General features: G+C 42.5%; 2 protein-coding genes across 2 annotated transcripts; both read right to left on the reverse strand.

Annotated features, from left to right (window-relative positions):
- Positions 1-6,816: 6,816 nt before the first annotated feature.
- On the reverse strand, positions 6,817-25,345 carry LOC144479882 (heat shock cognate 71 kDa protein). Its single transcript, XM_078198921.1, has 9 exons — positions 25,210-25,345; positions 22,270-22,479; positions 21,522-21,727; positions 17,455-17,607; positions 11,218-11,773; positions 10,722-10,924; positions 9,752-9,950; positions 9,139-9,371; positions 6,817-7,191 (listed from the first exon to the last, which is right to left on the reverse strand). Exons 2-9 carry the CDS (start codon positions 22,472-22,474, stop codon positions 7,009-7,011), a joined length of 1,938 nt encoding a protein of 645 aa, XP_078055047.1. The 5' UTR covers positions 22,475-22,479; positions 25,210-25,345; the 3' UTR covers positions 6,817-7,008.
- A 7,417-nt stretch (positions 25,346-32,762) lies between these two features.
- On the reverse strand, positions 32,763-75,464 carry LOC144480034 (uncharacterized). Its single transcript, XM_078199187.1, has 17 exons — positions 75,364-75,464; positions 66,482-66,628; positions 60,389-60,541; positions 59,775-59,915; positions 57,554-57,715; positions 56,471-56,515; positions 54,176-54,274; positions 50,296-50,385; positions 49,080-49,124; positions 47,713-47,808; positions 47,578-47,628; positions 43,032-43,127; positions 42,888-42,938; positions 40,606-40,707; positions 36,408-36,557; positions 35,585-35,674; positions 32,763-34,007 (listed from the first exon to the last, which is right to left on the reverse strand). Exons 1-17 carry the CDS (start codon positions 75,410-75,412, stop codon positions 33,868-33,870), a joined length of 1,707 nt encoding a protein of 568 aa, XP_078055313.1. The 5' UTR covers positions 75,413-75,464; the 3' UTR covers positions 32,763-33,867.
- Between the last annotated feature and the right edge of the window lie 68,715 nt (positions 75,465-144,179).

The following is a 144,179-nucleotide window of genomic DNA, read 5'->3' on the forward strand; positions in this document are numbered from 1 at the left end:
AACATAGTGCAAGTATACAGGAGCAAATATAGTGCAAGTATACAGGACCAAACAGTTGGTTGTATATTTATAAAAACTATTTGCAGAAACATGGAAAAATTATTGACCTTTTCATTGGGGGGAAAAAAAATCCACTTCCATTCCATGTTTGGGAAATATTTATAGAATTTCTACTGACTCTCCAACAGAATATCTTACCCAGCCTTCTCCCCTACCCACACGTATTTACCATGGCTAATCCACTGAACCTACACATCTTGGGACACTAATGGACAACGTAGCATGGTGAAACCACCTAACCTGCACATCTTTGGACAGTGAGAGGAAAGGTTTCATTTTCAAATTAACACCATGCAGGAAGGTACAATGGGACAAAGTAGCCTGCTTCATTTGGCATCCCATCCACTACCTCAAACATCCATTCTCTCCACAGTGTGGCTGCATTGTGTGCCATCTACGAGGCGCACTGCAGTAACTCACCAAAGCTTCTTCAACAGCACCTTCCAAATCTGTGAACTCTACCACTACGAAGGACAAGGGCAGCAGATGTATGAGAACATTCCTCTCCAAACCACACACCATGCTGACTTGGAACAATATTACTTTTCTTGACCCATTGCTGGGTCAAAATCCTGGAACTCCCTTCCTAACAGCCCAATGGGTGTAACTACACCACAGGGACTCCAGTAGCTCAAGAAAACAGCACAATGCAACCTCTCAAGGGCAATTTAGAGATGGGCAATAAATGCTGACCTATATTCCGTGAAAAAATAAGAAAATACATAAAAAGAGGGGGGGCAGAAATATAAGGTAATTGGTGGAACGATTAGTGAGGACACGAGGAAAAACCTCACGCCCAGAGGGTAGTGGGCGTTTGAAAACCACTGCTCAATTTGGTGGTTGAGAACTTTCAACCTTAAAAGGTGACAGAGAGCGTTTTAGATATATATTACATTGTATAGAAATAGATAAATCTGATGTTACTTCAGGGTAAATTACAACAGTAGGATAAAATTGCCACCAGGTTTAGCTTTTTAGTGTGCAACTGTGCATGGCTATGCAATTTCCTCTACAAAGTTAGAAGAAGCTTTTGGTGGTTGGGTTACACACAGAATTATATGCAATATCAAACCAAATTTGTCATTCTAATTATTGATTTCAGTTTGCATAGAAATCACATTTCACTTTAATATCGGCACCATCTTGTAGATATTTGAGTGGGATGGCCTTTGCATGGCTTTGCACAAAACAAAAGGGTGAACTGATCCAGATTGTCTGAGGACAAATTTTGAATATGTCAGAAACTGCTTTTAAACACAGCGACCAACACTCAGAACAGATATTCCCAGATAATGGGTGCAAAAAGTTTGGAATTATTTCAGATTGTTGGATGTAAGGCTGAGGATTATAGATGTTTCTAGATGGATGAAATAATATGGGCCACATAACCTTGTTTCTATTTTTACCAACTCTGCAAACCTATCCCATTACAGTGCTGGGCTGGCAGCTGCCTACTCATTGCCATCTGTTACCATCTTTTGTCTTTTCTCCCCTAATCTCCTCACTTCCACTATTTAAATCCCTCTGGCTGTAGTGGGTGCATTTAAGCTCTAACTCTTAAGTTCAAGTTGTGGTTTTAAAGTAACCTTGTTCCTTCTCCAAACCCACAACCATGTCTGCTCTTTGTTTCATCAGTGGGCAATGGATCTTTGCACAAATTTTGCTTCCAGTCCCTTTACCTTTCTGCCATCAAGACTTTGCGACTGCACTGGACTAGTCTGTAAGAGTCAATTTGCTGTGACTCTGATCTTCTATTTAGTTGCTCAAGTTTTAAGGTAACTTTCTTTTGACCACAAACTATCCCTCAGCTTTCCTGTTCCTTGCTGAGTTTATGGCCATCCTAATGGTTTTTCAGCTTTGTTTTGCTAATGTTATTTTGCCATAAATGCAGTCTCTGGGCCAAATTCCATTTCTCGGCTGCCTCCAACTTTAACACCGTTTTTCTGCCTCACAACTGATTCAGCAATTTCTGGGTTTTTTCGTTTCCACAGAAATACTTCCAGAACTGCATTCTCCTCTATTTTACTTTTTAAAATAGATCTGGACTCACTTGCCATCCAAATCTGTCGCTAAACCTGGCTATCAATTTGTCAATGCTCCAACCTAACTCCAACCATACATGACAATTTTATTCCACCACGGAACTTAACTTTGGACCGTCTCCAAATTCCCCCTTTTCTCTTTTATTAGTGAACCAGATGGGTCGTGGTAATGTCATTTAGGTTAGAAAATTTGCAATCCTGTCCTACAGACATGACTCCAGAACAACAGTAACGTGGTTGACTCTTAACTTCCCTGAAAATGACTGAGCAACCCATTCAGTTCAAGGCCAATTGGGAATGAGCAACAAATGCTGGCCTTACCAGCAACACCCACATCCCTTGAAATAAATCAAAATCTACCTTGATCTTCTGATGTACACCATTGCGAGTTGAATTCTCCCATGTCCAATCATACCCATGAGTTGATTGCTGCTCCAGACTGGAACCTAACACCACTTCTGTTTTCCCCAAGTATTGAAGATATTGTCACCAATCAATTCCATGTCCAGCTGACCTGCAACTCTATATATGAACCCTTCCAATCAGGTTTTTTTCTGCTTGCAACACTGAAACAGCTTTAATCAAAGTCACAAGTAACATCCAAGTGACTGTGGTAAACTATCCCTTTTATTCATTTTGACACATCTGCAGTGTTTAACACAGTTGACCACACCATCCTCATCTAATGCCTCTCCAGCTGTTTGTGGCTGTACTCAACTGATCAGACTTTCACCTATTCCATCACCAGAGAATCTTCTACATTATTTTCTCTTCTCACCCAATATCTTTACTTCTGGATCCTGCAATTATCTATCCTTGGCCCTCAGCAACCTCATCCAAAAATATGACACTAGAGTCCACGTGTATACTGACAACAGCCAGCTCTCCCTAACGACCACCTCTCTCAACTATCCACTTTCATCTTTGTCTTTTGCTTGTACAACATCCAGTTTTGGATGAGCAGGATTTTCTTCCAACCAAATATTGGGCAGACCAAAGCAATTGTCTTCAGTCCCTGGCATTCTCCGTGTCACCATCTGAGTCCGTTCTCAACTTGGACATTCTATTTCATGCTCAGATGAGCTTCCACGACACACCTGCTCCATCATCAAGATTGCCTCCCTCTGTTAACATGGAGTAGTTACTCCATCAGCTTCATTCCTCAACCCTCATTCATGCCTTTGTTGCCTCTCAACTTGCCTATTTTGATGCACTTCTGATCTCTCTCATGTTCCACCATTCACAAACTCACTCATACAAAACTCACACCAAGTTCTGTTCACCCATCATCTGGATGTTGGATTCTGGTCCGGCAATACTTTGATTTTAAGATGCTCATCCTGGTTTTCAAATCCCATTATGGCTTCACCCCTCCCTACCTCAGCAACCTCTTCCAGCTCTACAGCCCTGAGGTAATTGTGCTCATCCCTCTACCATTGGTAGATATGCCTTCAGCTACTCAAGCCTAGGCTCTGGAGTTCCATCCCTCGCCACTCAAACTTTCTTTTAAGATGCTCCTTAAAGTCTACCTTTGGCACCTGTCCTAATACCTCTGTGGCTTGATGTCAAATTTTGTTTGATGCTGTTCCTGTTAAGTACTATACTCAATGCAGCACTTAAATGCAACTTTTCATTCTCAGGATGTGTTACTAGCAAGCCTGACATTTCTTGCCCTAGTTGCCCTGAGAAGGTAGTCATTGGTCTTTATCTTGAATCTCTGACGAGCTAACTAGTTTACTTCAGAGGGAAATAGAGTAGCCCACATTATGAAACTGGAATCATGCTCAGCACAAACCAGATAAAGAAAGTATGCTTTCTTCCCCAAAAGAACATTAGTGAACGAGTTGGACTTATGACAATTTGGCAGCTCATTACCAGTTTATTCCCCCCATATTTTACATTCTAAAACAATTACAATGAGATTTGAATTTGCATTCTCCAGATTACTTATTCAGTTACAACCACTAACCTACTGTAATACTCAAAATTGCAAACTACTAGCCAGGATCAAACATTTTAGACAGATGTGACGGTGGGTAGACCTAGTAGGTAGGGACATGTTTGGTGCAACTTGTGGGCTGAAGGGCCTGTTGGTGCTATAGCTTTTCTTTGTTCTATGTTCTGTACGTTCAAAGTTAGCATACTGAAAAACTACATTCCGCCCATTCGTCAAAGCAGAGACTATAATTCTCTGTTAACAGGGTTAATTGCCTTCCATACACAAGGTAGCCAAATGTATAACCATATCAATTTGAGAAAAAGCAGGTTACGCAGTTCTTTCATACTATCTACTTTGACATTCCTCATTCACCAGGCTAAAATGGCACAAAAGGAGGATATTAGTGCCTTGACCATTTAAGTTTTTTTTAAAATTTGTCACAAGTAGACTTACATTCACACTGTAATGAAGTTACTGTGAAAATCCCTAGTCGCCACACTCTGGCACCTGTTCGGGTACACGAGTGAGAATTTAGCATGGCCAATGCACCTAAGCTGCACATCTTTGGACTGTGGGAGGAAACTGGAGCACCCAGAGGAAACCCATGCAGGCAGAGAATGTGCAAACTCAAGAGTGACCCAAGCCAGGAACTGAACCCAGGTCTCTGGCACTGTGAGGCAGCAGTGCCAACCACTGTGCCACCCTTAGTCTACTCACCTAGTCCCACTTACCCACTCTTTCCCGTAGCCTGCAATTTTTTGCTCAAGTATTTATCAAATTACTGAACCTGCTACCTACCACCTTTTCAGGCAGTGCATTCCAGATTCCAACAACTTGCTGTGTAAAGGTTTCTTCACATGGGTTCTTGCGACAATTACCTTAAAATCTGTGTCTGCTGTTTACTGACCCTTCTGCTACTAGAAGCATTTTCTCCCTTAGTTATCAAAACCATTCAAAATTTCAAACATCAGACCTAGTGGGCAGCAAATGGTCAGCACTGCTATCTCAGCTCCAGATTCCCAACTTGGGCCAGTCTGTGCAGAGTCTACACATTCTCCCCGTGTCTACGTGGGTCTCCCCTCAGTGATGGTTAGACGCACTGGCTATTCCAAATTTTCCCTCAGTGTTACCCCAACAGGCATCAGTGTGGCAACTAGGGGATTTTCACAGTAACTTCATTACAGTATTAATGCAAGCCTACTACTTTGCTCCATGTCCCACTCAAGGGTTTTGATTCATTGGGACCGTGTATTTTCCTGAGGGTATTTACTGCAAAAAAAAAGCAAATTATGGCCAAACTCAAGGCAGGAAAACATCAGTAAATCCATCATGATACCTAAAGCATCACAAGGAAACATTTCCTTACCCCCAGTAGGTACACTCGATTCATTACTGTACTGATGGTTGTACTGAGATTGAAGAAAATTGAATTCTATTCCCAGTTTAGAAGATTGGATAGGTCTTCATGAAATTCATAATTTTCATAAGACTTTACAGGGTATATATTGGAGCTGATGTTTCTTACACTAGAAAGACTAATTTTTAGCACTTCAGTAATCACCAGGCCAGGCAATAGCTGGGGGGGGGGGGGGGGGCAATCTTCAGTAGTGTCATTGATTGGGTGCACCACAGCGCGACTCGAGGTTTCCTGCAAGGCCCCACTTGTGCCAATTTGCTGCACAAAATCTTTTTTACACTGACCAAGGTCCAAATGCCCAATGTTGGCATGGCAAGATAATGTAGCATGCATTCATAAAGTAAATTTTACAATCTCAAAACAACCCAAAAAGATTTACCACCAATTAAATGTTTAGTGAATTTGTACACAAAATAAGTGTTGGTTTTTATGGAACAAACTTGAGCACAAGGAAAGGTGGGAAGTAATTGAAGGCATGGATTTGGGTACAAGAGGGGTAACCTGGGTTGGGAAAGCTTCATCTTGGTAGGCACACCATAAAGAAACAAATGCAGGCAACTGAACAAAGTCTGAATGTTAAAAGTCCATGAGCTCTTTTTACTCAGAACAGGGAGAGGGGAGAATACTTAACATCAAATTTGTTGGTGGAAAAAAAAGCAGCTGGAGGTTTCACTGCTAAGATAATTCTAGAAGAGTGAGTATTTGAAAGGAGTGAGGTCAGACTGCCCTTGATATGAACAAACAAGATATGATGAATCATTAGTGCACAAAATAGACAGACTGAAGTCAGCATTTCTTGAACTCCAGAAAGATGGGGCCATATTCAAAATAGAATGCAAGGTAGTAAAGGATGTGTTTAACAAGGAATGGATTGGGGTAGTGGTTAAGACAATCAAATATTTACAATTTAGAAGGGCAATCCCAAGTGTTTTTCCCCCTACCCAAAACAGAGCAGTACAGATGGAGGTACATTTGTCTAGACTCATGAAATTAAACTACATTTTTTATTCAAAAAGACCCTCCTGGACAAGACTCAAGTCCAGGTTTCACTGGAGGTGTAAATTCATCCTCAAGTACAAAAGAGTGTCAAACCAACAGTGCAATGGACTATCCTACAAATTTATTTGTAGGATGTGATAAATTCTACTTTACTGGCCAAAAAGGAAAATGTCCTGGATTGGGTAGGAACACAAGACTGGGTTTAGGTGTAGTGTTCTTCCTGTCAAAAGCCAGTTATTCAAGGTCAAACATGAACATGATCACAGTACTGGTAGCATTAAATCACACTGCAGATGATTTCAGCCAGCACCTTTAAAGAGATGAGTCATCAAATCTAGGAGTGAAGGAAAACAACTTTTGGTATGTATTGCTCTTTTATTAGAAGATGCAAAGATTTCAACTAGAATTTAAATTAACAAGATGCTTTTCAGTCTCAAACTTTTACATCATATTTACTTACAGCGCAATAGTACATTGTGGATTCGCCTTAAATCACAGTACACAAACATCCAGTTTCCTATTCTCACCAATTCTTACTGTACATTAATGTTTTAGTCAACTTCTTCAATGGTTGGTCCAGAAGATCCTCCTCCAGGAGCAGCACCAGTACCAGGAAAGCCTTCAGGCATCCCACCAGGCATGCCACCAGCACCCTGATACAACTTGCTAACAACTGGATTGCAGATCTTCTCTATTTCTTTCAGTTGATGTTCATATTCATCCTTTTCTGCAGTCTGAAAAAAAAAAGCATATGACAAGTCAGCCTAATACCATAGGTATACATATGAATAAGCGTTTCATCTAATTACATTTTTGAAATTTGATTAATATCAAGCTTCCTTTAAGGATCTGTCAACCTGTGACTCCAGAATGAAAGATCCTCCTCACTAGGCTAAATATAAAATGTTTGCTTTTCTTACAAGAATGGCTTTTGTGCCTCCTCTGGTCTTTTCCTCATTAAAATCCTTTCCCATCACTCAAATTATATGCACTAACTGGAGTCAAGACTCACATTTTAGCATCATTTTGAAAGAAACCTAGGCTACAGGTTGCTGCACCTCAGTGGTTAATGCCCGTGTTCCTAGGAATTGGCCATTCAGCCCAGTCTGCTGCAACAGGAAAATACCTCAACCTTGTCAACAATTCTTAAAATTGAATTCAACTAGCAACCACAATTGTGAAAAAATGCTTTCATTTTTAAGTCCTAAATGGCTATGAACATTACACATGGAATTATTTTAAGAATTCTTCCAGTTAAAGTTTCTCTATCTATATCAAATCCCTCCATGTAATCACTTAAATCAAGTCACTCCAATCTAAATACAAATTTATGCAGCTAGTACTTAATCCTATCATTGTATTCTGGTAAACCTTTACTGTACTACCTCAAAGGCCAATTTATCCTTCCCGAGTTAATTCCCAACAATAGATTACAATACTCATGAGGCCTAACCAATCCCCTACATAACTGAATCACTGCAAAACTTTGCTGCTCCTGAATAAAAGCCACTCAATTTGCATGAGTATTTTGAACAAGTGCAACAATGCAGGTATCTGGATACCCAAATGACTCTGCTCTTATGCAATTACATAAGTTGCATTCCTTATTATTCATGTACTTCGAGACACATTTTCCTAACTAGTCTGGATGTTGATTGCGCTCTGGTGTGGCACAACACAATCAAGAGGGTTCCAAGTTTGAGCCCATGTGCCTGCCAAATTAGCACTACAATTAATTGATCTCAAATACTGATCAGAAGGGTGGTAAAGCCAGGATTCATACAAATTGACTCCAATTCAGGAGATGCATGCACTGCATCAAGCAAAGAATAGGTACTTTACTTGCTTCTCAAAGATAGTCAACACTAACTTTGAATTGACCAAATAGAACCATAGAATCCTTAGTGCAGTAAGAGGCCATTTGGCCCATTGAGTCTGTACCAACTCTGAAAGAGCATTCCACCAGGCCCTCCCCTCCATCCTACTCCAACCCTTTGCATTTACCATGGTTAATATACCTAACCTACACATCTTTGGACTGTGGGAGGAAACCAGAGCACCCAGAGGAACAGTCACCCAAAGCCAGAATTGAACTGGGTCCCTGGTGCTGTGATGTTTAGTGCTGATCACTGTGCTGTCATGTTTGCAGCTGTCAGAAAACAAGGAAATTAGGGACAAACAGCCGAATTAAAATGGGGAAGCCAACGGAAACTTTAAATAATCCTTCAGAGTCAAATATTTTATGTTTGACATTAATTTACATTAAACATAGGAAATGAGGATTCAGATAATGACAAGTCTGCAATGATCTTCTAATCTGCTCTAGATACAGGGGAGGAACCAGAGGATGGAGTGGCAAATGTTACACCCATACTTAACGCAAAGAAGAATATTCCACCTAACTACAGGCAGCCAGGAAGGTTTTAGAAACAGATTTAGATACGATAGACCAAAAAAAGAGCAGTTTGCATTAGCAGACTTGGGATCTTCTTGATGTTTATAGATCTGTGCCACATCAAATGGTGCAAATGACTTCTGTATTAGCCCTGTACATGGACCAAAAATTGGATGAGTAGTTGAGGGAAATAAACTTGATGGGAATGAATAGCCCTCTGTGCTGTAATAACAAATGTGATTACAATAATCCTTTAACAGAATAACCTTCATTAATTGCAATTTACCTGGTTCTTATCCAGCCAACTGATAACTTCATTACATTTATCTAAAACCTTTTGCTTGTCATCATCACTTATTTTGCCCTTTAGTTTCTCATCCTCAATGGTTGCCTTCATGTTGAAAGCATAGGATTCCAGGGAGTTCTTTGATGAAACTTTGTCACGCTGTTGTTCATCCTCTGCTTTGTACTTCTCAGCTTCCTGGACCATACGTTCAATGTCTTCTTTGCTCAAGCGACCTGTTGATATAATCCAAATGCTATTTACCTCATTCGTTATAAATGTTGAGCTGCACTTAATCCATGTTTATGTCCAGCTCTAGTAATCTCAAATAGCATTACAAATTAAATTCTTCAAGGCCTCAGTTTCAGAAAGAACTGTGGAACAACTTGGGAGTGAAGCAGTGGCCTTCAAGAGTAGCAAAGGTCCAATTCCTATGCTACATCAGACTGACAATATTTTTAGCTACAAGGTTCACAAAAGTTAACACAATGAGCAAAGCTCTTTTAGTTCAGTGGCGTAATGTTTAGTGTAGATTTACAATCTCAATCAACAAGCGTTATAGTGAGCTAGCTTTGGCACCAAAAATTAAAATCCACCATACAGAGCAGTGATTCACCTTTGTCATTTGTGATGGTGATCTTGTTTTCCTTTCCAGTGCTCTTATCCACTGCAGACACATTCAAGATACCATTGGCATCAATATCAAAAGTCACCTCAATTTGAGGCACACCCCGTGGAGCAGGTGGAATTCCAGTCAGCTCAAACTTGCCCAGCAAGTTGTTATCCTTGGTCATGGCTCTTTCACCCTCGTACACCTAAATGGAAACATGATAAGATTAATTGTTAGCAATGTCTCCTGGAAAGTGAAACATTGTGACTATTAGGGAAGTAAAACTAACTCCGCTGCAGTGCTGACGTAACAATAGTCACAGTCCAGGAAATGAGATATTAAGTCCTTGCAGTCAGATTTCAACATCTGACCCCATATCCTCACTATGACCAAGAAAAAATGGTCATTGCCATCTGTAGAATAAACTGCCTCCACCACCTGCTTTTTGTCACCAATTCATTCACATTCTGCTGCCTATTTCCAGTTGTAGATCTCCAAAGCACTGATGCATCTTACTGTGTCAAGATGTTCTATTATTGCAAGTTGGTCTAAGTCAGTAAGGATTGTATTGAATCCCAATGCCTTAAATTTAAAATTCTCAATTGCTCCATGGACTCACTCCTTTTACCTGCAACCCAGAAATATTAATTTCCCCACTGATTCTTCAGGCACTGATCTTGTGCATTCTCCCAAACTACCTCCATTCAACCCACCATGAACATGTATGCCGTCAACTTACTTGGGTCCACTGTTCTTTTGCTTCACCACCTAACTCAAGCAGCTTTTTAATACCCACCTCTTCAACCAAATTTTCAGTCACTCAGTTCCATATTTCCTTTATGTTCATCTTTCCTCCTTATTATGGTTAATGTGCCTTGGAATGTTCAGTGAAAGCATTTCTTGTATATTTATATACCCAAGTGTATTTGGCAAATTATAGACACTGACCTTAAGGCAAAACAAACCAAGTTCTCACCTGGATGAGCACACCAGGCTGATTGTCAGAGTAGGTGGTGAAGGTCTGTGTTTGCTTTGTTGGAATGGTGGTATTACGTTTGATTAGGACAGTCATTACACCACCAGCTGTTTCAATACCCAGGGACAGTGGAGTAACATCCAATAATAGCAAATCCTGTACATTCTCCGACTTGTCACCAGCCAAGATAGCAGCCTGCACAGCTGAAAACACATTATATTGCATTACCAAATTAATAGATGCTTCGGCCACTACAGGGATATTTGTTTCATGATTAGAAATTAACACCATCACAAACTCTCCATCGTATGCAAGCATCAAAATAATGGAAACAGTGAATAGTTTCTGGTACCTACTGCAAGATCCAACTTTTTCCATTTATACTTATTGCAACATTTTGATAGTCTCCATTCATTTAAATATCCTATTTAAACAGTAGTATGAGATTTTGCTTCAGGTAGCAAATATTTCCATCTACAGAAATAAATTTGGTTACCTGCACCATATGCAACAGCCTCATCAGGGTTGATGCTCTTGTTCAGCTCCTTGCCATTGAAGAAGTCTTGCAGCAACTTCTGGATTTTGGGAATGCGAGTGGATCCACCAACTAGGACAATGTCATGGATTTGAGCCTTGTCAAGCTTTGCATCTCGCAAGGATTTCTCAACAGGATCAAGTGTGCCTCGGAAGAGGTCGGCATTGAGCTCTTCAAATCGTGCCCTGGTGATGGAGGTGTAGAAATCAACACCCTCGTACAGAGAGTCAATTTCAATGCTAGCTTGCGTACTGGATGACAGGGTACGCTTGGCACGTTCACATGCGGTGCGGAGACGGCGAACAGCTCTCTTGTTGTCAGTGATGTCTTTCTTATATTTTCGTTTGAATTCAGCAATAAAATGGTTGACCATGCGGCTATCAAAGTCCTCACCACCAAGATGGGTGTCACCAGCTGTAGACTTGACTTCAAATATACCATCTTCAATGGTCAAGATGGATACATCGAAGGTGCCGCCACCCAGGTCAAAAATCAGTACATTTCTTTCAGCACCAACCTGCAGAAACAATTTATGGCTTTCAAATATCCAATGAATTACTTGGATATACACTTGTACCAGTAAATTCTGCAATTATTTTGCATACAAATAAAATCCCATAACCTGCACGAGATAAATGACCAATCTGTTCTTGATGGTACTGATGGAAAGAGGAACAATGGTGTCAGGCAGAAACATTAGCCCCCTCCACCCACTAACTGCTTTACGATGAACTCTAGTCCAGCTTGCAATTCCACACCCATTTCCTGCCTTAGAAACCTTTATCCATATATTGTCTTAATTGAGCCACCAAAAGCATCCTCGCTAGCCTTCCAACTATCGCCCTCCATGAACTTCAATTTAAATGCCATTCTTTACCCAGGTTCTCAATCAACTCTGGCTAATGCTTTCACCAGGTTCCACACCATACTTCTCCAGTCTTGTATCACTTCCCATCTACTTCAGTCTGATTTGACTAATTTATGCATTGCCATCCAAGAGCAAAGATCACTTTCAGCTACACTCTTCAAATTTTTCTTTGACTTATATTTTTCCAAAGTACTCAAAATAAAAAAGTTGTTGGGCTTGTCTTGTCTGAAGGATGGACAATTTGGTATTCCAATACCAAAGCGTTCGCTCATTGGAGTGGGTGTAGAAAGATAGAAAAGAAAAGGGCTACTATAAGATTGATAGACTCTGCTAGGGTTTTTGTTTAATCAATTTTTAAAAAATGCAGAATTCACTATCAATGGACAGCAAATTTGCAAGTAATTGTAATGAGGTGTTTTAAATACTTTGTTTTAATGGTACATGTAATACCTTTAATGAGTCCATACATATAAATATTTCTATACATTAGAAATTAAAGAAACTTAGATGCACAGTTGGAGTGCCCCTTTGATACATTCCTTTAAAGCACCCAACTGTTGGAATCACAAGGCCATAAAGGAGACTTAATTGCCTCAGAAACAACTGAAACAAGAGTTTTAATGAAGCTGCCTTCAGTTTCTAATCAAAAGTCAGAAAGATATTAATGTCTTAACTAATGAAAGAGTTATGGTAGGAGACTTAGTGGGAACTGACAATTAATGGTAACAATGAAACCCCTTGAATTTGTTGGCAGTGATAAAAAGCTGAGTCATTGAATTGATAAGCAATATATACACATACGAACAAAGAATACAGCACAGGAACAGGCCCTTCAGCCCTCCAAGCCTGCGCCGCTCCCTGGTCCAAACTAGACCATTCTTTTGTATCCCTCCATTCCCACTCCGTTCATGTGTAATAGAGTAATAGAGATGTGGAGGAAGAAATTGCTAAGCAGATTATGGATATGTGTGGGGGTCACAGGGTAGTTGTCATGGGGGACTTTAACTTTCCAAATATTGATTGGAACCTTTGTAGGTCAAATAGTTCGGATGGGGCAGTTTTTGTGCAGTGTGTGCAGGAGGGTTTCCTGACACAATATGTGGATAGGCCGACAAGGGGTTTGGATTTGGTACTGGGAAATGAACTGGGCCAAGTGTTAGATTTGGTTGTGGAAGAGCACTTTGGAGATAGTGACCAGAATTCGGTACCTTTTGTTATTGCAATGGAGAGGGATAAGGCAAGGTTAACAATTGGGGGGGGGGTAATTATGATGCGATTAGGCAAGAATTAGGGGGCATAAGTTGGGAACAGAAACTGTCAGGGAAAGGAACTAATGAAAAGTGGAACTTTTTCAAGGAACAAATACTGGGTGTCCTTGATAGGCATGTCCCTGTCAGGCAGGGAGGAAATGGCCGAGTGAGGGAACCATGGTTCACGAAAGAGGAGGAATGTCTTGTGAAAAAGGAAGAGGGAAGCTTATGGAGGGATGAGGAAACAAGGTTCAGATGGCTCGTTTGAGGGTTACAAGTTAGCAAGGAACGAACTGAAAAAGGGGCTTAGGAGAGCTAGGAGGGGACATGAGAAGTCCTTGGCGGGTCGGATCAAGGAAAACCCCAAGGCTTTTTACTCTTATGAGGGGAATAAAAGAATGACCAGGGTGAGGTTAGGGCCGGTCAAGGACAGTAGTGGGAACTTGTGTATGGAGTCAGTAGAGATAGGCGAGGTGATGAATGAATACTTTTCTTCAGTGTTCACCAAGGAGAGGGGCCATGTTTTTGAGGAAGAGAAGGTGTTACAGGCTAATAGGCTGGAGGAAAGAGATGTTCAGAGGGAGGATGACCTGGCAGTTTTGAATAAACTGAAGGTCGATAAGTCCCCTGGGCCTGATTAAATATATCCTAGGATTATTTGGGAGGCAAGGGATGAGATTGCAGAGCCTTTGGCTTTGATCTTTGGGTCCTCTGTCCACAGGGATGGTGCCAGAGGACTGGAGAGTGGCGAATGTTGTTCCTCTGTTTAAGAAAGGGAATAGAAATGACCCTGGTAATTATAGACTGGTTAGTCTTACTTTGGTGGTTGGTAAATTGATGGAAAAGGTCCTTGGGGATGGGATTTACGACCATTTAGAAAGATGCGGATTAATCCGGGATAGTCAGCACGGATTCGTGAAGGGCAAGTCGTGCCTCACAAATTTGATTGAATTTTTTTGAGGTGGTAACTAAGTGTGTTGATGAAGGTAGGGCAGTTGATGTCATATACATGGATTTTAGTAAGGCGTTTGACAAGGTCCCCCATGGTCAGCTTATGATGAAAGTAAGGAGGTGTGGGATAGAGGGAAAGTTGGCAGATTGGATAGGTAACTGGCTTTCTGATCGAAGACAGAGGGTGGTGGTGGATGGAAAATTTTCGGATTGGAGGCAGGTTGCTAGCGGAGTGCCACAGGGATCAGTGCTTGGTCCTCTGCTCTGTGAGATTTTTATTAATGACCTAGAGGAGGGGGCTGAAGGGTGGATCAGTAAATTTGCTGATGACACCAAGATTGGTGTAGTAGTGGATGAGGTGGAGGGCTGTTGTAGGCTGCAAAGAGACAGATAGGATGCAAAGCTGGGCTGAAAAATGGCAAATGGAGTTTAACCCTGATAAATGTGAGGTGATTCATTTTGGCAGGACTAATTTAAATGTGGATTACAGGGTATCAAAGGTAGGGTTCTGAAGACTGTGGAGGAACAGAGAGATCTTGGGGTTCATATCCACAGATCTCTGAAGGTTGCCACTCAAGTGGATAGAGCTGTGAAGGCCTATCGTGTGTTATCTTTTAGTAACAGGGGGTTGGAGTTTAAGAGCCGTGGGGTTATGCTGCAACTGTACAGGACCTTGGTGAGACCATATTTGGAATACTGTGTGCAGTTCTGGTCACCTCACTATAAGAAGGATGTGGAAGCGCTGGAAAGAGTGCAGAGGAGATTTACCAGGATGCTGCCTGGTTTGGAGGGTAGGTCTTATGAGGAAAGGTTGAGGGTGCTAGGGCTGTTCTCTCTGGAGCAGAGGAGGCCGAGGGGAGACTTAGAGGTTTATAAAATGATGAAGGTGATAGACTTTGAACATTCACTCTATCTATTTCTTCGGGTGGATGGAGCTATTACAAGGGGGCATAACTATAGGGTTCGTGGTGGGAGATATAGGAAGGATATCAGAGGTAGGTTCTTTACGTAGAGAGTGGTTGGGGTGTGGAATGGACTGCCTGCAGTGATAGTGGAGTCAAGACACTCTAGGAACATTCAAGCGGTTATTGGATAGGCACATGGAGCACACCAGGATGATAGGGAATGGGATAGCTTGATCTTGGTTTCAGATAAAGCTCGGCACAACATCGTGGGCCGAAGGGCCTGTTCTGTGCTGTACTGTTCTATGTGGCTCTCTAGATAAGTCTTAAACGTTCCCAGTGTGTCCGCCTCCACCACCTTGCCCGGCAGCACATTCCAGGCCCCCACCACCCTGTGTAAAATACGCCCTTCTGATATCTGTGTTAAACCTCTCTCCCCTCCCCCCCCCCCTCACCTTGAACCTATGACCCCTCATGAACATCACCACCGACCTGGGAAAAAGCTTCTCACCGTTCACCCTATCTATGCCTTTCACCTCTGTCTTTCCAGTGAAAACAACCCCAGTTTACCCAATCTCTCCTCATAACTAAGCCCTTCCATACCAGGCAACATCCTGGTAAACCTCCTCTGCACTCTGAAGCCTCCACGTCCTTCTGGTAGTGTGGCGACCAGAACTGGGCGCAGTATTCCAAATGCGGCCGAACCAACGTTCTATACAACTGCAACATCAGACCTCAACTTTTATACTCTATGCCCCGTCCTATAAAGACAAGCATGCCATATGCCTTATTCACTACCTTCTCCACCTGTGATGTCACCTTCAAGGATCTGTGGACTTGCACACCCAGGTCCCTCTGCGTATCTACACCCTTTATGGTTCTGCCATTTATCATATAGCTCCCCCCTACGTTAGTTCTACCAAAATGCATCACTTTGCATTCATCTGGATTGAACTCCATCTGCCATTTCTTCGCCCAAATTTCCAGCCTATATGTATTTCATTAAGTTGGCAATAAACAAAAAACTTATCAGGGCTATAATCGGGAAATATCCTGAAGGCAAGATGAGTTGACCACATCCCTTAGTGATTCAGTTAACTTCACTGACAAGACCATAAAATACTAATGGCTTCTGTAGGCCCCCTTTATCAATTAAAGGATGCCCATGTGAGACTGTTTTAGTGAAGATGCTTTGTGAGACTGCTATCAAAAGAGAGACATAAAGTCTGACTAAGAGACTAGAGGGCAGGCTTAGGGATGATATATTGGGGTACCCACAAGGTATCGTGACCTCAGATCAGGGTGATTCAGTATTTCTATTGGATCAATACGTAAAGTATTTCATTTGTAACACTTGATTGGATCGTGTCCAACTGACTGAGCTGCAGAATCGTGTAAACCAGGATGATTTTCTTTGTCTGTGGTGTCACGGCTCCTCCCCTTGCTAGCAAGTAAAATAAAGACAATCTGCCGGTTAAGTATCTTGCGTAATGTGTGTTTGTGTTAAAGTCAAACTCGGAAGTTGAGATTTCAACATGGGTAAATAGATTATGCCCACCAATAGTATAAATGTAACAGTCAGCTAATAAGTGGTTTAAACTTCTCCGTAGGAAGTTACTTACAAGCTTGGATATTTCCTGGAACCTAATATGTCAACTTCTGAAAAGGCAGGTTGGATACCCAAAGTGAAACAAATTATTGCAGTCAGCAACAGAAATTAGAAAAAACTTGCCTGTGAAACGCACTATACAAGTGCATCAAGTGTCTCAAAGCTCTGCTGTAACGGAGGAAAAGCTGGTACTAATTTGCACACAGCAAGCTCCTGCAAACAGCAACATGATAATGATCAGATAATTTTTATTGTCGGATGTTGTTCGAAGGATAAATAAATATTGTCTAAAAACACAAGATTCCTTCCTCTACTCTGGGACTTTTCACATCCTCATGAAATGAAGGCAGACTGACCCTCTGACTTAACATTTCACCTGAAAGATCATCTCCAGTACAGCACTCCCACAGTACTATACTGGAACGTCAGTCTTGATGTTAGTGCTCTTAAGTAGGACTTGAACACCTGATTCAAAAGTTGATTGCCACCAGCTGAGCTGTGGTTAACACAAGCTATTGTAAAAAAACAAAAAACCTGATGGGACTAAGATTTGCTACAACATGCTTCATGGCACAGGATTTTCTGCATTAACATTTAATTTTCAGTCATAAATTATACCTTTTTATCCAAGCCATAAGCAATGGCAGCAGCTGTTGGTTCATTTATAATACGAAGAACATTCAGACCAGAAATAGTTCCAGCATCCTTAGTTGCTTGGCGTTGCGAGTCATTAAAATAAGCAGGTACTGTGACAACAGCATTTGTAACAGTCTGCAAGATAAAAAATATATAAATTTAACATGCCATACATTTAAAAATATTGGTCCAGTAGAGTCTGCACAAGGCTTACACATGCATTCATTAAAATGACTTCATTTTCAGCATGGTCTTAGACCCAAATCCTGCATCCTTACCAAATTACTTAAGCCAATTGCCTTCTGCACTCAGCTCCTTTTGATTACTGTTCATTGCCTCCGAACTTAGTCATGCCCAACCTACTGGCTACATTTTCTCCCAAAGTATTCCACTCTGATTGCTGTATGATGAAATGCCGGACGAACAAGTTGGACAAGTCCAATCATCTAAAGATTCAAAATCAAAACTATCTTCCTGTCACTGAGGCCACTGTATCCAGTTAGATGTTCCATTATACACTTAACCAGAATAGATACTTTCTTCCACAGGATGGCAGTGTGGCTGGCTAGGCCAGCATTTTTATTTCCCAGCCCTCACTGCCTACAAGGTGGTGAGGAGCTGCCTCCTTGAACCACTGGAGTCAATATGGTATAGGTACACAGTGCTGTTAGGGAGTTACAGGATTTTGAACCAGTGACAATAATAGAACAGCAATATTTTTCCAAGTCACAATGGTACATGGCTTGGAGGGAACTTCCCCAGATGGTCAGTGTCAGTCAGTGTTGAGGGTAGTGAGGTATTGGGGAAGGTATCAAGGTCGCGGGTGGGTACCAGTAGACAGGAAGGTGGGTTGAAGTGTGTGTCTACTTCAATGCAAGGAGCATCCAGAACAAGGTAGATGAACTTGGGGCGTGGATTGGTATTTGGGACTACGATGTTGTGGCCATTACGGAGACATGGGTAGAACAAGGACAGGAATGGTTGTTGGACATTCCAGGGTATAGATGTTTCAGTAAGTGTAGGGAAGCTGGTAAAAGAGGTGGAGGAGCATTGTTAATCAAGGATAGTTTAACGGCTGTGGAAAGGCACCTCGAGGGGGATCTGCATACTGAGGTAATATGGGCTGCAGTTAGAAACAGGAAAGGAGCGGTCACGTTGCTAGGAGTTTACTATAGGCCCCCAAATAGTAAGAGAGATGTGGAGGAAGAAATTGCCAAGCAGATTATGGATAGGTGTGGGGGTCACAGGGTAGTTGTCATGGGGGACTTTAACTTTCCAAATATTGATTGGAACCTTTGTAGGTCAAATAGTTCAGATGGGGCAGTTTTTGTGCAGTGTGTGCAGGAGGGCTTCCTGACACAATGTGGATAGGCCGACAAGAGGTGGGGCCACATTGGATTTGGTACTGGGAAATGAACCGAGCCAAGTGTTAGATTTGGTTGTGGGAGAGCACTTTGGAGATAGTGACCACAATTCAGTGTCTTTTGTTACTGCAATGGAGGGGGATAGGGCTGTACGGCAGGGCAAGGTTTATAATTGGGGGAGGGGTAATTATGATGCAATTAGGCAAGAATTAGGGGACATAAGATGGGAACAGAAACTGTCAGGGAAAGGCATAAATGAAAAGTGGAGCTTGTTCAAGGAACAAATACTGCATGTCCTTGATAGGTATGTCCCTGTCAGGCAGGGAGGAAATGGCCGAGTGAGGGAACCATGGCTCACAAAAGAAGTGGAATGTCTTGTGAAAAGGAAGAGGGAAGCTTATGTAGGGATGAGGAAACAAGGTTCAGATGGCTCGATTGAGGGTTACAAGTTAGCAAGGAATGAGCTGAAAAAGGGGCTTAGGAGAGCTAGGAGGGGGCATGAGAAGTCCTTGACGGGTTGGATCAAGGAAAACCCCAAGGCTTTTTACTCTTGTGAGGAATAAAAGAATGACCAGGGTGAGGTTAGGGCCAGTCAAGGACAATAGTGGGAACTTGTGTATGGAGTCAGTAGAAAGAGGAGGTGTGGTGAATGAATACTTTTCTTCAGTGTTCACCAAGGAGGGGGGGCCATGTTTTTGAGGAAGAGAAGGTGTTACAGGCTAATAGGCTGGAGGAAATAGATGTTCGGAGGGAGGATGTACTAGCAGTTTTGAATAAACTGAAGGTCGATAAGTCCCTAGGGCCTGATTAAATATATCCTAGGATTCTTTGGGAGGCAAGGGATGAGATTGCAGAGCCTTTGGCTTTGATCTTTGGGTCCTCACTGTCCACGGGGATGGTGCCAGAGGACTGGAGAGTGGCGAATGTTGTTCCTCTGTTTAAGGGAATAGAAATGACCCTGGTAATTATAGGCCGGTTAGTCTTACTTCAGTGGTTGGTAAGTTGATGGAAAAAGTCCTTAGGGATGGGATTTACGACCATTTAGAAAGATGTGGATTAATCCGGGATAGTCAGCACGGATTTGTGAAGGGCAAGTCGTGCCTCACAAATTTGATAGAATTTTTTGAGGTGGTAACTAAGTGTGTTGATGAAGGTAGGGCAGTTGATGTCATATACATGGATTTTAGTAAAGCGTTTGGTAAGGTCCCCCATGGTCAGCTCATGATGAAAGTAAGGAGGTGGGATAGAGGGAAAGTTGACCAATTGGATAGGTAACTGGCTATCTGATCGAAGACAGAGGGTGGTGATGGATGGAAAATTTTCGGACTGGAGGCAGGTTGCTAGTGGAGTGCCACAGGGATCAGTGCTTGGTTCTCTGCTATTTGTGATTTTTATTAATGACCTCGAGGAGGGGGCTGAAGGGTGGATCAGTAAATTTGCTGATGACACCAAGATTGGTAGAGTAATGGATGGGTTGAGGGGGATAGGGCTGTTGTAGACTGCAAAGAGACATAGATAGGATGCAAAGCTGGGCTGAAAAATGGCAGATGGAGTTTAACCTTGATAAATGTGAGGTGATTCATTTTGGTAGGACAAATTTAAATGTGGATTACAGGGTCAAAGGTAGCATTCTGAAGACTGAAGGAACAGAGAGATCTTGGGGTCCATATCCACAGATCTCTGAAGGTTGCCACTCAAGTGGATAGAGTTGTGAAGGCAGCCTATAGTGTGTTAGCTTTTATTAACAGGGGGTTTGAGTTTAAGAGCCGTGGGGTTATGCTGCAACTGTACAGGACCTTGGTGAGACCACATTTGGAATATTGTGCGCAGTTCTGGTCACCTCACTATGAGGAGGATGTGGAAGCGCTGGAAAGAGTGCAGAGGAGATTTACCAGGATGCTGCCTGGTTTGAAGGGTAGGTCTTATGAGGAAAGGTTGAGGGAGCTAGGGCAGTTCTCTCTGGAGCGGAGGAGGTTGAGGGGAGACTTAATAGAGGTTTATAAAATGATGAAGGGGATAGATAGCGTGAACGTTCAAAGACTATTTCCTTGGGTGGATGGAGCTATTACAAGGGGGCATAACTATAGGGTTCATGGTGGGATATATAGGAAGGATATCAGAGGTAGGTTCTTTACGCAGAGAGTGGTTGGGGTGTGGAATGGACTGCCTGCAGTGATAGTGGAGTCAGACACTTTAGAAACATTTAAGCGGTTATTGGATAGGCACATGGAGCACACCAGGATGATAGGGAGTGGGATAGCTTGATCTTGGTTTCAGATAAAGCTCGGCACAACATCGTGGGCCAAAGGGCCTGTTCTGTGCTGTACTGTTCTATGTTCTATGGTGTCGTCCCATGAATCTGTTGCCTTGTTCTTCTAGGTGGTTGCGGTCACCGGTTTGTAAGCTACTGTCAAAGATACCTTGAGTGGCTACAATTCTTCATGTGGATGGTACAAACTGCTGCCACTGTGCATCAGTTGTGGATGGACTGCCAATCAAGTAGGTTGCTTTAATTTGGAATGTGTTCACCTTCAAGCGTTGCAATCATCCAGGCAAGTGGAATATATTCCATTGCACTCCTGATCTTTAAATTTCAGAATCTTGCAGATATCGGAGGCAAAGGCTAAAGAAAGATGTTAATAGTATCTAGGGTATGGGTTTATTACCAAGCAACATGTTACGCACCTTTCCAAGGTAAGCTTCAGCAATTTCCTTCATTTTTGTGAGCACCATTGAGGAAATTTCTTCAGGGTAAAAACATTTGTTTTCCCCTTTGTATTCCACTTTAACCTTGGGACGACCTCCATCATTTACTACATCAAAAGGCCAGTGCTTCAAATCAGCCTGAACCACAGTGTCTTCATATCTACGTCCAATGAGGCGCTTGGCATCTACAAAATTAATTCAAATACTGAAGACAAGCAACAGAAAAATAATCTCATCTGCTACAAGAGAATTAGTAGAGTACAGTTTCATGAAATACATTTTTCCCCCAATGTGAAAATGTGGGGCCCATGCCAGCAAGCCCATCATTGAGAGATCTGGGGGAGCCGACTTTTATCCTGGGCTCAATCCCATCCATATGGAGGAAAGTTCCCATCCTACCAACCCAAGATACTGACATCAATTGCAGTGATTCTCCACTAGCTGCAGTGAATCAAATTAGCTCAGTTAAGGAATTGAAGGATGGGTGGAATTATCCAATGACAATATTATCTAGATAGTTTGGTTGACAAGCCTGTGCACTTAAGTTCACCCCACTGTTATCTTACAAGGACTGAAAATTAAAAGCATACCAACCCTAAGTTTTGGAAGTTAAATTAATCTTTGTATTCCAAAACCAGAATTCTCAAAATACCAGAGAAAGTAAACATGAAAGCATTTAATAGTATTCTAACTTTATTTGCAGAGCATGGAATTTTACGAAACTCACCAAAGACAGTGTTGGTTGGGTTCATTGCCACCTGGTTTTTGGCTGCATCACCAATGAGCCTTTCTGAGTCTGTGAAGGCAACATAGCTTGGAGTGGTTCGGTTGCCTTGGTCATTGGCAATAATTTCAACTTTCCCATGCTGGAAGACACCTACACAGGAGTAGGTTGTCCCAAGATCAATACCAACAGCTGGTCCCTTTGACATTTTGCCTGCAAAGGAATTGTGAAAAATTGTTCTTTGTGGTAGCAAATGCTCAATTTAGATTTTTCAGCTTATTCAAAATTGAGGGTCTGGACAGAAGAGTCAAAACTGTTCCCATTAGTGTAAGGATCATGGGCACATTAACTTGCAAAAGTAATAATGGCAATAGGAGGAAAAACATTTCCAAACATCAAGTGGTTAAGATCTAGAATGCACTGCCTTTAGACTGTAGTGAAGGTAGATTCAATCAATGCACTCGAGGGAATTGGATCATCATACGATGAGAAAGAATGTGCAGGGCTACAGGGAATGGTACCAGATGAATCACTTAGCCACAATGGGCCAAAGGGTCTTCTATGGCATTGAGATTCTATTCATTAACAAATTGAAACTTATGGTTTACAAGGTTATATTAATTTCCAATCTAGTAGCAAATGTGTTACACTCTTAATAAATAGCATGCTATTTAGAATTACGATACACAATTACCTAAACTCTTCCCTGCTCAGAGTAAATAAAACAAAGTCACAAGATATGCATGTCAGCACAGTCAGGCTCCTCCTCCAGACATTGCTCCTGGTAATTCCTTTGGGCAAACCACTGATGATCTATCTCCAACATTAGCCATATGTAGCTAGTTGACAATCCACTGCATTTTTAATCACTTAATTTTAAAGAAATGAGCCGATGTGTCACTGACATTTCAACTTATTTTAAGACAAAGCAAAATACATTTGTTTTGATCAGTAGTAGAATATTCAATAAGATAATACCGAGTAGGACTTTACTGGGATTATTGAATGGTAGCACTAAGCTGAACATCACTGCACACAATTGTCACAATCGATTCCAGCTAATGTCACTACTGGACAAGAAAGATACCAGGATGGAATCTGGCTCAATGAATCCCAACTTTTAATTTTTGTTTAGATACATAAACAGAGGGCTGCCGATAAACTCAAAATCAACTATAATACACTACTCCTTCACCCAATTATACCTTTACAGAGGTCTAAGGATTATGCAGGTTACAAGTATTATCTTATACTTAATGTTCAAAGTACACAGTATATGCAAACCAATAGGCAAAATGTGGTTAGACACACCACACACTGAAATCAAGAAATAGATTCCACTGTAAAAAAATTCTGTGGGTATCTCATTGCTAGGATGAGAAATCTCTACATTCGGTCAGATTGGCATTCTGTCCCTGTCCACTGCCGTCTGGTTTCGCAGTTTGTGGAATGCACCTTGCCTGTGTTACCTGGTTCCAAACTGAAATTAAGTGCTTCTGCTTTACAGTGTGGATCTCTAGTTAAGTAATACACTAATCATTTTTACATTGTAATGCCTGCATTAAAATGCAGGCAACGTTTAAAGTGAAACTAAACCTATGGATTTGCAGGCATTTAAAAAGACATGAAGCTAAATTGAAGTTAACCCTTTCTTACCATTCCAATACAGAAACAGATTAATCTTAAACACATGCCTTAATCAAACATGCACAATACAAAAGTTTACTAAAACTATTGCCATTTACTAACAACGCACCCTAGTGCATGTGGCACCTCAGCATTTCTATTGGTCTGCATTGAACTGGAGAACACTTGAAGAATAGAATACATTTTAAATAATATTGTCAAAGTTTTTTAATGTTGCCATCTCTTTGGGATAATAATGCTTCAGAAACACACTGAATTGTGCACCATCTCTTTGGGCAGCATAACATCACAACCAGGGACCCAGGTTCAATTCCAGCCTTGGGCGACTGCTGCAGCTTGCAAGTTCCCTCCAGGTGTTTCGGTTTCTTCCCACAGTCCAAAGATGAGCAGGTTAGGTGGATTGACTATGCTAAAATTGCCCCTTATTGTCCAAGGAGTCTAATTAGCCATGATAAATGCATAAGGATAGGGTGGGGGAGAAAAACCTGGGTAAAATTCTCTTTTAGAGAATTAGTACTGACTCAATGGACCAAATGGCCTCCTTCTGTACTATGAATAATTCTTCAGATCCAGTGAACTGCAAATATAACAATTCTAAACCTCAGACACCGTATTCCTGCTGATTTAAGTTCACATTTTCTACAAGGGTGGTCAGAGAATATTAAATACTGAAAATGAAACCTTAAATAGACAAATATTCTTCAACTATACTGCAACACTACACCAAACTGGGAGCAGCACTCATCCACCTAACAAATAAAGGGAAAATGGCAATGATTGGGGGCTTCACATATAATTCCTAAATGACTGAAGCCTATAAGACATGAACCAACAAGACCAAATTGCACAAACCATATAGTTAAACCTCAAAATTAACATTTGTTTAAAGACTAGCGATTTTTTTAAAAAAATGCCTATTATGAACCAATTTAAAATTTGCACACAGGAGGAAGTTTAAAGGAAATGTATTAACTTCAGGTGTGAATAATAAAACACTGGCCAGTAGCGAAGAGGCAACATCTTATTTATAAAACAGGGATGCAGAAGATGCTGAGATAAAGGATTTCTCCTCAGGAGAGTCACCCCCCCTCCTCCTCCTCCTCCTCCTCACCTTCAGACGCCCCGCAGCAGCACTAGATCCAAACTCTCCCCGGCCAAATAAACCCGTTAATAAAACCACAGGCAAAATAAAAGGGATGCAGACGACGACAACAAAGGGATGATGCTTCATTCAATGAAGACCAACCGGCGCCGATATATATCTATTGTGTTTTAAATGAATAAAACCATACTTACTTTTACAAATTGGGAATGAGAGTGGAAATAAAGAGATTTATAACCGACGACTAGCTCTATAAATGACCCAAATAAAAAAAAGGGGGTGGAGATGAAGCTACTGGATGCTCGCTGCTGCTCCGCCGACTCACACTGCGGCTCCAAAACGCTTTTACCAATCGCCTGCAGAAGCTTCTGGAAAGAACTGGAACCTTCCAGCCAATCGGCGGCGTCTGCTCTGGCGCCCGCCCCCCCCTGGCGCCCGTTCCACCAATAGGAAGGTGGACCCTCTCGCACATAGCCCCGCCCCCTTACGTCAGACCCCCAATAGGAAGGCGGGGCTCCGTTGCGCTGAGCCCCGCCCCCCTCCCCGACGTCAGACCCACCAATAGGAAGACGGGCCCTCTTGCACATAGCCCCGCCCCCTTACGTCAGACCCCCCAATAGGAAGGCGGGGCTCCGTTGCTCTGAGCCCCGCCCCCTCCCCGACGCCAGACCCACCACAAGTAAGGCGACCCCCTTGCTCATAGCCCCGCCCCCCTTACGTCAGACCCCCCAATAGTAAGGCGGGGCTCTGTTGCTCTGAACCCCGCCCCCTTTCGGTGAAGGCGATGATCTCTTGTCGGTGGAACAATCTGGAAGCTTCCAGATTTAGCGTCGATGGAATGGGGGTAATGTGGTAATAGTCCGGTTGGGTTGGATTGGATTAGATTAGGGTGGTCAAAACAGTGTGTTCATCTTTCAAACGAAGCGAAATATTTATTAACACATGAGTTACTTTACCCCATCTCAAAAAAAATCCTCCATTATCGCATTTTAAAATTGGAATAAGCACATATTTTACTCGGTTGGACTTGTCCGAATAATGAGTTATGATCCAAAACTTTCCGGGGGGGGGAAAGAGTGTGTAATCATTTTAAACAAACTGGAATATTTATTAACATATGAATTGCTTCCTCCCCCTCCCCCCACCTCAAAGTCAAAGAACTCCCAATTATCACATTCTTAAGATTGCAATGACCCCCAATTGTCAAATCAATGTGTAAGTCTTTAATACAAAGTGAAATATTTATTAGCATATGAATTACCTTCCCCTCCCCACCTCAAAAAATATCCCCATTATTGCATTTTAAAATTGAAATGATTCTTCACTTCCCAATAAGCACTTGTTTGCCAGTTAAAATTTCAGCCTAGTCTGAATAATGAGTTATGAATCCAAACTACACAGTTCCATTTGTGTAGTTTCAGTTCTCTTCCCTCTTTCCCCCCCCCCCACCCCCTCCCCCGCATTTCCCAATTAAAATAATGCTGCTTTGCTGATCTCACAATCTGAATCACTTCGCCTTTGCAGTTGCACTGCACCACTCCTTTGAAAAAAAAATGCCTCAGACCTGTCCCACGACAGAATAAGAGGTGGACCACAGTTCAAGGTGATTGCACATGTCCTGGGTGCATATTGTCATCAATGGGGAATGAGTGCTGCGATTATTTTTGGGTTGCAGTTAAATGTGATTAGCATTTGAAGCCCAAGATCCTCTTCATTGCGCTAGCTATTCACAGCTCACCAGCAAATACAGATGGATCCTTCAGTTTTACACTGAGAATAGAATAGATTGCCTTGCACAGAAATGCAGCGGATGCCTGCACCACCATCTAGAGACCAATCAGTGAACCAACATTGTGGATGTCCCTTCATTCATCAGGCCATGAGGACGAAAAACATTTACATTTTATTTGTCTTGGATTCTGAGAAGGGCAGCTGCCACTTGCCTCTTGCTATGATGACAAAAATGATCTTACAAATGCCATTAAGCAGCTGGGATGCTCCAGGACAAAGCTCTACCACAATGTTATTCTTAATAGTTTTTTTTTTGCTTCTATCAAGTTCTTTTATTTGCATAAAATGTGCTAATTTTAAAATGGGGATATAGTTCCATCTGGGATCCCTGCACTCCAAGTACCCACAGTTTGGGATTATGTCTACTTTGAATGGTAGTCATGATGTGGAGATGCCGGCGTTGGACTGGGGTAAACACAGTAAGAGTTTTAACAACACCAGGTTAAAGTCCAACGGGTTACCAAATTGGCTACCAAATAAACCTGTTGGACTTTAACCTGGTGTTGTTAAAACTCTTACTGTACTTTGAATGGGACAACCCAAAGATGGGGCAGATCACAGTTGAGCAACGCAATTCTCACTCGATGTTTACAGATAAAGCTGAAAAATATATGGATTTTTCTTGCATTTCCTCATTGTCAAAATTTTGAATTTAGTGGTGGCAGTCTACTTTTATGTGAAATGACCTTCACTGCCCTGCATTTGCTTGTAAAATAGTAGCCAGAAGTCTAAAAATAACATTCATTTTATCACCTGAACCGCACAGTGATGTTTTTTGAATATGTGCTTCTTGAACCTCGGAAGGCAGATCAAGTATATTAATCACATGGTGAAAGGAGAGCAGGCATGATTGGCTCTATTGCTTTAATTCATAGGAAGTTGAACACAGAATTGCAGAATAATCGGACTCAGTTAATTAAATCAGTACACCATGTTTTTATGTAATAACATAAAATAACGAACATGCCATGTAAGATGATGTTTAACCCTCTTCCAGAAATTCTATCCTATTTCAATGAAAGGTCTTGCAACTTTCTCTTTATAACATACATACAAATTAGGAGCAAGTCACTTGGCCCCTCGAGCCTACTCCACAATTCAATAAGATCATGGGTGACCTGATTTTACCTCAACTCCATATTCCCGCCTACCCTCAATAATATTTCACTTCCCTTGCTTATCAAGAATCTATCCACCTTTGTCTTAAAAATCTTCAAAGATTCTGCTTCCACTGTCTTTTCAGGACGTGTTCCAGAGACTCTCAACAAAAAAATTCTCATCTTTGTCTTAAGTAAGTGGCCCTGTATTTTTAGCAAGAAGTCTCATCACACCAGGTTAAAGTCCAACAGGTTTACTTGGTAGCACAAGCCACAAGCTTTCGGAGTGCTGCCCCTTTCATCAGGTGAGAAGGAGCAGCGCTCTGAAAGCTTGTGGCTAGTGCTACCAAGTAAACCTGTTGGACTTTAACCTGGTGTTGTGAGACTTCTTGCTGTGCTTACCCCAGTCCAACGCCGGCATCTCCACATCATCTGTATTTTTAAACAGTGACCCCTAGTTTTAGATTTTCCCATCGGAAGAAACATCCTCTCCACATCACAATACCCCTCAGGATTTTAAAGGTTTCAATCGCCTCTTACTCTTCTAAATTCCAGTGGATACAAGCCTAGTTTGCTCATCCTTTCTGCATAAGACAACCCTGGTCGAAGTGTTCTCTGAACTGCTTCTAACACATTTACATCCTTAAATAAGGAGATGAATACTGTACATACTGTTCCAGATGTCGTTTCATCAGTGACCTTCCTTCTTTTGTATTCAGTTCTCCACACAATAATGTTAACATTCTGTTAGTTTTCCTAAAACTAGTCTTTTCTGATTCATGCAAAAGGACACCTAGATTCCTCTGAATCTCAGAGCTCTGCAATTTCTCACCATTTAGATAATATGCTTCTTTTTTATTCTTCCTGCCAAAATAGACAATTTCGCTTTTTTCCACAGTATATTTCATTTTCCAGATCTTTGTCCACTCGCTTAACCTAACTATGTCTCTTTGTAGTCTCCTTATGTCTTCTTCAAAACTTGTTTTCCTACCTATCTTTGTGTCATCAGCAAATTTCTGGTTAAGGTTAAGGAAATTTGCCAGGCCCACTACGACTCCAATTTTTACAGATGCACCATAGAAAGTATCCTTTCTGGTTGTATCACAGCTTGGTATGGTTCCTGCACTGACCAAAACTGTAAGAAGCTACAAAGGCTCGTGAACGTAGCCCAGTCTATCATGCAAACCAACCTCCGATCCATTGACTCTGTCTACGCTTCCCGCTGCCTCAGAAAAGCAGCCAGCATAATCAAGGATCCCACTCACCCCAGACGTACTCTCTTCTCTTGAGAAAAAGAGACAAAAGTCTGAAAATATGTACCAACCAACTCAAGAACAGCTTCTTCCCTGCTGCCATCAGGCTTTTGAATGGTCCTATCATGTATTAAGCTGATCTTTCTCTTCACCCTATCAGTAACTGCAACACTGTACTCTGCACCTTATTCTTTCCTTCTCCCTATGTATTCTATGAACGGTATGTTTTTTCTGTACAGTATGCAAGAAACAATACTTCATCATATCACCATACATGTGACAATAATAAATCAAATCAATTTAAGCAACCATAACATTGGTCCCTTTTTATAAAAATTGTAAAGAGTTGAGGCCCAGCATTGATCCCTGTGGTACACCACTTGTTATATCTTGCCAATCAAGACCCATTTATACTAACTTTCTGCATCCTGTTAGCTAGCCAATATTCTATCCATGCCAATATGTTACCCCCTATACCATGAGTTTTTATTTTCTGTGACTACCTTTGTGGTGGCACCTTATCAAGTACCATCTGGAAATCTAAGTAAACTACATCCACTGGTTCCCCTTTACTCACAGCACATGACTCCTTCAAAGCACTCCAATAAATTGATTAAACACGATTTCCCTTTCCCTTTCAACTATGTTGATTCTGCCTGATTGCTTTGAATTTTTCTAAGTGTCCTTCCATGACATCTTTGATAGTAGCTTCCAACATTTCCCCCATGACAAATATTAAGCTAACTAGCCTAGAAACTTGATAAAATGTATTGCTCTTTTGTTGCCAATTTTTAATTCCCCTTTGATCATGGCTATCAAAGGCTTTCCAACATGTGTGGGTGTGAGGTGTTTTTAATTGCCGAGATGTATGAAAAGATTACAGATTATTTATTTTCTATAGAGAACATAGGATGTCATTCAGCTATTGTGCTCATTCCAAAATTTAGTTTCATCGTGACTGATCTGTACCTCAACACCATTTAACCACTTTGCTCATGAACACAAAGCTAACTTTTTGGCACTTTAATTACTTATTTCAGAGCCTCTTTTAATTTTCATAGAATATACAACATGGCAATGAACCATTCAGCCCCACCAGTCCATGCTGATGTTTATGCTCTACTCAAACCTCTTCTCGCTTTTCCTGATCTAAATCTATAATTGTGACCCTCTATTGTCCTTCTCCCTCACATGCCTGTCTAGCTTTCCCTTAAATGCAGCTATACTATTCACTTCAACCACTCCCTTTGGTAGCTAGTTTACATTCTTCTCACTCTTTGGGTAAAGAAGTTTCTTTAGAATTTCCTATTGGATATTTTGGTGACTACCTTCTGTTGATTCCTCTAGTTAAGCTTTTCCCTAGAACTGGAAACATTCTTTCTGGATCCACTCTGTCAAGCCTTCATAATTATCATAATTTTAAAGACTTTGATTAGATCACCTTCAGACTTTCTTCAAGAGAAAAAAGATCTTTTCCTGATATGTATACTCACATATCCTTGTAAATTTCTCTGCATCCTCTCCGGTGCCTATATATCCTTTTTATGGCACCAAAACTGCAAACATTTCCTTAAATGTTGTCTAATCAAAGTTTGATACAGGTTTTGCATAACGTCTAGATATTCTAGATATAAAGCATAGTACCTAACTTGTGTGAAAACAGTGGACCACAACTTCCAACCAGCACTGGAAAGCGATGGCTTGCTGGAATTTGAAGACTTCAATGCACACTTACTTGCTTTTGAAAACTGCACTGAAAGCTCTGATGACCGGAGCTGCTTGGAGCCTGTATCGAAAGAGGTCCCACATGGTCCAGCAGCATCAGATTCAAGGAAGCCACACCTTTCTTTACAGTACTGGATGTCAGGTGGGGAAGGAGGGAGGCGGAGTTAGGAGGTCAGTTGGTGAAGTGAGGGGGCTAGGAAGTGGGGATGTTAGTGGGTTGCGGGGGGGGGGGGGGGGGGGGGGAGAGGGGGCGGGGTTGGGGGTGTCAGCTTCCACCAGCTGAACTTAGGAAAAGCAAAGTTTCAAACAATCTAATACGTGGTGCATAAAGGAACCATTTTTTAGGCCACAAACAACATGTTAATTCAGCCATTTTTATATTTACCTGAACAAGCTGGGAAGAAAAATAAAATGGACTTGCATTTGTACAACACCTTTCATAAACTCTGGATGTCCCCAAAGTCTTTGAAGCCTGAAAGCCTCAGGGAAATATTTTTGTGAAGTGAAATCATTGCTGTAATTTAGGAACATAACATCCAATTTACATACATCAAACTCCCACAAACACCAATGAGATAATCTATTTTGGTAATGTTGTTTCATGGATGAATCTTAGCCAGAACAGTGGGGAGAAACCCTGATCTTCTTTAAAGTAGTGCCTTGTGGTCTTCTACATTTATCTTAGAGGTTAGACAGGGTCTAGGCTTGACATCTCATCTGAAAGGCAGCACCTTCAAAACCACCTTGGTACTGCACTAGAGTGCCAATTTAGATTTTGTGTTGGAGTCGCTCAAGTGCGTCGTGAACCTACGACCTTCTAGCGGTGAAAGCGATACCACTGAGTCATAGGTAACATCAGAGCTGATAGAGGGATAGGTGTTCCACCTAATTCTCCCAACCCAATCTTTCCTTTTCCCAGTCACCTACTTCATGTATCTGAGGGCCACTGGAACATTATTGGCCCAATGTTCAATCATGTAAACTATCTGTTTTTCTCTGTAGCTCACTGGCTCAATAAACATTGTGTAATAAAAGGAGGTCATCCGTCCTCATACTCAATATTGATAGCTCCTTTCATCTCAGTATTCATGTGCTAGGACCATTACTTGTGTCTCAAATACGCAGAAATTGATGCAGTTCGGAGCAGTCTTCTTATTTTGCAGCTTTTAGTGTTTTTCCGTTCTGGCAACCTAATTTGTAGGCCACGATGTACGTATGCTTTTACTTTCACAAAAGAAACAACCCTGAAAGTGGTAGGATATTCACCCTTTAGCACCACACCTGGGGCCTGTTGTACCAATAGACGGACTCTTCCTGTCTCAGTCTCGCTCCTCTCCTGTCATGGTTTCTGCTAATGGAAGAGTTTCTCATTTCTGTCAGCTCTGAGTGACTTCTTGCAAGAACAGGAGCCATCATCCCAGATATAGGAGTTCCTTCCACTAGCAGGAGTACTAGGGTAAAGTACCCTGCTCCCATCCATTGGTGCCAGTAGTGAAGTAGAAATTGTCCAAAAGGTAGATTAAATTACTACCAACAAAGGGTAGAAGTAACGTGAAGGATCAAATGGCACTGAGATAGACAAAAGATGATCGTGCTTTGTTAGGTAATTTGCTGGAAGAGCTGCGAGTGACATTTTGGAAATGAGAGAGATGGGAAGCATTAACTGAAATTCAGTGAAGAGGGAGACTGCCAGCATTAAGAAGTGGAAAGTGCTAGCATAAACCTGGAGTAGTGATCTAACTCCCCAATGCACACTCCTATCAACAAGACTGCTGCCAGAGTCCAATAAATTATCTGGTGAAGAATCAAGAAAGCTTTCCATTTCCCAACACTGATATCAACGCAAACAAGGACAAAAAAAATAAATAATAAATGTGTTTTAAAAAGTTAAAAAATCTTGTTTTTAATGTGCAAATAGCAATAAATATCGGTGCAACAGTTATGTACAATTAAAACACTTAAACACATTCACATTTTCACATTTTACAGCTTGGAAATAAAAATTTGATGAAGATGCATTTCTGATTCACATTCAGTCAACTGTAAACATAGAAAAACTACAGCACAATACAGCCCCTTCAGCCCACAAAGTTGTGCCAAACAATTAGCGATTACTAGGCTTACCTATAACCCTCTATCTTACGAAGTTCCATGTACTTATCTAAAAGTCTCTTAAAAGACCCTATCGAATCCGCCTCCACCACCGTTGCTGGCAGCCCATTCCATGCACCCACCACCCTCTGAGTGAAAAACTTACCCCTGACATCTCCTCTGTACCTACTCCCCAGCACCTTAAACCTGTGTCCTCTTGTGGCAACCATTTCAGCCCTGGGAAAAAGCCTCTGACTACCCACTCGATCAATATCTCTCAACATCTTATACACCTCTATCAGGTCACCCCTCATCCTTCGTCTCTCCAAGGAGAAAAGGCCGAGCTCACTCAACCTATCCTCATAAGGCATGCTCCCCAACCCAGGCAACATCCTTGTAAATCTCCTCTGCACCCTTTCTATGGCTTCCACATCCTTCCTGTAATGAGGCGACCAGAACTGAGCACAGTACTCCAGGTGTGGTCTGACCAGGGTCTTATATAGCTGCAACATTCTCTCATGACTCCTAAACTCAATTCCTCGATTGATGAAGGCCAGTACACCATACGCCTTCTTAACCGCAGCCTCAACTTGCACAGCTGCTTTGAGCGTCCTATGAACTCGGACCCCAAGATCCTTCTGATCTTCCACTCTGCCAAGAGTCCTACCATTAATATATTCTGCCATCCTATTTGACCTGCCAAAATGAACCACCTCACATTTATATATAACTGTAGCAGTATGTTTTTCATAAATTATAATTATTCCCAACATATATTTCAAAATATTTGCAACAAAGGCAATTATTTTCAAAAATACTTCAAAAAAATACCAAATAGAGACAAAGCTTTACATTAAAATCTAATGCAAATCTATGTTGTTGTGATAACAATAACTCAGACTGTGCTCTCCTTGTCCAATGTACTTATTTGATCTTCAGTGATGTTGGTAGTATATTCTGTGATGTTGTTAGTATATTGTTTCCTTTGTTCTTCTGGATGTATTTGAACTGTGTAATGCGTACCAAAATTGGGATCTGTTCAGGAGCAAAAACAATGGTTTTAATTTCTAATCTTCGAAACTGAGCACATTAAACAGGAATGACAATTTTAGCACTCATCACTCATCAAGCATATCTAGTTGTATAATTGCAATTTAAACAAATTTAGTGCAGTGACTGTAACACTACATTTTGTGTCCTCTAGGAATGGTATGCTTTGTCTATATAGTGTGCAAGAAGCAATACTTTTCACTGTATACCAATATATGTGACAACAATAAATCAAATCAGTGCATTTACGAATCTACTCAGAATATTAGTTCAACAAACTGAGGCAAAAGCTACATTTAGGCCTATAAACTTTTATTTTCTGCTCTTCTGATAATTTTAATTCATTATCTGATCTTGGTCCCATCACTATCACTACGAGTGGCTGATTTGTAATCATTTCAGTGTTACACAACAGCTTAAGATACTGTCTCAAGAAAAAAAGACAAGTTTATATCAGCAATGCTAGCAGGTTTCACAAACCAGTCATTAAACTTTATTGAAATACTTTTAGTTCTGAACAGGGGAATAGAATGATAATCAATAGTTAAGAAAATTCAGGTTGAGGTGTATTGTGAAAAGGTGATCTGAAATATAATTTGAAGAACTTAGGGAAAGAGGCATTGAATTTTCACTTGTGCTTCAGTGTCATTAGTAAAGATAATTGTAAACAAGAAATTGTATTTGGAAAAAAGAGCTGTGCTGCAAATAAGTAATGGATTATGAACAGAGGAATAATTGTTTTGTGAAGAACATTGATTATTGTAACCAGTTCAGTGACACCGTACGTATGCTAGCATTATGAATACTCTTGTAACAATAACTTGTACTGATGAAAAGTAGTTCTTCTGAAATTGTCTATTAGATGTGAGTACCCAGAATACCGAGGCACCAATATCATTCACATTCACAACATTCATTGCCTAACAATTTTGAAGACTGATTTATTTTAAACTTATTGGATAAAATTCAAGTTGATATTGTTTCCTTTCAGATTTTGAAATGTATAGAAATTGCTCAATCTTAAAGGGATGTTGTAATCTTAGTGTCGTATGTGCTAACATATGGACTATCAGGTCAATTTGAAAATGAAAAGATAGTCATCTGAGGCAATCTCTTATCAGTGCCTTGCAACCCCCCCCATCTCATTTCCTTTCCCTCCCTTTCTCCCTTTAGTGTCTACATTAAGTTTACAGAAATTCAGGCCATTCTTTCTTTTCTTCAATAATATATCAGCGTCTGATATCCAAATTTGTCATCACTAAGACACTGATCCATGCTTTGCTGTGTCTCTGCATTATAATTCTTTTCAACTTTGGTGAAGTTTCATTCTATGGATCTTGGTTTATCTCCTCTTTGGTAATTTAGAAAAATGTGTGAATTTAATAAATCTCATTTGTTTTTCACTACTATTTTTGAACAATTTCAAAGAATAATGTTTCGAAGCAGAATTGATCATTTGGAACTGGAGAGTCAATTCATAATTTTCATAGAATACATTCTATATATTATGTTACACTTGAAATGCTACCAATGTGCTCAGGAGATAATCTGCCCCACCTTACCTCGATTATTGTTTTCAGGTCGAACATTTTCTTCATTACTTGATCTGTTTGATCTGTTACTTTCCACTGTTAAATCAGAGTCATCTTTTTCTGAAATAAGTGAAAGCAAATTGTAAGCAATGGCAAAGACTTCAAGGTTCTTTTTATTCGATCCTGCGTCACTCACTATAGAGAGTAAATTAACCTATTCTGTGTTCAGAGTGCGGGACAACATTTGAAAAAAAGTAGAGGTGCGACACACCAGTTGGCAGCGCAGGATCTGGAAATAATCTACTCGTATCAATTGCATTGAGCTTTGGCTATGATAGTAAAACAGTTGGATATCATAGAATCCCTACAGTGCAGAAGGAGGCCATTTGGCCCATCGAGCCTGCACCGACCACAATCCCACCCAGACCCTATCCCCATACATTTACCCTAGCTAATCCCCCTGCCACTAAGGGGCAATTTTGCATGGCCAATCCACCTAACCCACACATCTTTGGGCTGTGGGAGGAAACCGGAGCACCCGGAGGAAACCTACGCAGACACGGAGAGAATGTGCAAACTCCACACAGACAGTGACCCAAACCGGGAATTGAACCCAGGGCCCTGGCACTGTGAGGCAGCAGTGCTAACCACTGTGCCACCGTGTCGCCCCTGATTGATAGCCTGTCAATCCTCAGTCAAAGCTCACACCTGTATAATGGGCACCAGGATGAGTGAGGGATTGGAGGCCAACTACAAGTGGAACTGTTTTTCAACAAAGAAGTCAGTATCTATTGTGGAGGTGGGGATAGCTGGAAAATTTTAAAGTTAAAAATTGTATTAAAAATAGACTTACGTTTTCTCCACTTTAAATGCTCCTTCCTGATTTTTAACACGAACAGTTGGAACACAATCAATAAAGCACAGATCAGGAAAGCTACGAGTATCAGTAATAGGGCACTACTCTGTTTCATTTGTTGTTTCTTTGCTGTTTCATTCTTGTCCACTGTAAAGGATAGAAACACAGTTAATAATGATTGCCTGCAAGTAGAAAGGATTGATAAAACCCTTTTTTGCTTGGCCTTTATATTACACAGTAAGAAGTCTCACAACACCAGGTTAAAGTCCAACAGGTTCATTTGGTAGCAAATACCATAAGCTTTCGGAGCACTGCTCCTTCGTCAGATGGAGTGGAAATGTGCTCTCAAACAGTGCACAGACACAGAAATCAAGTTACAGAATACTAATTAGAATGCAAATCCCTACAGCCAGCCAGGTCTTAAAGGTACAGACAATGTGGGTGGAGGGAGCATTAAACACAGGTTAAAGAGATGTGTATTGTCTCCAGACAGAACAGCTAGTGAGATTCTGCAAGTCCAGGGGGCAAGCTGTGGGGGTTACTGATAATGTGACATAAATCCAACATCCCGGTTTAGGCCGTCCTCATGTGTGCGGAACTTGGCTATCAGTTTCTGCTCAGTGACTCTGCGCTGTCGTGTGTCGTGAAGGCCGCCTTGGAGAACGCTTACCTGAAGATCCAAGGCTGAATGCCCATGACTGCTGAAGTGCTCCCCCACAGGAAGAGAACAGTCTTGCCTGGTGATTGTCGAGCGGTGTTCATTCATCCGTTGTCGTAGCGTCTGCATGGTTTCCCCAATGTACCATGCCTCGGGACATCCTTTCCTGCAGCTTATCAGGTAGACAACGTTGGCCGAGTTGCAAGAGTAGGTACCGTGTACCTGGTAGATGGCATCCGTGTCGATGATCCGGCACGTCTTTCAGAGGTTGCTGTGGCAGGGTTGTGTGGTGTCGTGGTCACTGTTCTCCTGAAGGCTGGGTAGTTTGCTGCGGACAATGGTCTGTTTGAGGTTGCGTGGTTGTTTGAAGGCAAGAAGTGGGGGTGTGGGGATGGCCTTGGCGAGATGTTCGTCTTCATCAATGACATGTTGAAGGCTCTGGAGGAGATGCCGTAGCTTCTCCGCTCCGGGGAAGTACTGGATGACGAAGGGTACTCTGTCCACTGTGTCCCGTGTTTGTCTTCTGAGGAGGTCGGTGCGGTTTTTCGCTGTGGCGCGTCGGAACAGTATCGATGAGTCGAGCGCCATATCCTGTTCTTATGAGGGCATCTTTCAGCGTCTGGAGGTGTCTGTTGCGATCCTCCTCATCCGAGCAGATCCTGTGTATACGGAGGGCTTGTCCGTAGGGGATGGCTTCTTTAATGTGTTTAGGGTGGAAGCTGGAGAAGTGGAGCATCATGAGGTTATCCGTGGGTTTGCCGTACAGTGAGGTGCTGAGGTGACCGTCCTTAATGGAGATGCGTGTGTCCAAGAATGCAACCGATTCCGGAGAGTAGTCCATGGTGAGTCTGATGGTGGGATGGAACTTGTTGATGTCATCATATAGTTGTTTCAGTGATTGCTCACCATGACTCCAAAGGAAGAAAATGTCATTGATGTATCTAGTGTATAGCATCAGTTGAAGGTCCTGTGCGGTGAAGAAGTCTTATTCGAACCTGTGCATGAAGATGTTGGTATATTGAGGTGCGAATTTGGTCCCCATGGCTGTTCCGTGTATCTGGATGAAGAACTGGTTGTTGAAGGTGAAGACATTGTGGTCCAGGATGAAGCCAAGTTCCGCACACATGAGGACGGCCTAAACCGGGTTGTTGGATTTATGTCACATTATCAGTAACCCCCACAGCTTGCTCCCTGGACTTGCAGAATCTCACTAGCTGTTCTGTCTGGAGACAATACACATCTCTTTAACCTGTGTTTAATGCTCCCTCCACCCACATTGTCTGTACCTTTAAGACCTGGCTGGCTGTAGGGATTCGCATTCTAATTAGTGTTCTGTAACTTGATTTCTGTGTCTCTGTGCACCGTTTGAGAGCACATTTCCACTCCATCCGACGAAGGAGCAGCGCTCCGAAAGCTTATGGTATTTGCTACCAAATAAACCTGTTGGACTTTAACCTGGTGTTGTGAGACTTCTTACTGTGTTCGCCCCAGTCCAACGCCGGCATCTCCACATCATGACTTTATATTACAGACAGTTACAGCCAAAATCCAATAATTCAACATGGGGATCTTTTTATATGTACAATGTATCCCTCCATGAGCATAAACGCAGTGAACTTGCATTCGGGCACCACTTCTATGGCTATATGAAATTTAAAAAAAATTCAAATCGCTGCAAATTCCAAGAAAATGGTTGCATTGATTAATATATTTTAAAATATTTCTTCCGATTTTATTTGCAGGGGAGAAAGTTGTGCAGTGAAATTGTCACTGGATTAGTAATCCAGAGACCCAGGGCAATGCTCTGGGAATCAGTGTTCTAATCCCATTACAGCAGATGGTGAAATTTGAAATTAAAAGGCAAATTGTCAATTGTTCTAAAAACACATCTGGTTCACGAATGTTCCTTTAGGGAAGGAAATCTGACATCTTTACCTGGTCTGGCCTACATGTGATTCCAGATCCATAGCAGTGTAGGGCGGCACGGTGGCACAGTGGTTAGCACTGCTGTCTCAGCTCCAGGGACCCAGGTTCAATTCCCCCTTTGGGTGACTGTGGCACGTTGTCTAGTAGGTTTCTTTTGGGTGCTTTGGTTTTCTCCACAACCCAAAGATGTGCAGGTTAGGGGAATTGGCCAAGCTAAATTTCCCCTTAGTGTCCTAAGATGTCTAGGTTAGATGGATTAGACAAGGTAAATGTGTGGGGTTACAGGGATAGAGTGGGGGAGAGGGCCTGGATAAGATACTCTGTCAGAGAGTCGGTGCAGACTCAATGGGCCAAATGGCCTCTTCTGCACTGTTAGCGATTCTGTGCTGTATTCTATGACTCTTAAATGGCCGAGCAAACCACTCAGTTGAAGGACAATTAGGGCAATAAATGCTGGTCTAGCCAGTGACGCCCACATCCCATGAATCAATGAAAAACAATTGACTTTATTTAGAACCACGCTTGACTAATTAGCCAAATGTTCTTGTACAGATACAGAAAGTGCTGAAGCTAAAGCAGAATACACAGCTGGTCTATCATCTTTTTTTAAACTCTGTTTGGAACTTCCTTAACTTCCAGTTTTCAGCACTTATCAGGGTTTTTCCGTAGCATTAACCTGTGTTTTAGCAATTTTATCAACATTCAAGTTAGTGGAACTGAATATTGGAAGGGCACATAATAGATGACCAACATCCTCTGTGCTGCAAGTGACTTTGCTAATTCCATTAAAACTAAAAATATTGGTGACAGAATATGAATTGTTAATGCTGGACGAGATTCCCATCAGTTTTCCTTCCCTGACTCTTCAAGAGAACTTTCTCCATTTGGAAAGGTAGCAAGTTCTTGTTCACATAAAGTGTGATCAATATGTGAAATGGAATTCTAGGTAAGGTAAGGGTGGCAAATTAAAAAGTGCTTTTATATTCATCAGGGTAGATTTGTTATTTTTGACATCTAGTTAAGTCAGTCATACCATGTTGGGCATGGTATTTTTGGCACTCCAGCTAACCCAATGGAAAAGCAGCTTAAGCCGCAGTTGAATATTGTTATGAGAAGATTAGTTCTGAGGGATGAGTTACAATGTTCTTTCCCTGCACGAAAATATCCAGTGATCTTGTGAGTCTTTGCCTAGCAGCCTGCATGGGCAGTGCTGAAACTGATCCATTCAGAGTAGTGAAGATGGACTGGGGATAAAACTGGTCATGGGTCACAGTGAGTAGACCACATGCCTTATACTCTTGAGTTTGTTGAAGTTAATGGAACAGAAAATTGAATTGGCTGTAAATCAGACCGCTGATATGCTATTCCACTTTTTATGCCATCAATCTAGACAAGTGCCACACTCAATGTTACTTGACTACTACTGGGACTTAAAACTTTCCGAAATGGTATTCGCATCTGCTGTTATAGACACTGAGTTTTTCCAGTTATCGCTCATTACAATTAATAGTTATTTCTTGACAATAGTCTTACAGTGTATTTTTGCTGATTTCACACCAATGATTGTGAATTTTTAAAAAACATAGAAATTAGTTTTTCAAACTGACTTACTGATTTGATTGTTTTCGCATTTTACTGTGGAAGTTGAATTTTCTTGACTTAATGATGAAGTGTTAGTTAAGCTCCAGGCAGTTGTAGAGTTTATGATCTCTTCTAAAAAATAAATGCAGAATTACGTTTTCATTATCGTGCAGAACGAAGTAAAATAATTATTGATTAATGGATACTTAAAATGAATATAATATATTGTTCTAAGTAAACAGTGTTCAAGTTATGCTGAATCATGATCTGGTGTCCAAGATTAAACCCTGTCCCTCCATGGAACATTTTTCATAAGATGCAAAGGGTTTAATTTTCTGTGTGTTTGTAGTTACAATGTGGAGATGCCGGCGTTGGACTGGGGTAAACACAGTAAGAAGTCTCACAACACAGCCCATGCTGGTTAATTTAAAGTAATTTTTGCTTTTCATTTTTGTTAATTAGCTTTATGTTGTGGCTGTTATGACATCATGAAGAGATTTCCGACTTTGTTAGGAACACGATGGCAATGATCTTACATTCCGCCCCACTCGCTGATGGGCAGGGTGAGCCGGTAGGATTGCAAGAGAGCCGAGAAATCGGGTTCGTGCCCGATTTCTCATCTCTCGCGATCTTATCAGCACTGGATATTTGGCGAGATATTTCAATATTTAATTGTGGATTTAAATATTGCAAGTGAGCCTAGGACGCAATCATATGGTCCCCATCAATGGGGACCAGATGTGATGCCCTCACCAGGTCATTGAGAGTCCCTGGAAGGTCGGGGTCAGAAGGGGTGCCCCTTAGGCATTGCCAGCCTGGCACTGCCCACCGGGCACCCTGACACTGTCAACCTGGCACACTGGCAGTGCCCACCAGGCAGTGCCCATCGGGTGAGAAAGCTGTGCGCTCTGCAACAGTGATCGCATGGGGACATGCTGCGCGTCATGCAATAGAGATCGTTGGGGGGTTGCTGCACATTCTGCAACCGACGATCGTCCGGTCCGTGCACAGGGAGGGTGGGGACTTGGCTGCAGAGCCCTGTAATAGCGGAGGGAGGGAAGCAGATGGCCCGTGTGTGGGGTGGCAATCAGTCCAGGGACGTGGGGGAAGCTCCACGATGGGGATGGGGGGGGGGCAGAATCAGCCACGAGGGCCAACTATAGCTGAAGGAGGCAGTGAATGAGAGCTCTCCGTGTTCACAGACATAGAGATCTGAACATGCGCAATGGCGCTCTCTGCTGCTATATGCCAGCTTTCAGTAAGTTTAGGCCCTGTTCTCCCCCAGCTGGCGAAAAACAGATTTGGCTTCATTTTTTTGACAGAGTGAGGTAAGATTCCATTTTAAACTCGCCCAAAACCACAGCACGATTCTCTCCCATCTTCACTCTGAGCAAAATAGTACACATCCCATCCAGATCGATGACTTACCCACTTTAAATATTAGCAGCCTCTCCAATACATCCTCTTTATTTTTATTTCACCCACCATTCTTATAACCTCCCTATTTACTGTAGCCTTATCAATGTCTTCTTCCTTGGTAAACACCGATGCAAAGTTCTCATTTTGTATTGCAGTAAGCCAAGTCTCAGTTGGAGAATTGTGCCCAATTCTGAGCAGCACACTTTCAGCAGAATGTGAAGGCTTTGGGGAGGATACAAAAGAGATTTGCTGGATAGATTCCAGGGATGAAGGATTAAAATTACTTTGGCAGCTTTGTTAAGAGCAGACAGAGAAGGCTGGATGTGCTTACAAACATGAAGGATTTAGGTGGAGTAAATATGAAAAACTGTTTCCAGTGATTGAAGAGTTGATAATTGGGCAACAGATTTAAGGTGATTGATAGGTGATAAAGAATTTTTTTAAACGCAGTGAGTGGTTATGATTTAAAAAGCATTGCCTGATAGGGTGGCAGATAAAGATTCAATGGTAGATTTCTAAAGGGGATTGGATACATATTTGAACTAAAAGAAAATGACGAGATGTGGAGAAAGAACAGGGAATGGGACTAACTGAATTGCCTCTGAAAGAGTTGGCGTAAAATCAATGGACCAATTGGCCTCCTGCAATACATTATGAAAGAGCAAGAACTTGGGAGGCACATCAGGAATAATATTGAGATTTAGAGAGGTAGATGTAATCCATATAAAACATATTTAGGAGGAAGACACATCATTCTCATCCACCTGAATTGATTTGTTACGCATTGTTCAGAGTGTACAAGTAGATTTTAAAGAGATAGTGACCATTTTGAAAATTGTGTTCTTATCAGTGACATTTATGAATATTGTGGAAATATATTTGTATCAACATACCATTTGTCTCTGTGTTGTTTTCAGTTGAATTGTGGGGATTGCTGTAAATTGCTGAAAAGTGAGAAAATTGAATTAAAATATCACAGCCATGAGAATTGTACTTTTTAAAAGAAAATAAGTTTGTTTTATTAACAGCTAACTTACAAGTGAAGGAGTCTGCTTTATTCTGGGAGGTGCTTTGTTGAATCTCTGTGATAAGTAGCTCTGTGCTGGCTGTTGAGTTTACATTTGTCTCGCTTTCTGCAGGTGGGAAAAAAACATCAGAGATCAACCCAAAAAGAAGTGGCAAATGTTTTTAAACAAATCATTTTTTTCTTGAATAAACCTATAAAAATGTTAGTTTGGGTCAGTTGGTAGCACTTTACATTCAGGAATTAAAAGTTGTGGGTTAGTACCCGATACCAGATTTTAACTCCTAATATTAGCTGACATTTCAGTGTTTTACCGAGTGTGTTTTGTGTTGTCAAATGTACAATCTTTTGGATTTTAAACCAAAGTTCCATCCTTTCAGATGGACTTAAGAGGCCTTATTGCACTTTTCCAAAGAAGATCAGAGACTTATAGTGTCCTAACATTAATCCCTCAGCTGACACCACTTAAAGCACAAAAACAAAATACTGCAAATGACTGGAAATATGAAATAAAAACAGAAAATACTGGAAAAGCTCAGCAGGTGTGACAGAATCTGTGGAGAGTGAAACAAAGTTAACATTTTGAATCCATGCAACTTCTTCAGAGCTTAAAGCAGAATATTTGCGATTCATTTCATTCTGCTTTTGGGATCTTGCTTATCACAAATTAGCTGACGATTATCTATGTAAAAGCAGCAAATACACTTCTAAAAGTAATTAATTGGCTGGGGAATACTTTGAAATGTCTTGGAGATATATAAGGTGCTATATCAATACAATCTTTTCTTGCCTAGGATGATACTTTAATGCAATGCTGAGGGATGCTGCATTGTTGAAACTATGATCCTTTAGACCAAATAATTGCCTGTTCTGGAAGCTCAGGTGAGTGCTAAGATCTCATCAACCTATTCAGTCAACAGCATCAAAAGAACAGATTTATTGAGAGTTTGTCATTATTAATATTCATGAATCATCCTTATGAAAATTGGCTGCCTTCTGTGTCAATGTAACAACAGTTGCCACAATTTAAGTGGTAAGTGATTTGAAATGCTAAGCAGAAATGCAAGTATTGTTATTTAATACTATTGAACTGTTTTTCCTCTTGTTTCAGCTACGGTGGCAGTACTGTGAAAAGAGGCAGTCCCTAATATTGGTAACTGGAACACTTCATGAATTTTTCATCACTCTGACAAAAGAGACAGTGCATTGAACATACAGTACGTAAATACAATATTGCATAACAGCCACAACTAAACCCAAAACACCACTACTATCATGTAAGAAATGGACAACCTTTTTCCAACCAAAAACTTCAACTTCAAAACCAATAAATTCCTATATTAAAGAAAAATGACAGGAGATATTTTAAAATGGAGAATAGAAAACTCCTCCTTTTCTCACTAAATTAGGCACTTAAAATTGCAAAAATATACAGTTTTGACAAGTACAATTTATTTTGGGCCATTATAGAGAAAAAAGCAGGAATTCTGCTGTATTAAACAAGTAAACACCTCTTCTTGAGTCTTAAATTTTCTATTGATATATAGGTCATTGTAATGTGGGCATTATTTAATATGCATGTTGCAGATAATGCAAAAAGTACCAGGATCTGATTTGTTTTCCATTTGCAAGCGCCAAAGAACTCCAGCTTAGATATGACGACTACTTTTAGACAGGACTAAAAACAGTCAGCAGATGGTATTCTATAACAAATGTCACAACTGTTATGCCATTTCTAGGGACACTAGTATAGTGCATATGTTACAGGATTATTAATCCAGAAACCTGGGCTAATGAACTGTAGGCATGAGTTCAAATCCCACCATTACATTTGGAGATTTAAATTCAATTAGTTAAATAAATCTGGGATAAAAAGCCAATAATAGTGATGGTTACCAAGAAACTGCTAGATAGTGGTAACAATCCACCTGACTCACTAGTGTCCTCGAAGGAAGGAAATCTGTCACTTTAGCAATCAGGAATGTGGTTGACTCTTATCTGCCCTTTGAAATGGCCAAGCAAACCACTCACAGTTGTAACAAATCGCTGCAAAACAAAACTCTCAGATTGCAATGGTTCAAGAAGGCAGTTCACCACCACCTTCTCCAGGGCGATTAGAAATTGTCAATGAAACCCATATCCTATGAATGAATAAAGTTTGTTCTCCATTCTAGAGTATATTTTGTCTCTGATTGAATTGTAATTTAAAAATAAAATCTTTGTGCATAAAAACATTTTATTCCAGACCTGAATGAAAATTACATGAACAAATCCTGTGCTCCTTTTAATTGTTTTACAGACATGACGTGTCTGGTGTTGACACTGCCACTCTCACGCTACCTGATTTCTATATGGCTGATGCCTTCATTTTCTTGTTCCAGTTTTTGTTTAATGAACCAGTCAAGATTATCTGATAGCTGTATCACTTTAAGTGAACTTTCCACTGTAAGCAGAATTCAATCCACACAAATGCTTTATCATTAATGAGACTTGAGGATGCAATTTCAGATTATCACAACTGTCTATTTTTAAATTATCAGGTGGTGTGATGCCACATTACATTGAAATGCTATTGTGAAATGGCATCAAGTCGGAGAATTTGGCCTCACGCTTATTATTTCTCACATTGTAAGTGGCTTGCAGTCAAAAAGAGGTTGGACTGCAGAGAACTGTCACCAGCCAGAACACAAAGGGAAAATAAACAGGCTGAACCACCCGAGATAGCTCTTGCACCACCTAGTGGCCACCTAGTGAGTAACCTTATAGAAACATGGGGTGAGATTTAAAGGGCCCATTCGCTGGGGGTGCAAATCCCGTTATGGCCACCAAATCTCATGAGAGGACCAAAATGGGATTTGCGCCAGCAAAATCTAATTTGAGATCTTCTTCATCCCCCTGCTGGTGATGTAATCTGAACGTCAACCTGATTTACATGAATCGGGGAGGCACGGTGGCACAGTGGTCAGCACTGCTGCCTCATAGCGCCAGGGACCTGGGTTCAATTCTGGCCTCAGGTCACTGTCTGTGTGGAGTTTGGACATTCTGCCTGTGTTCTGCGTGGGTTTCCTCCGGGTGCTCCGGTTTCCTCCCACAGTCCAAAGATGTGTGGGTTAGGTTGATTTGGCCACGCTAAATTGACCCTAGTGTCGGGGGGGGATTGGCAGGGTAGATATGTGGGGTATGGGAACAGGGCCTGGGTGGGACTGTGGTCGGTGCAGACTCGATGGGCCAAATGGTTTCCTTCTGCACTGTAGGGATTCTATGAATGCTATGAATTTAAATAATTTAAAATATAATTAAATGACTTTCGTCATATTGTCTGGCCCTGTGGAATACACCCTTTCCCCACCATGGCGGCCTGGTGTCACACCGATGTGATTCACTAATGGTTTTCAAAAACAATCAGTTGAGAGGGTCATGTGTGCGGAGGTATCTGGAGGCCCAGGGGTTTCACTGTATAATTCGCCCTTGCAATACGCACTAGCTGTGGCATAACCCAGTGATGTACAAAAGTTTACAATAACTTCCCTGATTTTGAACTCTACATCTCTATTTATAAATTATGCTTTTTAACAGTCTTACCAACTCATCCTACCACCTTGAACGATGTAATATGAGCCACCAGGTTCCACTTCATTCAACAAAGAAATATTACTGGACTTATGTTTTCCTTGATAGCAGTGAGGTGTTTTTATATTACAGTGGTACAGGTGATGGGAGATGTGCAAGTTGCACTTCATAATAGAGAGGGCCCCACACTTGGTGAACTGACAGTAATGGCAGCCCATGGACATCTATGAAAGTGCCATCAGATTGAGCTTTCTCGTCCATTGCATTTTCATTGATATGACAGCAAGGTCCCTATGTTGCTGAAGAATCCAGTATGACTTTAAAAATAAAGAGAAGAGAGTAACACATGGAGGCTACTCTCTCCAGAAGGATTTTGACAGTAACTTCATTGCAGTGTTAATGTAAGCTTACTTGTGACTAATAAATAAACTTTACTTAACTAGGCCAAGTAAAAGCATCCTTTGGTCTGTCTGCTCTTGAAAAATAGTGATAGTCTCAGACAAGTACACACAATAAAACAACAGCTCAATAGAAAAGGGTGAACATAATGGAATATAAATAATATATCAGGTACACATTTAAGTGGAGCTGAATACATGAGTAGATGTTAAACAAACTTATTGTTACCCACATAATAAAAGTAATAGAGCATTCGATTTATAACAAAAAGAGAAAATGCTGGAAAATCTCAGCATTTCTGAAAGCGTCTGTGGAGAGAGATTAGAGCCAATGGCCGGAATGTTACCACTGTTCACGCCAGCGGGATTTTCCCACCCTGCCGCAGTGAACGGAGATTTGGTTGGAACGCCAAATTATCCGACCTCGCTGCAACGGGAGAGTGGCGTGAATGGGCAGTAAGATCACACCCAATGTTTCGAGTCAGAACCCTTTGTCATTTGCATTAACATTTGCCTTCCTTTCCACAAAATGCATGGCATTTTTTTAAAAATTGAGAGAGAGCAGGTTTGCTTCACATGGTGATTACGTACCATCTGATTCTGTGGTGCTTTCAGTCAAATTGTGGGGATGGTTTGTATCAGCTGAAAGATAAGAAAATCAGGTCAAGGAAGTTTCAAAGCAATAAGATAATTGTATTTCTTTCTCAATAAAATATTTTCACTTACAGGCGGGTGAGTCTTCTGTAATCTGGAAGGTGCTTTGATCTGTTGTGGATATTTCTGTGTTGGATGTTGAGTTTAGACTGGATTCTGTCTCACTTTCTTTTGGTGGAGAGAAAATCAGGTATTAGAAGTGAATTAAAGGATGTTGCATTCTTCAAATAAATAACTTTATTTCATATAAACTTATATCATCTATTGGTATACTTAGTTAGTAACATCCTGAAAGTTATAGTTTGAAGCAAAAGGTAGCAGGGAATTCAAGCAAGAACCCATAACAAATTTTTAAAAATCTATTTTATAATATTAGAACAGTAACATTATCTTGCAAGGTCTTGGGGATAGTGTCCCTGTCTCTGAGTCAGGAGCTGTGGGTTCAAGTCCCACTCCAGGACTTGATGGCCAAGGAAGGTGCATTCCTTAGTCAGAACATGGCTGAGCAGCAGCAAGTTGTAAATTCCTCCAGCATGCACCAATAGCAGGTGGTACGCTTGAGAGAATAATTAAATAAACTGGAGCCTCCACCATCACTATCCATAGCTCCAAGTTACAACAGCTAAGAGATTATGTTGCCACAATAACTTGGACCCTTGGAGAGTGGATTTGTCCAGTTGGCTGGAGAGCTGGTGTGGATCAGTTTGGTGCCAATCCCCGTTTCGGCTGGGGTGAATTTGGGACCTGCCTCTTTACCCTTTACCTGTGATGGAGGTTGTGACACTGGATTGGATCTGCCTTCAGGCAGATTACTCAAGAAAAAGATCGTTGTTACAGAACATGTAGGTCTTCTTAAATTTAATTATATTAGATGTAAAACATGTTTTAGGCTGGGCATTCACTTCAGACCATAAATTAAATGGTATAATTTACAACAAATTCAGAAAGAGGAAGGTCACCAAAAATTGGAAAGCATTTCTAATGATTTTTAGAAGCCATATTTGATAGTTAGTTTCTGACAATATGTAAACGGGTGAACCATTTAGCCCCATCAAGCTGGTACTGCCAACTATTCAATGAGATCATGCCTGATAGGTGATCATACTACAGGTGACATTTTGCAATGCTGGGTTGGATTTGAGACATCTGTAAGTTCTCCTCCAAGTCACAAACCAAACAGTCCAGGCTTGGTAATATATTGCCGTTTCCTCAGCATCACTGGATCAAAATCTCAGAACTCCTAACCTAAAAGTGCTGTACCTACACTACATGAATTGCACTGGTTCAAGAAGGTGGCAGTGGACAATTAGGGATGGAAAATGAACGCTGGTTTTGCTAGCAATGCCCACGTCTTATTAATAAAAACGTTCTTGTATGGAAGTCTTTGAAAATTTGCTCTGTGCATAATTACTGCTAACTGCTTCAACTTAATCACTTACCATTTGGAAACAGCATCGGATCTTCTGTCGATGTGAAGAAGTCATCTGTTAAATTAGAAAATGAATAAGTTTACATACACATTGTTTCAATAAATTTCTACTTCTGTTTATATTTTGTATTACAAATCTACTAGTTAGACACAATAAATTCATTACTTTATGTTTCCTTTTGTGAGTATTTTCCAAAAGTATTTACATTTCTGATTTATTCAGGCATGTCTCCTTTTAAAAAGAACAAAGAACAGTGCAGCACAGGAGCAGGCCCTTCGGCCCTCCAAGCTACGCCGATCACTTTGTCCTAACCGCTTGTATCCCTCTGTTCTCCGTCCGTTCATGTGTCTACATGTCATGTGAGTTACATTTTTGTTGCTAGTCTGGATTCTGAGTATTATTCTGTCATCAACTTATTGGTTTGGTTTCAATAAATTCGACTTGTCCAAGTACTTAAATATTATCAGCCCTAGTGTGACAAGAGTAAATGTTTAGACTGGACCAAATTTGATTTTGTGAATTGTATTCAACAACTGAGGTCAGAATTCTTGAACTTGTCTACATAAAACAATTTATTTCTTTATTGCTTCATTGCTTATAACTGGTGTCACCAGATTTGTCCACCATTTTCAGTGTACAATAAGACCAATAAGTGAAGTAATTGACATACTTAAGAAAAACCTAGAAATCTCCATTTAACAACTGTCTCTCCTAATTGTTAGTAATTGCAATCAGAATCTCATCTGCAAAGTAATCACAATATAATGAGGTGCCAATAGCTGAAACGGTTGGAGACTTGATTTTACCCGAAATCAGTAGAGCGTTTTAAATTGGTAAATAGAAAGTAAGTATTTATTTCATTGCCCCAAATATTCCAATGTGTTTAATACAGAAAATTGGATAGAATTGTATAGATACCATTCGTCTCCTTGGGTCTATGCCAATGTTTATGCTTCATAAGAGCCTCCTTCTACCTTACTTCATTTCATTCTATCGGCAGATCCTTCTGTTTTTTTCCCATTCATGTATCTAAGTAGCTCCTGGTAGCAGGTTGCAGATTCTTAGCACTCTCTGGTAAAGAAGCTTCCATTGAATTTCTTATTCAATGCATTAATTACTTTATGGCCCTGTGGTTTGGATTCATCCATGTTATAAGTTGGATCTTTTTAGTTGACTCTTGCGAATGTCTAGCACCCATTTTTACTGAAACAAGGAAAACACTCACAATTGGAATCTTGGGTGCTGTTCTCCACCGTGCCTGTTTCAGGTTGCTCAATGTCAGCTGTTGACTCTGGGATGAAAGTTGTGGCAATGTCTGGTCATAAAACAATTGAGTAGAGGTTGAAGTAAACAAGAAGAATAAAGTAGCATCATTCATTGGTTATTGAAAACAGTGCAGTGGTTGCTGCTAGCACAATGAGTTGCTGATCAAGTATACTGTTTGATTTGATTTGATTTATTGTTGTCACATGCATTAGTATACAGTGAAAAGTATTGTTTCTTGCGCGCCATACAGACAACGCATCCTTACATAGAGAAGGACAGGAGAGGGTGCAGAATGTAGTGTTATAGTCACAGTTAGGGTATAAAGAACGATCAACTTAATATAAGGTAGGTCCATTTAAAGGTCTGATGGCAGCAGGGAAGAATGGAAGCATTGTTACAGAGTTTAAAAGTTAAAGTAGAGTTTTAAAGCATAGAACGAGAGTAAAAGATAGAATTAGAGGGTATGCTGGGCACAGCTTGCAAGAAGTTGCCACGTTCCGGCGCCATCTTGGACATTAATAATGTCAAACAGAAGTGTTTGGATCTTGATTCCGGCAATTGCACAATCTGATTTTGGAAGCTAAGTGAAATAGGATAAAAACAATTCCCAAGGAGGATAGTGATCAGAAAGAAAATCAAACAACAGGTCTAACTGTTTCCTCCTGAAACACCTCCCAATGGCATATTAAGAACGTCAGTGATAGAGGGCTTTCACAGATTGTCTGTCACCCTCATTGTGGAATGATGGAAGGATCTTAAGGTTTTGAGATAAAGAAAGATCTTAAATAGATTTAAATTTTTTTTAAAGTGAAAATGTTAATATGCACCCTGGAGATTATTGGTAATGAATAGGCAGAAAATGGGTAATTCCTTTCTGTTGCTATTATGATAGTGTGGATTAACTCCATTTAACCACTAGGTGGAGCATTTTAGGTGAAAGGATAGTTTCAGCGCAAGAAAGCATAGCTTAAGTGGGCTGAAAAATAATCTCATGGCCGGTGGACGTAGGACTACCTTTTCTGCCTGCAAATCCCTTGCAGCCAGTAATCAGTCCAGAGTAGGACGAATGCTATAGAAATGAGAGCACAGGGCATATTAACTCTGTACCCACACATCTGTAAGAAGTCTCACAACACCAGGTTAAAATCCAACAGGTTTATTTGGTAGCACAAGCCACTAGCTTTCGGAGTGCTGCTCCTTCATCAGGTAAGTGGGAGTTCTGTTCACAAACAGGGCATATAAAGACACAAACTCAATTTACAAAATAATGGTTGGAATGCGAGTCTTTGCAGGTAATCAAGACTTGATACCATTATCAAATGGTATCAAATTTCTCTTTCCTCAGCCATTAGGTGGAATATTTGAGGTTAATGTCTCAATTCAGAAAATATAATGACTAAGAGAAACTGCAATCCTGTGGGAGCTGAAAACCAGAATAGATTTTGCCGTTCTCTCGTTCTCTGAACTAAAAAGGTGATGATCAACAGGCTTTGCTGCCATGATAGAGCATTTTTCAATAATTAAATAAAGTATTGTTTTCTGCACTATTTCTAACAATAGCCAAAATCTCCCTGTGTTGCATTGGTTTCCTCTGAGTGCTCCGATTTCCTCTCACACTCCAAAGGTGTGCAGATTAGGTGGGTGGATTGACCATACTAAATTGCCCCTTAGTATCCCAAGGCATGTAGGTTAGATGGATTAGCCATGGTAAATATGTGGGGTTATGGGGATAGGGTGGTGGAGAGGACCTGGGTAATCATAGAATCCTACAGTGCAGAAGTAGGCCATTTAGCCTATCGAGTCTGCACCGACCACAATCCGACCCAGGCCCCATCCCCATAACCCCATGCATTTACCCTAGCTAGTCTTCCTAACACTAAGGGGCAATTTAGCATGGCCAATCCACCTAATCCACACATCTTTGGACTGTGGGAGGAAACCGGAGCACGCGGAGGAAACCCACACAGACATGGGGAGAACGTGCAGACTTCACACAGACAGTGACCCAAGAACTGAGGCAGCAGTGCTAACCACTGTGCCACCGTGCCGCCCCAAGATACTCTGTCAGAGAGTTGGTGCAGACTCGATGGGCTGAATGGCCTCCTTCTACATGGTATACATGGGGAGGTAGTAAATTGGATTAGACACTGGCTCAATTCAAGAAGCCAGAGAGTGGTTGTGGAGGATTGCTTCTCTGAGTGGAGGCCTGTGACTAATGGTGTGCCACAGGGATCGGTGTTGGGTCCATTGTTGTTTGTCATCTATATCAATGATCTGGATGATAATGTGGTAAATTGGATCAGCAAGTTTGCTGATGATACAAAGATTGGAGGTGTAGTGGACAGTGAGGAAGGTTTTCAAAGCTTGCAGAGGGATTTGGACCAACTAGAAAAATGGGCTGGAAAATGGCAAATGCAATTTAACATAGACAAGTGTGAGATATTGCACATTGGAAGGACAAACCAAAGTAGAACGTACAGGGTAAATGGTAGGACTCTGAAGAGTGCAGTTGAACAGAGGGATCTGGGAATACAGGTACAGAATTCCCTAAAAGTGACGTCACAGGTGGATAGGGTCGTAAAGAGTGCCTTTGGTACATTGGCCTTTATAAATCGGAGTATCGAGTATAAAAGTTGGAGTGTTATGGTAAGGTTAGATAAGGCATTGGTGAGGCCGAATTTGGAGTATTGTGTACAGTTTTGGTCACCTAGTTACAGGAAGGATGTAAATAAGATTGAAAGAGTGCAGAGAAGGTTCACAAGGATGTTGCCGGGACTTGAGAAGCTGAGTTACAGAGAGAGATTGAATAGGTTGGGACTTTATTCCCTGGAGCGTAGAAGATTGAGGGGAGATTTGATAGAGGTGTATAAGATTTTGATGGGTATAGATAGAGTGAATGCAAGCAGGTTTTTTCCGCTGAGGCTAGGGAAGAAAAAAACCAGAGGGCATGGGTTAAGGGTGAAAGGAGAAAAGTTTAAAGGGAATATTAGGGGGGGCTTCTTCACGCAGAGAGTGGTGGGAGTGTGGAATGAGCTGCCGGATAAAGTGGTAAATGCGGGGTCACTTTTAACATTTAAGAAAAACTTGGACGGGTTCATGGATGAGAGGGGTGTGGAGGGATATGGTCCAAGTGCAGGTCAGTGGGACTAGGCAAAAAATGGTTCGGCACAGACAAGAAGGGCCAAAAGGCCTGTTTCTGAGCTGTAATTTTCTATGGTTCTTTTCTATGGTTCTACACTGTAAGGGGTTCTATGATTTTCCATAATTGTTTGCAGCTGGGATTTTCTGGTGCCGCTGAAAGTGAAAGGAGTTTTGGTTAAAACGTCAAATTTTCCCTTCTCGCTCACAACCGCCATGGACCAGACCGGAGAATCCCACTCACTGACTTTGGTAGCAAATAACTGAATTTCACATCACTGTACCCCCACTTCCTCATCTGGTGTAATATGGTGAAAAGTGTCAGTATACATTCACTATCTGTCATTTAAAATGAGACAACGAATTACCATCTATCACTGGTAAAATCAATAGCAAAAGAAAAATACTTGCATGGTCACTTAAAGCCAATAATTTCTGTTCCTTTTTGTTTACATACTTTTTTGTGAATTTTGTGCCCAAAAGTGACGTAGAATGAAGTTGAGAAATGGGACACTTCCCACTATCAGTTTCAAGCATTTTGAGGTCAGGCAGAGAAGTTAGATGGAAGTGACACATTTGAGCGGATTTGTCAGGTTAGTCGTGCCAAGTATGGAGTGGATTGTGCTGATGGCACAATATCCACCGAGAACCAAAGTGAATTTAAGCAAACGCATTCTGCTTTTACAAATCTGTAAACTCACAGTTGGCTGTGGGAACATCTTCTGTGCTGTTTTCCTGAGTGACTAATTCAAATAATTCACTGGTGCTTGCTGATTCTGGCACGGAGGTTGTGTTCATTTCTGATCATAAAAGCAAAATAGTTAATTAGCTAATGAATATTTAGTTGCCCATCACTAATATTAGGCGTAAACAGAAAATAAAGCCTGCAGAAACAAAATAATATAATATGCTATTTCTTTAACTCGAACTGTTCACAAAACAATAATTAAACTGTTGGGGTGACAGAATGTTCTGTACATAGACATCCTGCTGGCCCTTTAAACCAACAGGTGCACAGTAGGTTTGAACTGTGACCTGCCAATGGGATAGGCTCATTTAAATATTTGGAGTAGGTGCTCACACCTATCGAAGGGCAGCAGAAGTCTTTATTTCTCAAGGAATGGAGGAACATCAGCTAGGAATTATTTTTTTTTCATTCAAGGAACCTTTGTAAAACCCACAATAGGATTTATATCTGCCCTCTTTTAAGATTGGATAGCCTAGTGGTTAGGATTTAGTACTAGCAGGTCAATGGTTGTGAGTTCAGATTGCACCTTGGTCGGTTATGAAATGAATTCAGTGCCCCTTGGGAAATGGAAGCAGTTGGATGATTGTAAAAACCCAATGGTTTGCTATAGTCCTTCAGGATAGAGACACTACCATCCTTATCTGCGCTAACCCAATCTGACTTCAGTCCTATAACTACATTGTTGTTTCTTCTTCCATGCCTAGTGAGGAACACATTTCTTGTTGCTTTAAGTGTCGCAGTCCATGCTTTGGGTCTTTCTGTAACAGAGGTCCTTGTTATTGTAGGCAAGCCATTAGCCTGATTTATATAATCTGACCAAGAAAACTAACTCAATCTGATGTGTGGACATTGTCACTTCAGCCCCACTTTATGCCAGTACGCTGCTAGATGTCAACTCAATATTCGGAGATCAAACCCCTCATTTCTGTTCACTGTGCTTTTCTGAATGGTCCTCAAACCAATAATCTTCTTACTTGGAGACAGGAGTGCTACCAGTGAGACGCGTCTCACTCCCTTCCACAATGTTGTTTATTCAAGTCCTTAAGAGTGACCGGGCACAGACAACAAATGCTGCCCATATCCCAGGAACAAATTGGGGGACAAAAGGTCTGAACAGAGCAAACCTGTTGGAGTTGCTAGGGCTTCTGGGAACACCCCATAGAACCCAACACTATCTGTGATCTCAGGGGGTAGGTTAATGAAATTCCTTCGTGCCATGGAATGAAAATTGAGTACCAAAAGCTAGAGAATCCAAGCTTTGCTGCAAATTGTTCCTCAGTTTACCCTGCTGCAAGAATTTCTGCTCTGAGATTTATTATTGTGCCTTTGGGTGTTCAGACAAGAGTACAATTTTAGGTCTTAGAGCAGAAAAAGACTGTTCTCTGAAAGAACGTATTTAGTTCAATTCCTTTCCTTTCACTTTTTAAAATGGCTATCCAAATTATTTTTTAAAACATGGATTCTACTTCACAACAGGTAGGGCATTCCCATGTCTTAACAGCGCAAAAATTCTCCTATCTGTTCCTTTTGTTGTTCTCATAATTTTAAATTTATGTTTTCTACTTACTAACTCCCAAACCAGTGAAAATAGTTTGTCCCTATTTAACTTCTCAAAAACCTCTTCACTCTCCCTCTCCACATCCAACAAACTATTCACTCTCCTAACCATCTTTTGATCTCCACCCTGATCTCCTCCATCTCACTCTTTCCCCTTTCCTTCCCTCTGTTTCCTTCACTGAATCCTCTCCTGCCTTGATTTTCATCCCCCCCCCACCTTATGTTGCCTCCTCAATCTCACTCCTCCTACCTCTCCCACCACCGTCTGGGTCCAGTTATCTTTGGCATGTTCTGATGTGTACTTAGCCTTAATCATGAGATCCTATGAAATCATCTAGTATCTTAAAAAAGTAATATTGTCAACTTCTCCCCGCTGCTCCCCAGAGCATGAAATAAAGACTTTTTTTTATAAGTCTGTGTGGGTTTTTGCAAGGATTGCAACATAGGAGTGGATAGTCTCACTTGACATTTCCCCTGCGTCACTCTTTGAGCCTGTGCTGCTGAGCGACTGAGCTCAGAGTGGGCTGGATGCAATAAAGAGGCCTGCAGACATATATATTTTCAATCTGCACCCACATTACCACAGGTGGTGGCGGTGGGGGAGGTGTGTGCGCAAATCAGCCACATTGAAGAGTGGGGGATGGTGGGGAAAATGTTGAAATTCGTCATTCAGTTTGAAACAAAAACTCACCATTTGCAGTTTGAGTGTATGATTCGGTTTGTCCAAGGGAATTGTCTGTTATAAACAAAAAACAGTAATAATATACAGGTTATAGAGATAAAATATCGATTGCTTTTTAAAAAGTTATATTTGGTAAATATTTCACATGTGACGGAGCTGATGATTTCATTGCTGCTGGTCTCTGACATTTGAAACATGTCTTTGAATTTCACAGTGCTTTTGCTAATTATACCCATTATACATGCTGATGTATATGCTGCTGTGAGAGAAGATAGGTTAACACAGCTTGAAACAGCACGCAGAATGAATCCAGTCTCTCACTAAATCCCTCACTAATAAAAGATACAGAAGTCTGAGGTCACGTGCCAACCGACCCAAGAACAGCTTCTTCCCTGCTGCCACCAGACTTTTGAATGGACCTATCTCGCCTTAAGTTGATCTTTCTCTACACCCGAGCTATGACTGTAACACTCCATTCTGCACTCCCTCGTTTCCTTCTCTATGAATGGTATGCTTTGTATAGCGCGCAAGAAACAATACTTTTCACTGGTGGTAGTTGGGTAGGTAGTGGTTTAGTCATATTTTACCCCCACCCCCAGCCAAAAACGCCCAGCAAGGGTTCGGTATGCTAATGTGACAATACTAAATCAAATCAAATAAATTTTTTTTTGTTTATATCCAATTGGATCCAATCAAAGTCCAATTCAAAGTCTCAGCAAGTGAGACATTCCCGATCAAGCTGACAAGACAGGCTTCCCACTTCCTGTCTTGGGTTTGATCTACATGATCCAAGCTGATCGGAGCAGGCATTCAACCTTCTCCAAGGCTTGATCTCATTTGCATCTTAGCCAAAAGGCCAAGATACCGCTTCAAATCAAATAATTGCTGTGCTTACTCTGCATCAACAGGTAAAAATCACCAACATTTTACACATACACCCGCACATACACACGCACATACACACGCACATACACAGACACACACACACACGCACATACACAGACACAGACGCGCACACACACACACACACACACACACAGATATAAATCTAGGCACATTTAACATAATTATGATGATGAAGATTCCACTCACAGTTGTCATCAAACTTGTGGGTTGCTCTAAGAACCTTGTCCATTAGACCTTCGTGACGAACCAAACAGTCAACTCTGGATTCCTGGTCGTGTGCTTTGATCTTCAACATGCTGATTGTTGTAAACTTGAGCCCTTTGTTTTCTGGAACATATTCTGTGTGTCCTATGTTTTAAAAGAAACGGTTTAATGGAATTACTGAGAGTTATTAAGATGGTGTCTAACCCTTAAATACTGCAACTAGATTCTACTCATTTGCAGCACTTGTTCTGGACCTATAGCACCCCCTGCTGTAATATTCTTTATTTTTTTATCAACAGGAATTTGTGGCTAACATCAGTTGGAAACTGAAAGTCACACGCAGACATGTAAATCAACAGAAGCTTTTAAAGTTCACACATGTTTCCAAGTAATCATAAATAGGCCTGCACAAACAATATGGGCTGGATTTTATGAACCCTTGCTGGGTGTTTTTGGCTGGGGGTGGGGGTAAAATATGACTAAACCACTACCTACCCAACTACCACCAATTATATCCATAATACACTGGGTTGGCACAGAAATTAGCAGCCCCTCCCCATCCCTCTGTCATTTTTAAATACATAATTAACATGCAATGGAGCTTGTCAACAAGGCCAGTGACCTGAATAAGATGCTGCCCACATCATAAGGTTATTGGTATGGTCAGGGGAGCGAGATTCAGAGGCCATTTTGCATGGAAAATGTAGGAAGGGACAGGGTGCATCTTTTGGGGAGGGATGTTCCTGTGGTGCATCGAGATGTTACTCCACTCGTTGTATCTCCCTGCCCAGCCTTGAAAACCCACCACCCTGGTTAGCCTCCCCGATTCTGCTGAAGGGTCATCCAGCCTCGTTGGGGGGGAATTTTCTGGCTGTTCACGCCGGCAGGACTTTCTGGTCCCGCTGCAGTGAACGGAGATTTGGCTGAGTGCCAAATTCTCCCTCCTCACTGGCAGCGACAGCAGGGTGTGAACTGCCAGAAAATGCCATCTCTGTTCTCTCTCCCCAGGTGCTGTCAGACCTGCTGAGATTTTCCAACATTTTCTGTTTTGTTTCAGATTCCAGCATCTGCAGTAATTTGCTTGCATCCCTGATTCCTTACCGCTCTAAAAGCCCAGGATTTATCTTGGTCTGGAATCCATCGATACTCGCTGTAGGCCTCCTTGCAGACTCAGTAGCGCCTACTACTGAGCTCTAATGCTGCTGGAGTGACCAGCCCATCAGATTGGCTGGCAGTTCTCGAGGGCAAGACTTCCTCCCACTCAGCGAAGGATGTCCGACCTTCACCTTCTTGACTGTCAATCAGTGCAGCCCCAACTTTCCTTCTGGGATGGGGGTTTGTTTGCTCAATTACCCTCACCCCCACCTCCACCTCCCCGTCTCCCCCCATAAAATTTGGCCCACATCATTTAAGCTATTTAAAAACATATTTATTCTAACAACTGAGGTTGAGATACCAACCTGGACCTAGTACACTCTTTTCTCTGAATCAGAAGATTGTGGATAAAGTTTTTTCATTAGTGTCACAGGTAGGCTTACATTAACACTGCAATGAAGTTACTGTGAAAACCCCCTAGTTGCCACACTCCGGCGCCTGTTTGGGTAACACTGAGGTAGAATTTAGCACGGCCAATGCACCTAACCAGCACAGCTTTCGGACTGTGGGAGGAAACCAGGGCACCCAGAGGGAACCCACGCAGACACGGGGAGAACATGCCGATTGCACACAGTCAGTGACCAAAGCCGGAAATCGAACCTGGGTCTCTGGTGCTGTGAGGCAGCAGTGCCACCGTGCCATCCATACAACTATCAGGGAATATTGAGCACCCTTCGTCTAGATAAGAAAAGATTTAAGGGGAAACCTGGTAGAAGTCTTTAAAATTGTGCTGGGACAGATGTGGAAAAACTACCTCCACCTGTTTTCTTCCAGATGCTGAGTGACACATTTTAACTTTATTTCTGATTTTATTTCAGATATCCTGCATTTTAAAAAATTTGACTTGGTTCATGGATAACAGCTTAAATTGTGGAATTCTGGTTAAGACACAGAATATACAGCTATGATGGAGTCTGCCACCTCATCACTGCGCTGCTGATGGGAAGGCGATTTGTGCAAACGCGATAGGATTGAAAGAAAAAGTGAGGACACAGAAATAAAAATAAATATATAACAAAAGGGATTCAAACTCCTAAAAGTTCCTTACCATGTAACTCCAATCTGTTATTTAAGAGCCAGGTTATTTGGGGCTTTGGCTTGCTTCCCTTGGTGATACAACTGATCACTTTTTCCTCTCTCCCATTCCGAAAATGTGTGGTGATGTTCAGGACAGGAGGAGATGGTGGTGCTAGGGAGATAAGAAAAGATTTGCAACTGCTTTGAAATGCTGCATGAAAGAAAAAAACTTGCAAAATAATTAATATTTTCCTCAAAACTGGCTTTTATTTTGTTTTTATATCCAATTCAATCCAATCAAAGTCCAATTCAAAGTCTCATCAAGTGAGACATTCCCGATCCAAGCTGACAAGACAGGCCTTTCACCTCCTGTCTTGGGCTTGATCTACATGATCCAAGCTGATTGGAGTCAGCATAGCTCCTCCTCCAAGGCTTGATCATATTTGCATCTTAGCCAAAAGACTGAGATGGCGCTTTTAAAAATTGCTTCAAAAGAAGCCACAATGTAACCCTATGACTTCAACCAAGTACAGCATGTTGGTACTACACTTGATCTTAGCCAAAAGGCCACAAAACTGGCTTTTATTTCTTTCAATCAAAGGACAAAATAATATTACCGCTTTCTTATCCCTCGAATATACATACCTAAGACAGTGAGGTACACCTGTTTGGTCACTATTTGGTGGTCATAATATAAACAGGTATACATGCCGTCATCTTGCACTGTGGTATTGAGCAGAGTGACAATTAATTTTGCGTTCGAGTAATGCACTAATTTGTATCTTCTGTCCCTTAACCCTGTTGGAAAAAATAATTCCTTCATGATCTTTGTGATTAATATCCAAACAGTCATACATATCTCAGAGAATAAGAATGACCTGTCTTGATTTGATTTATTATTGTCACATGTATTGGATGCAATGAAAAGTATTGTTTCTGGAGCGCTATACAAACAAAAACATACCGTTCATAGACTACATAGGGGAGAAGTAAAGGAGAGGGTGCAGAGTATAGTGTTGCAGTTACAGATATGGTGAAGAGAAAGATCAGCTTAATATATAATAAATAATATAATGAATAATAAGATCAGCTTAATATATATAATAAATAATAATATTTAATAAAGATCTGCTTAATATATAATAGGTCCAATGTCTCATTGAAAGTTGGAACTTCAATATTGTAAAGTGGGAGAAAGTTATTTCTGTAGAATGTTTTATTACTTTTGAATGATATTTGTTCATCTTGTTCTTTGAGGACACCAATAGAAGTGAAAATGACATGTTTAAAAATGATGGTTGGTTGACGTGGAGACAGCTGGATACAAGATTTAGAAAGGATTAGAGGGATATGGGCAATCGGGACTAGCTGGGAGGGCCCATGGTTGGCATAGCCTGATTGGCCCAAAGGGCCTGTTTCTGTGCTGTATTGCTCTATGACTCTATTGCCGGAATTTTACTGGCACGCCCATCCCGATTCCGGGGCGGGCGAGACTCGCAGAACGGCATTCTCTGTTGGCCTTGGGTGGGATCTTACGAGCCTTGGGCGGGCGAGGTGGTAAAAATTACAGTGTATGACTCTAATATAGAGATAGTCTCCATTCCTAAAAGTAGCTATATTGTGTGCTGCAAACATCCCTCATTGTGCTCTACTCTTTGCTAACTAATCGTAGCATGCTCTGTCTCAACAAGGACTTGTTAACAGCTGGCGCCAGGTTTAGTTTTGCCTGCAAAAATCACGAGAAACAGAACAGAATACTATTAGTCTTATAAATGAACTGTGTTTACACTATCGCAATCACTGTTGAAACAAAAATGCAAAGTCCTGTGGATGCTGAAAATCTGATAAAAAAACGAAAGTGCTGGAAACATTCAGTAACTAGATCAGAATCAGTAACTAGAAAAGACATCTCAGATGTAAACCCTTCTTCAGAATGATGAAAGGTTTACGTCTGAAACATGAACTTGCCTGTTCCCTCCAAAGATGTTGGATGGCCTGTCAAGCATTTCTAACATATACTGTTACAGATAAGGGGCCTTTTGGCTGAGATCAAGTGTAGCACCAACATGCTGTGCTTGGTTGAAGTCATGAGGTTACATTTTAGCTTCATTTGAAGCAATTTTTAAAAGCGGCTTCTCGGCCTTTTGGCTAAGATGCAAATGAGATCAAGCCTTGGAGGAGAAGCTATGCCTACTCCAATCAGCTTGGATCATGTAGATCAAGCCCAAGACAGGAGGTGAGAGGCCTGTCTTGTCAGCTTGGGTCGGGAATGTCTCAACTTGTTGAGACTCTGAATTGAACTTGATTTGATTGAATTGGAATAAAAATACAAAAAAAATACGGGTTTAGAAATCTGCACTTCAAACATTTTTAACAATGTTTCATAAAAAGGCCACTCTAATTGAAGTAGTATAATCAAATATGACATGCATTTCTGTCATGGTGCTTTCAAGAAAAAGAAACCTTTAGAATAGATTGCAACACTATGTCATAATAGTAAGGAAGGGACTTCAAAAAAGGCAGCTAGTAGGGCGTTTTTGTGGGATAACAATGTGAATTCAAGCCCCCACTTTATTTCACTGGATCACAAAAGGCAGGTGGAGGGAAGAGAAACTCAGAACACTGGAGAATCATGTTGGACTCATGGATTTAAGTTCTGATTGGTGTTGATTTGTAAAATAACCAATTTTAATGTACATATCTTTGAAGAACATATATAACTTGGTTTCCAGATTACGCTTAAAGTAGATAATCATTTAACTATATCTAGAGTAAGCTACATGTGTCAGACCACAACAAAGTCTGTAGAGCTTGGACATTAGTTTCACAGGCTGTCTGACAGGAAAAGCTTAACCCAACAGACGCAGCACTCAGTGTCTATATGCAAAGTCTGCAAACTAAAGTCCTGGTCACAACATCACAGCAAAAATATTTAGTGGAACATTTCCACATGACCTTGACCTACCTTTTTGGCCAAGTGTTTGGGCTCCTGTCCTAATATGTCTTGGCGTGTGTTTTGGTATGAAATTGTTTTGGTGTTAAACTGTATCAGATAATACTCCTGTCTTGGAATGCATTGCTATATGATTTACGTGCAGGTTTTCATTGTAACCTGGAAATTTCTTGCTCTGGGGTGGGGGTGGGGTGGGGGGTGGGGATGTGGGGGAGGGGGCGGGGATGTGGGGGAGGGGGCATGGGGGATGGGGGGGAAGGAAGGAGTGGTTTCCAATGTGCTTCCACCCTCTGTTTCTCCCTGCCTGGCCTTGAAATCCTATCCTCCTTTCCACCCTCCTGAGGCTTCTCGGTTCCTTCCCTCTCTAAAAACCCAGGACTTATCTTATTCCTGAATCCATCGATATTTGGCATAGTCTTGCAATGCCAAGAGCACCTACTATCGAGCTCTGGTGCTGCTGAGACTGCAGGAACATTGGGGTAGGAGGGAGGGTATCAGGTTTCTGAGGCACTGGGACTGGTTCTGGGGCAGCTGGGATCTGTACAAGATGAACAGATTGCACCTTAGCAGGACTGGGACTAACTAACATCTTGCTAGTGCTGTTGGGAAGGGTTTAAACTAGATTGTCAGGAGATGGAAATCTCAGAGAGAGCGCAGGTTGGAGGAAATCACAGAATCATACAGTGCAGAAGGAGGCCATTCGGCCCATTGAGTCTGCACTGACTACAATCCCACCCACGTCCTATCCCCATAACCCCATACATTTACCCTAGCGAGTCCTTCTGAAACTACGGGGCAATTTAGCACGGCCAATCCACCTAACCCGCTCATCTTTGACGGTGGGAGGAAACCGGAGCACCTGGAGGAGACCCACGCAGAGGCGGGAAGAATGTGCAAACTGCACACAGACAGTGGCCAAAGCCGGGAATCGAACCCGGGTCCCTGGCGCTGTGAGGCAGCAGTGCTAACCACTGTGCCACCATGCCACCCCAAATAAGGGAGAAAAGCAGTAAGTGAAATTAGAAGGCAAATTAAATGAAGGCTAGCATCAAATAGGATCAAAATGCAGAATAATGTTTAAAAGATGACATTAAGGGCACTCTATTTGATTGCCTCAACATTTGCAATAAGGTAGATGATTTGAATGCACAATTAAAGGTAAATGGATTTGGTTTAGTTGTCATTGTTGAGATGTGGTGATTGAGACTGGGAACTGAATATTCATAGACATTGATCATTTAGGACAGATAGGCAAAACGGGAAAGGAAGGGGGTAGCTCTGTTAATGAAGACAAGATCAGGGCATTCATGAGAGATGGTCTTAGATCAAAGGATCAAAATGCAGAATCAGTTTTGGTGGAGCTAAGAAACAGCCAAAGAAAGCAAATGTTGGTTGGAGTAGTTTATAGGCTGTAGTGGTAATGTTGGGCATAGTATAAATCAGAAAATTGGAGCTGCATGTGACATGGGAAACGAAATAATGATAGATGGGTTTTTGGAGCAGTGCATTCAAGAACCAACCAGGGATCAGGCTATTTTAGATTTAGTTTTATGTAATGAGAAAGGGCTAATTAATAACCTTGCTGTAAAGGAGTCTTTAGGAAATAGTGATCATAATATGATAGAATTTTACATGAAAGTGATATAGTTCATTCTGAAACTATGGTTTTAAATCTGAACAAAGGAAACTCTGAAGGTATGAGGGGCAAGTTGGCTATGGTGGATTAAGAAAATACACAAAACATTCGACCGTAGACAGGCATTGGCTGGTATTTAAAGAAGCATTGCATGGTTTACAACAAAAATACATTTCGCTAAGACACCAAAAAACCCAACTGGAAAGGTGAATCAACCATGGCTCACAAAATAAGTTAAAGACTGCATTAGATCAAAGGATGTGGTTTATAAGGTTGCTAGAACAAGTGGTAAGCTCGAGGATTGGGAAAAATTTAGAATCCAGCAAAGGAGAACCAAGAAACTGACAAAGAATTGGAGAGGAGAATAGCTAGCATGAAACATAAAGGTGTACTGTAAAAGCTTCTTCAGGTATGTGCAGAGGAAAAGATTAGCAAGAACAAATGTGGGACCATTATAAGTGAGGACAGGAGAATTTATCATGGAGAATAGGGAAATGGCAGAGAAACTAAGCAATGATTTCATGTCTCTTTTCAAGGAGGAAGATACAGAAAATCTCCCAGAAATAATAGGGAAACAAGCGGCTTGTGAAAATAAGGAACTGAAATAGATTATTATTAAAAAAGAGGTAGTACTTGAAAAATTAATGGACTTGAAAGTTGGTAAATCCCTTGGACCTGATGAGCTACATCCCAGAGTGCTGAAGGATGTGGCTGTAGAGATTGGATGCATTGGTGATTATCTTTTAAAATTCTGTCGGCTAGAATTTTCTGCTCCCCCATGGCAGGTTCTGAGGTGGGGGAGAAATGTAAAATTGCATGGATGGAATTCCCTTTGGAACTCATCCTATTGCCTGACACCGAGATCAACCCCCTTCCTTGCCCCCCAGCGCATAATCGAGCCTTCCCTCCCTGGAGCTCCTGGAATGCGGTCCTGGGATTTTGTTTCAGGCATGGCACTGCAGTGTCTCTTCCAGTCACAGTGGCACTGTGCCTGGATGGACTGGAGAACTATTGGCCGATCTGATTAATGAATAAATGGGTCATTCATAGGTTGGCAGGGTGTTACTAGAGGGGTACCACAAGGATTAGTGTTGGAGTCACAGTTGTTCACAATCTATGTAACTGATTTGGATGTGACCAAATGTACTATTTCCAAATTTGCTGAAGACACAAAAACTAGGTGGGAACGTAACCTGTGAAGAGGATGGAAGGAGACTTCAAGGGGACTTGGGGAGGCTAAGTGATGGCGCAAGAACATGGCAAATGGAGTTTAATGCGAATAAGTGTGAAGTTATCCACTTTCGTATAAAAACAGAAAGACAGAGTATTTCTTAAATGGTGAGATATTGGGAAGTGTTGATGTCCAAAGGAACATGGGTGTCCTTGTTCATGAGTCAATACAAGCTAGCATGCAGGTTCAGAAAGCAATTAGGAAGGCAAATTGTGATTTTGAGTAATGAAGATGTCTTGCTGCAATTGGACAGAACATTGGTGAGATTGCACCTGGAGGATTGCACACAGTATTGGTCTCCTTATCTAAGGAAGGGTATACTTGCCATGTAGGGAGTGCAACAGAGGTTCACCAGAAGAATCTTTGGGATGGCAGGATTTTCTTATGAGGGGAAATTGAGGAAACTGAGCCTGTATTCTCCAGAGTTTCGAAGAACGAGAAGCGATCTCATTGAAACTTACAAAATTCAGATAGATCATGACAGAGTAGATGTAGTTTGGATAATTACCCTGGCTATCAGGCTAGGATCAGAGAGCACAGTCTCAGAATAAAGGGGCAGTCCATTTAGGACTAAGACGGGGGGGAATTTCATTACTCAGAAAGTGCTGAATCTTTGGAATTTTCTACCCCTGAGGGCTGTGGAAACTCAGTCATTGTGCCTGCTCAAGACAGATATCAATAGATTTCTGGATACTAATGACATCAAAGGATGTGGGACTAGTGCAGGAAAGTGGCATTATGGTAGATGATCAGCCATGATCTAACTGAATGATGGAACAGGCTCAATGGGCTGAATGGCCTCCTCCTGTTCCTGTGTTCCCATCTTCTGAGAAGTCATGACCCAGATAGGTAGTGGAATAGGCTCGAGAGGCTGAATAGCCTACTTCTGTTACTATGAATGATAGTACTCTTGCTTACCTTGAATATTGTTAAAATATGCGACTTGCCACCGTGGATTTGTCCACTCAATAAATGACTTCTCACTTCCATCCATCGTACAATTGAGAACTATTGATTGGCCCTCAATCACAGTGATGTTCTCTCTCTGCAGAATGGTTGAGTTTGCTGAAAGTATAGAAGATTTTTTTTCAAACCAGCACTTGAATTTCATACATTGAATTGGAAATGTTATTCCTTAGACTCTGACTGTGTGAAGAATCAAGTTCTTTGACAAATCCCAACTGATTATTCCTAGGTCCTTTATAAAAAATTTAAAAGCCAGATATTTATTCAAGAGCGAAACAAAGTATTATGAGTGTCAATGTGCAAGCAAGCTGGATTGTTGTTCTTTGAAGATTTTTAGAGTAAGAAGTCTCACAACACCAGGTTAAAGTCCAACAGATTTATTTGGAATCACGAGCTTTTGGAGCACCACTCCTTCATCAGGTGAGCGCTGCTCCTTCATCACTCACCTGATGAAGGAGCAGCGCTCCGAAAGCTCGTGATTCCAAATAAGCCTGTTGGACTTTGACCTGGTGCTGTGAGACTTCTTACTGTGCCCACCCCAGTCCAATGCCAGCAACTTCACATCAAGATTTTTAGAAATATTGAGCGTAATTTTATTGAGCTCAATGGAAGAGAGTGTTCCAATGGGTGATTGATTTGATATTGTGCATTTTACACTGTATAATGTATTTTGCTAAAAGATAAAATTTCCTCTCTGCGTTAATCATAGTCCACTGTACTTGAGTTAATCAGCATTACAATAATTTCTGGATCACAAGATCCTGATAGTAATACCTCCTTAACAATAGTTCCCAGGGAAAAGAAACAAATTGCACATTTTTTGGGAAGAATCAATATCCCTGTGGGTTACATATATCCACAATTGGGAGAAATCATTTAAGTCAAGACTTTTCTTGGGTAATTTTGGAATTCCTAAATTGGGCTTTCCCAACTTTACAGGGAGGGTCAAAATTCTGGGAATTTAGTAGATCACAGAAATTCCAATTTGACAATTGAAACAAAGTGGTGCAAAATGATGAGAGGAAGTGAGAGAGAAAAGCCCCAGCTTGTTCATGGTCATACAAGTAACGAGGGGAGGTCACGTGTGGAAAGTTTGTAATATGACCAGTGTGCAAACTGTGACTTTCCAACAATCATCTTGTCCGCAGAAGCAAAAGAAAAAAGCATTTAAGAAGAACTTTAGTGCGTAAGGTTCGAATTGGCATGGCGAAATGTGAAAAGGAGAAGGAAATGTTAAATAATTCAAAGATTTGGATGTTTAATGCTTTAATGTTTTCGAAAAGAAAAGGTTGCTATATGTAACCTTCCAACCCCCCAACACCCCCTTCACCTCCCTAATCTTCAGACTTGGTGACCACAGTGGTCTTTCTGGTGTGAAGGCGACTACAAGAGGATATGATTCATTGTTAACACTTTAAAAGCCCCCTCTGGAAAATTATTGAGATGTTACTTTATGAGTTTGCCAAAGTCACGTCAGTTATAGCCCTTGTGTTATTCACATTTCTATTTTAAACACATTAGGAGGCAGACTATTTTTACTTTGCAATGATTCACCCTGAGTTAAAGCCAAATGAGTCAATGATGCAGGCTTAACCACAAGCCATACTGTAACTTCATGGAGTAAACCAGTGATAAGCATAACTCAAGTTACTCATTCTCAATTTGTTGCTCCTTAAGTACATTCGTGGTACTATCAGCTCACCACATGGGATATCCCGAACAATAGTTCTGCCAGCAAGGACTGTGCCCTCCATATCTGTTAAATGAAAACCTTTATTGGCTTCCTCAGATGATGGAAAATGGAACAATGTGATAAAATGGAATCCTGATACAATTCTTCATCTACCACTGACAATACTCCGCTTGCCCTGAGAAACAGTACATGATGTAAACCAAATGACCATTAATATCATTGGGATAAGATATGGGCTGGAATTCTCACAAAGAAATTCGAAGTGTTGAAGTCGCATTAGAAATCATAGAAACCCTACAGTGCAGAAGGAGGCCATTCAGCCCATCGAGTCTGCACCGACCACAATCCCACCCAGGCCCTACCCCCACATATTTTACCCGCTAATCCCTCTAACCTACACATCTCAGGACTCTAAGGGACAATTTTTAACCTGGCCAATCAACCTAACCCGCACATTTTTTGGACTGTGGGAGGAAACCGGAGCACCCGGAGGAAACCCACGCAGACACAGGGAGAATGTGCAAACTCCACACAGACAGTGACCCGAGCCGGGAATCGAACCCGGGACCCTGGAGCTGTGAAGTAGCAGTGCTAACCACTGTGCTACCGTGCCGCCCCTGTGCTACCGTGCCGCCCTTAAAACTGGGGTAGTTCACGCTGGCTTTTTCAATGGGAGTTCAGTGCACTCTGTGCACTGCAGAGGCCACGAGCGTGAATATCATTATAAATCAGTGAGCGGGGCCTATACCCGCTGGGAGGCTGAAACCAGCAGGCCTTGGCACATGCACAGTGGACCCACACTCTCAGCCTCCTGATTGCAGGCCAGCTCAATCACTGGGCAGGCTGGGACCCCCGCAGTGCTGCCACCCAGTTCCGGGCCCGCTAATAGCATTTAAATGATATTTTAAATATCATTTAAATGCTAACCCCTCCTCCCTGCCGATTTCCGGCATGGAGCAGAATGCGCTGGAAATCAGCGCTAAGAGATGCGAGTGGGGCGCGAACTCTCATGCGAGTCCCGCGCATCGATCCCCCGCACGATTTGTCCAGCCTGCTGTGCTAAAAAATTAGCGCAGCAGGGTGGGAGAATTGGGGCTACGACCTTTGCCCCTTAAGAGGCGCAACTGACATCAGTAAATTCAGTCTCATGAAAATGATAAAGAGAAAAGTTTCAAGGAATGAGAAATGGAAGGCATTGTAACTCATTGAAAATATTACACAACATTATCATTTCGCAACATAGCTCCAGTACTCGAATCCTCCAATACCAGTTGCATGCTGGAGGACTCTGAAGGAGTTGTTGGGTTTGTCTGTATTTTCTGGACAGGTTCAACTGCACGGAAACAGAACCAAGGCCATTATTCAGATATTGCTTAAGCATTGCAGATTCACCAAGACCTTGATGTTATGAAGAGGACATAAATGGTTTTGGATTGAGCCTGATCTGCTGAGCAACAGAAATCTGCCAAGATCTTTTTTTTCCTATTTCATTACAGTTTTATCAATCTATAGCAAAATGCACCTGTTGGCAGTGCAACTTTGGTATTTGTAGGTTACAGTTGAGGTCCATTTACTGGGATATTCAAATGAAATTAATGTTTCTATTAATCAAAATTAACAGTACAGATTGTTTAATGTGTTATTATATTTCCACTTTGTTCTCATTGGAAGGTTAACTTAAATTAATTGATTTTGATACTGTGCAAGATTGCAGCATGACTTTAAACCAGATTTAAAACCACCAGCACCACAAACAGATTATCTGGTTATTCCATCTATTTCTGCTTGTTGGAGCTTGTGCACAAACTGGCTGCCTGAACAAACACTGCATTTTGAGGTAGTTCATTATTTGGGAAAGGCTTGAGGGAAGTCAGAGGGCTTGACACAGATGTGAGTTTGCTGATCACAAAACCAACCAAGCTGTCGTCTCAGAATTTGACTGGTTCACCCTCACGTTCAATACCGGCTTCCTGTACAATGACTACTTTGATCCTGCAGCCTCGAATAGCTTATTGTGTTGGAATGTGGGCCTAGGTTTTCGAATTTGATACTATAAAGGAGGGAAAGTGCTATTAAAATATTTTGACAATGTGGACATTTGGTAGTTGTATCTCGCAGGATTGATAATTGGAGGAAGTGAGCAAGTTAAAAGGTGAGGCGACATTGACTTCCTGTTACACGAAGGGACATAAAAATAACTGCTGTAGCCTCTCTTCCTGCCACGCTGCATTAATGTGAATAGATGTAGTAAAACATGAATTGTCACAAGATAAGAATCAAAATCAAGATATGAGAAACCCTACAACAAAAAATTTTGAATAGTTTTATTATAATTCATAATTAATTTGTCACAGTTTGGTACAAAACTGCAGTTTATTCCTGAGATTTAAACGACTTTCATAAATTATTTCAGTTCATGTTTGCATCTCTACTTTTTAATGATGTTATAAGTTTTATAGCGCACCAAATATCACTAATTTGTAGTTAGTAAACCACGGGCATAGAAGTAATGTGCTGTGGTAAATGTGTTTGCATATTTAAGTTATTTTTACATTGAAACTGTAGCACTGAGCGACAGTGTTAATGACAGTGTTAAGTCCTGATAGTCATGAAAGGATATGGGACGTATTGAAGAGTTCTTAAGATCTCAGTAAGGTAAATTCACTAATCCTGCACTCCCATGCGTGAAGGGAGCATGAGGGCTATAATACTGTAGCAATATCATAAAACATGTTCAAGTTGATTTCCTCAGATATTTCCAATGAAATTATAAATATAATCATTTATAACATGTCATGATTTTGCTGGAAATACTAAACAGAAGAAATACTTCCTAAACGCATTCACAGTTTTGTGACACATTCAATGATGGAGTTTTATGCCAATATTTCTAATTGGCTGCTCTGTTAATTTTTTTGGATAATTTGTCACACAAATCTATCTGCCTCGGGGAGAACTCTTGTCAATTCCTATCCACGTCTCAAAATGCAGAAATAAGAAAATTCAATCCAAGAGCTGGGGGGGAAAAGGTCTGTTCTTGTCCATTTTGCACACACAAGGTGTGCTTTGAATAATTCTGAACTTGTGCATAAGTTGAATGAATAATATTTTAAAAAACTATGCGAAGTTATGTTATGGATTTACAACCTTCAGTTGTTTCAACAGAAAAGTTAAAGTTCATTTATTAGTCACAGGTAGGCTTACATTCACACTGCAATGAAGTATATATGAAAATCCCCTGGTTGCCACACTTCAGCACTTGGTCAGGTACAGTGAGGGAGAATTTAGCATGGCCAATTCACCTAACCAGCACATCTTTGGACTGTGGGAGGAGACTGGAGCATGCGGAGGAAACCCACGCAGACACGGGAAGAACGTGCAAACTCCACACAGACAGTGACCCAAGCCGGAAATCGAACCCAGGTCTCTGGCGCTGTGAGGCAGCAGTGCTAACCACTGTGCCACCCTAAAATCTCCAAGCTTAATTTCAAACGTACAAACTATATTTTCAAAGTAAAATAAAAGAGAAAAATGCGTGTTAAAAATCTTTTCTGACCTGGCAGCATTCACATCCAAGCCTTATTAGCTAACTCAGCAACAGAGTTTAAAGTCATGACTTTAATACTGTCTGTGTCTGGTTCACTTTGGACACTGTCGATTGAACCACCAATACAACAGGATGGCAGTTGAAGTTTGTAACCTGCACAGTTTTAATTTTGAGGCCCATTTTCCTCAGCAAATTTAGCAACATTTTTACTGTATTAATATATCAAACAATTGAACAAAACACCAATAAACTTTATTTAATTATTTTAAGGTAGATAACATGGGCTGTTGTTTATTATATAAATAATGAGTAAGGGAGGAAGACCTTTGCTATTCATGCATTACAATGATGACTTTCCTATCAGTAGAATAAATCGGACATATATTAGGCATTTTCTCTATTTACTGTTATAATTTGAAATATCATATTTTATACAAAACATATTTCTACATGACAGAGTGATAATGTCACCAGTAAGATGTACTTTGATTATGCCCCTTTGTTCCAATGCAAACCACCCTCCTCCTCCACACAGGGCCATCTGTCACAAGTTCTTTAGTTTTGCCTTTGTAAGCACTAACTTTTGTTTTCCTAGTAACTCATTCTGTTATTGTGCCTTTATTATAAAATATGGAACTAAGAATCTACTAATGACCAGGAAACCATTGTCGATTGTCGGAGAAAATCCATCTCATTCCCTAATGTCCTTTAGGGAAGGAAATCTGCTGCCCTTACCTAGTCTGGCCTAGATGTGACTCCAGAGCCACAGCAATATAGTTTTTTTTAAAAACCCTACAGTACAGAAAGAGGCCATTCGGCCCATCGAGTCTGCACCGACCACAATCCCACCCAGGCCCTACATATTTTACCCACTAATCCCTCTAACCTACACACCTCAGGACACTAAGGGGCAATTTTTTAGCATGGCCAATCAACCTAACCCGCACATCTTTGGACTGTGGGAGGAAACCCACGCAGACACGAGGAGAATGTGCAAACTCCACACAGACAGTGACCCAAGCCGGGAATCGAACCCAGGTCCCTGGAGCTGTGAAGCAGCAGTGCTAACCACTGTGCTACCATGCGGCTCAAGTTGACTCTCAACTGCCCTCAAGAAGCTAGGGATGGGCAATAAACAGCCAGCGATACCCATGTCCCACGAATGAATTTAAAAAATGACATTATCAGCACCTTCTTTAGTTTTTAAACCCATTATTAAAATCCCTTTGTCTTGCATCTGTGACATCTTTGTCAGTCTCTCCTTAGCTCCCACCTATCCCTGACTTTCTATTCTGCTCCACCTTCTCCAGCCCCCTCTCCAACTAAATGATCCATCACATTTCTACCCGTCTTCAGCTCTGAGGAAGAGTCACACAGACTTGAAATGTGAACTTTGTTTCTCTCTTCACAGATGCTGCCAAACCTGCTGAGTTTATCCAGCATTTTCTATGTTTACTTACACTCTGTTTAAATGTACTTTGAGAAACGTCCATCTATCGTGCCTTCATAGAAACTAATCAGATTTTTAAATAAAGTCTATGTCCAGATGATCACCTCTCATTAAAGAAATCAGGATTATTCAAGGGGTTATTAATTCATTTTTAAGTGATTGTAATTGGATTTACTCATGTAAATGGTACTATTTATAAAAATTGCCTCATTTGTGCATGGAAGCCCAACACACCACTGCATTTTTCATTCTTCATGCCATTTATGGTTCTGTTCATTTTAAGATCATTATTTACAGCAGCTGCTCAGCACATCAATATTGGTCACATCTGTAAAGGGACTTATAGATACAACTCGACTTCAACTGTGCATAAAACATGAGATAGGCAGCAAACTGGACACCTGCCTGAATGTCTTTTTATCCAATTTGCTATTGTCCGTTTTGCTCCCCTCCTGAAGTTGAATTTTGCCTGTGTTTAACATTTTATCAATTGGTTAAAAACCAATGCAGTGTTGTACCGTTGGAGGTGCCATCCTCCAGATTAGATGTCCAGATTCCAGGCCGTATGGGTCCGTCTGATAGGTGCCCATAAAAGTTCCCATGCCACAATTCAAAGAAGAGCTGGGGATTTTTCCCAAGTGTTCTGGCCAACATTTATCCTTCAGTCTACATCACTAAAACAGACAAAAATGGCCATTTATCTCATTGCTGTTCTTGGGAGCTTGCTGAGCACAAATTGGTTGGCAGATTTCCTGCATTATAACAGGACATCACAAGTACTTCAATGGCATTAAAACATGTTGGAATGTTCTGCTTACTTGTTGAGCCACAACTTCACAAGCATTGGGTGTCCTCAGATACCATGGACAAATGACCATTGTTCCTGTGAGCTTTGACAATGAGTGTCAAAATGCTGTTTAAATGTGAGGGGGCATGACAGCTCGCCCATCACAATCTACACATGACAACTTGCTTTAGGCACCATAGAACGATAATCAAGAAGAAATCCATTTGATTGTTTCTTCCCAACCCAAGAGTGCTGAGCCCAATTATAGTACTCCTACTATATTGAACTAAATTAACACAGGTAAGAATGGAACCTGACTACTCTGTAGGGTTCAATGTCGCACTGCATAATCTCAACTGAGATATCATGAGAGACATCTACAATCTTTTAAATATGGCAGCTGCTCATGCTCAGCTGAACGAGTATATTGGAGAAAATATGAGGAGAAAGATGCTACCTAAGTAAATATAATATGTGCACCAATGCAAAATATACAATACTTTGAATGTAGATTACTTTAACTTTAACTTAAAAAATGCAGCATTTAAAATAATTGCAGTGAAACATGAATTATTGTCATAATTTTAATAAAGTCATTCTCACGAACGCCCTCAGCTTTCTGAACTGTTAGATAGTAATGGCAATAATGTTAATGTAGCAAGCGTTTCCACAACACAAGAGTGCATATCTCAGATAAATTCCCATCACTGAAGGCAAACAAGGTTTGTTTCCTCATAGCAGCCCTACAGCTGATCTTGAGATTGACCCAGGACTAGCCTGGTACGCAAACTTGCAGTAGGTTTCTCACACTGGCAATTGGGAATGTGAACTTGTTGGTATTTCTCTGCCGGGGGATAGCAATTAAAGCACCATTAATGGTGCTCTGGCTGACACAAACTACTTCAGCATAGACTAAATATTGAACTTCCTGGTGCTATTCACTGCAAAAACCCACGGTGCTACCTGAGAGAGCTCATAACTAAGTTATACTTATTCCCCTGAGGGAAATTTTCTCAACATAGGATGTCGTACAAATACTTTGGCTATTATAACCAGGAGGAATCCATCACTTTCAATTACCAATAAGTATAATCGTTGAATATGCAATTAATAAAATATCAATATAACCATATAACTCTTCCAAAGATAAATGCCCGTACCTCAAAATCTCTTTCTGTACTCAAAATCAAATATTAGTTTTCATCAAAAAAGCTTAATATTAAACTCCTATGAACAGGATGCTAGTTAACGAACTCTACTCCTCAGTCTCATCTTGCACATTGTGCTGTGGTTTGCCAGCGTATTCAAAATTAAAATTATTTTTAGTTTTGCTTTTGAGAAGTAAAGTAAAGCTTACCTTGCAGCACTAAGAATGCTAGAAAATACAGCACTGAACGAAGAGCCATGGTATCCTTTCACAAACCGTAGACTGTCTGGTCTCTTCCTCTACTCCTGTATTTAGTACAGCACCCTCGCACAATACAGGACGTGGGTTCCCGTGACATCACAAAGCCATAAGTGGTAATGGACTTTCCACCCAGCTTTAACTCTATGTATAGCGCAGAAATCAGCCTGGGTAAACATTACAATGTTTCGATGTTGTTTTCTACAAAATGAATGTGACATTTTACACTGCCTAAAAGCTTCAAAGATGGCTGTAAATGTCCTCATATTGTACAAATTTCCTCAATGGAGGAATGGTAAACAATTAAGTTCATTCTTACACTACACCGAAGTTTCCTCCATCTTCAGCAAAACCTAAGAGATCGGAATGTGTAAATCACATATTTGTGATATATATAAATGATTTGGAAGAAGGTGTAACTGGTGTTATCAGCAAGTTTGCGGATGACACGAAGATGGCTGGACTTGCAGATAGCGATGAGCATTGGCGGGCAATACAGCAGGATATAGATAGGCTGGAAAATTGGGCGGAGAGGTGGCAGATGGAATTTAATCCAGATGAATACGATGTGATGCATTTTGGAAGAAATAATGTAGGGAGGAGTTATACAATAAATGGCAGAGCCATCAAGAGTATAGAAACACAGAGGGACCTAGGTGTGCAAGTCCACAAATCCTTGAAGGTGGCAGCACAGGTGGAGAAGGTGGTGAAGAAGGCATATGGTATGCTTGCCTTTATAGGACAGGGTATAGAGTATAAAAGCTGGAGTCTGATGATGCAGCTGTATAGAATGCTGGTTAGGCCACATTTGGAGTACTGCGTCCAGTTCTGGTCGCCGCACTACCAGAAGGACGTGGAGGCGCTAGAGAGAGTGCAGAGAAGGTTTACCAGGATGTTGCCTGGTATGGGGGGTCTTAGCTATGAGGAGAGATTGGGTAGACTGGGGTTGTTCTCCCTGGAAAGACGGAGAATGAGGGGAGATCTAATAGAGGTGGACAAGATTATGAAGGGGATAGATAGGGTGAACGGTGAGAAGCTTTTTCCCAGATCAGAAGTGACGATCACGAAGGGTCACGGGCTCACGAGGGGTCACGGGCTCAAGGTGAGAGGGGCAAAGTATAACTCAGATATTAGAGGGATGTTTTTTACACAGAGGGTGGTGGGGGCCTGGAATGCGCTGCCAAGTAGGGTGGTGGAGGCAGACACGCTGACATCGTTTAAGACTTATCTGGATAGTCACATGAGCAGCCTGGGAATGGAGGGATACAAACGACTGGTCTAGTTGGACCAAGGAGCGGCACAGGCTTGGAGGGTCGAAGGGCCTGTTTCCTGTGCTGTACTGTTCTTTGTTCTTTTAGAACAAAGGTGCAGAGCGTCAAAGGGCACCCATCTGCCAAAATTTTGTCCACTCACTCACTCAATCTATCTATATCCCTTTTAGACTCTTTGGGGGGAATTTGCCTGACCCACCCGCCATGGAAATCAGAGCAGGTTTGGGGGGGGGGGGGGGGCGCAGGGGGGTGAATCTTGCAAGGGTCCATTGACAACGGGTGGGATTTTTCGGTTTTGGGGGTGAGCATGGCTGGAAAATCCTGCCCTTTACCTCTTCGCGACAACTTACTTTACTGCCTATCATTGCCATAGCCATGTCTCAACACAACAGATTGGAGAGCGCTGATTTCCTGCATCTCGACAAGTTCCAAATAGGCTGGAATTGTATACCAGAAATTTTAGGCGGAGCATAATTCAAAGACATATTTCTGATATGATATGGTGATTTTTTAAAAGGCGTTCTTTTAAATTTTGCCATACTGATTCCCACATGTCCTGTATCTCCTGTTTCTATAAGTTCAGAATGAATTACACCAACAGAGGAAAAACAGCCACTTCCTGTGCTTAATTTCCACAATTGTCTTAATATTTTAGTTTTCTTGCATAAAGAAGGATTTAAACTAGATTATTGGCCAAGTTTTGTGGCACAGTGGTTAGCACTTCTGCATCACAGTGCCAGGGACCTGGGTTCAATTCCGGTCTTGGGTGACTGTGCGGAGTTTGCACATTCTCCCTTGTTTGTGTGGGTTTCCTCCGGGTACTCCGGTTACCTCCCATAGTCCAAAGGTGGCATGGTGGCACAGTGGTTAGCACTGCTGCCTCAAAGCGGCAGGGACGCCGGTTCAGTTCCGGTCTTGGGTGACTGTCTGTGCGGAGTCTGCACGTTCTCCCCGTGTCCGCATGGGTTTCCTCCAGTGCTTCGGTTTTCTCCCATAGTCCGAAAGATGTGCTGGTTAGGTGCATTGGCCATGCTAAGTTCCCCCTCAATGTACTCAAACAGGCGCCAGAGTGTGGTGACATGGGGATTTTCATAGTAACTTTATTGCAGTGTTAATGTAAGCCTACTTGTGACACTAATAAATAAACTTGACCATGCTAAATTGTCCCTTAATGTCCCAAAATATGTAGGTCAGACGGATTAGTCATGGTAAATGTGGGGTTATGGGGATGGGGCCTGAGTAAAATACTGTCAGAGTTTGTGCAGACTCAATGGGCCGAATGGACTCCTTCTGCCCTGTAAGAATTCTATGATTCTGTTTCTATCAAGTTCCTTGATACCTGTTTTATTTAATTCAGTTTTCAGTTTCCAACATATGCCATTTAGACTCTCAGGAAAATTGCAATCTTACCATCGTCAAGTTTGCTGAAAGTTTTGATATAACTTCTGGCAAAACCTTCAGCTACATGTTTGCTAGAAATTCCGTGCCAATAATGTACTGCCACAGATGGATGGGGAATGGCAGTTAGTTCCAAAGACCGCGTTGCTAAATTTACTGCTCCGTCTTGCTTTTCATTCTACCGTTTTGCTGACCTGCAGTGGACAACAATGTTATTTTCACATTCCAGTGGGTGGAATGCAAGCTGTTTGTACTTGACATAGAGCTGCCTAACCAGCAGTGCTAACTGCTCACAGATCCCTGGAAAGGAATACTGTTTGGGTTTCGGAAATGCAATCCTGTACTTTCTGATGAACTGACTTGCCATAGCCCTGTGACCATGCTATGAAACTCTGTTGTGGAAGCAGACATCTTAAGGCCAGTTGAATAAAGGCGGTAGTGCAGCGGTATCGTAACTGGACTGGTGATCCAGAGCAAGATCTAGGGACCCAGATTCAAATCCCAGCACGGCAGGTGGTGAAATTTGAATTCAAAAAAAATTTGAGTCTTGCAGTGATCACGAAGCCATTGTCGAGTGTCGTAAAAATCCATCTGGTTCAAAAATGTCCTTTTGGGGGGAGGAAATCTGCCATCTTTGCCCAGTCTGGCCTACATGTGACTCCAGGGCCACAGCACCTTAAAAATGCTTTTTGAAATGGAGGGCAGTTAGGGATGGGCAATATATGCTGGCCCAGCCAGTGGCGCCCACTTCCCATGAATGGATAAGAAAAACAGAAACAGACACTAATGACCACTGCTGTTTCTACTTGCAACAAATACTCGACCTGGCCCCTGAAAAATCCTCAGATCCGCTGGTTGTCTTTTCATTGCCACCTCAGAGAATACCTATCCCTCCACCTTGGCTCAGTGAAGAAACACTGGATTTGGCGCTCTCTGGATCAGTGAATCACTTCACAAGAACACGAGAAACGTGAGGAGAGTCGACCATATGTTTCGCCGAGCCTGCTCTACCATTCCACACAATAATAGCTGATCTTGGATTTCAATTCCACTTTCGCCCCCCCGTTCCCCATATCATAGAAATCATAGAAACCCTACAGTGCAGAAACAGGCCATTCGGCCCATCAAGTCTGCACCGACCACAATCCCACCCAGGCCCTACTCCCATATCCCTACACATATTATCCGCTAATCCCTCTAACCTACGGATCTCCGGACACTAAGGGGCAATTTTAGCATGGCCAATCAACCTAACCCGCACATCTTTGGACTGTGGGAGGAAACCGGAGCACCCGGAGGAAACCCACGCAGACACGAAGAGAATGTGCAAACTCCACACAGACAGTGACCCAAGCCGGGAATCGAACCCAGGACCCTGGAGCTGTGAAGCAGCAGTGCTAACCACTGTGCTACCGTGCCGCCCTTCTTTTGAATCCCTGAGAGACCAATAATCTGTATATCCCATCCTTAAATGTATTCAACGATGGGGCACGCACAAAACTCTAGGGTGGAGAGTTCCAAAGATTCAACCCTTTGAGTGAAGTAATTTTTCCTCATCTTAGTCCTAAATGATCTTTATTCTGACACTGTGCCCTTCGTGTTTTAGATTCCTCGAATGGTGGAAACAACCTCCCAGCACTTACCGTATCAATCTCCTTCAGGTGATCTCCTTTGTAAGAATGCCATTCCAATGCTGCATGTCTGGTTTGCTGGTGGTGCAATGGACCCTGTTATCATAGAGCCATAGAAGGAGGCCATTTAGCCTATCAAGTCTGCATCGCTTCTCTCTGACAGAGTACCTTACCCAGGCCCTTTCCCCCACCCTATCCCCGTAACCCTACACATTTACCATGGCTAATCCATCTAAACTACACATCTTGGGACACTAAGAGGCAATTTAGCATGACCAATCTACCTAACCTACACATCATGGGACCCTAAGAGGCAATTTAGCATGACCTATCGACATAACCTACACATATGTCATTAGGAGCAATGTAGCATAGCCAATCCACCTAATCTACACATCGTGGGTCATTAAAGGGCAATTTAGCATGGCTAATCCCCCTAACCTGCACATTTTGGGACATTAATTAGTAATTTGGCATGGCTAATCCACCTAACCTGCACATTTTTGGACTGTGGGAGGAGCACCTGGAGGAAACCCACGCAGACACGGGGAGAATGTGCGAAGTCCTCACAGACATGACCCAAGGCTGGAATCGACCCTGAGTCCCTGGTGCTGTGAGGCAGCAGTGCTAACCATTGTGCCACTGTGCCGCATCAAGTTTTGACTTTTCAATATTTTAAACACAGCAAGAAATAAAATTATTTTTAGGGCTAAATATAATGAGTGGCTACTCAGTATAAGTATCTACTGACTTTCCCTCAGGTTGCGTGGAAACTGGACTGAAGTGAATTGCCCACACTGCCCTTAGATCATGGCCGTGGTTTGGAAAAACCAGAAAAAGTGACAGCCTATGCAGAATGATTTCGAAACTCTTGTAAATGTTGGTTGTGAGAACCACTGCCCATCAGTGACCACAAGCGGTGGAGTTAGAGTTGAATTGTTGCAGTTTATATTCAAGAGTGGAATAAAACTTCACACCGCCCCCCCCACCAGTTCTCACTGTACGTTCTTCGAACCCACGAGGAAAAAAATACACAGCTGAGTAACTGGAGGGTTACTCATCAGTGGGGGCAACCTTTCTAGAACAGACTACTTCCTGTTCCATAGCTTCTTTATACATCAAATGTACTTATTTGGTTTTAAAGAAATATGTGTGTTGTGGGGTAATTTGAGATGGCCGGTTCTGTCTTAACTAAGACAATGCAAAACTCATGAGGCAAGTATCTCTGTATAAAGATGTAACATTTATTTTAAAAGAAAAACACAAGACAAGCAGAACAGCTGCCCAGAGACCATCAAAGGATTAAGTAGTTCTGGGATTAGAGCGACAGGACCTTTCCAAAAGATCTAATGTGTACAATCAAAAACAGATCAATTATAGATTTTCTCATCGATCATTCCCGCCTCATATTAGTTTAAAATCAATTACATTCAGTAAACATACATCAATAATAATTCCTGACAAACAACTCAGCCAATCTCATTTTACCATTGGCATGATGATATCTCTTTCGTCCATCTAATCCAGACGCTGACTCCCATCTTGGCTGGACTCACTTCCCTATTGCTTTGTAATGAAGGAAGCTCAACATGGAGGTCAAAGTGAACATTCCCACCGGCTCATTGCCAAAGCTGGACAGACACATGATTCTGTGTCCAGGTATGTATCTATTCAATGTCTAGACAATGAATGTCCCTATTCATAAAGTTTCAAAATGTGTTCCCTCACCAGAAACTTTTGGATATGAATTCTGCTAACTACTGAGGTTGTGATGTGGAGATGCCGGCGTTGGACTGGGGTGAACACAGTAAGAAGTCTCGCAACACCAGGTTAAAGTCCAACAGGTTTATTTGGTAGCAAATACCATAAGCTTTCGGAGCACTGCTCCTTCGTCAGATGGAGTGGAAATCTGCTCTCAAACACTGTTTGAGAGCAGATTTCCACTCCATCTGACGAAGGAGCAGTGCTCCAAAAGCTTATGGTATTTGCTACCAAATAAACCTGTTGGACTTTAACCTGGTATTGTGAGACCAACTACTGAGGTTCCCAGGCCTTTGGCTCTGAATTCTTCACTTTTACCATCAAACCTTGCAGTAACTTGCTTTTGGCTGAAATGAAAAATTCATTCAATACTTAAAATACATTTAAAATATCAGCATATCTGTTTTAAAATCATAATTACTTATTTAATTCTCTTATTGCACTCACATAGGTGTAAACTATTTGTTTCATTAGCTTACTTTCTCTGTTCCAAGAATCATTTAACTCTTTGCTGGTAGTGCTGTCAGTGCCTTATGTATTCTGTTTAAAATCTTATTAGCTGGTCAATAATTTCCCCCTTCAATGTGCATAATGAATACTTTCCAAAAAATGATGATCAATTTGATTAATTAATGATTGACTTATTTGACAGGTAATGTTTAAATAGAGGTCTGATTGTAGGTACATTTTATCTATGTTTTATTTCATTGTATAGTGTCTTGGTGAAACCACACTGGAGGACACTGTTTGGCCTCCTTACGTAAGGAAGGATATACTGGCTGTACAGGGAGTGCAACAAAGCTTCACTAATATTGTTGCACGAGGTAATATTACAAAGAAGCTTTAAATCACAACAGTGATTTATTAAACAACAGCAATAACTATATATACACAAGATCAACACAGATGCAGCTCTAACCCTATTAACTCCCGGGCTCACACTGTGGGTTGGACCTACCCGGGCCTGCGCCCTAACACTCAATAGGCTAAGGTTCACGCACTCCAATAGTTTCTGGGAGGGTTATGTGACCCACAAACATTTGTCCCTTATAGGGACCACGCTGTCACATTCTTCCCCCTTAAGTTCCCTTACAATGATACAAAAAAAACCTGTCTTATACACAACTACATACAATCAAAACGGAATATCCAGAAAGACGACAATTTGGCAAAGTTCAGAAAGTCGGTCTATCTGGGGACTTTCAGACTTTTGTGGAATGCTGGAACTCCGCAACCGATTCCTCTAAGTTTGAGGCATCAGACTCGACAACAGTGGTAGCAGATTGACAGACTCTGAAGATGAGTCAGTGCCAACACCCTCGTCCTCTGTTTTTGCTGACACACACAAGATTCTCTTTGGGAAACAGTGGGTTCTGCTAACGCCAGTTTGGCTGCTAGCACACTTGAAACTATTACTGGGTCCACTGGTCTAGAGGTGGGGGCTGTAGCTTCCTCTCTTGGCCAGCACGGTGGCACAGTGGTTAGCACTGCTGACTCACAGTCTCAATGACCCAGGTTCAATTCCCAGCTTGGGTCACTGTCTGTGTGGAGTTTGCACATTCTTCCCATGTCTGCGTGGGTTTCCTCCGGGTGCTCCAGTTTCCTCCCACTCTCCAAAGATGTGAGGGTTAGGTGGATTGGCCATGCAAAATTGCCCCTTAGTGTCAGGGGACTAGATAAGGTAAATGAATGGGGTTATGGGGATAGGGTTTGGGTGGGATTGTGGTCGGTGCACTCTCGATGGGCCGAATGGCCTCTTTCTGCCTCTTTCTGCACTGTAGGATTCTATGATTCTTCTTGGCTACATTTCTTGGTGCCTTTATCTTGCCTTTTAATGGGTGCAAGCCTGTTCCACCGACTCTGAATCCTAACCAAGTGAACTTATTGACCTGAAAAGTACACGTTTCTCTTTTCAGATTTACACCAGCTTCTTTGACTTTCCTGAGGACTTCCTCCAAATTGGCTCTATGCTCTTCAGGTGATGCTCCTGTTGCTAAGGCATCATCCAGATACATGACAACTCTTGGCATCTCTTGTAGAAGGATTTCCATGGTGCATTGAAAGATAGTACATGTTGCTTTAATACCAAAAGGTAACCTCGTATATTGGAATAAGCCCTTGTGTGTGTTAATAGTGACAAGTTTCCTTGTGTCTTCCTCCAGCTCAAACTACCGGTACACATGACTTAAGCCCAATTTTGTGCACTTGAGGCCTCCTGCCAATTTCATCTAACAGGCTGTGGAAGCTCAGTTATTGAGTATGTTCAAAGCAGAGGTCAATAGATTTCTCGATACAAATGACATTAAGGGATACAGAGATATTCCAGAGGATGATGTTGAGGTAGAAGATCAGCCTTACTCTAGTAAAATGGTGGATCAGACTTGAGGGGCTAAATGGCCTACTCCTACATATGTGGCATGTTTGGTTATCTTTCTCCATACCTGCAGTTAATCATGGTTTTTGTTCAAAATTGGCCAAGACAAAGTAGCCAGTTTTTCACAAAGACTATCTGGTAACTCTGAGGGAAAGTATATCCATCACAAAGAGATAAGGCAACAGAGGAAATGAAAAAGAAGTGAAGAAGTTAAAAGGGGAGAAATGAGGTACAGTGACTGAAAGAGAAAAAGAGAGAAGAGGCGCTGAGGGATACGGGATATAAAGAAAGAAAGCAAAGAGAGAAGATGAGTTAAAAGAGGAGGTAATGAGTAGTTCATAGTCAGCAAGTTAGCTCAGAAGGGAAAGTGAAAGATATATCAAGTGACAATAACAAAGAAGTGGAAGGGAAGCATCAGGAGACGACAACAGTAATAAGGATGAAAATAGAGAAAGGAGAATAAGGAAAGCAAAATACCACACAAAAAGAAGGAAAAGTTAAAGAAAAGGTTTGGGCCTTGGTTAGGTGTTGAAATTTCCTTTGGCCTCTTTTCAGACTTAAAATTGGAACAAAGCTTTAACCAGGAGGTCTGTGGCCAGTCTGAAGTTAGGCCTTGTGTGGTGAACCATCGTTGGTTCCCACTGTGGGATTGTTCTAATGTTGTTGTTGGGCTAGGGTGGGATTAATACACCTGTGGTTGTTACTGTTGTGGCACATCCCAGTCGGGCTCCGCCTCCTGGGAGAGGTATAAGACCCCCTGCTCGGGCGGGACCTCGTCAGTCTGGGATGGTGTACTTACGTTCTATTAGTTCCATTGTTAGACAATAAAAGCTTTCTGTTACCGAAGCTTCGTGCCTCGTGTTCAATTGACGCGCATCACCTTGAATCACATTAACATTATCTAACTGAGTTGCCAGTGTCTGCCACATCTCCAAAGGCAGCACTCCCATGTCATACGAGCCTATTGAGCCAAACTGCCTTGCAGCAGCCCAGCGATAAATTCTTCTGGGGGGGAGGGGGGGGGAGAAGGATTGGTGCGGGTGCACATAAAGGAAATTCAAGGGGTGGAAAGATTACTCATGAGCTGGGAGTGCTGTGGAGTTGGAAGGTTAGATCCTGATCATCTGGTTTCATATGAAACCTAATAAAAATGTTTAATTTTAATGGTAGTTTTGCTAGGATGTATCGCTGCCTGCAATATCTGAGAGGAGGAGACCAATGTTTAATGCGGTAGAGCCCAACTTTCAATGCGGATCCTAAAACTGGAGTTTCAGCCCTCAATAATAAATTCCAACCTAGTTTAGGTGATTATCTTTGATACATTTTATCCCCATCAACTGGGCTGTGTTCTTCTACACTGTAGTGCCCCAGTGCAATAAAACACGAAATTCCACCCTTGGATGTATCAAACTTAATTCTGAATCGTCTTTACAGTATTTTGACATTAGAAATTGAGCAGGTCTGCAATCAACATAAACTATCAATCTCTCACACATTGGGTGGCATGGTGGCATAGTGGCCCTTCTGCCTCACAGCGCCAGGGACCCAGGTTCAATTCCAGTCTCTGGTCACTGTATGTGTGGAGTTTGCACATTCTCCCTGTGTCTGCATGGGTTTCCTCCAAGTGCTCCAGTTTCCTCCAAAGATGTGCAGGTTAGGTGGATTGGCCATGCTAAATTGACCCTTAATGTCAGGGGGATTAGCAGGGTAAATACGCGGGGTTTCGGGGATAGGGTCTGGGTGGGATTGTTCTCGGTGCAGGCTCGATGGGCTGAATGGCCTCCTTCTGCACTGGAGGGATTCTATAATTCTATTTTATGATTCTATGAAACATGTCATGCACAGGTTTGGAAATACACATTGGGAACAAAACCTCTTCTTAATGACTGCAATGTTACATCTCTCTGAAGTGGTCACACAGGGATTTTGTTTCTTCTCTCCTACTTTCACGGCCTCCGTTGAACACCTGCAGAGAACAAGCTGAGTCTGTTCTTCATGGGTGATAAAATATAAATCTGTGTCGGGCAAAGTTCTCTCAAGAATAAAAAGAAATCTCTGCAGGTATCGCTGTCTGAATGCAAAGGTTGAATGCAAACTGTTGGAAGTTTCAATGATGCATTAGTAACATTATAAACTTGAAGGAACTCAGTATGGTTGGGGAAAATCTGAAAAAGCGAACCTTTTGCAACATGGGTGTGTGTGTTTTTGGGGAAATATGGAGCCTTGTGATGTGAGATTCAATTAGAAACATGGAAAGGGGAAGTTTACATATTAACAGGTCGTTAATGAGAAATAAGTAGCTGTGTGGCAACTGAACATGATTTAACCAATTGCATTATCCAATGGATAGATGTTGAATTTAATGTGAAATGTTCATTATCTGGATGTTTACCTCTGTAGAATAAGTTGAGAATTTAAATAAAGAAAATAAGTAGCCTCTGTTCTCCAAAAGTTGAACACTATTAATTCACAGTGGTTAGCACTGCTGCCTCACAGTGTCAGGGAGCCGGGTTCGATTTTTAGCTTGGATCACTGTCTGTGCGGAGTCTGCACGTTCTCCCCATGTTCTCGTGGGTTTCCTCCGAGTGCTCTGGTTTCCTACCATGTCCAAAAGACATGCTGGTTAGGTGGATTCTCCCTCAGTGTACCCGAACAGGCGCCAGAGTGTGGTGACTCAGGGATTTTCACAGCAACTTCATTGCAGTGTCAATGTAAGCCTACTTGTGACACTAATAGATAAATTTTAACCTTTAAACAAAGGCATTTCTTATCAAAAAATTGAATAATTGCTTTGATTAGAGGCTACGCTTCAGAAGAAAGAGGCAAAAATGTGGGAGATTGTTGTCACATTAATCAAGTTGAAGAAAAGATTTAATAGATTTTGAAAATTATGAAAAGATGAATAGTGAAAGATCATTTCCACTGGATGGCAAATCACGAACAAGCAGCATAGGTTTCTCATTATCACCAGAAGAATGAAGGATCAGTAAGATTTTTTCTTTCAGAAAGTTATTGGGACATTGGGTACAATTTCATCCTTGCCAGGCACACTTGGTGGTTGGAACTGGAATTCCCTTCCCGCCCACATCCAATTTGAACTCGCGATAACACTTTGGCTGCCATTTGAGCCCATCACAAACTTCAAAAGCGGCCTGCACAGGCTGCAGAAGAATACTATGTGAGCCATGACAGCAGCCGGAGGCCATCGCAGGGAGGGGAGTTCGGGAAAGCAGCAAGTGCCCCGTTTCCTGGATGACTGCCTCCGAGCAGTTGAGGCAGTCACAGCCAGGAGGGACATTCTGATGTTGAGGGATGGGAGGATGAGGAGGCCACCCCATTTCATCAAGAAGGCACGGAGCGAGGTGGAGGTCAGTGGGCAAGACCTAGTCCGGCAAGCCTGGATCCAGTCGTGGAAAAGGTTCAATGACCGTCTGCTCTCGGCACGGGTGAGTAGTGAATGGGTATTAAGCTGAAATGGGGACTGAGGAGGGTAGTCATCCATGTTTGGAATCAAGTGTATTCTCAGATCACACATTTCCCTGTGCGCCCTAAGGCTGGAGAGTTGTATCAGCAGCTTCTGGTCCATCATAGGTCCAGCTTTCCAGGTTCTCAAACCTTTCAGGGGTGTTTGAATGGGGGAAGGGTGGGCATCTTGGTCAGGTGTTTGAGGTGAATGTTTCAGCACTCAATGGAACTCTACATTGACTTGCAGAAGAAATGGAACCACAACATTCGGGAGTGATCTGCAATTGGTTGTTGGGTGGGTGGGTGGGGGGAGGGGGCTGGTGGGTGTTGCCAAACCTGGTGATCCTCACCAGCCATGAGCTGGAAGCCCTGGAGTTGGAGGGCAAGCAAGGAGGAAAGTCACCAGGTTGTGGAGAAGCTGGCATCCTTGAGGAAGGTAAGAACCCATTGGGCTGAAGCATGTGTCATTCAGGGCTAAGGTGATGACCTTCTGTGATTCTGTGATTCATGTGGTTGCTCCATCAGAACAACCACATTAATCACAGAATCACAGAATACTACAGTGCAGAAGAGGCCCTTTGGCCCATCGAGTCTACACCGACACATGAAAGGCCCTGATCTGCCCACCTAATCCACTTGCCAGCACTTGGCCCATAGCCTTAAATGTTATGGTGTGTCAAGTACTCATCCAAGTACTTTTTAAAGGATGTGAGGCATCCCACCTCCACCACCCTCCCAGGCAGCGCATTCCAGACCATCACCATCCTCTGGATAAAAAGGTTTTTCTTCAAATCCCCCCAAAACTTCCCACCCCTCACTTTTAACTTGTGTCCTCTCGTAACTGATCCTTCAACTAAGGGGAACAGCTGGTCCCTATTCACCCTGTCCATGCCACTCATAATCTTGAACACCATAATCAGGTCACCCCTCAATCTTCTCTGCTCCAGAGAAAACAACCCAAGCCTATCCAACCTCTCTTTATAACTTAAATGTTCCATCCCAGGCAACATCTTGGTGAATCTCCTCTGCACCCCCTCCAGTGCGTTCTTCCTATAATGTGGCGACCAGAACTGCACACAGTACTCCAGCTGTGGCATCACTAAAGTTCTATACAACTCCATCATGACTTCTCTGCTTTTGTAATCTATACCCTGATTGATAAAGACGGGTGTGCTATATGCATTTTTTGCCACCCTATTAACCTGCCCTTCCGCCTTCAAAGATCTATGGACAGACATGCCAGGGTCCCTTTGTTCTTCAGAACTTCCTGGTGTCAGACCTTTCATAGAGTACTTCCTTGTCAAATTACTCCTTCCAAAGTGTATCACTTCACACTTTTCAGTGTTAAATTCCATCTGCCACATATCTGCCCTTTTGATCATCTCGTCTATATATTCCTGTAACCCAAGACACTCAACCTCACTGTTAACCACCCGCCAATCTTTGTGTCATCGGCAAACTTACTGATTCTATGAACAATAAGGGACCCTGCACAGATCTCTGTGGTTTGCCAATTGTCACTAGTCACTAAAGCAACCACCTGTCATCACTCTCTGTCTCCTACCATTAAGCCAATTATGAATCCACCTTATCAGATCACCCTGTATCCCATGTGCATTTGCCTTCTTAATAAGTCTCCCATGTGGGATTTTGTCAAAGGCTTTGCTGAAAGCCATGTAATGCAGCGGACACTGAGAAGCATAAATGTGACTAAGGCCAATTGCAATCATAATGGACATCATGCACTGGGACATCAAGCTATGTGATAAGTCTAATGAATGAACTCAGATGAACTGTCTGTCAAAGCCAACCAGCAGGCAACACCCCCAAGGCTTCTGGAGATGCACGGGTGGCAAACAAGTTCTCAACACCCAGCACCAGCGCAGATACATGCACACCGGTGGCTGTGACTGGACTGGGAGAGTTGCTAGGGAATGGCAGTGAAGGCACTTCACACTCGCATGGGCAGATGGTGGAGGTAGGGAGTGTCCAGAGTGCCAGCGATTGGTGGACGGCTGGGGACAAGAGCCATGCTGAGTCCGAGGGAAATGATGAGTCTCTGGAGTCATCCATAAATGCTGGATGTCCAGTGAGATGCGTGGGGAGATCTACTGGAGATCCCTGAGGGTCCATGTGCCATAGTCTCTGTCACGGAGGAGTCCTTGCAGGGCACGTCTCACAAATTTGATTGAGTTTTTTGAAGGGGTAACCAAGAAGGTAGATGAGGGCAGTGCAGTTGATGTTGTCTACAAGGTTGTTGCATAAGGTTAAATCTCACGGGATCCAGGGTGAGGTAGCCAAATGGATACAAAATTGGCTTGATGACAGAAGATGGAGGGTGGTTGTAGAGGGTTGTTTTTCAAACTGGAGGCCTGTGCCTCAGGGATTGGTGCTGGGTCCACTGTTATTTGTCATTTATATTAATGATTTGGATGAGAATTTAGTAGTAAGTTTGCAGATTGCAAGATTGGTGGCATAGTGGACAATGAAGAAGGTTATCTAGGATTATAACGGGATCTTGATCAATTGGGCCAGTGGGCTGATGAATGGCAGATGGAGTTTAATTTACATAAATGCGAGGTGATGCACTTTGGTTGATCAAACCAGGGCAGGACTTAGCCAGTTAATGGTAGGGCATTGGGGAGAGTTATAGAACAAAGAGATCTGGAGTACAGATTCATAGCTCCTTGAAAGTGGAGTCATAGGTGGACAGAGTGGTGAAGAAGGCATTTGGCATGCTTGGTTTCATTGGTTAGAACACTGAATACAGGAGTTGGGACGTCTTGTTGAAGTTGTACAAGACATTGATAAGGCCACACTTGGAATACTGTGTACAGTCCTGGTCACCCTATTATAGAAAGGATATTATTAAACTGGAAAAAGTGCAGAAGAAATTTCCTAGGATGCTACTGGGACTTGATGGTTTGAGTTATAAGGAGAGGCTGTATAGATTGGGACTTTTTTCTCTTGGGCGTAGGAGGCTTAGGGGTGATCTTATAGAGGTCTATAAAATAATGAAGGGCATAGATCAGCTAGATAGTTAATATCTTTTCCCAAATGTAAGGAAGTCTAAAACTAGAGGGCATAGGTTTAAGGTGAGAGGGGAGGGATCCAAAAGGGTCCAGAGGGGCAATTATTTCACACAGAGGGTGGTGAGTGTCTGGAACGAGCTGCCAGAGGTAGTAGTAGAGGCGGGTATAGTTTTGTCTTTTAAAAAGCGTTTAGAAAGTTACATGGGTAAGATGGGTATGGAAGGATATGAGCCAAATGCAGGCAATTGGGACTAGCTTAAGGGTTAAAAAAGGGGCAGAATGGACAAGTTGGGCCGAAGGGCCTCTTTCCATGCTGTAAGCCTCTATGATTCTATGAACACTGTGTTGACCTTTAGCACCGAGTGTACAGCCTCAACCATTGAGAAATTAACGACTGTCATGGTGAGGCAGCTTCAGAAGTACAATGACGTGCTATTGTAGTTGTGCTTGGACCTGCAAGCCCTCACACAGGCACTGACCTCAGAAGGTCAGTGTGCCACTGAACATCACTATGAGATTCAAGATGGCGCTGGGGCATGGCGAATTCATGTCTGAGGATTCAGGGTAGACCATTTAGGACGGAGGTGAGGAGACATTTCTTCACCCAAAGAGTGGTGAGCCTGTGGAATTTATTACCACAGGAAGTAGTTGATGCCAAAACATTGAATGTATTTAAGAGGCGGCTGGATATAGCACTTGGTGCGAATGGGATCAGAGGTTATGGGGAAAAAGCACGATCGTAATGAATGGCGAGGCAGGCTCGAAAGGCCAAATGGCCTCCTCCTGCTCCTATCTTCTATGTTTCTATGTTTCTATACCTTCAGCTGTCTGGGCCCTGGGTTCTGGCATTCCCTCCCCTCTCTCTTTAGAACCTACCTCTCTGTCAAATCTATTGGTGAGCTGTCCTAATATCGCCTAATTTCATATTTCGAATACATTCTTAGCTTGGACTTGCTTCTAAAACTCTGATACAGAACACCAGCATCATTAAGTTTTAATTTTAAACCTGGAATTTTATAACGCTTGTTTCTCACTACTTTGGAAATCCCCCGCAGGACAATGTTTAGTTTCTATAAGGAAGAAGTTATAATTAGCTGGTGTGAGCATGTGGAGAGGGTGCCTAAAAGTGAATCTAACTGAGGGAAATAGCTGCTGCAGGAGAGTATATAATTCTCCATTTTCACTGGTTCCCAGAGAAATTAGTTTTGAAAATCGTAAAGTTGATGTTTTGCGATAAAAAACTACTAACTGAGAGATAATCTGTATTTTATATCAGTTGACTTTCTGCTTTATAACCTTACAGCAAGTTTTATGTTCAACAAGGGGTTAGTACTGTGCTGTGTTCTGAATACATATCTCCAAGAATGATATGTTTTTTCTTCAAATGGAAGGACATTGAATTATTTGGACACTTACTTGGGAATTGACCAGGGGTTTTTTTTTACAAAAAGGTTTGGACTGTGAGCAAACGGACTTTTCCAAGAAGTCACATAACTTCAGCTAAATGACCAACAAGGCGCCTGAGGAGATACTTATAAGAAATAAAAACAAAAAGCTGGATAAACTCAAGCAGGTCTGGCAGCATTTCTGGAAAGAAAAACGGAATTAAGGTTGCAACTCCATATGACCCTTCTGCAGAACTGAAGAATCATATGGACTCAACTCTGTTGCTCTCTCCACAGATGCTGCCAGACCTGCTGAGATTTTCCAGCATTTTCTAATTTTATTTTAGGTTTCCAGCATTTGCAGTAATTTGCTTTTATTTGATAAGACCTATTTTTTTACTTGAACTTTAATTGCTGGAGGGGGAAAAACTAGGTTTCAGGCTGCCTGATCCTGGTGAATTTCTGGAAATCAGCTGACTGAGATAAGTTCTTGCTTTTGAGCTTGTGTTTTGGACTCAATCTGGGAATAAATCCAAGAAGGCAAAGATTGCCCAATTTATTTTCTCCCTGCCCTGTCTGCAATTCAGTGTGGTTATCGGTGTCCAGCTGGAAATCCTTATCTCAGCATAACTCATCTATATTTGGGAAGCTGAGGCAAGAGAGGGAGTCTAATGACATTGATTCCACTCTGTACTCTTCCACATCAAAGATTCTTTGGAAAGAACTTCCAAGCAATATTGTGACCACCGATCCGTCTTCAAATGCAGGACCACCAGATTACCAGTGTCAAAACCCTTCAAACTTTATCCTTTTCATAAAGTTTTCCCTTTGGCCAAAATGCGATTTTTTCCCCCCCTTAAACACCAACCACTGCAGAGACACTGAGGGCAATTTTACCATTTTGATTCTAAGTGCTGAATCTGGGCGCAATTCAGATCCGACTTGGAAACCTGTTCTCAGGCACCCCCGTACGCACTTAGCCTAAAAAAAAATTGCGAGTCTGAATTGCGCTGTGGGCCGGGCTTATCGGGGCTCAAACACTTCTGCTCCGATCGGAGCCTTCAACTGCGCATGCGCAGTGAAAAAAAGTTTTGAAAAAGGCAATCCTGTCACATTGCTCTCAGGCCACAAAAAGCAGATAAAATGGCCCGGGAGCAATGGCCCCCACAGCCATCGCACCACCCCCACAACATAACTGTCCCCCTTATCCACCCCCCCGCTACTCAGACCGATCACCGCCCCCTGCCCCACTCCTCCCCCACCGATCGCCCGCAGAGTGGCAGCGGACTCCCCTCCCCCCCCCACCAGAGATCCATCTGGCCTCCCTCTCCCCCCCCCTCACCAGAGAATGATCAGGTCTCCCTCCTCTCCCAGCCCCCAAAGAGTGATTTGGTCCTCCCTCCTCTCCCCCACCAGGGAATGATCGGACCTCCCTCCTCCTCTCCCCCACCCCCCAGCGAGCAATCTGGCCCTCCCTCCTCCCCCCCCACCAGAGAATGACCTGGCCTCCCTCCTCCCCCTGCTCCACCAGAGAAATATCTGACCCGCCTCCCTCCCGCCCCCACCACCGATCTGAGTCACAGAGCTGCTAGAAGCTCTGAACTCACCTCTTCAGAAGCCGGAGTGCCTGAAACAGACCTTTGCTGAGCATGTCTGTTTTGCGCCGAATCTGGATGGGTGAACGCGATGGTAAAGGGGGAAATGCAGGTAAAATTGGGCGTCCATCTCATTAAGTCAAGTTTATTAAAAGAAACTTGGTTAAAGTCTCTTTTATTCTGGGTCCAACATTAGAAAAAGTGAACAATTGGTCATTTTGGTGAGTGAATTGAACATTTATACTGAAAATACAACCTATCGAGTAGTGAGGTGAAAGAAACTGCGCACTCTTTCCGTCCCTGTCGTAATATCTATAATCTCAACTTCCTTCTGCACTATAAAGGTTTCTTGTATGTTCTGTACCTGTTGGATTAATTCCCGCACAAAATATATATTTCATTTCACTTACAACTCTTACAGCTAACAAAGAAAGCAGGTTTTCCTTCTGGACTGGACTCAAATCCCATGTTGTAGAGCTGAAGGGAACAATGTTCTAATCTCTGGAGTAGACTTTATAACCAACTTTCCCAGCAAGAATAGATTAAGTTAGTGGAGAGCCTTTGCATCTTGTTCCTGAGGTGTTCTTGGTTGCTACCCTCTCCCACCACAGAGCCTCAGGCAATTTTATGGACCCACTTCACATTGAATGGTCGAAGTCTGATGACATCATATAGTGTTGCAAGACTGTTTTAACTAAAACTTTGGGAGGCCTGCATGAGGCCAAATCTAACTGGAAGACCTGGTGTTGCAAGTCAGCCAGAGGAGACCAATTATTCTGGTTATTTATGGTTTCTGAGGATGACTCCTAGGCCTCCACAGTCCTGGCTTTTCTCCCTCCCAAAGGATGCATTTCCTGTCAAGCCCCACTTCCCAGTTTTAACATCACTCCATAGACCCTTCCCTTAGGTACCTTCATGCTCCTTTCTCACTTCCTGCCTGCACTGGCATCACTCCAGTCAGGAGACAGCTAAGACCCATGCTAATGAGATGTCGCCACATTGAAATTCACCGCAGATTTCTCGCATTGAACTCCCCGCCTTGCACCGTGCCTGCCATCCCTTAAAATCAACCTCCTGTCAAGTCTAATTTTTTATTCATCATTCAGCAACAAAAAAACAGCTCATATTTTGCATAAAATGCCAACAAAATGTCAAAGCTAATACTAAAAAAAAGCTGAAACTTGTTTTGTGCCAACATCCCACATGAAAGCTCCTTTAGACCCATTACAGGTGGATCAATTTTAGTTCATTATTTATCTTTTAATCTGACACTGTTGGTTGTACAACAAGGACCAAAGTTACTTAGATCTCTGAATTCTGAAAGTCTAGTGGGTTGGGATTTGTAAAGCTGCTTTGAAAAGATGCTAACCCCATTCAAAATCTTAGGATGAGGGCATTTCAGTAGGGATGGAGCAGTCCTTAATGGGGAAAAGAGTAGAATTGAGTAATTGTTCTATCCCCACACAGAAACCAAGTGTGAATTCTGAGGTACTCCTAGCCAGTCTCCCACTTGACATTCTTCACCAGCTTGAGTTAATTTGAGACTGCTGCTGATATCCTAAATTGCACCAGTCCCATTTACCCATCACATCTGTGCTCACTGACTTCTATTGGTTCCTTCTCTGGCAACGCCTTGATGTTTAATTTTTTATTTTACTTGCAAATCCCTCCATGGCCTTGTCTCTCCCTATCTCTGTTGGGGGAGCTATGACGTAGTGGTAAAGTCACTGGACTGGCAATCAGTGGTCCAGGTTAGTGCTGTGGGGATACTGTTATAATATAGGTGCTATTTGCTCTCACCGTATATTGCATTATGGGTTCTTAAAATGTCTCATTGAGGAAATCTTGAGACTTGTATATTTAAACATGAACTGTTTATTGCTCATTTTTAACTATTCACAGATCCCAGGTTGCAGTCATGCATGGTTCTGCTCCATGCAGGTAGACTGCTTTCTTACAGAGGACCGCTGTTCTCCTAGAGACTCTTACCATGTTCCTCTGTACGTCATACCGTGGGCATGGACTATTCTCCAGTCCAATGTTAACCTTACTCTGCCGATCACCTTTGCATTACAATGGCATTCAGGCAATATCCACAACACCCCCTTTCTCCTCTAAAGACAACTTTCCTTCCCTCTATGGAGTATTACAATAACACTTTTACCTGCCATCCTCATCTCAAGTCTCTGACTTTATAATTTCAGAGGGTCTTGATGCGTGAGAGTTGATCCACATGTTGTTCTGTCATGTTTGGAGGAATGGTAGTCGTATTCTGTGTTCCTGGTACTTGGCTACCTCCATTTGATTCACTCTTTGCGCTCCTCTTGAGTTGCATTTCTCTTTATTAACAACTCGTCTGCTTTTTGCGGACCCTGAGTTTGTTTTTTTTTACTCCGAGGGGAATGTGCACAACTTCAGTTACTAGACTGAAGTCAAAGTTTCCTTTTCCATGGTGTGCGCCATGTCCTCACTGAACATTTGTCTTTCAGAAATGGAACTTCCATTTCCACCTGTTTCACTATTTCAGCCAAACATTTGTTTGCTGTTGTTTTTTTTCAACTTGTTTTGCAACTTTACGAAACTTTTCATTCACCTCAATGGTTTTCAGGACATTTGAGACATCCAGAGCTCTTCTTTCTTCAGGTGCCTCGCGCCTCAGTGTCAGATTTCATTTCTGTCTCTACTTTCTCTGTCTGCCACAGAAGTTTGTCCTTGCTCTTCATTCTGGATTCACTGTTGGCCTTGACTGGTCTCCTGCGAAATCTCTCAGTTCTGTAGTTCTGCGCTACTCCTGGCTTTATTATCTGCTCGCAGCTTGGAAAGTTCTTGGGCTTTTCCTTTCAATGCCTACTCTTTTATATTCAACTGTTTCTTCAGTCTGTTCCCCATAGCTTTTGGCTTTCTCCTGGTGTATTGAACATTGCCATCTCTTCTTTGCTGACTGGTTCTTCAGTTTCTTCAGAGAGACATTAAATTCAGTTTGCTTTTCTTCGTAATGCTCCAGAGGAATAAGCTTTGACCTGAGAGATTGTGGCAGGGTGTGAATATCTTTTAATAGGGTTTCCTTTTTTTCTGTGCAGCTCACTTGCATCAGTTTGAGCTTGCCTGTCATTCAGCAAAGGCTCCTCAAGCTTCTTCTGCTGTGCTTCCATCCTGCAATTTAAGACAGTCTTCATTTCTTCAAGTAGCTGTGTGGTCATACTTGATATGTTTTACGTTTGATATGAAGGACAATCAACCGTTCTTTCCATTGTTTATTTTCTTGTTGCCCTTTCTCTGGGTCTTTTGTGGTCTTTGGCAGAGTTGCCCTCTCTCTAAGGTCCCTTGTTGCCCTTGGTGCATTATTGGGACCACCCGTGCACCTAGTGTAGCCATTTCCTCATCACAAATGGGCGACACAGTGGCATAGTGGTTAGCACAGCTGCCTCAGAGCACCAGGGACCCAGGTTCGATTCCCAGCTGTCTGTGTGGAGTTTGCACATTCTCCCCGTGTTTGCGTGGGTTTCCTCCATGTGCTCCGGTTTCCTCACACAGTCCAAAGATGTGCAGGTTAGGTGGAATGGCCATGCTAAATTGACCCTTAGTGTCAAGGGGACAATGGGGTTATGGGGATAGGGCTTGAATGGGATTGTGGTCAGTGCAAACTCAATGGGCCGAATGGCCTCCTTCTGCACTGTAGGGTTTCTATGAAACTGTTCTATGAAACAAATGCATTTGGCTTTTCTAATTTTCTGTCAAGAACAAAGAACAAAGAACAAAGAACAAGAACAAAGAACAATACAGCACAGGAACAGGCCCTTCGGCCCTCCAAGCCCGCGCCGCTCCCCGGTCCAGGATTGAATCCTGAATCCAGGATCCCCGCCCAATTTTCCAGCCTATCTACATACTAATATCCTATCCACCGAGCTGTCCATGGCTATTTGTTTTTTCTCTTGCATTTACTGCTTTAATTGTATTGCCACATTAAGACAGTGACCATTTTATTTAAATTCACCATCAGCAGCTAGCTAGTTTTCTTTGCTTGCAAGTTTCCTGTGTTTTTGAGATCTTGGCGGTTATGGGCCTTTTGCTTCCAGTAAGCTCTCTAAACTGTTAAAGCTTGATTTTTCTATTACTAAAAAGTGCAGCAATTGCTGCCTTTAAATTCTGCAGGTTTTCTTTGAACTTCAGCCAATGTACTTCCCTTTAAAGTTGTGAGTTGCCAGTTCCTTGTTGTTTGATTTTCCCCAGCTTTTCAGGTTTTGGTACGTCCTTAGTCTAACTTAGTCTAACTTAATTGCCATTTTAAAAAATCTTTCAAAAATAACTTTTCTTTTTATTGTGTGCTGCAGGTTAATTAAACTCTGTCAGCCTTTTTTCTGCAGGATTTTTAAAAAAAATCTTTGTTTTTTACTTGCATCTCTCGATCAGCTGCCCTCTGTATGCTGAACCTTGGGTCCGCCACCTATTCCAAAATGTAAGTACAGATTTTTTACATTCTTGTTCACCCATCCTGTGGTCTCTCACCCAGGGGTCTTTTGTTCTTAGACTTGTGTCTCTCTAGTTAGGCTTCAGCTGCGTTTAGGTTTTCGTATCTTGGGATGCTGTTCCGAGTTCATGCATATGAACCCAGAACAACATAATGAGGGGCACTGATCAGCTAGATAGTCAATATCTTTTCCCAAAGGTAGGGGAGTCTAAAACTAGAGGGCATAGGTTTAAGGTGAGAGGGGAGAGACACAAAAGTGTCCAGAGGGGCAATTTTTTCACACAGAGGGTGGTGAGTGCCTGGAACAAGCTGCCAGAGGTAGTAGTAGAGGCGGGTACAATTTTGTCTTTTAAAAAGCATTTAGATAGTTACATGGTTACAATGGGTATAGAGGGATATGGGCCAAATGCGGGCAATTGGCATTAGTTTAGGGGTTTTAAAGAAAAGGGCAGCATGGACAAGTTGGGCCGAAGGGTCTGTTTCCATGCTGTAAACCTCTATGACTCTATATAGCTGCCACCTTTCCTACCACCCGATTACCATGGTACCATCACCATTGGTCATCGCCGCCAACACTACTGCTGCGCGCCATGTTGTATTATGCTGCGGAGTTGTCTCAGGAAGGAGATCATGAGACTTATATATTCAAACATTAACTGTTTATTGCTTGTATTTAACCACTTATGGATCCCAGGTTACAGTAATGCATGGTGCTGTTCCATGCAGAGGTGCTATTTACTTACAAGAGTTCTCTCTAGACTGTTCTCCCAGAGTCTCTTACCATGTGCCTCGAAACATCATACCGTGGATGGTGCTATTCCCCAGTCCCACTTTAACCCTTGCTCTGCCAAGCACCTTTACGTTACAAAGGCATTCAGGCAATTTCGCAACAGACGTGGGTTCAAATCCCACCACGGCAGCTGCTGGAATTTGAATTTAATTAATAGATCTGGAATTAAAAATGATCACCATTGTCAATTGTTGTAAATACCCATCTAATTCACTAATGTCCATTAGGGAAGGGAATCTGCCACCCGTACCAGATTTGGCTTACATGAGTCTCCAGATCCACAGCAATATGATTGACTCTTAACTGCTATCTGAAATGGTCCAGCAAGCTTCTCAGTTCAGGGACAATTAGGGGTGAGCAACAACTGCTGGCCTTGCTGGAATTGCGGATAGCGAAGAGCATTGTCGGGCAATACAGCAGGATATAGATAGGCTGGAAAATTGGGCGGAGAGGTGGCAGATGGAGTTTAATCCGGATAAATGCGAAGTGATGCATTTTGGAAGAAATAATGTAGGGAGGAGTTATACAATAAATGGCAGAGTCATCAGGAGTGTAGAAACACAGAGGGACCTAGGTGTGCAAGTCCACAAATCCTTGAAGGTGGCAACACAGGTGGAGAAGGTGGTGAAGAAGGCATATGGTATGCTTGCCTTTATAGGACGGGGTATAGAGTATAAAAGCTGGAGTCTGATGATGCAGCTGTATAGAACGCTGGTTAGGCCACATTTGGAGTACTGCGTCCAGTTCTGGTCGCCGCACTACCAGAAGGACGTGGAGGCATTGGAGAGAGTGCAGAGAAGGTTTACCAGGATGTTGCCTGGTATGGAGGGTCTTAGCTATGAGGAGAGATTGGGTAGACTGGGGTTGTTCTCCTTGGAAAGACGGAGAATGAGGGGAGATCTAATAGAGGTATACAAGATTATGAAGGGTATAGATAGGGTGAACAGTGGGAAGCTTTTTCCCAGGTCGGAGGTGATGATCACGAGGGGTCACGGGCTCAAGCTGAGAGGGGCGAAGTATAACTCAGACATCAGAGGGACGTTTTTTACACAGAGGGTGGTGGGGGCCTGGAATGCGCTGCCAAGTAGGGTGGTGGAGGCAGGCACGCTGACATCGTTTAAGACTTACCTGGATAGTCACATGAGCAGCCTGGGAATGGAGGGATACAAACGATTGGTCTAGTTGGACCAAGGAGCGGCACAGGCTTGGAGGGCCGAAGGGCCTGTTTCCTGTGCTGTACTGTTCTTTGTTCTTTGTTCAATGACGCGCACATTCCATGAAAAAATAAAAAACCTTCGCAACCGTCTTCAGCCCCACAACCCTCCAAAATAATATGAACTATACCAATTTTGGCATCTTATGCATCTCTCATTTTAATCACTCTATTATTGATGGCCGTGCCTTCAGCTGTCCACGCTAAACTCTGAAACTTTCTCGCTAAATCTCTTTAGCCCTCTCCTGTTCTAAGACGTTCCTTAAAACCCACCACTTTGAACAAACATTTGATCATCTGTCCTAACACCCCCATCTATGGCTTGGTGTCAATCTATGTTGATAATTGCTGCCCCGAAGTGGCATACTATGTTAAAGGCACTTTATAGGTGCAGGCTGTTGTTGTCTTTGATTCCTTTACGGTTGAGTACTGCAATAACTTACGAGTTAAGTTCAGTGTGGCTGCATGGCGAAGGAAAAGTGTGTGCAAATAGCTGGCACTTTATGTAAGTGAGGGTTCATCCATCAATGACAAACCTTTTACACTATCAGATTGCAGACAGGAAATCACACTATGATAGCTCAAAAGAAAAGCAATGTCACATCGCTTCCTGAGGTGCTTCACTTGCCAAACCACATGCGTTCTTGCACAAAGCAAAGGTTGAAAATGTAAAGGTAGTTATCACTTATGCATCACTAGACCTAGCAATATTTACATATAATTATCACTCTCTTGGGTGCAAGTGTGTCTTTCTGGATGCAATTCAACTGAGACAACAAAATAAACATTTTCCTGCCGATAGTTTTGAGAGGAAAGATATGTCGGGAGTATAATTTGCTCCACACTGTCATCAGATAATTGTGGTCCAGATGTCACATTTTGCCTCTGCGTGTCTTGGGTGGGCATTACATATTCTTTGTCTACAAGTGATCATTTGCTTTACGCAAATGGTTGTGTTGCAGTAGTTTTGATTATATGTATTTGTACATGTGGAAATTATAAGGAAGAATGACTGCTACACAGCAAAGGAATTTAAGGCCAGTGATCTTGCATTCCTGGCACAATCGTCTACTTCTAATCTGTGGAGACAGCTTAAATGTGAGACACACAGCAATGCTACTGCGTTAAACCCAAGTGAAAGTGAACGTTTCCCTCAGCTATGATGTAGGATATAGAGAGAAGACAAAGATGAGGTTCTTTCTTTTGCGGATGAATCAGCTTGTGGCCCTGAAAACCTAAATTTTGGCTCTTTTCTCCAGCGGTTCCTGATGTGTTCAGGATCAATCCATCTACACAAGAGTGATTCCACTTTTCTCTTTGTCAACATTCCTCACCCTGAAGAAAGTTTCCATCAAACTCAATAAAACAAAAGCAAAATAATGCTGGAAATCTGACCTGAAAACATTTTCCAGCATTTCAAATTCAATATGGCCTCTTCAAGAGAGGTAGGAATGTGATGGGGTTTACACTGCACCACAAGACAAAGAGAGGGGTTATAGTAGTGTTATGACACGGAGGTGATGTGTCCCTCTACGCGATTTGGAACCACCCAAAGGGATATTCCTCACCTCATAATCTTATACGAATGTGCGTGAGGTAGTTGGACACTACTGGTTTTGGTAAATTAAGATGTGGAGATGCCGGCGTTGGACTGGGGTAAGCACAGTAAGAAGTCTCACAACACCAGGTTAAAGTCCAACAGGTTTATTTGGTAGCAAATACCATAAGCTTTCGGAGCAGAGCTCCTTCGTCAGATGGAGTGGATATCTGTTCTCAAACAGGGCACAGACACAGACATCAAATTACAGAATACTGATTAGAATGCAAATCTCTACAGCCAGCCAGGTCTTAAATGTACAGACAATGTGGGTGGAGGGAGCATTCAACACAGGTTAAAGAGATGTGTATTGTCTCCAGACAGAACAGCTTGTGAAATTCTGCAAGTCCAGGAGGCAAGCTGTGGGGGTTACTGATAATGTGACATAAATCCAACATCCCGGTTTAGGCCGTCCTCATGTGTGCGGAACTTTAACCTGGTGTTGTGAGACTTCTTACTTTGGTAAATTAAAACAGGATCTGACACTCTCTATCATGAACAATTAACAGGCCGTTGTTTTAAAATTGGTGACAACCCTTATTAAAATAATTAACAGACAGAATAACTCCCCCATAGAATGCTGTTTGAATATTATAAGACTCCTTCAGGAATAATGAAATAAATCCTTATAGAATACAGTCACTCTCAAAGAATGTCCTTTGGAAGTATGAACATTCTAAAGTGATGCTCTCATCTGGAATACTTTCTGAGCTGGCATCTCCTTTAATTTAGATGGTGATTTTCCAAAGATATATATATTACTGCAGGATTCTATACGAGAGACTCGCCTCCCCTCCTTCCGACTAAAGAGGTGGCAAACTTACTCTAACAGTTATTCCCCCTTGTCCAGGTTTATATACCTGGAATTACCTCACAGTATTCTGGCAATCTGAGTGGCTTGAGGCTGTCAACAAACCTCACATTTGGTCCTGTGACTCTGCGTGGTGGCTTTAAACTAATTGGTTCAATTCAAAAGCCTGTTTTGCTATGTTGGAACACTGACTTCTGTTTTGGATACAAATGTTGCAAACTTGCTGCTGCAGTTTAAAATCCACAAAAAGATACATGATTTTTAAAGAGACAATGCTATATGATTTCTTCTTTTGGTTTCAGCATTTCTTTTCAATATTTACATTTGTCAAATACCATATTTTTAACCTTATATATGCAACTACATAACAATATTATTAAAGACTTGCTCTAATACTCAAATTTCTTCCTTAATTGGCCTGCTATGGTATTCCAGTGAACCCCAATGCAAACTGGAGCAGCATCTCTTCTTCCTGTTAGGTACTTTACAGCCTTCTGGGCTTAGCATTGAGTTCAACAACTTCAGACCATGAACTCTATCCTCCATTTTGATTTTCTGTTATCCATGACATCTTTATCATTCAATCTCTCCTGATCTCCAACCTGTCCCTGACCTTCTATATTGCTTCATCTGCTCCACAAACCTCCTCCATTTCAACAGCATAAGACCCATCATCTTCTTCCCTCTTTTCAACTCTGAAGAAGAGTCATACAGATTCAAAACGTTAAGAATCATAGGATCCTACAGTGCAAAGGAGGCCATTCAGCCCATCGAGCCTGCACCGACCACAATCCCACCCTACTCCCCCTGACACTAAGGGGCAATGTATCATCATAGAATCATAGAAACCCTACAGTGCAGAAGGAGGCCATTCGGCCCATCAAGTCTGCACCAACCACAATCCCACCCAGGCCCTACCCCCACATATTTTACCCACTAATCCCTCTAACCTACGCATCCCAGGACTCTAAGGGGCAATTTTTTAAACCTGGCCAATCAACCTAACCCGCACATCTTTGGACTGTGGGAGGAAACCGGAGCACCCGGAGGAAACCCACGCAGACACGAGGAGAATGTGCAAACTCCACACAGACAGTGACCTGAGCTGGGAATCGAACCCGGGACCCTGGAGCTGTGAAGCAGCAGTGCTAACCACTGTGCTACTGTGCCGCCGCAAGTAGCATGGTCAATCCACCTAATCCGCACATCTTTGGATTGTGGGAGGAAAACAGAGCACCTGAAGGAAGCCCACATAGACACGGGGAGAATGTGCAGACTCCACAAAGACAGTGACCCAAGCCAGGAATCGAACCGGGGTCCCTTGCGCTGTGAGGCAGCAGTGTTAACCACTGTGCCACCATGCCGTCCTGTTAACTCTGTTTTTCTTTTCACAGATGCTGCCAGACCTGCTGCGTTTTCCCTGCATTTTCTGTTTTTATTTAATCAAACTGTGTTTTGTCCGCATTTATCAGCAGTGGACTATTTATTTGCTGTGTGCAAATAAACAAGCAAAGCTGGATGCAAACAGAAGTAAGCCTCAACAAGCATATTTTGGATGAGTGTGAGGAAGGATTAATGCTCTGAATTAAACATAATTTCCAATCAGATTCAACATATTTTTGGCATCCCCAGAAAGTGTTGGGAAAACACTTGTCATATTCTTATCTTATCCAATCAGTAATTATCTGAAGTTAGTGTTTTAGTCAACTTGACTTGTTTTGTTAACGTTGACTTCAGTGGTTTGTATAAAATGCCCAACGATGATATTTGCTTTAATTGCTGGATTACTGACCTAATCAGGGGGCGGCATGGTTAGCACTATGAGAGGAAACCGGAGCACCTGGAGGAAGCCCAATGGTTAGCATTGCTACTTCACAGCTCTAGGGACCTTGGTTCAATTCCTGGCTTCGGGTCATTGTCTATGTGGAGTTTGCATGTTCTCCCCATGTCTGCATGGGTTTCCTCCAGGTGCTCCGGTTTCCTCCAAAAATGCGCGGGTTAGGTGCAATGGCCACGCTAAATTGCCCCTTAGTGTCTCGGGATGTGTGGGTTAGAGGGATGAGCGGGATAAATATGAAGGGTTACGGGGAAAAGGCCGAGGTGGGATTGTTGTCAGTGCAGGCTCGATGGGTCGAATGTCTTCCTTCTGCACTGTAGGGTTTCTATGGTATTCTATGATTTTCCATCCTTTGCATTCTATACACACTTTTACCCATATTTACCCATATAAACTGTGTACCTAATATTGCTAGGATGTGCTTTTCAATACAAGATTGTAGAAGAAGACAGATTTTGAAGTAAGTATAAGGTTGTGTTCTTTTTTCCAAATCACTTTTTCATTGCTATTTCTTGTAAATTCAATATTGAAAGGAATTAGTGCTTTTTTGTTTCCAAGATTAGGAAAATACATTATGGAAACCAATCTCTCTATGTGTTATTTGGACAGCAGAGGAATAAAAGGATAGCTAGCTGATCAGTTTGGGCCACTGGAAAATTGATATTCCCTCCATTCCCTTTCTAACTGTATAAAGTCAACTTTGATTTCTATGATTCTAGTCAGCATCAGTGTTTTCTCTTCCTGTATATACACAAATACCTACAAACTGATAGAATGGGAATAATTGAATATTAGATAAAATGAAAGAAAGTTAATAATCATTTTCAGATTATGGGCAGATTATCTATTTTTTGTGCATCTCCCTCTCCCTCACGGGATAGGGCTGGGTAGAGGGCCCAAGCAACTCAGACAGAGAGTTGGTGCAGACTTGATGGGTCCAATCACCTCCTTCTGCACTGTCGGGATTCTAGTTATGATTCTCATTTTGGGTAGGTTACTAAAGAAAATAAACTGGAAATGTGTGCAGAAAATGAAAAGATGTGTGGAGAAAAAGAAGAGATCAAACAACTTTGAAAAGGAGAAAGATGGGTAACACAGGGCTGGAGTGCCGAAGGAGAAATTCAACAGAACAGAGCTCGCAGTAAGGAGTTGCATATACAGCGACAGGGAACTGGATGGCGGTGCAGTGGTACCCAGGTATCATCGTGTGCATCCTCTTGGTGCGGCTCCCCACTGGGAACATGAGATTGTTTAATGTGCCGTGCAATTTCGATCGACATTCTGGTGCAATGCTGAGAAAATGCTGCATTATTTGAATGAAAGGTGTCTGTCTGTTCCCAAGGTTCAGATAGATGTTAAGTTGTCTCCACTGGCATTGTTGCTCATGGGAACCTGCTGTCCAAATCTTGGTCACCATATCTACCAATTTAACAAGTGATAGCACTTCAGAATATTGCATGCAAAATGCTATGTGATGCGACAATGCTTTCATTCTTGTCTGCAAACCCCTCCATCACCTCATAGTTCCCTATCCCCTCCAACCTGGAGGAGTGCACGGTGGCACAGTGGCTAGCACTGGTGCTTCACAGCGCCAGGGACACAGGTCCGAATCCTCGCTTGGGTCACTGTCTGTGTGGAGTCTGCACATTCTCCCTGTGTCTGTGTGGGTTTCCTCCGGGTGCTTCAGATTCCTCCCACAATCCGAAAGACATGCTGGTTAGGTGCATTGACCATGCTAAATTCTCCCTCAGTGTACCCGAACAGGCGCCGGAGTTTTGCAACTCTGGGATTTTCACAGTAACTTAATTACAATGTCAATGTGAGCCTACTCGTGACACTAACAAATAAACTTTTGAAAAATCTTTAACCCTTTGAGATATCTCTGCATTCCTCCACTTCGAAGCATCTTTGAGCATTCCCAATTTTAAGTGTTTCCTCATTGGTGGTTGTGCTTTCAGCTGCCTGGGGCCTTAGCTCTGGAATGCACAGTCTAAAGCTTTCAGCCTCTCAAGCTTTATTTCCTCCTTTAAGATATTTGGTAAAGCCTACAGTACTTCATTGACATAGCTTTTGGTCATCTCTCTTGATATGTCCTGACAATGCACAAAAATCTTTTTATTGATAAAGCTCGTTAAGATCCTTGGGACATTTGCTGCATCAAAGATGCTAAAAAGAATGCAAGTTGTTGTTGTAGCTGTTGGGGAGGGATTTAATACAGTGCAATATGAATATGGCCATCGTTAACGTTTTGACAGAATTGATTTATGAGCTTTAGTCCTACATTTAGATATCAGCGTATACTCTTTTTCAGAAAACAAAAATCAATGAATAAGTAAATTAAAGGGGGGGATGGAAGTGACAATTCTTTGGTGGGGCCGTGTAACTAAAGCAAAGCTCAAAAGGAAACTTAACTAACTAAACCAAAATATCATTCCTCAGGGTGGCACAGTGGCACCGTGGTTAGCACTGCTGCCTCACAGCACCTGGACCCGGGTTCGATTCCCGGCTTGCTTCACTGTCTGTGCGGAGTATGCACATTTTCCCCGTGTCTGCGTGGGTTTCCTTCGGGTGCTCTAGTTTCATTTCACAGTCCAAAAGACATGCTGGTTAGGTGCAATGGTCACGCTAAATTCACCCTCAGTGTACCCAAACAGGTGCCGGAGTGTGGCGACAAGGGGATTTTCACAGTAACTTCATTGCAGTGTTAATGTAAGCCTATTTGTGACACTACTAAAAAAAATGATGCACCCCAGATCCTGTGATGCCCCATTGGTCACTGAAGGTGGACACCGTGTGCTCCCTCTCCAAGACCACTCAGCCGCAAATGAGGCATGGCAGAGGGGCAGACAGGCAGGTCAGATGACTCCCTTCACCACCCACTTCCTGGACCTGTTTTTGGCCACCTTGGATGCAGGCTTACGAGCAGGTCCTGCCTCCACCAACCCCCACCCCTTCTCCACACCAGGTGACTAAGTGTTGTGGCTGAAGTGCAACTAAAAGCTGAGGAACAGCTCCTTCAAATAACCAAAAAGGCGCTGCAACCTTGGGCAATCTACATAAACATGGAGGACAGACTCCCCTTAGCTGCAGAAAGGACATGGGGCCTGGGAGTCCGTGAATCTCCTTAATCCACCATTGCCTGGCACATGCGTGTGCAACGACCTCCACGCCAGGTCCCTGATGGAAAGGGGGAAAGCTCCCATGCAGAGAGGCCTCCACTAGGGTCCAGATATCAGTGTATATGGGAGCGGTACAGTTAACCTATCTGAACATTCTTAATGTCAAAGCCAAAGATCCAAACAATCTTCCAAGACTTCCAGTTCTGGAAAAATTGTAGGCGCTTTTGTGACTTGCATTTACAAAATTGTGCTGTCTGAATAAATCAGAAGATCGATCTCTCTTGCCCTCTAGTGTTCTCATGTTGATAATCCCACGTCCCGTGGAAGATACTTCAGTCTGGTCTGATTAGAATCAGCCATTTGGGGGCCTTCTTCTGGTTAGATTAAAAGTGGCATCAGCTATTCTCTAGTTTAAATGTACGTCAATGCTTGAATATTAATTTGAGGCTGACAATGGACATGCGAGTTACTTTGCATGGTGAAATAAAGCCCATGAGAATCAGTGTTATTAGAAGGAATATCATTTGTGATTTTTCTCCATATTGTATTATAATGCATTATGTCTCTGTTCCATGTTGCAACATACTCAAGTCTTGATTATATAGGGTGCCCTAATTTCAGAACCTATGCTAACCCATGCTGAACTTGCTTAGAAATGGTAAGAATATATGCAACGTTATAACTTTTATCAGGAAATGGATCTCCTATTCCAAGTATCATCTTTGAGATTGTTCAAGGATTACTGAACCAAGGTTTATGCTGTGATTTTACTATGGGCTGGGGCAGGTCTCAAGATTAATTTGCTGGAATGGGGATCAAACACCATACTTTTGCTATTATTCTGAACCACATGCTAGCTGTCTAGCCAACTAACCTATCTGTCCATCCTCCCCTCCCCTGCCTCGGGATAAATATTTGGAAAAGACAAAAAATAATAGGGCACTGGAAAAGCAAAATTGGATAACTTCTTCAGAAAGTCAGGTATAAAGTGCCCTATTGCCATGAAATTCGATGCGAGGAAATGGGTTTCAGAGTAGAGCTAAAATCCAACGACTTGAGTTGGTTCAAGTGCAGTGATTATATTAGACATCAGATTGAAATTTCAGCAAATCTTACTTTACATCTTTTATCCAACTCACTTTACGATTTCTATGTTATCTCCTCCAATTCCTCGGCTCCTTCTACTGTACTATCGTTTCCAATTTGGAACATTTAACATAGAAGTCAATGTGCAAGTTAGAGGCAAATTTACAACAAGCCACATTTTACTGTCATTTTCCCCCATGATGTGGAGATGCCGGCGTTGGACTGGGGTGGGCACAGTAAGAAGTTTCACAAGACGAGATTAAAGTCCAACAGGTTTATTTGGAATCATGGGCTTTCGGAGCACTGCTCCTTCCTCCAAATAAACCTGTTGGACTTTAACCTCATCTTGTGAAACTTCTTACTGTGCCTTCACCCATGATATTATTCCCCCCCTCTCATTAGTATTTCTTTTAAATTAGCAATCTTTATCTTTTTCTTTTACTTGCAGCCAATTTCTTACCAATTCGCATAATTTACTTTGACTCCTACAGCATTCATAATAATCTTTCACATGAAGCCCCGTCAAATGCCTTTTAGTAGGTTTGATATGCCAGAGGGCATACCAAATTGGAATGCCACTTCCTCAAAATATTTGAGAAAGTTAGTCAAGGAAGTTCATGTTGACTGCTGTATGGCAGGCAATTATTGTATGGATAATTCTGAAGTGTGTTGCTAATAACTGATTTTAGTGTTTCACACGAGTGGGAGCAAAATTAATTAGATACCTGCATCAGTGTTGGCACCCTACAAGTGCAATCTTATCGGCCATTCACGCCACACTCCCACTGCAGCGAGGTTGGGGAATTTGGCGCCCAGCCAAATCTCTGTCCATTGCAATGGGATGGGAAAATCCCACCAGGGTGAATGACTGTAACATTCCGCCCTACGTTTTTGTGTGTGGTAACTATTTTAGCATTTGTCCAGTCTAATTTAACAGCGTCCCTTTCATAGTGATTAATCGTGACTTAAAAATCTAGTCCTGATTCTCCCAGCACTCTGGGGATTGATTTATATCGGAGCCTGTTCAACCTATATCAAATTCATTGATTTTAATTTGATGAAAATATTCAGGTGTTAATCTTTTTTGGCGCTTCTGACCAATCTGATTTACCTAATGGATTCAATAAAGAAAGAGACTGACCTTTTTCTCTTGTTCTGCCTTCAATGAATCACTTTGTTTAATTGTTAACTGCCTTGTCAGGGATTTGCTAGCCCATTTTTAAAAAGTGGCGAAACTGGTAGAAACATGTTTTTGAAAAAGGGAAAATGAAGGAAATGTCTGAATGTTGTTGGCATAAGCTAAAAGCTAGAATCTGTTACACAATGGTGGCAATCAACACTGGAATTGGAAGTACTTTACTAACTAAAGTTTCATTCATCTGGATTCAATGTTAAGCTGTAATCATGATTAAAATCTGTTAGATGGTGTTTACTAACCATCACAGATGAGGTAATCTTGACTCCCTAAACTCCCTTCATGTTCACTTATTAAAACAGCAATTTTTCGTGCTTGGCGAACTGTTGTTTATAATTTTACAATCATGACATGAATTAAATCAAATTGCATCACTGTGCATACTCATTATGGAAATGACACATGGTCCTTCACGCCCTTAAAAAGTTTTAAACTTAACTTTATTTATTATTGTCACAAGTAGACTTACATTAACACTGCAATGAAGTTACTGTTGAAAATCCCCTAGTCTCCACATTCCGGCATCTGTTCGGGTACACTGAGGAAGAATTTAGTATGACTAACTCACCAAACCAGCACCTCTTTCGGACTGTGGGAGGAAACCGGAGCAAACACACGCAGACGCGGGGAGAATGTGGAGACTGCGCACAGACAGTGACCCAAGCCAGGAATACGAACCTGTGTCCCTGGCGCTGTGAGGCAGCAGTGCTAACCACTGTGTCACCCTGGAAGCTGGGCAGGCATTTTATTTTCATGATGAGTGTCTCAGAGGGTGGATTTATACTGTAACATTACACTTACAGCGATATTAAAGTGACATTTGAATTCAGGGGTCTGATTCTGACCTGTCAGTGTGGCAATAATACTTCTGTGGAGAAGATAATCTCACACTGCAGAATGTCACATTTGAACTTGAGCGTGGAATCAAATTGAATGCTCATAGGCGAGTCCTTTGGATGCCGGTTACACCTTTCAAACTTATTCAGAACTTACAACAATGTATTAAACGTTCCTCTTTATGCTCTTAATGCTTTCAAAATTGAATGACCTGAAGTGCAGGTTAGGACATGAGTATAGACCTCATGTCTGCAATTGATATTCCAAATAGTAGTGAAGCTGTAAAACTGGGCATTGCTGGGTGAAAATGGATACTATAACTGGATACTATAACTATATAAATTAATAGTTACAGTGCCTTAAGATTATAAAGGAGATTTTGAACTTTGTGTATAGAAAATATGCTATTTTTATGAAGTTTTATTCTTGTTGTGGAGCAAATATGTAATTTACTTTTGTGATTTCCCTCCCCTGTGATTCGCCATTCGACACAATTAATTGTAGAGTCATTGAATCTCCATGGTGCAGAAAGAGGCCATTCGGCCCATCAAGTATGCACCTACTCTCTGACAGAGCATCTTATCCAGCCCCTATCCCCTGCACTATCCACATAGCCCCACACATTTATCCTGCTAGTCCCCCTAACCTACTTATCTTTAGACACTAAGAGGCAATTTAGCATGGCCAATCCATCTAACCTGCACATCTTTGGACTGTGGGATGAAACCGGAGCATCCGGAGGAAACGCACGCAGACACGGGGAGAACATGCAAACTCCACACTGACGGTGTCCGAGGCCGGAATTGAATCCGTGTCCTGTTTTAATGTTTATTTATTAGTGTCCCAAGTAGGCTTATATTAACATTGCAATGAAGTTACTGCGAAAATCCCCTAGTTGCCACACCTCCAGCACCTGTTCGGGTACACTGAGGGAGAATCACGCATGCCCAATGCGACTAACCAGCTCGTCTTTCAGACTGAGAGAGGAAACCGGAGCACCCAGAGGAAACCCATGCAGACACGAGAAGAATGTGAAGACTCCGCACAGACAGTGACCCAAGCTGGGAATTGAACTTCGGTCTCTGGTGTGCTGTGGGGCAGCAGTGCTAACCACTGTGCCACCGTGCCATGATATAGACTATTAAAATTTATAAGAATGAGTAGAACTGTGGTTTATCGAATGTGAAAATAGTAATATTAAATAGAAGAAGAAGAATGAAGAAAGGAGTCCAATAATTAATTGTCCAATGCTGAATCCTGATTCTTGCACTTCTGCACCACGAGAAGGTTGGTGCAATGCTTTTAACTGTACACAGTAAGAAGTCTCACAACACCAGGTTAAAGTCCAACAGGTTTATTTGGAATCACGGGCTTTCAGAGCTCTGGTCCTTCATCAGGTGAAATTCAGAGTTTAATAAGACCAGAGTTTAAGCAGTTTAATTGTCCTGCGACTGAGCTGCCTCTCCAGGCTGAAAGTTTGCTCGGAGTCTAAGCAGTTCTGTGAGGAATGTCCCAATTGTGTGAATCTCTATTAGAGTGAGGTTGTCCAGCTTGTGAGGTTGAGACTCACCTGATGAAGGGGCAGCGCTCCGAAAGCTCGTGATTCCAAATAAACCTGTTGGACTTTGACCTGGTGTTGTGAGCCTACTTGCTGTGCCCACCCCAGTCCAACACCGGCATCTCCACATCATTTCAACTGTGCATACATCGAAATATGGATCACAGGTGACTTTTAACTGGGTAGCCGCAATCTGCAGCAGATTGGTACTTCTGATTGACGTTTGGGAATTTATGAACCACTCATTTCATTTGCCCCTCTCCAGTGATGTTCAGATGTGACAAAGGGTGAGCCATCTGTTATGTGCAAATTTGCCTCCACACATATGTGCAATCAGCCAGGACTTGCTTCCCGTAAGAGTGAGAGCCATTGCAACTTTAGGATGAGGATTCGAAACTATCTGAGTGGCATATGGAGCAGCTTAACCAACTTCACACTTTTGAGTGGAAAAACAAAGCCATTTTCCCTGGGGTGGGAATTGACATGTGTTGCCACATGGAACCCAGGGACCTGGGTTCGATTCCGTCCTTGGGTGACTGTCTGTGTGGAATTTCTACATTCTCCCCATGTCTTCGTGGGCTTCCTCCGGTTGCTCTGGTTTCCTCCCACAGTCCAAAGATGTGCAGGTTAGGTCGATTGGCCATGCTAAATTGCCCCTTAGTGTCAGGGGGACTTGTAGGATAAATATGTAGGGTTATGGGAGTAGAGCCTGGCTGGGATAGTTGTTGGTGTAGACTCGATGGTCTGGATTGCCTCCTTCTGCATTATAGGGATTCTATGAAAATTTTATATGTTTCAATAAGGTCACCCCTTATCCTTTTGAACTCCAATCAGTGTGGAGACAACCTGCTCAACCTTTCATCCAAACCAAATCTTGCATCCTTCATCAAAATCCACTCGGAGCTTTTATTTATATTTAGTAACTTCTGTTAGAAAGAGTGGATGTGAACTGTAAGGGAGAACAGAATCATACCTTGTTAATGTCTTGCATAGCTGAATAGACTTTTGACGCACACAGACCAGGTTTACTCATGAATATTGATCACTAAAGAGAAGCAATTTGTTTTACTTATCCTTTCGTACAAATACAAATCAAAATCTACTTACATTAAAAATAACACTTGCGTGATATTTGTTCCTATAATTTTGTTACCTGAAGTGGATGGATTTTTGTCCCTGTTTGTTAGTCTGTGCGCCTGTATAAAGTAATGGATGGATTTCAACAAAACTTGTTAACAAATAGGGAATAGCCAAAGGAAGAACTGATCCTTTTTTTGTTAAAGGTGCAGCTTAGGATTTAGTTCTAGATCCTGGAATTTTTTAAAAGATCTGTTCTTTTGACAAATACATGAATAGGATTCATGTATTCTGGAGACCATAGGTGTTTTAGTTCAGTCGGGCAGCATGGTCGGTGCAGGCTTGGAGGGCCGAAGGGCCTGTTCCTGTGCTTTGTTCTTTGTTCTTTTGTTTATCTGTTAACACTGGGAGATAGGGCGAACTGTCATTTTCTTTCAGAAGTTTGTTCTTTTTTGGGTCGTTTTAGAATATTGTGGATTATCTCGGATGCCGTGATAGAATTTGTAACTGCTATTCAAGTCTTAGCAGAGTTTTCAGAGCAGGTTGTTGGAATTGGATTGGCCTGAAGTCTGATCAGTGAGATGGAAGCGTCTTAATAAAAGCATTTTTTTTTCAGCTAACAGAACATCAACCAGGCTGGGAAGAGTTACTAAATGTGATAATGTTGAGCTAACACAGCATGGTGGGAGAATACACTCAGCTGAGTGCCCTCTTCACTTGGGTACATTATGTAACTCAATGACTTTCCCATGTTTACGTTGGATAAACCTTAATTACAATCTTCCTCAGTTCAATGGCAATGTACTGGTAGGCTGCTGATGCGTGCACAACTGCACTCCAGCCAGGATTGGTTTATTCAGATGAAAGTTGGCATGGGATGGTGGGGGGGGGGGGTGGAATTAAAACATAATTTATTTACATCACATCCCCACCCTGACCCTACTCCAGCTTTGCTTTGTGCTACTAAATAGGCAGACATGCTTGGAGAACTCATTGTTGTTATCCTCAGGCAAGGACCAATCCTGTGATTCAGAAATAGCTCCTTCAAATGATGATGGATGACCAATTGGAGATGAATAATGGTACTGCAGTGCGTTCCAGATAATGTAGAGCATTTATAGGGAAGTATTAAAGGATGGTTGAAATTACATCCTGTGGAAAGAAATTGGTTACAATATTTCTGAGTTAACTATTTAGATATGCTGACTGTTATTGAACCATTAAATATGTATTTATTTTTCTATTACTTTGGCATGCAATTCAAAAATTAAACCATATTTCCCTTCCCCTTCTAGGGCCACACACCATTCCTCATCACTATCCATCTGGAAGAGTGGAACTAGTGGATATTTTGACGTCTTCCTGAATGCATTTGATTGAGTGACTTACACCGGGCAAATTACAAAGTGGCAGTTGCCCCATTTCCACAAGCTCTGCCCTATAATGAGTTGACCACACCAGAAATTGACTTTAGCTTTAATGCTGTGGCTGAGAATTGATAATTTGTCAGAGTGAGGCATTCACATAATTTAGTTTAATTTACATTTGGAAGTGATTCTAACGGGAAAGCGTAACTAGACTCCAAGGCTGATTTTAACTAAAGTAAAGTAAAGTTTATTTATTCGTGTCACAAGTAGGCTTACATTCAAACTTCAATGAAGTTACTGTGAAACTTCCCCTGTCACCACGCTCTGTCGTCGCCTGTTCGGGTTCACTGAGGGAGAATTCAGCATGGCCAATGCACCTAACCAGCACATCTTTGGACTGTGGGAGGAAACCGGAGCACCCGGAGGAAACCCACACAGATACGTGGAGAATGCAAACTCCACACAGACAGTGAACCCAAGCCTGAAATTGAACTCATGGTCCTGGTGCTGTGAGGCAGCAGTGCTAACTACTGTGCCACCATGCCACCCTACTATTGTGCCACCATGCCGCCCAGATGGAGAATGGGTGGATGGCCAAGTGGCCTTCTGGATCTTATTCAAGATGGTAGTGGCTACAGCAGCAGTGACCTCATACTGTTTTCACTCCTTGAGTACCCTGTTTAATCTCCTTTTTAAAAATTAGCTCTTGGGATATAGACATGGCCAACATATTTTGCCATCCTTAATTGCCCTTGAGAAGGTGGTGGTGGGCCGCCTTCTTGAACTGCTGTGGTCCCCGAGGTGTAGGTACACTCACAGTACTGTTAAAGAAGAAATTCCAGGATTTTGACCCAACAAGGGATTTGATCCGATGGGGAGAGTTAAAATCAGTCCTCTCAAGATATGTTAGCATCTGGAAAATAATAGCAAAACTGGAAGGGTTTTCCACATGTCTTGTAGAGAAATTCCAGGCTACATATGGGCATGGGCACTCTCTTTGTTGCTGAAGCTAACTATCAAATAGTTTTAAAATTCAATAATATCTGCCAGCAGATCCTGAATCATTGCTTGATTGGGGAGAGCCATTGACAGCCATCCATCTGGAAGTGGCAAGTAGTCACTTTCGTCAATTGAAATGCCAGTTGAGGCCACTCTCCGGAGGTGGAATAGAATTTTCCAGTTGGGATGTGGGCCTCCTACTGAGGCTGCTAGTGAGAGCGGAGAATTTGGCGCTCAGCCAAAACTCCATCCACTGCAGTGGGACCGGAGAATCCCAGCTGTGGGCGAGGCCGGAGAGATTCTGGCCTTTGTCTGCCCTTTCCACATTTGAAACACTTTGGTCAGGTTCATCCCAGAGCCTAGACATAAGCATGGTGCTTAAGCTGGATCCCCCAAACAAAGCAGAAGCGGGGCTGGAACACAAGACGATTAGACATTCTAATCGTCTCACAGCACCAGGGACCTGGATTCGATTCCCGGCCTGGGTCACTGTCTGTGTGGAGTTTGCACATTCTCTCTGTGTCTGCGTGGGTTTCCCTCCGGGTGCTCCAGTTTCCTCCCAGAGTCCAAAGATGTGCCGGTTAGGTGGATTGGCCATGCTAAATTCTCCTTCAGTGTACCCGAACAGGCGCTGGAGTGTGGCAAATAGGGGATTTTCACAGTAACTTCATTGCTGTGTTAATGTAAGTCCACTTGTGACTAATAAATAAAACTTACTTGACTTTATAGCTGCTTCTCATTTCACTTCTAGCCAATTATCTGCCATTGCTCCATATCCCTTGGAACCCTTCGCTGACAAAAACCTGCCAATTTCAATTTTCAAAGGTTCACTTGCATTCTTTCAGCAGGAGCAGATTCAGCAATTTCTACTGCTTGGGGGGGGGATGGAAGAAATGTCTGTGTGGAGTTTGTACATTCTCCCCATGTCTGCGTGGGTTTCCTCCGGTTGCTCCGGTTTTCTCCCACAGTCCAAAGACGTGCTGGTTAGGTGGATTGGCCATGCTAAATTGCCCCTTAATATCAGGGGAATTAGCAGGGTAAATATGTGGGATTATGGGGAAAGGGGCCTGGGTGGGATTGTGCAGGCTTGATGGGCCAAACAGCCTTCTTCTGCATTGTCAGGATTCTGTGATTCTAGCCCTCTGAGCCCTGGATTCAGAAGCAGCAATATGATGCTGATTGGGGAGTGAGGACAATAATTTCCGATTTCCTTGTGAATCAGTAGTCTGAATTTAGATTTGGCTGCGGAGGCAGGCAGATCAGCCGGCAATTTCCCACCACTAGCTGGTGTGCCGATTGTCCGGCATGTTCTTACCTCTGGGTCATTGTGGAACAGAGTGTTTCATTGGGAGGAGCAGTTGACAGCTACTCATCTGAAGGTGACTAAGTCACTTTAGCCAATTGAAGGGTCATTAAGGCCACTCTACTTGTGTGGAATGGAAGTTTCCATTCGGGCCTTCTGCTGATGCTGCCCCCTGCTACCCTGTGGAGAGGCTTGCCCTGTACGATAGTGGACTGGCAGTTGTGGCCACTTTATATTTGAACATTTTGAGGAGTTTTCAGAGGATGCTAAGGTGTTCCAGAATCATAGAAACATAGAAAATAGGAGCAGGACTAGGCTATTCGGCCCATTGAGCCCGCTCCACCACTCAATGTGCCCATGGCTGATCCTCTAAATCAACGCCATACTCCCAATCTCTCTCCCCAAACCCCTTGAGGCCTTTAGTGCCTGGAAATCTAATTCTTTCTTAAATACATTCAGTGATGTGGCCTCCACAGCCTTTTGTGGTCGCGAATTCCAAGGGGTCACCACCCTCTGAGTGAAGAGGTTTCTTTAATCTCAGTCCTAAATGGCCTGCCCCATATCCCACTCCACCCCAGCCAGGGGAACATGATCTTTCTCCCCAGGTGACATTTGCCATTCACATCTCTGATGTTGGTGCTAGAGGCAGATTTGCACATTGTGGGACCCGAGTTTGCCCTCATTTCTGGCTCCCCCCATGACATCAAGACCCTCCTGACCCCGCCCGCCTTCATCCTACAGAATGCAAAGGCACAAGCTACAAAAACACACAAATTGATCATTACTTTGGTGCTTTAAACTTGTAAAAACAAACCTGAATTAATAATTGCTGAAGTGGAATCCAAGCTTACCTCTTGTTAGAGTGATGGTAAAGGGGTCAATATGGTGACATGTGTCTTAACTCTGAAGCTGTGCCTCTGGATTTTAAACAACACTCACTCTCCTTTTCTCCTGCTCATTCCTCCCATTGCAAACTCACAAATTCTCCCTCTCTCCAAAATGCAACCCGGCCTCACACACTCTCCCTCCCTTGATGTCTGCAAGCCTGGCTAATCCCCTCCCCCCTTCAGATCCTCTCCACCCCCGGTTCCCCCAACACCTTACACTCTTTTCCATCCCCCCCACCCCCATCCCCTCAAAGTCTCCCCCGAATATTTACATCCTGCCATTCTCAAAATTTTACTAACCTCGCTCACTTGGGGTCTTCAATGCAGCCTCCTGCCTCACTCATCGTCTTCTTGGGTGGTAAGGCTTAATTCGGTGCCTTTCTGTTGCAGGCTGGCCTGCCCTCAGCCCTGGCAGGACCAAGACACTCCTCCCCTGCTCCTCTCGCTGCTTAATGGTTGCCGACCAGCTGGCTCACCCCCTCATGTCTTTGGCTGGGCCCTGACACTTTGCCTCGCTATTGCTGGCTGGCCTGCCCTCCTCAGCCTTGGGGGTTGAGTCACCCCTCGCCCACTCCCCTCACTGCTCAATAGCTGCTGACCAGCTGGCTCACTAGCTCGTGGCTTTCCCCCGGTCTTGGCGCCTTGCCACGCTGTTGTTGGCTGCCCTGCCCTTAGCCCTGGGTCGAGAAATCTGCTGGCCGTGCCTTTTTGTTGCGAAAGTAAGACATGGGAGGGGGAGGGAATTTTCCCATCCTGCCCACCACAGGAATCGTAGCGGCTGGGAGGAGGACGGATCATGCAAAGGCCTATTGACCTCGGGCAGGATTTTCCAGTTTTAGGGCAAGTGTGGCTGGAAAATCTCCCCCCCCAGGATCTGCCTCTTGCCTTCCTCGGCTGGTTGTCTCTCATTCCTTGCACGTGTGGAAGCCCCAACGTTCTGACCAGTCTATTTCCCCAATCTAAGGGGATTCAACCAACCAGAGTTAAAATAAAAATGCAAAGTTACTCGGCTCTTGTTGGTGCCCACAGACACCAGCCAGCATGGGTCCCCCCCTTCCCCCCCTTCCCCCCCTTGCCCCCCACCCCCCTGCCCCCATTAATCGGGGCTCTATTCCTCAGCAAAGTGTGCTTCTTTGTAAATCTGTCTTTGGATGGGGCTCCGGCTCATTCAGAGATAGAAGGCCCCTATTGTCCTCCAGCTTCAGGAGGCTGCCTTAATTGGATGGGGCTCCTGAAGGTGATAATTAATTAGCTGCCTCTTCCTCCTCACCCTCTGGGTCCTGGTGCCCACTTCTGTAGTTCCTGACACACGTTTCTTTCTGATCAGGATACAAGAACGAAAATTTAGTTTTTCTGATGAATCTTGCTAGTTGTTCCCCTATTGAACTAAGGGGCCTAGTTTTTTAGCCTATATATACACACCTGATGCATTCTGATTCTAGTTCATAGAATCATAGAATCCCGACTGTGCAGAAGGAGGCCATTCAGTCCATCGAGCCTGCACTGACAACAATCCCACCTAGGCCCTATCCACGTAACCCCACATATTTACCCTGCTCTTCCCCCTGACACCAAGGGGCGATTTCTCATGGCCAATCAACCTAATCCGCACATCAGTGAGAGGGCGGCACGGTAGCACACTGGTTAGCACTGCTGCTTCACAGCTCCAGGGACCTGGGTTTGATTCCCAGCTTGGGTCACTGTCTGTGTGGAGTTTGCACATTCTCCTCGTGTCTGCGTGGGTTTCCTCTGGGTGCTCCGGTTTCCTCCCACAGTCCAAAGATGTGCGGGTTAGGTTGATTGGCCATGCTAAAATTGCCCCTTAGTGTCCTGAGATGCGTAGGTTAGAGGGATTAGTGGGTGGGATATGAGGGTAGGGCCTGGGTGGGATTGTGGTCGGTGCAGTCTCGATGGGCCGAATGGCCTCTTTCTGTACTGTAGGGTTTCTATGATTCTATGAAACCAAAGCACTCGGAGGAAACCCATGCAGACACGAGGAGAATGTGCAAAATCCACACAGACAGTGGCCCAAAGCCAGGAATTGAACCCGGGTCCCTGGCACTGTGAGGCAGCAGTGCTAACCACAGTGCCACCTGAAGAGATTTCACTCCTCTGTTTCCTGCAGAACAGTAACTATTTCTCCTTCATTCTACTAGATAGCTGTGGAAGGGTTGAACATCATTATTTTTTAAGGTGTTTGTAATGTACCTCCATGAACTACACTGTCTCCCAGTTTCTTTAAAAGAGGGATGATGCTGGTGTAGTAGCAATGTCATTGAAGTAGTAATCCAGCAGTCCAGGCTAACATCTCAGGGGTGCGGGCTCAAATCCCACCGCAGCAGCTGGTGAAATTTAAAGTCAATTGTTAACAAATTTGGAGTTGAAAGCCAGTCTTTGGAAAAGTGACCTTGACAAGTTTCAGTGATTTGGTATAAAAGCCTACCTGGTTCACTAATTTCCTTTGGGAAAGGAAATCTGCTCTCCTTACCTGGTCTGCCCACATGTGGCCTCAGGATGTGGTGACTCTCAACTGCCCTCTGAAATGCCCTAACAAACCATTCAGTTCAAGGGCAAATGGGGATGGGTAACAAATGTTGACCTTGCCAATGATGCTCACATCCCATGAAAGGATAAAGAAAAAAGTATATTTTGATATGAGAAATAGTATGGCTGAGATTTTAAAGTTTTATTAGTGTGATAAGCAGGCTTACATTAACACTGCAATGAAGTTACAGTGAAAATCCCCTGGTCGTCACACTCTGGCGCCTGTTCGGGTACACTGAGAGAGAATTTACCATGGCCAATGCACCTAACCAGCACTTCAGTTTTGGACTTGTGGGAGGAAACCAGAGCACCCGGAGGAAACCCACGCAGACATGGGGAGAATGTGCAAACTCCACACAGACAGTTATCCAAACCGGGAATCGAGCCCAGGTCCCTGAGGCAGCAGAGCTAACCACTGTGCCACCGTGCCACCTGTTTCCTGCAGAACAGTAATTATAGCTCGCTCCTTCATGCTACTAACTCTGAAGCTTTTAAAGGGTTGAAACAATTTTATGTGATTCATGCTGATAAACCCCTGCTACAGGCACCAAGTTAAGATGAGCAACAAAGTCAGCTGGTGGCGTAACCTTGGGTTATTGCCTATGGAGCGAGAGAATTAAAATGGAGGGATTCTGCCATTTCGGCTTTCTCTCCTGTGGGGGGTGGATTTTCAGTGGTGTTTGACAGAGACCTGGGAGCAGTGTTGTGGAAGGAGCCTCCTGGCTGCCATTATGTGAAAAATGTGCAAACCAAGGCAGTTGAAAGGGAGAAAATGAGCTTTTCTGAAAAAGGGTAAATGTTATCTGTAGAATGGTTCACATCGAGGTTAATGTTGCTGAAAGGGTTAAGACAAGCCAATTAAAGAAATAAGTTGAATGAATCAATCGCACTCCTTCAAGAACCGCTATTCCAGTTAATCTACAACCAGATTAATTCTCGCCCTTTTTAAACTGTAATTAGCCAAACCACATATTTTTAAAAAAATGATGCACAATGCACATCCAGATTCAAACATATTGATCTATCAATTCAGTTAATTGAGCAGCACACCCATCTTATTTTCCAATTCCTTTTCACTTCTGTCAGCAAGTGATTAAACTAAGCTTTCTCAGAAAGTATAATAAGGCAACAGTTATTTATGGTGGCGAGGGTAGGGGTGGGGGAACAGCAATTAGACCTCATATAATAATTAGATTTTTCCTGGGAGATGAGCTCAACAGTAATTCTCTAATTAACATAAGAAGGTTGTGTTAGTTTAAACCTAATGCACTACCGTCCATTCAGAGGCTTCGATAAAAGAGGGCCATTCACTGAGGGCAACAGGGACTGTTAACTCATTTGCACACCAAGGCACAATGCACTCCATCAGTTCATAAACTGTCAGAAGCTGCAGTGACAAGGCGCTCCCAATAAATCTATCATGTGTTGTTGTTTGATGTGAGGTACAGGTGCATGCTTGGTGACCCTCATAAATCCAGACTTAAGAACACATCCCACCACCTGATTCCCTGCCTGTCAGCTTTTGTCAATTGCTTGACTGAACAGCTGGTGTCTTTCTGCTCTGTGAGAGTTCTGAAATCTAATGACGGTTCTCGCTAGACTTTTTTTTTAATAGCGTGTCATTCAGAAGACTTCATTATGTGGGGCAAAATTTTATTCGTTTAACTTTATAAAATTGTAATGACTTCATTAAACAGAGGGTCCAGCACAATTTGGCTTCACACTGTGTGCACTTAGATTTTTTTTTATGTGCAGATTTTTTTTTATGTGCACGATGTGTTCTATGTAAAGTGTTGCAAGATCAAATATAAAAGAATCCTGAATAGATCTGGCAGATCCATTGTTTGCTCTCGTCATCCCTTTTTCTTGGGATTTTTTTTAACATACTTAATTTGACATCATTATAATTTTATTACCATACCAGTTACAGTAATGTGTTGGTTGAAAGCCGGTAGTTAATTTATTGCAAATTAACTGGTGATTATATTTTTCTCTGAACTGGATCTGCATATGCTAACATGACCAATGTTTTGCAAAGCTTTAAATGTCAATGTCTAGCTGAGTTGGAGCACTCTGCTTCCATATCCATTTATGTTTTCACCTGGAAAATCCTCTCCCCTTTTCTGCTGACTCTCGCAGGGGTGCTGTCCGTCCTCTGAATGATCATTCTTCACGTCTGTGCGAGAGTTCAGCAGGCTATTTCAGTCTACGGGCAGCAGAATACAGCATCCTGATGACCACAAACAGTGCATACTTTCCAGTGGGTGGCACTAGATAACAGTCTGTCGTAGGAATGCAGCTTCCTTTTATATATGCCTGAATTTCTGTCCTGGTTGGGATTGGGTAATTTAGTTAAGGCTTGGATTTATGTTCAAATAGATTTTTTATCTTCACTGCCTGGCTGGTTATCTGACAAAACCAGCCTGTTCTAGAAACTAAAAGAAAAATACTGCGGATGTTGGAATCTAAAATAAATCTGAAACGCAGCTCTGATGAAGGGTCATCTAGACTCGAAACGTTGGCTCTATTCTCTCCCCATAGATGCTGTCAGGCCTGCTGAGATTTTCCAGCATTTTCTATTTCTGTTCTAGAAACTGCTGGATTTTCATCCTGTTACAATCACAGTGCTGGGGACCCGGGTTTGATTCCTGGCTAGGGTCACTGTCTGTGCAGAGTCTGCACATTCTCCCTGTGTCTGCGTGGGTTTCCTCCGGGTGCTCCAGTTTCCTCCACACTCTGAAAGATGTGCAGGTTAGGTGCATTGGCCGTGCTAAATTCTCCCTCTGTGTACCTAGATAGGTGCCTGAGTGTGGCGACTGGGGGATTTAACTTTAATGTGTCAATGTAAGCCTATTCTTGACACTAATAGATAAATAAACTTATGTACATGACTTGGATGAAGGGACCAAAGGTATGGTTGTAAAATGTGCTGATGATACAAAGATAGACAGGGAAGTAAGTTGTGAAGTAGACATGAGGAACCTACAAGGGGTTATGGATAGGTGATCTGTGTGCAAAGCTAGGGCAAATGGAATATAATGTGGGAAAATGTGCAATTATCCATTTCAGCAGGAAGAATAAAAAAAGAAGCATATTATCTAAATGGAGAGAGGTTACGGAGCTCTGAGATGCAGTCAGATCTCGATCTCCTAGTGCGTGAATTGTAAAAGATTAATATGCAGGTACAGCGAGTAATTAAGAAAGCCAATAGAATATTATCATTTATTGCGAAGGGGATTGAATACAGAAGTAAAGAGGTAATACTTCAGTTATACAGGGCAATGGTGCAGCCACATCTGGAATACTGTATACAGTATTAGTCTCCTTATTTAAGGAAGGATATGTAAATGTGTTGGAAGCAGTTCAGAGGAGGTTTACTGGACTAATACCCAGAATGGGAGAGTTATGAGGAAAGGTTGGACAGGCTGAGCTTATATTTGCTGGAGTTTAGAACAGAAAGAGGCGACTTGATTGAAACATAAAATTCTGAGGGGTCTTGACAGGGCGGACGTGGAAAGAATGTTTCCTCTTGTGGGAGAATCTAGAATTAGGTGTCAATATTTAAAAATAAGGAGATATAAGCTGGAATTTTACTGCCTCACCCACCCCAGAATCGTGACGGGTGAGGCTTGCAGAACAGCATTTTCCATTGGCCTCAGGCGGGATCTTATGAGCCTTGGGTGGGCGAGGTGGTAAAATTCCGGCAATGGAGTTTTTTTTCTTTCTGAATGTCGTGAGTCTTTGGAACTCTCTCCCTCAAAAGGCAGTGGAAGAAGAGACTCTGAATATTTTTAAGGCAGATTTGGATAGATTCTTGATTAGCAGGGGGTGAAAAGTCTTCAGGGGTAGCTGGGAATGTAGAGTTGAGGTTACAATTAGATCGACCACGATCTCATTGAGTGGCGGCGGAACAGGTTCAAGGGATCAAGTGGCCTCCTCCATCTCCTACTTCTTATGTTTGTGTTCATTTCAATGGAAATGAGGTGGCTTCTATATTGGGTGGACACTGCCCTCTTGGGAGGTGAGGGGTGAGGAATGAAGGATTACTAACAAAAGGAAACCCACAAATCTTCTATTAGCATATCCATAGTAACTGGACAGTATGAGGTAGGGTGGAATGTATTAGGGACAAAGTGAGTGACATATACTTTGAGGCACGGGGCAAGGCTAGAATACTTAATAAGTACTTTGTATTGGTGTTTACTAAGGAAGAGGACACTGACAAAATATCAACAGAACTAGAGATGGTGGAATTAATGGATGGGGTGAAAATTGATGGGCAGGATATACTGGAAAGGCTGGCTATGCTTAGTATGGATTAGTTGCCTGGTCCAGATGACTTCCATCCAAGGTGCTAAAGGAAGTAGGAGTGGAGATAGTGGAAGAGCTTGCCATAATTTTCCAATCTTCCCGAGATTTGGAGGGTTTGGGGAAGGGGAGGGGTGTTAGAGATTGGAGAGTGGAAAATATTATTCAAGAGAGGGTGCAAGGATATGCCTAATAACTGCAGGCTGGGCAGTTTATCATCGGTGATGGTAAAGTTTTAGAATTGATAATCAGGAAAAAAATGATCAACCGGCACTTGGAGAGATTTGAATGAATTAAGGAAATGCAACGTGGATTTGTGAGATTTTGATAGACAAATTTAACGGAATGTTTTAACAATGTGAAAACAAAGGGAAGGGAAGGTGAAGGGAAAACAATGGGTGTTGTCCAGATGGATTTTTGTGCAGCGGGGCAGCCTTTAAAAATGGTGGCCTGAACTTCAAAAAGCAAAATTCCTGGTGGAGAGAGCTTAATCAGAGCTCCCGCCCTCACACAACCCCATCAACTTGACATTGCGGGTCCCACCCTTTCAATTTTTATGCACTAAATTCCTAGTAATACGATAGAAAATACCGCAATGTTGCTTTAGCTGCCCGCCGACACACTCTGCATAAAAAAGTAAAATTCCACCCTGGGTGTAATGTATGTTCGGGGCATAGCCTTTTAAGAGAACTGGTCATATGACCTGGGACTCAAGCTTCACCCTGGGTGGAGCTTGCCAAGCCAGTCTTGTGCTGGCTGTGCTAGGATAAAGCCCCGTTAATAAACTGTTCCAGTTAGTTTACTACCACTGACCTCGTGGCTTATTATTAGTCTCAATATCAGACCACAGACATAATACTGGGTAACAAAATTCCAGGCTCAGGGAATAGGAGGATCAGTGAGAGTTTGGGTAAAAAATTGGCCAAAGGACAGAAATGAGCAAGTTGAGATTATTGGCTGCTTTTTTCAGACTGGAGGATGGCAAACAGTGTTGTTAGTGCCCATCTGCTTTTGCAACTATGTTATTGTCACTTATAAAATACATTGACTACTATCTCCATCTATCTCTACCTCAGTCTCAGCCGTTTCCAATCCGGGGGCTTCCCCACTGTGACAGCGACTTGCATCTTAATCTTACTCTGCCAAAGTGTCAAGGGTAAGTAAAGTGGTGGGCTGTGAGATGTCAAAGTGTACTACCTACCACCTGGCTCTGCAAATCAGCTGAGTGTGTTTAAAAACAACTTTCACCTGTCACAGGAATACTTGAAATGGGCAACATCGCCGATATTGAATAAGCAATCTGTTAAGAAATTAGAAATTTCCCCAGGAAACCAAAAGCGCTCAGATATTAAATGATCTGCCTTACAGCTCTTTCTGTGTTTTTGGCAAGGCCAGAGGTACACGATTAATACAAATTACACTGCATTTTGCAGCTTATCAGGAGGGGAGATAACCTGCGGTTAAGTAAGTGGACTGCTCCATTTGGGGGACAATTGTGTGCCAACAATTGCCATTTGGGGGAGCCAGAGGTTTTTAAAGTGAAGCAAAAAAGATTAAATTAACTTGCATATTTTGCCAAGCACTTCTGCAGCAGAACTTGGTACCGATGCTGTAACATTAAAACCTTTTATCCAGAGCTGTTGTCCTTCCTGAAGTCATGATTACTTCCTTCAGGACTTTTCTCCTTTTAACACAATCGTCTTTTGGCCGTGTTTCACTTTGTATTCAGATACTCTCGATTTTAAAAAAAACATTAACTGCGCCCACCTACTCATTGCCAAACCAATAAGGCAAACATTCCAGATCCAAAGTTACACTTGAATTGGTAATTTCATTGAAACCCTACGTGCAGAAGGAGGCCATTCAGCCCATCGAGTCTGCATCGACAACAACCACACCCAGGTCCTATCCCCACTTAGTAACTGATGCGCGATATAACACACGAGAGGCTGGATGTACTCGGGAAATAAAGGCTTTTATTGCCAACAATAACAGAGCTACCATATACAGTATACGATCCCAGACTAAAGGGTCACCAGGCAGAGCAGTGACCTTTATACCTCTCCCAGGAGGCGGAGCCGACTGGGGTGTACCATAAGGACTATATTAACAGGTAGAACAGCCCAACCCTAACCCCAACAGTAACATATATACAGACTCATAGTATTGGCCAGACCATGGCTCAGCACTACCTGGTGGGAACCAACAATGGTTCACCACGGTAACCCTGCTAATCTTTCTAACCTATCACCTCCCATGACACTAAAGGTTAATCAAGCATGTCCAATCAACCTAACCCGCGTATCTTTGGACTGTGGGAGGAAACCGGAGCACCCGGAGGAAACCGATGCAGACATGGGGAGAATGTGCAAACTCCACAGAGACAGTTACCCAAGACGGGAATCGAACCCCGGTCTCTGGAGCTATGAGGCAGCAGTGCTAATCACTGTGCCACCGTGCTGCCCTTGTTTTGGGCATCAGTCACAATGGAAAGTGATTACGTACGATAGAATTCAATGTTAGGATCAAAAATGAGCTTATTTGGACTCAACTATAACGGACTGAAAAACAAACCCTTTATAACTTCACTAATCAAGAAATGTTACAAAATATCCTTTTTACAAATGTTGCCCTGCTTCCAAAGTCAATATAGTAGAAAGAGCCAAATGTAGTATGACATTCGACAATATCGACATGATGCGCAGTAACAACGCAAGTTGAAGAGTCTTCGTTGATGGCGAGATGGAAATGTCACCATACCTAGATCAGTCTTGGATGGCAAAAATAAATGGAATTAATTGTTGACTACTTAGTTGTCACCTATACTAACTACCTGACTACTCGCCACTTTGAATTATATGAATATTTTACTGACCTGTATTGTTGATTCCATAACTTTCCAACAACAGATTAATTCAGAGTAAGGGGCCAGATACTGCAGAATCATCTGTATTTTAACAAAGCTCCCAGGAATATGTGAGATGATATAGTGTCTTGGTGGTGAGTCATTTATCATTTTTTGTTCCCCACATAAAGATGACCTTGTTCATCTACTTTGATGGGGAAGCAATGGTGTAGTGGTATTGTCACTGGACTAGTAATCCAGACACCCAGGGTAATGTCTGGTGTGAATCCTACCATGGCAGATGTTGAAATTTGAATTCAGTTAAAAAAAATCTGAAATTAAAAGTTATTGCTGATTGTTGTAAAAAGCTACCTGGTTCACTAATATTCTTTAGGTAAGGAAATCTGCCATCCTTACTGGGCCTGGCCTACATGTGATTCCACATCCACATCAATGTGGTGGAATCTTAAATGCCCTCTTAAGATCTGGACAATATCCAGGCTTGGGCTGACAAGTGGCAAGTAACATTTGCGTCACACAAATGCTAGGCAATGACCATCACCAATAAGAGACACTCTAACAACCATCCCTTGACATTCAATGGTGTAACCATCACTGAATCTCCCACTATCAACATCCTTGGTGTTACCATTGACCAGAAACTCAACTGGACTCACTACATAAACACAATGGCTACATGAGCAAATCAGAGGCTAGGAATACTGCAGCGAGTAACTCACCTCCTGACTCCCCAAAGCCTATCCACCATCTACAAGGCACAAGTCAGGATTGTGCTGGAATACTCCCCACTTGCCTGGATGTGTGCAACTCCAACAACACTCAAGAAGCTTGACGCCATCCAGGACAAAGCTGCCCACTTGATTGGCACCAAATCTACAAACATTCAATCCCTTCACTACCGCGCACAATAGCAGCAGTGTGTACAATCTACAAGATGCACTGCAGCAAATCACCAAAGATCTTTAGACAACATCTTCCAAACCCACAACCATGTCCATCTAGAAGGACAAGGGCAGCAGATACATGGGAACACCACCACCTGCAAGTTCCCCTCGAGGTCACTCATCATACTGACTTGGAAATATATCACCGTTCCTTCACAGTCGCTGGGTCAAAATCCTGGAATTCCCTCCCTAACGGCATTGTGGGTCAACCCACAGCAAGTGGACTGCAGCGATTCAAGAAGTCAGCTCACCACCACCTTCTCAAGGGCAACTAGGGATGGGCAATAAATGCTGGCCAGCCAGCGACGCCCATGTCCCACAAATGAATAACAAAAAATGGCTGAGCAAACCACTCAGTTCAGGGCAATTATCGATGGGCAACAAATGATGCGCATCATGTCGATATTATCGAATGTCATACTACATTTGGCTCTTTCTACTATATTAACTTTGGAAGCAGGGCAACACTTGAAAAAGGATACTTTGTAACATTTCTTGATTAGTGAAGTTGTAAAGGGTTTGTATTTCAGTCCGTTATAGTTGAGTCCAAATAAGCTCATTTTTTGATCCTAACATTGAATTCTATCGTACGTAATCACTTTCCATTGTGACTGATGCCCAAAACAAGGGCGGCATGGTGGCCAATGATGTCGACACTCTGTGAACAAATAAAATTTGTAGAAAAGGAATGAATGGGATTTTCCCCACCCGCCTGATTTTCAATGATAATAAGAGGTTTTACAACCGTCTTTAGTTCTCTGGAGATTAAATTGTTGGATCCACTTACCAAAGTCCTGAGGCCAGGTCTGTTTTGAGTCCTTCTGAAGTAACATAACATTCTGATCAGGTGACTGGGTGAAAAATATTTTAAGATTAATCTTTCGATTAGGCACGTTACAGCCCTCGGGACTCAACACTGAGTTCAACAATTTAGACTGTGACCTTTCTCCTCAATCTTGATCCTTATTTTTAATCCAAAAAGTTTTCCACACAATCTCCCCACCCCCCCTTCCTCTACACTCACACACACACAGCCATCTGTCACTTGTTCTTTTGCTTTCACTGAGCACTGACATTTGTTTTCCTATGAACACATTCTGTTATCTTACCTTTGTGCCACTATCAGCACATTCCATAGTCCTTCATCCTGCCATTAACACTTCCTCTGTCTTGTACCCTACACATCTTTGTTGCAACCTCTGCTAGCTCGCATCTATCACTGACCTTCTACTCTGTTCCATCCCCTCTTATACAATAGATAGTCCACCACATTGTTCCCTCCCTTTAGGTCTAAAGGAGAGTCCTATGGACTGGAAACATTGGGCGGGATTTTACGGCTTCACTCGTCCCGAAACCGTAAAATTCAATCCGAGGTCAACGGACCTTTCCATGGTCCGCCCCTTGCCCGCTCCAATTCCCATGGTGGGTGGGACGGTACAATTCCAGCCATTAACTCTGTTTCTCTCTCCAGAGATGATGCCAGATCTGCTGAGTTTTTCCAACATTTTCTGTTTTTATTTAATATTGTAAGGTTCTTGGTTGGAGCAAGGCACTGAATTGAGTTTGATGCCCTCATTCACCCTGGAGCCTGCCTCTGTTATTGCAGCTATGGTTTACTACCTTGTACAGAATATGAATTATTTACCAAAAAAAGCTACTGTATAAATACCCAGTTTGAGGAAAAATGTTCTAAATGCTTTCTTTCAGTGTTATCTCACCAATAATATAGTGCTGTCTTTTTAGGGGTGGCACTGTGGCAGAGTGCTGTCTCACAGCGCCAGGGACCCGGATTCGATTCCCGGCTTGGGTCACTGTGCGGAGTTTGCATGTTCTCTCCGTGTCTGTGTGGGTTTCTTCTGGGTGCTCCTGTTTCCCCCCACAGTGCGAAAGACGTGCCGGTTGGGTGCATTGGCTATGCTAAATTCTCCCTCAGTGTACCCGAACAGGCACCGGAGTGTGGCAACTGGGGGATTTTCACAATAACTTCATTGCAGTGTTAATGTAAGCCTACCTGTGACAATAGTAAATAAACTTTAGGTCAATTTTATATTCATTGATCATGCATTTTCTGTTGCCCCCCCCCCCAACTGAATTGGTAATTGGGACCATCCCTGAATGGACTGACAATGTGAATTAAGTAATTTTTAAAATGAAAAACATTTTGGAAGAAAGTAGGCATAGAATTTCATTCAGGGGACAAATGTACTTTCCGTTATATAACTATAAAAGGATGGTATAGCTTTAATTCAATTTTATGGTCATGTTTTGAAATGTATTCATGCTTTTTATGTGTTTCTCCAAGTCCCAAGTGCTGCTAATCATGGCATCAATTAGCATTATTAGAATAAATGATTCCCATTCTAATGAAATGCTTCGATTGCCAACATAACAACAATTCTGCCAACTCTCCGAGGGGCTGGTGCAAAGCATCCAAACAGCAATTACTTCCAACTTAAAAATTATTAATTACTGTCAGAAGTTGTGTTTGAGAGAGCACAGGAAAAAAAAAATGATTATACACTTCCCCCAATGGGAGCAGGGAATAAATTGCTTATGCATTGTGTTGAGGGTTCATATTTCATTGTGTTCTCATCATAATCTTTAAATGGGAAGTTAAGTGCCAGTCTATTTTTCATTCCATAATTTCTCAAAGTATGTGAATGGGAATAACAATTTTTTTAGGCAATAATGACATTTTTTTGGACAGGGGAATTGGAGGTAGGAGGTTGAGTGGAGAAACGGACCATTCACCAAGTTCCCCAATCAGTCTGTTCATTGTCAGCTCCTTAATAAGATGGGTATCCATCACCAATTGCTGGTAGATTTGTGGTATTTTGGAATTAGTTCTTCTCATTTGCTTTGAATTTGCACAGCTCCTTTGTCAATGTTAGTCATTAGCATTGGGATTCGTTGACTCGCCCCACTCTGGGTCACTGTACACAGGGTCATCTTTGGGTGCATTTCAAAGTGCAACGTTCAATTATAAAAACCACAATGGGTAAAGACATGATTGCACGTAATCTAATGCTGGAAATGATGCTTGGAAAATGGCTCTCAAGCCAGAAGTGAATATGTTTAAATGTTGTCTGTTAGAAAGTGGTTGGACTGTTATGTACCTCCCTCGCACAGCAAATGGGATGTACAGAAAATATTTAGTCCCTGAGTTAATTTGAGTTAATTTATTTGTTTTGCTCTAAAAGAGGCAGAAAATATTTAGTTAAGCTGCTGCTTATTCTAATTCTGCAAGATGTAGTGGGTCCTTTCTGCTTCAAGTCAATAATGTGGAAAGGGCAATGATGGAAACTGCTTGTATTCGTTACCTGCTATCGAAGGATGTTAAAATGCACATTGAAACCGAGCAATTAAACAACTCGTGGGCTTGCTTATTCAGCTAGGCCTTGGTGCTGAGATAGTGTTGGAAAACTGAAGGGTTTCGAATCCTGTCATTTATCAACATTGCAACATAAAGCGCAGGAAGAAATCTGACCATGCTAAATTGCACATTTAGTGTTCCAAGATGTGTAGATTAGGGGATTAGCGGGGTAAATATGTGAGGTTACCAGGATTGGGTCTGGGTAAGATGCTGTATTGGGGAGTCGGTTCAGCCTTAATGGGCCGAATGGCCTGCTTCTGCATTGCAGGGATTCTATGGAGTTCCATGACAAGGAGTAAGGAACACTGTCTCCCAGGATCATTTTCAGGAACATATTGTCCTCAATCACTAGGCCAGGGACCATCCTATTCTGCCTACTTCCAATTCACACTGGCTGCTTCCGCTTATGAATTGAGAGACCAGAATGGCTTTTAAAGTTTCCACAATTTTCTTAGCTGTTTGAGTAACGTTCGCAGTGTGCATTGCCTTTGATTGTTCTGGTGAATTTCCTGATGAACCACAGACCTTTGATGATAATTCTATCACAAGTTTGGCCATCATTATTTTTGTTGCTACGGAAATACCTGAGGCATTTCTGATCACCAAGGTAACTGATGCTTTTTACTTGGGCTGAAAATGTAATGAGTATGCTGAAGTATTATTTAGAATTATCAGTTAATTTTGTCAGAGGCGATCTCTCAGAAATGTTTATTGTGATGTAAACAACATCTGTTCCTGTCTTTCCGCATTAGGTAGAGACACAGAAGATCAAACACTTTGTGGAACAATACTTCCCCGACTGCTAGGTCACTGTAAGTAACATCTCTGGAAAACATCAGGCTAGAGTTAAATAATGGAGGTTCTAAGATTAGATAGATGTTTTTGGACTTTAAAGTTTATTTATTATTGTCAAAAGTAGGCTTACATTAGCACTGTAATGAAGTTACTGTGAAAATCCCCGCACTCGGGTGCCTGTTCAGGTACACTGAGGAAGAATTTAGCATAGCCAATGCATCTAACCAACACACCTTTCGGACTGTGGGAGGAAACCTGAGCACCTGGAGGAAACCCAGGCAGACACGGGAAAATGTGCCGACTCCACACAGACAGTCACTCAAGCTGGGAATTGAATTTGGGTCCCTGGCACTGTGAGGCAACAGTGCTAACCACTATGTCATTGTGCCGCCCATTTAAAATTTGGGGCTCAGAAAAAGTATGCTCCCTCAGGCAAATAAATTGGATAGAATTTGTGATTGGGTGGATTGCTCGAGCTCTTTAGTAAAATGAGCTTGATGGACTTAAAGGTTGTTTGACCTTTGTTTCTCTATCCAAACCAATGCAGATTTATCACCTTACTGTCATTGTGGCCACAACATGGTTTTTTTTATGGTTTGTGTATGAGTTATGCGATGGTGAATGTGAGTTGATGTTTCTGCTGCATTTATTGATAATACCAGGAGAGACCCCATTTTATTTTCTAATGTGACATGACTTGGGACATTTTATAAATGCACATTGTTCTTATGGCAGCATGGTGGCACAGTAGTTAGTACTGCTACCTCACAGCGCCAGGGACCTGGGTTCAATTCCAGCTTCAGGAGACAATGGAGCATGCACTTTCTCCCCGTGTCTGCGTGGGTTTCCTCCAGGTGCTCCGGTTTCCTCCCACAGTCCAAAGATGTGCGGGTTAGGTTGTTTGTCCATGCTAAATTGCCCCTTAGTGTCAGGGGTATTAGCAGGATAAATACGTGGGGTTACAGGGAAAGGGCCTGGGTGGGATTGTTGTTGGTGCAGGCTCAATGGGCCAAATGGCCTCCTTCTGCACTGTAGGGATTCTATGATTTGAAGGAAGAGGAATAATTCAAAATTAATAGTAGTTGCCAACAATATTATCAACAAATTTTTGTCTTTTTCTTTCATGGAATGTGGGTGTTGCTGGCTAGGCCAGCATTTTCATTACCCATGCCTCATTGCCCTTGAGAAGATTGTGGTGGGCTGCCTTCTTGAACCGCTGCAGTCCACGTACCGGCTGAGATTATCCATGGAGGCCCAGGATTTTCAACCTTGCCCCTCGCCTGAAGTGTGGTGATTCTTAGGTTAAATCACTGCCTGTCAGCCTATGGTCACCTGGGACTATTGCTCTTTTACCTTTGCACCCACAGTGCTGTTAAGGGGGGAGTTCCGGGATTTTGACCAAATTACAATACTTCGAAGGCATACATTTTAATTAAATTGTTTGCGAACCATTTAAGCTTCATCCAAATCCCTGATTTAGCTCACTGACTATCTTCCAATTTAATTGAAGTTAGCATTATGCTGCAAGTTTGTAAAAGCCATTGGATGTACATTTGTGCATAAGGTATGTGAGTGACGTGAACGATTTATTGTAATCATACTGCTTGTATGTTTCTGATTTTAATCATTTGGTTATCTTCTGTTCAAGAATGTAGAATAATTCTTTAAAAATGCCCTTTTTTCTAAATACTGCAAAGTTTGAATCGTGTTCTGATCTTGACTTCAGCAGCTATCCAGTGGAGGGCACTGCAACACCGTAATATACATGCTATTGAATTCAGAAGAATATTTAGAATGATTATATTTCAGTTAGTTTTGAGGATACCTTAAAAAGTTAACGTGGCTAAAAACAAATTTACAAGATTAGCAGATGATGCTTAATGGTTTTGTTTGCTCTTCCTTTGACGTCTATTTTAATGGGGGTCTAAACCTATTTTAAATTTAAATAGGCTATTAAGAAAACATAGATCGGAATGACATTTGAATGGGTTAAGCATTCATTTGCTAATATAGCAACAATGATTTGTAGGTTATATAATTTACGTGCTTCAATCAAAGTGGAAATCAACCTACTGTGTGATACATAAAGCTACTCAATTAATGGTCCCAGGAAAATAATAATATGCAGTGTGCACTGTAAAAATATTTTAAAATGCTAATTATCTGTACTTGTTAATGACTAGAGTCAGAATGTTATGCTCCCATTTCCTTTTCGTTCCTGTATATTTGACTGTTAGAAAGTCATGCAAAACACTATTTGTATCAGACCTGTCTACTACCCAGAGGAAACATCCTCTGAAATCTTTGCTGCCACTAACATTGAGTATAATTGATGGGTGAGATGCCATACATCCCCAGATTAGTGGATATTATTATGCAATTATAAGAGAGATATCAACTCTAATGACTGTTCAAAACTTCTCCAATTTAAAATATTTAATAAACTGTGTCTTGCTCTTAATGTGTTATTCTCTATGGGCTTAAGACTATATTAGAGATGTCATGTTAAAAGCAACTTCTATTTACCCAGGCAATAGAATGGACAATTGCCTGTATTGACCCAGGGGAGTTGTAGATGAGCATGTCAAACAGATGAATGAGACTACATTGTATTGTTTTGAATGTTTTGATTGGTTTACCACTTCCAGTTTCTCAGACTATTTCTGGTTGTCTGCATTGTCACTACTCAATCAGTATTTCAACCAATACCTTGTTTTTGATTTATTATAGTCACATGTATTGGGATACAGTGAAAAGTATAGTTTCTTGCGCGCTGTACAAAGTATACCGTTCATAGAGAAGGAAAGGAACGAGTGCAGAATGTAGTGTTACAGTCATAGCTAGGATATAGAGAAAGATCAACTTAATACGAGGTAGGTCCCTTCAAATGTTTGACAGCAGCAGAAAAGAAGCTGTTCTTGAGTCGATTGGCACATGTCCTCAGTCTTTTGTATCTTTTCCTCGATGGAAAATTTGATTTGATTTGACTTATTATTGTCACTTGTATTAGTATACAGTGAAAAGCATTGTTTCTTGTGCGCTGAACAGACAAAACAAACCATACATAGGGAAGGAAAGGAGAGAGTGCGGAATGTAGTCTTTCAGTCATAGCTAGGCTGTAGAGAAAGATCAACTTAATGCGAGGTAGGCCCATTCAAAAGTCTGATGGCAGCAGGGAAGAAGCTGTTTTTGAGTCGTCTGGCATGTGTTCTCAGACTTTTGTAGCTTTTTCCCGATGGAAGAAGGTGGAAGAGAGTATGTCCAGGGTGCGTGGGGAACTTGATTATGCTGGCTGCTTTTCCAAAGCAGCGGGAAGTGTAGACAGATTCAATGGATGGGAGGTTGGTTTCCATAATGAACTCGGTTTCGTTCACGACGCTTTGTAGTTTCTTGCGGTCTTGGACAGAGCAGGAGCCATACCAAGCTGTGATACAACCGGAAATAATGCTTTCTATGGTGCATCTGTAAAAGTTGGTGAGAGTCATAGCTGACACGCCGAATTTCATTTGCCTCCTGAGAAATTAGAGGCATTGGTGGCTTTCTTAACTGTAGTGTCAGCATGGAAGGACCAGGACAGGTTGTTGGTGATCTGGACACCAAGAAACATGAAGCGCTCGACCATTTCCCCTTCATCCCCGTTAATGTAGACAGGGGCATGACCTCCACTACGCTTCCTGAAGTCGATGACTATCTCTTTCGTTTTACTGACATTGAGGAAGAGATTATTGTCGTCGCATCAGTTCACCAGATTCTCCATCTATTTCTTGGTTTCCTGGTCCTCTTTAATTTATTTTTTAAAATCAGAGTTGAATAACAGAACTGACATTCTGAAACTGTGGCTGACTGACACCCTTTAGACATCAGCGTCTCCTTTGTCAAGGCAACTTCTATTGGACCAGTTGGATTCGGCCAGATCTGAACATAACGGCCTAGACATTCACTGACCTGTTTGACAAGTGTAAGTGGCCCGTGCTGAAAGTGTGCTGCCCCCTACATTGGATCGGACTGCTTCATAGAGATTCAGGGTGCATAATTAAAGGAGTTTATTACAATGGTTCAATAAGGTTCTGACATTAGTTATAGGACCTTCTGTGAAACTGGCCTTCCCCACTGCTTGACTTACCAAGAGTTGCCAAGAACACATTCAGCAGTACCATCTACATCCGTGCCACTCGCGGCAGTTCAAAGGCATTTTATTTCAAGACTGTACCATTCTGCTAGTCCCCTAGCAATCTAGAATTTGCCCTTGGTTACGAGCTGCCTTTGTCTGACAAATAAATGTCTGTTAAAGGTTCTCCTATATTCCAGATTCTTGGCTGCAGTTTAATGTAGTTTAACCTTTCCTTTGGCACTAAAGTTTTCCTTGTTGTTAGAGAAGTTTAAAGCAGATTTCTTTCCTCCACAGCAGATGGCCACCAATGCCATTACGCAATAGGGATGTGCACAGCTCTTCTCTAATGATCCAAGCAATGGAAGCGTTGCAAGAAGAATTTGACTGGATGCTCGATAAAGCTTGGTAGCAGCAGCATGTCTCTCATTGTATGCCACCTCTTGCGTACAAGTAACTATAGATACTCGTTTTGGTGAAGCCGACAGACATATCAGCTGTTGGGTTGTCCTTCAAAGCTCCTGGTTGACTTCTTAGCATTGGTTCTGCTTTCTGATAAGCCTTTTTTCTCTTCTAGAAACATAGAAACATAGAAAAACTACAGCACAAACAGGCCCTTCGGCCCACAAGTTGTGCCGAACACATCCCTACCTTCTAGACCTACCTATAACCCTCCATCCTATGAAGAGCCATGTACTCATCCAGGAGTCTCTTAAAAGACCCTATTGAGTTCGCCTCCACCACCACTGACGGCAGCCGATTCCACTCGCCCACCACTCTCTGTGTGAAAAACTTACCCCTAACATCTCCCCTGTACCTACCCCCCAGCACCCTAAACCTGTGTCCTCTCATAGCAGACATTTCCACCCTGGGAAAAAGCCTCTGAGAGTCCACCCGATCTATGCCTCTCAACATCTTGTACACCTCTATTAGGTCTCCTCTCATCCTTCGTCTCTTCAAGGAGAAAAGACCGAGCTCCCTCAGCCTATCCTCATAAGGCATGCCACTCAATCCAGGCAACATCCTTGTAAATCTCCTCTACACCCTTTCAATCTTTTCCACATCCTTCCTATACTTAGGCGACCAGAACTGAGCACAGTACTCCAAGTGGGGTCTGACGAGGGTCTTATATAGCTGCATCATTAACCCCGGACTCCTAAACTCAATCCCTCGATTGATAAAGGCCAGCACACCATACGCCTTCTTAACCACCTCCTCCACCTGCGGGGCCGGTTTCAGAGTCCTATGGACCCGGACCCCAAGGTCCTTCTGATCCTCTACCGAACTAAGAGTCTTTCCCTTTATATTGTACTCCTTCAGCCCATTTGACCTACCAAAATGGACCACGATGCATTTATCTGGGTTGAAGTCCATCTGCCACTTGTCCGCCCAGTCTTGCATCCTATCTATGTCCCTCTGTCCCTCTGTAACTTTTGCCTGACTGTTTTTTTTCTGCTTTCCAAACAGTTTAACTGCAGTCATGAGCATGGCCCTGTTGGATGAGGGGCAGCAGTCAATAACTCATGAGAGAGCAGGAGTTCATGTCTGTGTAGAGTTTGCACATTCTCCCCATGTCTGCGTGGGTTTCCTCCGGGTGCTCCGGTTTCCTCCCACAGTCCAAAGATGTGCGGGTTAGGTTGATTGGCCATGTTAAATTGCCACTTAGTGTCAGGGGGATTAGTAGGGTAAATATGTGGGGCAACAGGGATTCTTTAAGTTTCAGCTTTGCAAACCATACTCCCCCCGAAACCAAAGACTTTGGTTTCCCGGAAGCCGCTCGGCGGGTCATGGGAACAGCGCCGCCGGACCGCTAGTCGGCATCGTTTATAGTCGGAACTATGACAGTATCTGATCATCTTCAAACCTCCAACTTTCGTTCTTGAATGGGAGCTGGATAGGATTGTGGTTGGCGCAGACTCAATGGGCCAAATAGCCTTCTTCTGCATTGTAGGGATTTTGTGGATTCTATGAAGTTTATGGAGAAGATGGAGGAGGAGGTCACTGTGCAAAAGGTCAAACCCACAGCGGGTCTTCAAGAAGTATGTCTCGTGCCTGACCTTCTCTGTGGAGGAGCGATGTCTCAGGAAACAAATATAAATTCACTGGAGTTTAGAAGAGTGAGAGGGAATCTTATAGAAACTTATAAAATTCTACCAGGGTTAGACATGGTAGATTCAGAAAGAATGTTCTCTATGGTAGGGGACTCCAGAACTAGGGGTCATAGTTTGAGAATAAGGGATAAACCTTTTAGAACTGTCACAACACCAGGTTAAAGTCCAACAGATTTATTTGGTAGCACGAGCTTTCGGAGCGCTGCCCCTTCATCAGGTGAGTCTGATGAAGGAGAAGCACTCTGAAAGCTCATGCTACCAAATAAACCTGTTGGACTTTAACCTGATGTTGTGAGACTTCTTACTGTGCCCATCCCAGTCCAACACTGGCATCTCCACATCATGACTTTTAGAACTGAGATGAGGAGAAATTTCTTCACCCAGAGAGTGGTGAATCTGTGGAATTCACTACCACAGAAAGTAGTTGAAGCCAAAACATTGTGTGATTTCAAGAAGAAATTAGATATAGGGGCTAATGGGATCAAGGCATATGGGGGGAAGGCGGAAAATCAGAATATCGAATTTGATGATCAGCCATGATCAAAATGAATGGTGGAGCAGGCTTGAAGGGCCAAATGGCCTACTCCTGTTCCTAGTTTCTATGTTTCTCAAAAAAGACTGTCTCTAGTAGCTTGCAAGCAAGAGGTGGCATACAATGAGAGATATGCTGCCACCAAGTCTTATTGGGCATCCAGTCAAATACTTCTTGCAAAGCTTCCATTGCTTGGATCGTTAGAGAGAAGCTTTGCACAGCCTTATCGCGTAATGGTATTGGAGGCCATCTGCTGTGGAGGAAAGAAATCTGCTTTAAACTTCCCTAACAACAAGGCAAACTTTAGTGCCAAAGAGAATCTTAAACTGCAGCTGAGAAACTGGAATATAGAAGAACATTTAACAGACATTTATTTGTCAGGCAAAGGCAGCTGGTAACCAAGGGCAAATCTTTGGTTGCGATGGGACTAGCAGAATGGTACAGTCTTCAAATAGAATGCCTTTAAACTGCCACAAGTGACGCGAATGATGAAGTAACCTCACTAAACCTTGAACCAATCATGAACAACGAGGGATATAGATGTGCCCTCAGGAACCAATCATTGGGCTGTACATATAAGGACCATGCAGAAAGTTTGGACACACAGATTTAAGAGCCAGTACAATAAACAGCATTTTCACTGCAGTCATCTAGGTGTCCTGATCAAATAGAGAGAAAACGTTCAAAGATTCAACCGGCTTCATGAGATTGGCAGCATTTCCAAGACATGTCCAGTTGCGTTTCACATGTGATCGCTGTGCTAATGGTTAACTCAGTAAGAAGTTTAACAAAACCAGGTTAAAGTCCAACAGGTTTATTTGGTAGCAAAAGCCAGACAAGCTTTCGGAGCCCCAAGCCCCTTCTTCAGGTGAGTGGGAATTCTGTTCACAAACAGGGCATATAAAGACACAGACTCAATTTACATGAATAATGGTTGGAATGCGAATACTTACAGCTAATCAAGTCTTTAAGATACAAACAATGTGAGTGGAGAGAGCATCAAGACAGGCTAAAAAGATGTTTATTGTCTCCAGACAGGACAGCCAGTGAAACTCTGCAGGTCCAGGCAGGCTGTGGGGATTACAAATAGTGTGACATGAACCCAATATCCTGGTTGAGGCCATCCTCATGTGTGCGGAGCTTGGCTATCAGTTTCTGCTCAGCGACTCTGCGCCGTCGTGTGTCATGAAGGCCGCCTTGGAGAACGCTTACCCGAATATCAGAGGCCGAATGCCCGTGACCGCTGAAGTGCTCCCCAACAGGAAGAGAACAGTCTTGCCTTTATGGTTAACTAACAGATCTCTGTGAGAGATTGTGTGTTGCCATGAAGGCAGATTCAGGTCCATGAACATCACTTTAAGACCCAGTTGGGGGAACTGCTGAATCCATACATAATCCCATATGCTGCATAACTTTGCCATGACAAGGGACCAACTGTTTCCATCATCTGAACAGCAAGAAGTATAACAGAAAGAGCAGAAGGAGGAGCAGCACATAGAGGCCAACTAGCAGGAAAAGCAATAACATTCCAGAACCCTTAGAAAGCAATTTATTCAAAAGAACTTCGAAGGTTCTCGAATGATAACCATCTGATCTTCCATGGAAGATTGAGTTGCCATAGTTCTCCTTGGATCCTCCATGGTGACAACTACAAGAAAACCATGCATCGAAACGGCATCCTTCAATGGAGAAAACCATCCCAAGATGCTCCAGTGAGTGTTATCAAATAGAATTTTTGACACCGAACCACATATAGCTTTGTGAAGGAGGTAAGCTTTGAGGAAAGCCAGGTAATGGAAGAGATGTTTAGAGTGGTGTTATGGACACAAGAGAGACAGGCAAACTGTACTAACTACCTCTCACCAACTGTCCGTGAACAGAGGGTGTGTTGAATTATTTTTGGTGTGCTGTAGCTTGTTTTCCCAAAGCCTAAGTTTGCTTGATCCAATTTATTAAGTTGCAGCAATCTCACTGTATGAATAACTAAGAAGGTTAGTTTATTTCACAATGAGAACCTGAGGGAAGAATGTTTGCAATTTCCCACCGCATGTGCACCACGGGTGACACACACGCACACACATATGCACACCCATGGGCAAGACTTTCCAGCCCCACCCATTGGTGGGATCATCCGGTCCCACCGAAAGTCAATGGATCTTTTGCTGTTCTGCCAAATCTCCCTTGGCACCCGGGCCTATGGATAGTAACAGAACCACAGAAATTAGTTCACATGATTGTCAAAGTCCAGGAGCTGCTTCCTTTGTGGTTGAGTTCAGTCTCGATGAGTTTCTGGTTGGAGATAACAACATGAAAATCTTTGAAATGAATGGCACTGCAACGCCACGGGATTTCTGTGCTTAGACTGCTTGGTAGGTGTTGTTCAGGGACTTTTAAGAATCAAGTAGGCTTCAAGGAGTTGAGATATGGTAATTGGCTGCTTGCTCAGTCAGGCTGTTAGAATCCTTTCCAGTTGATTTTAGGACAGCTCTCTGCCTGTGAGGCCGAAGTTGTAATGTTAAAAATGTCCAAAAGGCCACAAGCTTTGGTCATGTGACAGAGCCCATTAAGGGTGCATTGTAGCTTAACAATCACTTTCTATGCTTCTGGCCAGAATTCCATTGTCCTGCCTTTGAAGAGAGACAAGGTGACTATTAGCCTCTCTCCCAGCATAATCAGTTTCAATCTCTCTCTCTTGTGATAGTTCTGGTTAGGGAGCCAGTTCGTCTGCACTTTAACTACTTTTATTGATTACAAGTGGTCTGTACAATGAACTGTGAGATTCCTCAGAGTTCTTATAACTCCTGATGGTCGTTCCCAGACAAGGGACTGGTTCTGTGGTCATGTGATTGATGGCAGCCATCTTTCTTTGATCCAGCAGAAAGTCCATTATTTAAACATGGCCAAAGAATGAAATTTTGGATTTCTTTTCATGCCTCAATAGAGGGAATTCCAGAAATTGGAGATGTGCAAATGGCCAAAATTGAAGGAGAACAGAATCCCCAGAGATTTGTAGGGCTGGAGGGAGGGAGGGAGGAGGCCATGAAGGGATACAAACAGGAGGATGAGCATTTTAAACTTGAGGAGTTGCCAGACCAGAAACCAATGTAGTCTTGTTCATCCAATGATGGATGAACAAGACTAAATGTGAGCTCGAGCACTCTGGCAGGATGTCATGGCATCAATCTGAGCTTCCATAGCAGCATTTCCTTTTGGATGGCATGAGTATGCCAACTGGCTGCAGGTTTCGCAGAGAGTCGTGACATCTGTGATGATGTCATTGGGAGGACCCAATGGGTCGAGGTTAACGTAGGAGACAGAATCTCGTCCGTTGGCTAGTGAGCTGGCAAGGGTCCGCATTGGCACTGTTCAGGAAAACCTGCCATGTTAAGTGCCAATGGGTAGCAGCGGGCTTGCCTGGAATCAAGAATTCCAGAGTGGAGGATCTGCCTGCCAAGAACTGATCACCAATCAGAGGCTGGCAGTTATTCATTGTTCAACAGTGCCACTGGCGAGGTGGTGGCTGCTGCCGGTAATGCACCTAATCGAGACCTGGGTGCGCGATGGCAGGAGGAGGATTATGGGATCGGAATCATTGCAAAGGTGATGGCTCTCGGCAGTAAGGGAAGGGAATGGCTGTCAGCAGGATGCCCCTCTCCTTCCAGATGCTGGATCCCTCAATCAGGCACAGTGTGATTTTGAATGAGGGGCTCCCACATAGAAGCCCGCAAGCAGACCCCAAAAAGGGTTTGATTTCCTGTCTTCCCACAATGCGATTCCTCCGCCCACAACTAGGTTAATCCCAGCGGTGGAGGAATGAGGCTCTCAAGTGAGCATTAATTTCATGGTGGCACAGTGGTTAGCACTGCTGCCTCACAGCGCCAGGCACCCAGGTTCAATTCTGGACAGGGAAGACTGTCTGTGTGGAGTTTTTACGTTCTCCCCATGACTGTGTGGGTTTCCTCCGGGTGCTCTGGGTGGATTGGTTAGGTGGATTGGCCATGCTAAATTGCCCCTTAGTACCCCAAGGAAAGATGGATTAGATGTGTTATTGGGATAGGGCCGGGAAGAAGGCCTGGGTAAGATACTTTGTTAGAGAGTTGGTGCAGACTCAATGGGTCGAATGGCCTCTTCTGCGCCGTAGGGATTCTGAGACTCCTCCACCAAACCTACCATGGGGGAGGTCATTTAATCCTGCCCTATCTTGTCTGATCCTTCCTGCTTTTGTGTATCTGACTGTCACTTGTACAGGGATGTTTGATTGTCATGATAGTCAGCCAGCCATGTGATCAGTGACTACTCCAGGCGTGTCAATCCTGCTGGACAGTTGCTCCACGTCTCCCCCAGCCCAGTGTGAGTGCAGAACATGAGGGCGACTGTGTGATCAGTAATCCTGCCTTTCCTTACTGTGTAACATTCAATTCTTCAGTAATAAACAGCTACCCTGGCTTCCCAGTGCTATTTCAGTTCCTTAAATGGCTCCTAATTGCAGTTCACAGCTGATTGTCAGGGATGATTTCTTCTGCTGCTTTGCTGGATAGACTGCTGTGTGGGTGATAAACTGAATGTTTTAGCACAGCTGCAGGACACAGTAAAATAGGGAAGTGTTAAAAAAGGAGTTTGATATTGCAGAACATCAGTTAACTACTCAATAGCCTATGTGAACGGAAAACAAAATATTTAATGTCAGGGTTTGAGGGGTGGAGGAGAGATAGTGGGAGGGGAAGGTGGTTAAATATTAAAAATCCCCAAAGGATTGTACTGCTGTACACCATTGTACAATGTGTACAGGGCTGCAGGTGAGTTAATAATTCACTGGGAATTATTTACTTGGAGTTCCAGTGTTTTCATAGAATCCTACAGTGCAGAAGGGGACCATTTGGCCCATCGAGTCTGCACCAACTCTCTGATGGAGTATCTTACCCAGGCCCACCATCCCACGTGGCATGGTGGCACAGTGGTTGGCACTGCTGCATCATAGCGCCAGGGAGCTGTGTTCGATTCCCAGCTTGGGTCACTGTGGAGTTTGCACGATATCCCCGTGTCTGCGTGGGTTTCCTCCAGGTTCTCTGGTTTCCTTCCACAGTCTGAAAGACGTGCAGGTTAGGTGCATTGGCCATGCTAAATTTTCCCT

Source organism: Mustelus asterias, chromosome 27, assembly GCF_964213995.1.
Source record: "Mustelus asterias chromosome 27, sMusAst1.hap1.1, whole genome shotgun sequence".
Lineage (NCBI taxonomy): Eukaryota > Metazoa > Chordata > Chondrichthyes > Carcharhiniformes > Triakidae > Mustelus > Mustelus asterias.

Excerpts from the sequence above, each read along its gene's own strand:
- LOC144480034 (XM_078199187.1), bottom strand. The coding sequence starts at position 75,412 with ATGGCTCTTCGTTCAGTGCTGTATTTTCTAGCATTCTTAGTGCTGCAA. Across the intron at positions 57,716-59,774 it reads TAACAGATTGGAGTTACATG|GACACACAGAATATGTTCCA; the intron begins GTAAGGAACTTT and ends TTTAAAACATAG. Across the intron at positions 47,629-47,712 it reads TACAGAAGACTCACCCGCCT|CTGATACAAACCATCCCCAC; the intron begins GTAAGTGAAAAT and ends CTTATCTTTCAG.
- LOC144479882 (XM_078198921.1), bottom strand. The coding sequence starts at position 22,474 with ATGTCAAAGGGACCAGCTGTTGGTATTGATCTTGGGACAACCTACTCC. Across the intron at positions 11,774-17,454 it reads CTTATGGCTTGGATAAAAAG|GTTGGTGCTGAAAGAAATGT; the intron begins GTATAATTTATG and ends TTGTTTCTGCAG. Across the intron at positions 10,925-11,217 it reads GGCTGTTGCATATGGTGCAG|CTGTGCAGGCTGCTATCTTG; the intron begins GTAACCAAATTT and ends ATGTGTTTTCAG.